The 144,179-nt window shown below is 43.0% G+C and overlaps 7 protein-coding genes across 14 annotated transcripts in view; 5 read left to right on the forward strand and 2 right to left on the reverse strand.

Annotated features, from left to right (window-relative positions):
- Positions 1-748: 748 nt before the first annotated feature.
- LOC139572641 (adhesion G-protein coupled receptor G2-like) lies at positions 749-13,272 on the forward strand. The gene is made up of 13 exons (XM_071395323.1): positions 749-1,356; positions 4,649-4,755; positions 4,946-5,150; positions 5,292-5,457; positions 6,577-6,726; positions 6,876-6,995; positions 7,089-7,241; positions 7,341-7,462; positions 7,682-7,950; positions 11,063-11,168; positions 11,270-11,556; positions 11,716-11,817; positions 11,926-13,272. Exons 1-13 carry the CDS (start codon positions 749-751, stop codon positions 12,084-12,086), a joined length of 2,556 nt encoding a protein of 851 aa, XP_071251424.1. The 3' UTR covers positions 12,087-13,272.
- An 8,403-nt stretch (positions 13,273-21,675) lies between these two features.
- LOC139574210 (transcription cofactor vestigial-like protein 2) lies at positions 21,676-39,222 on the forward strand. Its single transcript, XM_071398568.1, has 4 exons — positions 21,676-22,151; positions 24,805-25,016; positions 37,323-37,718; positions 37,982-39,222. Exons 2-4 carry the CDS (start codon positions 24,824-24,826, stop codon positions 38,011-38,013), a joined length of 621 nt encoding a protein of 206 aa, XP_071254669.1. The 5' UTR covers positions 21,676-22,151; positions 24,805-24,823; the 3' UTR covers positions 38,014-39,222.
- Positions 39,223-57,209: 17,987 nt separating this feature from the next.
- Positions 57,210-78,562, forward strand: tmtops3a (teleost multiple tissue opsin 3a). Its single transcript, XM_071398569.1, has 4 exons — positions 57,210-57,836; positions 59,886-60,214; positions 69,108-69,341; positions 77,231-78,562. Exons 1-4 carry the CDS (start codon positions 57,458-57,460, stop codon positions 77,462-77,464), a joined length of 1,176 nt encoding a protein of 391 aa, XP_071254670.1. The 5' UTR covers positions 57,210-57,457; the 3' UTR covers positions 77,465-78,562.
- Positions 78,563-84,209: 5,647 nt separating this feature from the next.
- Positions 84,210-86,529, forward strand: LOC139574235 (CD40 ligand-like). Its single transcript, XM_071398623.1, has 5 exons — positions 84,210-84,477; positions 85,182-85,316; positions 85,445-85,466; positions 85,604-85,687; positions 85,824-86,529. The coding sequence occupies exons 1-5, from the start codon at positions 84,295-84,297 to the stop codon at positions 86,189-86,191; spliced, it is 792 nt and encodes a 263-aa protein (XP_071254724.1). The 5' UTR covers positions 84,210-84,294; the 3' UTR covers positions 86,192-86,529.
- Positions 86,530-101,168: 14,639 nt separating this feature from the next.
- Positions 101,169-131,588, reverse strand: LOC139574236 (rho guanine nucleotide exchange factor 6-like). 3 transcript variants are annotated; one of them, XM_071398624.1, is made up of 22 exons: positions 131,288-131,588; positions 129,956-130,039; positions 127,626-127,710; positions 121,225-121,337; positions 120,848-121,052; positions 120,681-120,733; positions 120,439-120,533; positions 120,158-120,253; positions 119,740-119,862; positions 118,338-118,476; positions 117,439-117,498; positions 115,752-115,898; positions 114,409-114,495; positions 114,222-114,303; positions 113,157-113,272; positions 112,661-112,849; positions 111,707-111,727; positions 110,745-110,838; positions 109,859-109,945; positions 105,272-105,371; positions 104,802-104,856; positions 101,169-104,585 (listed from the first exon to the last, which is right to left on the reverse strand). In XM_071398624.1, the coding sequence occupies exons 1-22, from the start codon at positions 131,450-131,452 to the stop codon at positions 104,463-104,465; spliced, it is 2,319 nt and encodes a 772-aa protein (XP_071254725.1). In that variant the 5' UTR covers positions 131,453-131,588; the 3' UTR covers positions 101,169-104,462. The 3 variants fall into 3 exon arrangements, with proteins under 3 accessions (XP_071254725.1, XP_071254727.1, XP_071254728.1); XM_071398626.1 differs by lacking the exon at positions 111,707-111,727; XM_071398627.1 differs by lacking the exons at positions 129,956-130,039; positions 131,288-131,588 and adding an exon at positions 128,462-128,636.
- Positions 131,589-135,001: 3,413 nt separating this feature from the next.
- Positions 135,002-140,765, reverse strand: LOC139574239 (RNA-binding motif protein, X chromosome-like). Of its 5 annotated transcripts, XR_011674740.1 has the most exons (10): positions 140,627-140,749; positions 139,863-139,988; positions 139,433-139,539; positions 139,182-139,335; positions 138,884-139,024; positions 138,671-138,785; positions 138,417-138,548; positions 138,247-138,332; positions 136,023-136,114; positions 135,002-135,884 (listed from the first exon to the last, which is right to left on the reverse strand). XR_011674740.1 is itself a non-coding variant. In XM_071398633.1 (9 exons), the coding sequence occupies exons 2-9, from the start codon at positions 139,969-139,971 to the stop codon at positions 137,387-137,389; spliced, it is 1,158 nt and encodes a 385-aa protein (XP_071254734.1). In that variant the 5' UTR covers positions 139,972-139,988; positions 140,627-140,765; the 3' UTR covers positions 137,089-137,386. The 5 variants fall into 5 exon arrangements, 4 of the variants coding, with proteins under 4 accessions (XP_071254734.1, XP_071254736.1, XP_071254735.1 ...); XM_071398633.1 differs by lacking the exons at positions 135,002-135,884; positions 136,023-136,114 and adding an exon at positions 137,089-137,700 and having other exon boundaries at positions 140,627-140,765; XM_071398635.1 differs by lacking the exons at positions 135,002-135,884; positions 136,023-136,114 and adding an exon at positions 137,089-137,700 and having other exon boundaries at positions 138,884-138,997.
- Positions 140,766-142,838: 2,073 nt separating this feature from the next.
- LOC139574237 (transmembrane 9 superfamily member 2-like) overlaps positions 142,839-144,179 on the forward strand; it is an 18,839-nt gene continuing 17,498 nt past the window's right edge. Inside the window, exon 1 of one of the 2 annotated variants that reach the window (XM_071398629.1) lies at positions 142,839-143,142. In XM_071398629.1, the coding sequence (XP_071254730.1) occupies positions 143,008-143,142 (135 nt within the window). In that variant the 5' untranslated portion in view covers positions 142,839-143,007. The remainder of the gene's footprint in view (positions 143,143-144,179) is intronic. The other variant, XM_071398628.1, reaches the window with a different exon arrangement.

Below are 144,179 nucleotides of genomic sequence, written 5' to 3' on the forward strand. Positions count from 1 at the left end.
CGTGCATTGACTCAATCGCCGTGGCGATAAGAGGTAGCGGGTAACTGTACCTCAACGTGATCTGATTTAGGCCTTGGTAGTCGATACACAGGTGCAGACCTCCCTCCTTCACAAAAAAAGAACTCGAGGAGGCGGTTCAGGTGTAGGACCGAATGCACCCCTGACGCAGGGATTTAGAGGCATATGTTTCCATACCTGCCGTCTCCGCCGGTGACAGGGGATACACGTGACTCCTGGGAAGTGCAGCATCTACCAGGAGATTTATCGCACAATCTCCCCGTCGATGGGGTGGTAATTGAGTTGCCTTCTTTTTGGAGAAGGCGAGAGCCAAATCGGCATATTCGGGGGGAATGCGCACGGTGGAGACCTGGTCTGGACTTTCCATCGTAGTAGCACCAACGGAAACCCCTAAACACCTCCCTGAGCACTCTCGCGACCACCCCGTGAGAGCCCTCTGTTGCCATGAAATGGTGGGGTCATGACGAGCTAACCAGGGAAGGCCTAGTACCATGGGAAACGCAGGAGAGTCAATGAGGAAGAGACTGATTCTCTCCTTGTGACCCCCCTGCGTCACCATGCCCAGGGGGATGGTAGCTTCCCTAATTACCCCGGACCCTAATGGTCGACTGTCCAGAGCGTGAACTGGGAAAGGCCTAACCAACAGTAGGGATCCCTAACCTATGGGCGAATGCTCTGTCGATAAAATTCCCAGCCGCGCCTGAATCAAGTGTACAACAGAGGGCTCTGGATGAGAGTGGTGCATGCTCACCTGGGACGACGCCAGAGTGCCCTGCCTGCTGCCTCGACCCCTAGAGGAACCAACCCGGCACCGACCAGCAGTGTGACCTCTGCGGCCACAGATGGTACACGTGAAAGCCCCTCCTCCGGCCTCCCTGAGCGCAGCACCTCCCAGCTCCATAGGCACCGGAGCGGTGGTGCTGGGAGAGGGAATCGACAGAGCCCTCTCTGGACGTCCGCGGGTGACCAGCAGGTTATCCAACCGAATGGACAGGTCCACCAGCTGGTCGAAGGTGAGGGTGGTATCCCTGCAGGCCAACTCCCGACGGACATCCTCGCGCAGGCTGCAACGGTAGTGGTCGATAAGGGCCCTGTCGTTCCATCCCGGTCCTGCGGCCAGGGTCCGAAATTCCAGGGCGAACTCCTGGGTGCTCCTCGTCCCCTGCCTCAGGTGGAAAAGACGTTCACTCGCCGCTCGACCCTCGGGCGGCAGGTGAACTCCGTGAAATCATCCAACGCCGCATCTCCTTCTCCCCACACGGCGTTAGCCCACTCCAAAGATCTCCCTGAGAGGCATGAGACGAGGGCGGACACCCTCTCCCTTCCCGAGGGAGCCGGGTAAACGGTGCCCAGGTATAGGTCCAGCTGTAGCAGTGCGTGCCAATATATCCTCCAAACACCGGCTTTGAGGGCATGATCACTTAACTATGTCCTGCCATGGTATAGGCTCTGAGATTAAATAGGCAGTGATGTTGTGCTCCTATTACACAACAATACTGTAGCCTAACGTTACCCTTACTGTCAAATATTTTACATAAGCTACCAGTCTGTGTACTGTATTGGCAGAATGTTTTAATGGCAAATTGTTCTGGACCTATCAGCAGAACGTTTGAATTCCACCACGTTTTGCATTTCCCCTAGCTGGCTAAACTTAACTCAACGATTGACAACGTTTTTATAAAACAACTACTGATTTCAGCACCCTAAGAATAGTCACCAATTACACCAAACAATGTTGTCGGAGCTCCAGTCCGCCCACACTAGTAGAAGCTCAAGTACATCGGAAATTGTGTTGAGTTGAATTAGTTACTTCCCCCATCCTCATTGATGGCCTGCCTCCAAATTCTGAAACATTGTCTCGGGCAGGCTACTATTTACACTAATAGGCTACTATCACAGTACTTACAGTAGCATAAATAGGCCAGTTCAATGTAAAAGGTAAACTGTTCAGCTGCTAAATTCGACTGTATACCGGTATTATAAACAGTGCTGCCTATTGAAATACATAGCCTATTTATTTATTAGGCTATTGGTCCAATTAAATGAGAGATGCACATGGTAATTTGTCGTATGGCTCATTCGGGAATATAAACCCATCACGGCTAGAAAAGGTAAGGAATTTGTTCTGCATTGGTTATGAAAATAAAATAAAAACGATCAAGTTTTATGTCTAATTATTTTCGATGATAAAGTAATCATATAAAACAGATTTTTTTTCTCAAGGCAAATGGCTACATTCTTGTTAATATGTTTTCCAGTTGTTTTCTTAATAAATATGCCTTTCATCATATCCTCCATTTGCACAAAATACTTAGGCCTACTTGCCAGCTTGCAATACAATATTTCCACCACTAACAGATGTGCATACACATGGTCTAAAGTTTGCCAGGAGGTGAGCATATTGTAAATTTTTTATAAATGCCAACTTTTGCGTGAAAACTGGCGCATTCACATTTCGGGGTATATTTTGTATGCACACACGGTTTATAAATGAGTCCCCTGGAGACTGCGTTCAAAATGTCAGAAACATTGTGTTCAAGGTAATTTACTTATGTTCGCATACACCAATTCATGGCCCATCTCTATCTGGGTTGCATCCGGGTTACATGGACCAACATCACATGTACACTAGCCCCCAGTGCACACAGGAAGCAGTGCATGTTTATTTCGACATTATATATATATATGTTTTATAAAGAGTGACAACACTGCCATGTTGATATGTGCCTTGCTGTTGGAAAACCACATTAGAGTTTGACTTTCACGTGTGGCAGATGCACCACCCTCAACTTCACTCCTGTGAGTGAAGTGGAAAATAAAATCAGCAACAATTATTTGAATAATTCAATGGATGTTTTGTGCACAAAGTTGATGACTAAAGTGTCTTATTAGGAATTTTCTATTCTGACTTTTGTATGTGGCCGTTTTTGGAAATTGTCTTTCTGGGCCAGGTGTCAGTTAAACTGCAATACCCGAAGCAAGACTGTATGACTAGTCGAAACAGCTGTTCTTAGACCTGAACCCTGGCACGTTGGGTGGGGGGTGGGGGTGGCGAACTTGACGACGTCACAACGACCTAAGGGCAATGGGTTCAGAACAACAACGATTTACATTTTTGGGGGTGTCTTGCTAATTGCCTATAATTTCCACCTTTTGTCTATTCCATTTGCACAACAGCATGTGACATTTATTGTCAATCAGTGTTGCTTCCTAATTGGACAGTTTGATTTCACAGAAGTGTGATTGACTTGGAGTTACATTGTGTTGTTTAAGTGTTCCCTTTATTTTTTTGAGCAGTGTATATACCACCACCCAAAAGGGTACTTGGCAAGTGAGAGGCCAAAGGGGCATATGCTGAGCACAGGTTGACTCCTGCTCCAGTACCTGTGCATTAGTACCTGTGCATTAGTACCTGTGCATTAGAGATCTCTCTCTAATTTATGGATGTCCAGAGGGTACATCATTATGAATAAATCAAAAACGCCCTCATTATGTCGAGATCACAACTTATTTATCTCATTATCACGACATAACAAAAGTTGTTTAGTCAAGATCACAATATAATTTCCTCATGATTATGACATAACATAAGTTGTTTTGTTGAGATCACAAGATAAACTCTATAAATAGGAGTGGACGCATAGATTGACAGTATGGCTGGGGCAGCAGAGCCCACGTTGTATCAACGCATATGTTTTTTTTGATTACTACACTAAGGGATGGTACATTTCATGCTAATATCATGCCTTCGTGTGTTTGGAGCTCATTTTCAGTTTATAAGTTCGAATGTTACCAAGCTAAATGTCCTTACCTTCAGCTACGACCTCTTGGGGCATCTCAGCCCTCATGGGGCATTTAAGACCTGAACATGCCTGACAGGCAGCCTGTCTCCCAGGCTGTATGGCACCCCCAAGACCACAGCCAATCGCATGCAACCAACAACGTAGCTCCAGTGCCTTCAGAAAGTATTCATACGCCTTGACAAACTCTACATTTTGTTGTGTTACAGTCTGAATTTTCTCACTAATCTACATACAACACCCCATAATGACAAAGTGAAAACACATCTTTAGAAATGTTTGCAAATGTATTGAAAATTAAATACAGAAATATCTCATTTAAACAAGTATTCACACCCCTGGCAATACTTTGTAGAAGCACCTATGGCAGCGATTACAGCTGCGTGTCTTTCTGGGTAAGTCTCTAAGAGCTTTCCACACCTGGATTGTGCAACATTTTCCCATTATTCTTTTAAAAATTCTTCAAGCTCAGTCAAATTGTTTGTTGATCATTGCTAGACAACAATTTTCAGCTCTTGCCATCGATTTTCAAGTAGATTTAAGTTAAAACTGTAACTCAGCCATTCAGTAACATAACATCAAATCAAATTGTATTTGTCATATTCGCCGAATACAACATTTGTATTTTACTTATGTCCTCCATGATGACTTCTTAGCCCACCATCCTTGAAATAATTTTTTTTTATCATTGTAAAAATAGATGTGCAATTATGCAAAATAGCAACATATTGCTTAATGACTACAGGTCAGAACAAGACAAGACTGGTCCTCTCGTCTTCTGCTCATTTCACCTTAATCTCCTTTCCTCTTGGTTCCCTTCTTCACATTAGTGAGTTGGATGGAGTGACTGAGAAGGCCAAATGGGCTGAGCCAAACCTGAAGGCATGCAAGCCAATGATCACCATCTCTGATCTGGACAATGTCACCGTCACAGCAAGTAAGTCCCTTGTGCAGTCTAAATACCAGGTTCTGGTGAAATAACAGTAATTTGTCATGTATTAGACTGTACCAATGGCGTGCATGTGCTTCCCTAGCCTATCTCTTTCCCTTTGTTTGTCTGTAGTAGTAAATTCAAATATTACAATGATGTATTACATAACATTGGACTTTGTGTCTTTTCCTCCCAGACAACTCAGCTGATGTGGTGGACATGATTGAGGACCTCCTGGGTGTCGAGGGGGACCTGAGTGACTCCCAGCTGGCCACCGTGGTCCAGAAGCTGGATGAGGTTCTGGGGGTCAGCACAGTGACCCCTGCCCTCGGCGAGGAAATTGTCAGCATAATCGCTGACATCCTGGGGTCCAGTTCTAACCTATCAGCGGTCGCCAACGAGTAAGGGAAAGGGACAACGGGGAGAGGGAATATGGTTGCATTACAAGAGTACATTTGACTCTAGCCTTGTCTCATTTTTTTCTTCACTGCTGTTCTTTATGGCAAATCTGTCACGCACATTTCCCATCATGTTCCCAACAGCATACTGGGTATCACAGGCAGCGTTGGGGACCAGATGGATTTCCCTGAGGAGTCACAAAATGTGATCGTCCCCTCCCTGGCTCTCTCCATGATCAACGTAGATCCAGAGCAGTTCCAGGGCCTCACGTTTGGCGTGTCCTCCTTTTCAACTGGCCTTGCTCCAGAGGTAAGACAGTAATAACCCTCTATTTTCTGGTCAGGCACGTACTGGATTTGACAAGCAGTGGCTATCACAGCTGACAGAGATACACTGTCTATGCTCCAGCAGTCAAATACCTGTCCAGTCAATATAAAGTCAATGGCATGAAACACTAGACTGTTTTTACTCCATTCAAATGAGGGCATGCCCTTGAATGAACAGAGAAAATGTAGGACACATGCAGAGGTTATTGTGAAACAGTTAAAGGTTTCTCGGAACTGACTCTAGCCTCTAGCATTCATTTCTAGTTAACCTTCAATGTGGAAAAACAGCACACGATTTAAACTGTGCCGAAACACTGAATGGTAATGAAACTACAACGATTTAAAGGAACAAGAACATTGCTTTACAATAACAGCGTTTATTCCAACACTTGTCCAGTGTTGTCACTGTGGTGTAATGACCTATTACATTTAATTCCATGATGGAATGGAGTTATATATGACGACTTGAATAAAACATATGTTTTGATCACTTCAAATCAAATCAAAGTTGACAGTTTAGCAGGTGTTATAGTGGGTGCAGTGAAATGCTTATGTTACTACCGCTTAACAATGCAGTAGAATGTCAAACAATTCAAATGTAAGGGGGGAAAAAAGACAAGAAATCAAGAACGGTGGGATAAATCTGATTAAAAATCCAAATAACGCTGTAGCAGTAGCCAAATGCAATCTATACATACTGTATATACACCGGGAGAATTTACAGAAGATCAGCTTAGAAAGATATGTACAGAAGTAGATATATTAGAGTAAGTTATTTCAAGAATCCAGTGTATATATAAATATGTGGTGTGGATAAACAGTGTAACTAAAATACAATGTACAGTAGTAGAAATATTACGATGAGCTACGTCGGGGAGACAGTATTTAAGTACACAGTGTGAAACGGGAAGTGACCAGTGGTTCAATGTTTCTGTAGCATGAGACAGCAGCGTTGGCTGTGTGTGTGTGTGAGTCTGTGAGTGCATATGTGAGCGTGTGTTTGTGCATGTGCATGTGTTTGTGAGTATGAGGTGTGTGTGGTAGCTTGTGTGTGTGAGTGTGCATCACCTGGTAAGTATATGTACACCTCTTTCTGTTGTAGATCTTTGTCAACCAGACATTCCTGAGTCAGCCCTGCGACGGCACAGTGGCGTCCATCTCTCTACCCCGTGCCCTTCAGAACTTCTTCCCCGAGGGAAACAAAATAAAGAGAGTTCAGTTCCACTTCTATGGCACACAGGAGCTCTTCAAGGTGATGCCATCAACAACGTCTAATTACTCAGGGTTAATTGTTCATTAATAAGGAAGGATACTCGGGTGTTTCATGGTTTTCTTATTTCAAATGAAAGCTTGCAGCAAATGTACAGTAATTCAGTGTTAAAGTTGTATGATCATTCACAGGATCCAGAGACCAACTGGACGCTGAATAGTTACGTGGTGTCTGCCAGTGTCAACAACAGCAATGTCAGCAACCTCGGGAATCCCGTGGTGGTGACACTTACTCACCTCAAGCCCAAAGAGGTGAGGAATGAAAAAATAGCTTTATCTTACCACTGAGCGTAGCGATGTTTCTGCTTCAGAGCCTGACTAGCTACATCCTTTCTTCCCCAACAGAAAAACGACAAGGTGGAGTGCGTGTATTGGGACTTCCAGAAGAACAATGGGAGTGGTGGGTGGGACAGCAACGGCTGTGAGACGCTACCAACCATCTCCGCTTATCAGACCACCTGCCACTGTTACCACCTGACCCATTTTGGCGTGCTCCTGGTGAGTCACCTTTGTTCAAATCACACAACTGCATTAGTGCAGTGCATCTGGACTGATATATTATGTTCCTATTGACCTTTGACCTCTGGTGTCCTACAGGATGTGTCCAGGGCTCCTATCAGTGAGGCTGACCAGGAGATACTGATGGTCATCTCCTACTTGGGCTGTGGTGTGTCCTCCATCTTCCTGAGCATCAGCCTGATCACCTACATGGTCTTTGAGTAAGTCAGCAACCAGACAGATAGACAGATAGAATATTGTTCTCTATTTTTCTGTGGCATCTCTCCCACTTTTCTCTCTGTATTATCTAATCTCCTCCTGTACTTCATCTGCCACTCTCACTATTCCTCTCCTTCTCAATCTCTTTCCACTCATCTCCCAATGTCTCACCCTGTGCCTCTCTCTCTATCTCTCACACACTCCTTTCCACTCTGTCACAGGAAGCTGCGTCGAGACTATCCGTCTAAGATCCTCATCAACCTCTCTGTGGCTCTGCTGGGCCTCAACCTGGTTTTCCTGATGGACTCTTGGCTGTCCTCCTTCGGCTTCTACAGCCTCTGCATCACCACGGCAGCCACGCTGCACTACTTCCTGTTAGCCTCATTCACCTGGATGGGCCTGGAGGCTGTCCACATGTACTTCGCTCTGGTCAAGGTCTTCAACGTTTACATCCCCTCCTACATCCTCAAGTTCTGCACCCTCGGCTGGGGTAAGCCAAGGCAGTCTGAGGCAAAATAAGGATACTTGTAAAAACATCTTTAAAGTAACTGTCCAATGAAAATATTTTAAAAGCTGTTAACTCATACCAAAAATAATGTCGTTGACTCGTCCTATACTTGTATTTGTGGCCAAGTCATAAATTAGAGAAAAAACTCTTAAAAACCCCAACTCAAACCGTTTAAAAAATGCTTTCTATTTCCTCATAGAGGATGACGTCATGTTTTTGCCTGAGACGTCTCATTGGCTCATTGGCTGAGCTGGCCAATCAGCTGTTTACTTGACATTAATATTTTTATGGTTGAGGCTACGAACACAGAGTTTTCGCCCCCGCCCTCTGGAAATGTCTTTCTCAAAACTAAGGATCCGAATAACGTTCTGCGCATGTATGATTTTACACACACATTCAAGTTTCTCTATTTACACTATGCTTTACTCAGCCTCTTCTGAACCGTCAACCAATTTGAGCGAGATGATAATGAAGCCTCATATTTCTGAGCAGCTGAAATAAAAACTTGGTGATGATTTGAACGAACGTTCCAAAAATATATACATTACCTTCAGAAAGTATTCATACCCCTTGACTTTTTTCACATTCTGTTGTGTTACAGCTTGAATTTAAAATTGATTAAATTTAGATTTTCTTTTGTCACTCAATACCCCATAATGTCAAAGTGGAATTATGTTTTTAGAAATGGTTACAAATGAATAAAAAATGAAAAGCTGAAATGTCTTCAGTCAATAAGTATTCAATCCCTTTGTTATGGCAAGCCAAAATAAGTTTAGGAGGAACAATTTGCTTAACAACTAACATAATAAGTTCATGGACTCTTGTGTGCAATAATAGTGTTTAACAGGATTTTTTATGACTTCCTCATCTCTGTACCCCACACATACAATTATCTATAAGATCCCTCAGTCAAGCAGTGATTTCAAACACAGATTCAACCATAAAGACCAGGGAGGTTTTCCAATACCTTGTAAATAAGGGTATCTATTGGTAGATGGGTAAAAATAAAAAAGCAGACATTGAATATCCCTTTGAGCATGGTGAAGGTATTAATTACACTTTGGATGGTGTATCAATACACCCATTCACTACAAAGATACAAGCGTCATACCTAACTCAGTTGCCGGAGAGGAAGGAAACTGCTCAGGGATTTTACCATGAGGCCAATGGTGACTTTAAAACAATTACAGAGTTTAATGGCTGTGATAGGAGAAAACTGAGGATGGATGAACAACATTGTAGTTACTCCACAATACTAACCTAAATGACAGAGTGAAAAGTAGGAAGCCTTTACAGAATAAAAATATTCCAAAACATGCATCCTGTTTGCAATAAGGCTAAAGTAAAACTGCGAAACATTTGACAAAGAAATTAACTTTATGTCCTGAATACAACGCGTTATGTTTGGGGCCAATCCAACACAACACATCACTGAGTACCACTCTTTATATTTTCAAGCATGGTGGTGGCTTCATCGTGTTAGGGGTATGCTTGTCATCAGCAAGAACAAATGAGTTTTTTGGGATAAAAATAAACGGAATAGAGCTAAGCAAAGGCGAAATCCTAGAGGAAAACCTGGTTCAGTCTGCTTTCCAACAGACACTGGGATACAAATTCACATATCAGAAGGACAATAACCTAAAACACAAATATATTCTGAAGTTGCTTACAAAGACAACATTGAATGTTCCTGAGTGGCCGAGTTACAGTTTTGACATAAATCAGCTTGAAAATCTATGGCAAGACTGGAAAATGGCTATCTAGCAATGATCAACAACCAACTTGACAGAGCTTGAAGAATTAAAAAAAGAATAATGTGCAAATATTGTACAATGCTGGTGTGCAAAGCTCTTAGAGACTTACCCAGAAAGATTTGCAGCTGTAATTGCTGACAAAAGTGATTCTAACATATGTTGACTCAGGGTTGTGAATACTTATGTAAATAAGATATTTCAGTATTTCATTGTCAATAAGTTTGCAAACATTTCTAAAAACAGGTTTTCACTTTGTCATTATGGGGTATTGTGTGTAGATGGGTGAGATTTTTTTGTTTGTTTTGCCATTTTGAATTCAGGCTGTAACAAAAAAAATTGTAATAAGTCAAGGGTTATGAATTACTTCTAAAGGCTATCTGTCTGTTGTTACGGATATTGCCGTAGCACAAGCAAGACGCAATCTACACATTGCATTGGGGCAAAACTATCAGAGTTTTGTGTGATGATGCAATCATTCTAGTTATGCTGCCATATAGCCAGAGTTGCTGAAAAAAGAACTCTGCCTCCCAATAGCAATGTTTGCACATTAAATCGCTACTGACTGCCTCTCTGTGTCTTCATTGTTGATATGCTGTATATGTTCACATATATATATATATTTTTTTTAACACTTTTTTGGTTAAAACATGATTCCACATGGAACAGAAAATAGGTTGGCCAAAGAAAATACCTGATAAAAATGAATTTATATGAATGCTTTAAGTACAGAAATTGTTTGCTCATTGGGAAATGAATAATCAACTTGTCAGTGACAACTGTGTGGAGTTTGGAGTTTGTGACAGCAACTATGTGAGCTTATTGCAGTGTTATAGACACTATGTCCTAAGATTTAGTATGATCTTCTATGTACCTTACCTTCTTACGACTCTTGTGTAGCTTGTGAGCGTCACAGAATTTGGGCATGTTCATGAGAGTCTCAGCTTTTCATAGATATCTTTTAATAGTTTGTATCTCAAATGATTCGGACTCTACAGATGTTTTTGTAAAAAGACCTGGCCCCAGCCCATTTCGGGATCAGCTCTTACAAACACCACTCTAGCTCAGCCCCCGTTAATCACACAGACTAATGGTTGGTATTAATGGATGTAGAAGAACTAGACAAATCGAATGGTGCAACCCATATTGTCAATCATATTGTAATTAATTAATAGAAATCTGCAAAAACTGAACATCAGTCTATCAATCAAATCAAGGTAAATTAAGTTATTTAATTTCCTTTTGAGTGTATTTATATTGTAGTCAGCGATTGAATCCTACACACTGATCCTGTTTGACCAAGGGAAAAGAATGAAGAAGTAAAGTTCTCTGTCTCCACACAGGCATTCCTCTGGTGATTGTCAGCCTGGTCCTGGCCATTGAGAAGGATGCCTATGGCAATGTTCTATCTGAGGACTCCCTTGACTCTCTACAGGGCTATGAGCCATTGTGAGTATGCAGCATGGTCAGTTGACCACTGTTACTGATACATGTGATTAATCACATTTCTTTTTCACTTTCTCTCCCCCTCCTCTTCCTCCTGTTCTCAGCTGTTGGATGCAGAGTAACGTTTTCTTCTACATCACTATCGTGGCATTCGTGCTACTGGTCCTGGTCTTTAACATGGTCGTGTTCATCATGGTTCTGATCCAGATCCGACACACGCAGACCAATAATCCTGCAGCTACAGTAAACAAGCGCAGTGTCATGCATGATCTGAGGGCGGTGGCCTGTCTCACCTTCCTATTAGGTCTCACCTGGCCAATAGCCTTTTTTACCTGGGGACCGGCCAGGGTACCTATGCTCCACCTCTTCTCAGTCCTCAACAGTCTGCAAGGTAAAGGGACCAATATACGTTGTCTACTGTACACAATAGAGAGAGAGAGAGAGAGAGAGAGAGAGAGAGAGAGAGAGAGAGAGAGAGAGAGAGAGAGAGAGAGAGAGAGAGAGAGAGAGAGAGAGAGAACCCATTATCTTCTCTCCGGCTGTGTTTCAGGGTTCTTTATCTTTGTGTTTCACTGCCTGATGAAAGAGAATGTGAGGAAGCAGTGGAGGATCCACCTGTGCTGTGGCCGATTCAGGCGCAATGACTACTCAGGTACAGTCGAGGGACCTCCAAGCAGTCTATCTGATATTGCATAAGCCCCAGGTGGTTCATAGAGAGTGTTCCTGAGGTTGCTTCATTTTTACCTTTGACCCTGTTTAGATTGGAGCCGCTCTGTGATGATGGGCGGCAAGACCAAGCAAAACCATCTGGTGCACCGCTTTCCGTCTGTCAAGTCTGTCAACACGTCCTCTAGGAAGATCTCTGATGACTCCACTACAGCTAGCTGTAGCTCTGCCCCACCCTACCACCAGTGGGCCTAGTCGACTGTAGCTCCACCAGGGGGCATAGTCTACTGTCGCTCCACCAGGGGGCCTAGTCTAGTTCCACAAAGGGTATTAACTTGGCTCCACCAGGGGGCCTAGCCAGGCTCACAACAGTGCCATAATACCCCTCACCTGGAACAATGAGAAACACTTGAGCTCATGACACCATAGCAGACACCTAAGTTCAGTCCATTCTGAATTACACTGTGAAAAGTCCAGATACTCTACTGATTCTATCTAAATGACCAGTATCCTTCCCACGAACTGCCGTATGTCTCTCTGCAGTGCAGTCTCATCATCCTCGGGAGATATACATTCATACTCTATGTGCAAGTGTTAGCCTGTTCTGTGCTTTAAAGGACATAAGCTCTATGAATAATGTGTATTATAGGACAGGGAGGCAAGTAGCCTAGTGGTTAAGTGTGTTGGGCCAGTAACCGAAAGGTCGCTGGTTCCAATCCCCAAAACTAGGTGGAAAATCTGTTTTATGTACCTTTGAGCAAAGCACGTAACCCTAATTGCTACTGTAAGTCGCTCTGGATAAGAGCATCTGCCGAATGACAACAAAAAAAAGTTGACTTCATGTCAGACTATTGTTGTAGAGTATGATCAATATTTTGGTACTTTATGCATTCTCTTTGTTAAATGACATTTCTCTTCCTCAAAATGTGTTTCTGTTCTTCTTTTCACGATGTTAAATAAATAAAACATACACATAGTGAAGTTTAAAGAGTCAAGGACACTTAATGACTTTTCTTGACTTCATAGAAAGAACAGATCTTTTCAAACAAATGTACAAAGCCTCCTTGCTGTTATGCAATGTACTGTAGGCCTACCCTTGATCCGTGGATCTGTCACCATTTTAACTGAGAAAAAAATCCAGGACATTTCATGACACACGTTATGTTCACCGCCATCTCTAAAAGACTTGAAGGTTGATGAATGTGGATTGTTTAGCGTAGGGGATAATGCAGTAGAGATATTTTATGTTCAGTCTTTTCTCCATTTCTCCATCTCAAATACAGCTTACTGTATGAATGGCGCTCTTCCCACGCTCGCCTTTTGACACAAAGATAGGGCTACTAAGTAACAATAACATTCTGTATATACAGTGGGGTCTGAAATTATTGACAGCCTTGATAAAGATGAGCAAAAATGACTGTATCAAATAAATAATAAAAATACTGAGCTATATTGTATGCTCAAACAAATTGGGAAATTATACTATTTTATTCTAATACAATTGCTCAGAGAAAGCCCATGGCAAAAACCGGTGGAGTCAATGCTGTTTCCACGTCATTAAAAAATATATATCTATGTGATGATATTGAATCAACTTGGAAAACTAATTGGATTTGCAAAAAGTCTTATATGTAAGGGAAAGTTTGTATTTTTTTCACCCAACTTTTAACCTAAATCCAATGACAGGGTGACATTGTTGGTTGATTTCACATTGAATTCACGTTAGTTGACAACTCAACCAAATGTAAATCAAAACTAGACATTTAATTGACATCTGTGCCCAGTGGGAGAGATTTTGTTTAACACTATACTTTTGGTTAACACAATACTTATTTTTTTTTAAAGGTATGGTCAAAATGATTGACAACCCTGTTTTCAATACCTTTCAATACTTCACCTTGCAAGGATAACGGCACTGAGCCTTTTTCTAAAATGTTTTATGAGTTGGAGAACAAATTGGGGGGGCGGCGGATCATAGACCATTCCTGCATATAGAATCCGTCCATATCCTTGATATCCTTTGTCTGCGCTTATGGACTGCCCTCTTCAATTCAAACTACAAGATTTCAATGGGTTTCAAGTCCAGAGACTGAGATGGCCTTTGCAAAACGTTGATTTTGTGGCCAATTAACCATTTCCTTGTGGAAGATCTTGCTGGAAGATCCACTTGTGACAAAGTTTCAGCCTCCTGACAAAGGCAACCAGGTTTTTGGCTAAAATGTCCTGGTACTGGGTGAAGTTAATGATGCCGTTGACCTTAACAAGGGCCCCAGGACCAATGGAAGCAAAAGAGTCCGATAATATCAAAGATTCACCAACACATTTTACAGTAGGTATAGGCTTCTTTACTGCTTATGCATTCTCATTTCGACGCCAAATCCACCACTGGTATGTGTGGCCAAATAGCTCTAATTGAAGACAAATGTAAACAACTTCAGTACAGTGCATCATAGATAACGACGATCCAACGACAGTGAGAGTCATCAAACAATATCTACAGCAGCCCCTGCAGCAAAACACATAAAGTATATGTTCTACACTACAGGATAAAAAACTATTAAGTTGGGGTGCTTCCAATATCTTGTCTGTAAGAAGAGCTTCATGTACTGTATGTGACAGACCTCTGGGGTCTAATACATCTCCTGGTTTTGTAGGATTACCGCAGGGTGAGGCCTAGAGCTGAAATGTGGACTAATGCACTTCTTTACAGTTATGGGTCCCATTTCCTAAAGTGTCTCATAGGAGTGCTGTTCTAAGACCAGGTACCCTCTGTCCATGTAACCATATTAATTATTATGAAAAGGCTAAACGGATCCTAGATCAGCACTACTATGTTTCATGAATACAGGCCCTGCCCTGGTATACAGTGTACTCCAATTTTTGGGCCTGTTCTGGTACGTTATCACTTTGCTCACTTTTTTGTTGTATGATGGGAGTATTTATTCTCTTTCAAATGACATTGAATAAACCAAGTCAAAGCTGAGTCTTATTTTGGAAAATACATATCATTTGTTTGGCTCATGTGTCTTCCAGACAGTATACACAGTTTTTGGAGGACACATTGTGAGCATGTTCAACAGTGTAGTCCATTCAAAATGTCCGTTCTCAACACATCTGACAATAAGGCTATTTGTCAAGTACATGATAGCATAACTTCACATTTCTCAATGTGTCCTTATATTGACCAGTGAAAAGACGTCACACCACATCACCATTGGTGGCTGTAACTATCATTGTGGTTCTCTGCATGTGTAACAGGAAAACCTCAGTGGTATCTTTTGTATTGTCAGTGTACTTTCTGAAATCTATCATCATTTGTCATAATATCAATCACGAATACGGCTCTCGTTTTTGTAAGAGAGCTATTTAAAATAAGAATTTCAAATATAATATTAACATTTTATTACACCCTTAAAAAATGAAATAAAAAACATTTTATTACATTATTGTCTGACATTACTGTGTGAAATGCTCAGCTGTCTGCATTCTGCCTATAGGAAAACATCTATACCAAGCATACAAAGCTTGTCTTAGTTTAACATTAGAATTATTACTTGCACAGTGCACAAAAAGTATGATAATGGTGTTATCTCGGCGTAACACCCATTCTATAACGATGATATTCATTTTAATCCTTTCAGTATCACACAGTAGATATTTCCACACTTTATAATTGACCAACTCTTTCCATATAGCATGTGTTCTCAAAAAACATTTTCTAAACGTGAACGTGAGTTTTTGACAGTGTAGTTCACTAAGGAATGTTTTGATAAGGTGCTGCAGGTGTGTGGAGGAAGTTGTTAAGTTACATTCTCTTCATACCGTCATAGCGCGTCACACCCTCCCTCGCGATATCTCCACACAGCAGGCAGCTCGAGCGCAGGATGTGTTGAAAGAAGGCGGGTTTCTGACGAACAAACTCCAATAAACGAAGAGTTCGATGTTTTCTCCATCAATCTGGACATTTGAGAGGACAATAGACTTAACAGGTTGTGTTTTATTTATCAGCATTCGAGGCATGCCAGTGCTGTTGTCAAAATAACGTTATTTTGAGTAATTGTGGGCAATTGAAATAGGCAGCATCAAGGGTTACTTCAATCAATCAAACCTGGGACTTGGTACTTGATCAGAGGAGCTCACCTGCTCAGGTAAGAGAGAGTACATGGCATGCATTTCTTTGTAATATAATCTTACAAGACTGCATACGTAATGTATGGTTTTATCAATATTTGCAGATACATGTCTGATTATTATAATTCCCCACTTTATGGTGTACTTATTTCACTTGGGAACTTTTTTATTCAATATTACATGGTTGTTGACATAATTTAACTGAAAAAAAGGTAGGCCGATTTATATACAGAGATAAAAGTTGTGATGCAAAAGGAAGGTTGACCTTTATTGTTATGAATCTTGCCCTGGAGGCAAAACTGAGCGTTTCCTCTAGATTGGCCAGCTGCAAAGTCAACATTGTCTATATTGTAAAAACATTCACTTTTTGGTCTTAAATTAAGGTTAGGGTTAGGCATTAGGGTTAGTACTGTGGTTAAGTTTAAGGTTAGGTTTAAAATCAGATTTTATGACTTTGTGGCTGCTCCAGCTACACACGAAAATATAATGGTTCTAAATAGACCCAGATAAGGCTTATTTGGCTTGTAACCATAACGGAACCCTTTTTGGTGCTGTAGTTACAACCCTATTTGGACACCTTTTATATAGGACCCCTTTTAATGGTTCTTTATAGAACCTTTATGGAGAATGGTTCTATAAAGAACCGTTAAAAAAGGATCTATATAGCACCGGGAAAAAGGGTTCAGCTGTGGTTACAACCCTAATTGGGGCTATATAGAACCCTTTTTTATGTTTCTTTCTAGATACTTTATGGAGAACGGTTCTATAAAGAACCTTTTTCAATCTGAAAGTTTCTTTGTAGATCCTTTTGAAGAACCATACAGGGTTCTTTATTCTGGTGAGCCATATTATACTGTTAAAATGCTATAGGTGTTATTATTGAGTTAATTGACAAGTTGAATCAAGCGAGCTACCTCTGGAACAGCTGGGGGGTCCCTGAGGAGAGAATTGAGAACCACTGACTGATTTAGTCAACCATTTTTAATTGACACAAGGCCATACATGACTCATTCACAAAACACCATCACTTGCCATAAATAATATGCAATGGCATAACACAACACATTAGATAAACTGGAATGACACTCTCACTCACGGTTGTACAAAAAGAGCTGTGAGCAAACCACGGCCCAAAATATTCTAATGAGCCGGTCCCCAACCTTTTAATTATCACTAAAAGAGCAAAGAACCCTTTTGTGAACTGTAAAGAACCATTGAAGAGTTCAAAGGGTTTTTTGAGCCATTATGGTTCCCCACAGAACCATTACCCTTCCCAAAGAACCCTTGAGGAACCCTCATTTTTAGAGCGTATTGACCACTCTGCAGAGCTGCCTCCAGTACATGAGTCATCTCAATAAATGCCAAACTGCATAAAAAGGATGTAGTGAACAGCCTGTAATGTGCTGACATGAATAAGCATTGATTTACTTTGAACCTTCAATTTGTGTAATGACAAGCAGACATTGTTTGCAAATAACAGATAAAGACCAATAAAAGATGACATTTCAGTCAGGTTTTGAATAGCTTAATCTGCCCATTATTTTATGTTGATACATGCACAGATGAAGGCGATTTCTCAACATGTGTTCGATGAATCAAATAAGATCACCTGGATACCTTTCATTATTGAATTATTATGAGTGGAAAACAGAAGTGGAAAACAAAGTGGAAAACAAAATCACAAATGAATGTTAGGTTATAACCCTTTTACTACTTCATGGTGAGATGATCTGTGAATTACTCTGGATGCTACAATAGCCACCCAGGTCAGTAAATAAAACAAAAATGGAGAGAGTAAGCCCTAGTTCAAAATTTCTCTATCGCCGTACCAAACTAAAGAACACATATCTTTGTCTTTGGAAGAGTGGGGATAGAGTGCCTTCTGAAACCACGCAATACACCTCGTCAAACTTCTGACAATAGTTCGGCAGCCTCTTCCGCTGTTTCGGTGCTATGCAAGTGAAACAGGCCTCTGTTTCAGGCAGCGCGCCAGAGCAGTTCTTCCACTGTCAGGAGAAATGGTAATGTATGTTAAAATATGTTAATTGTATGCAAATAAAGGTTGCTTGGCCACACCCACCGCGGAAGCACAATCATGGTCTCGGATTCTCAGGTGGACTTCTGTGAGAGGTCACTGTTATGCCAGCCGACTAAACTCAACTCCACGATTCATGATGGAGTTGAGAGGTGACAAGTGTGGGCGGACTGGAGTTCCGATGTCACATAAAATAATGTTTTTTTAAAATCAAAAACGATGGATTTCCACACCCAAAGAATTGGCCGCGTTTACAAAGAACAATGTCATGGAGTTGAGTTTAGTCGGCTACTGTTATGCCTGATTTCAACCCAAAACCAACAAGGAAGTCTGCTGCAGTGTTGAGAGCGGTTGAATGAAAACAATTGGTATGCCAAGCAAAGCTCTTAACCGTCCGTGCCAGCCCACTTTTCATTTCTATTCAGTTTGACTCACCATAAGTTCAGCATCTGAACTGTGCATTATAATGTTATATCCATATCCCTTAATTATGGACGTACAAAAGCCAAAACTCAAGTGACTCAGCAAGCACATACTGAATGGGTAGCCTAGCCTACAGATGATGCATGGACTTGTTAGGCAATATATTACGGTTCTCTACCTACCAACCATTGTACTCTACTATGTTCCCCCAGGATCTAAGTTGAGTCAGCGATGGCAGGACGTTCAGGTAGCCCCCAGGTAGTTGTAAAGACAGAGGAGCAGTCCAATAGAGTCATCTTCACCTACTTCCAGGGTGACATCGGTAGCATGGTGGACCAACACTTCAACCGTGCCCTCAGCAAGGCCAGTAAGACCAAGGCCCCCAGCGGGAAGGGCAAAAAGAGCCGAAAGACTGTCAAATCTGGTGAGCAGACTGATACCTAACTATGCAATGAAGGTTGGAATTAAGACTAGAGTGATTGATTGAGTGATTGGCCAATACACTTGGAGTCCAGTGCGATTAGGAAATAAACTTTATATATATATTTTTATAATAATATATATATTATTGTGGCTGAAGGGAAGCAATTCCCCGCAGCAATGTTCCAGCGTCTAGTGGAAAGCCTTCCCAGAAGAGTGGAGGCTGTTAAAGCAGCAAAGGGGGAACCAACTCCATTAATTAATGCCTATCATTTTGGAATGAGAGGTTTGACAAGCAAGTGTCCACATACTTTTGGCCATATAGTGTACATTGATCTAAATCAGGCTTGAATTATGAATGCAATGTGGATTGTTTAGCGTAGGGGATAATGCAGTAGAGATATTTTATGTTCAGTCTTTTCTCCATTTCTCCATCTCAAATACAGCTTACTGTATGAATGGCGCTCTTCCCACGCTCGCCTTTTGACACAAAGATAGGGCTACTAAGTAACAATAACATTCTGTATATACAGTGGGGTCTGAAATTATTGACAGCCTTGATAAAGATGAGCAAAAATGACTGTATCAAATAAATAATAAAAATACTGAGCTATATTGTATGCTCAAACAAATTGGGAAATTATACTATTTTATTCTAATACAATTGCTCAGAGAAAGCCCATGGCAAAAACCGGTGGAGTCAATGCTGTTTCCACGTCATTAAAAAATATATATCTATGTGATGATATTGAATCAACTTGGAAAACTAATTGGATTTGCAAAAAGTCTTATATGTAAGGGAAAGTTTGTATTTTTTTCACCCAACTTTTAACCTAAATCCAATGACAGGGTGACATTGTTGGTTGATTTCACATTGAATTCACGTTAGTTGACAACTCAACCAAATGTAAATCAAAACTAGACATTTAATTGACATCTGTGCCCAGTGGGAGAGATTTTGTTTAACACTATACTTTTGGTTAACACAATACTTATTTTTTTTTAAAGGTATGGTCAAAATGATTGACAACCCTGTTTTCAATACCTTTCAATACTTCACCTTGCAAGGATAACGGCACTGAGCCTTTTTCTAAAATGTTTTATGAGTTGGAGAACAAATTGGGGGGGCGGCGGATCATAGACCATTCCTGCATATAGAATCCGTCCATATCCTTGATATCCTTTGTCTGCGCTTATGGACTGCCCTCTTCAATTCAAACTACAAGATTTCAATGGGTTTCAAGTCCAGAGACTGAGATGGCCTTTGCAAAACGTTGATTTTGTGGCCAATTAACCATTTCCTTGTGGAAGATCTTGCTGGAAGATCCACTTGTGACAAAGTTTCAGCCTCCTGACAAAGGCAACCAGGTTTTTGGCTAAAATGTCCTGGTACTGGGTGAAGTTAATGATGCCGTTGACCTTAACAAGGGCCCCAGGACCAATGGAAGCAAAAGAGTCCGATAATATCAAAGATTCACCAACACATTTTACAGTAGGTATAGGCTTCTTTACTGCTTATGCATTCTCATTTCGACGCCAAATCCACCACTGGTATGTGTGGCCAAATAGCTCTAATTGAAGACAAATGTAAACAACTTCAGTACAGTGCATCATAGATAACGACGATCCAACGACAGTGAGAGTCATCAAACAATATCTACAGCAGCCCCTGCAGCAAAACACATAAAGTATATGTTCTACACTACAGGATAAAAAACTATTAAGTTGGGGTGCTTCCAATATCTTGTCTGTAAGAAGAGCTTCATGTACTGTATGTGACAGACCTCTGGGGTCTAATACATCTCCTGGTTTTGTAGGATTACCGCAGGGTGAGGCCTAGAGCTGAAATGTGGACTAATGCACTTCTTTACAGTTATGGGTCCCATTTCCTAAAGTGTCTCATAGGAGTGCTGTTCTAAGACCAGGTACCCTCTGTCCATGTAACCATATTAATTATTATGAAAAGGCTAAACGGATCCTAGATCAGCACTACTATGTTTCATGAATACAGGCCCTGCCCTGGTATACAGTGTACTCCAATTTTTGGGCCTGTTCTGGTACGTTATCACTTTGCTCACTTTTTTGTTGTATGATGGGAGTATTTATTCTCTTTCAAATGACATTGAATAAACCAAGTCAAAGCTGAGTCTTATTTTGGAAAATACATATCATTTGTTTGGCTCATGTGTCTTCCAGACAGTATACACAGTTTTTGGAGGACACATTGTGAGCATGTTCAACAGTGTAGTCCATTCAAAATGTCCGTTCTCAACACATCTGACAATAAGGCTATTTGTCAAGTACATGATAGCATAACTTCACATTTCTCAATGTGTCCTTATATTGACCAGTGAAAAGACGTCACACCACATCACCATTGGTGGCTGTAACTATCATTGTGGTTCTCTGCATGTGTAACAGGAAAACCTCAGTGGTATCTTTTGTATTGTCAGTGTACTTTCTGAAATCTATCATCATTTGTCATAATATCAATCACGAATACGGCTCTCGTTTTTGTAAGAGAGCTATTTAAAATAAGAATTTCAAATATAATATTAACATTTTATTACACCCTTAAAAAATGAAATAAAAAACATTTTATTACATTATTGTCTGACATTACTGTGTGAAATGCTCAGCTGTCTGCATTCTGCCTATAGGAAAACATCTATACCAAGCATACAAAGCTTGTCTTAGTTTAACATTAGAATTATTACTTGCACAGTGCACAAAAAGTATGATAATGGTGTTATCTCGGCGTAACACCCATTCTATAACGATGATATTCATTTTAATCCTTTCAGTATCACACAGTAGATATTTCCACACTTTATAATTGACCAACTCTTTCCATATAGCATGTGTTCTCAAAAAACATTTTCTAAACGTGAACGTGAGTTTTTGACAGTGTAGTTCACTAAGGAATGTTTTGATAAGGTGCTGCAGGTGTGTGGAGGAAGTTGTTAAGTTACATTCTCTTCATACCGTCATAGCGCGTCACACCCTCCCTCGCGATATCTCCACACAGCAGGCAGCTCGAGCGCAGGATGTGTTGAAAGAAGGCGGGTTTCTGACGAACAAACTCCAATAAACGAAGAGTTCGATGTTTTCTCCATCAATCTGGACATTTGAGAGGACAATAGACTTAACAGGTTGTGTTTTATTTATCAGCATTCGAGGCATGCCAGTGCTGTTGTCAAAATAACGTTATTTTGAGTAATTGTGGGCAATTGAAATAGGCAGCATCAAGGGTTACTTCAATCAATCAAACCTGGGACTTGGTACTTGATCAGAGGAGCTCACCTGCTCAGGTAAGAGAGAGTACATGGCATGCATTTCTTTGTAATATAATCTTACAAGACTGCATACGTAATGTATGGTTTTATCAATATTTGCAGATACATGTCTGATTATTATAATTCCCCACTTTATGGTGTACTTATTTCACTTGGGAACTTTTTTATTCAATATTACATGGTTGTTGACATAATTTAACTGAAAAAAAGGTAGGCCGATTTATATACAGAGATAAAAGTTGTGATGCAAAAGGAAGGTTGACCTTTATTGTTATGAATCTTGCCCTGGAGGCAAAACTGAGCGTTTCCTCTAGATTGGCCAGCTGCAAAGTCAACATTGTCTATATTGTAAAAACATTCACTTTTTGGTCTTAAATTAAGGTTAGGGTTAGGCATTAGGGTTAGTACTGTGGTTAAGTTTAAGGTTAGGTTTAAAATCAGATTTTATGACTTTGTGGCTGCTCCAGCTACACACGAAAATATAATGGTTCTAAATAGACCCAGATAAGGCTTATTTGGCTTGTAACCATAACGGAACCCTTTTTGGTGCTGTAGTTACAACCCTATTTGGACACCTTTTATATAGGACCCCTTTTAATGGTTCTTTATAGAACCTTTATGGAGAATGGTTCTATAAAGAACCGTTAAAAAAGGATCTATATAGCACCGGGAAAAAGGGTTCAGCTGTGGTTACAACCCTAATTGGGGCTATATAGAACCCTTTTTTATGTTTCTTTCTAGATACTTTATGGAGAACGGTTCTATAAAGAACCTTTTTCAATCTGAAAGTTTCTTTGTAGATCCTTTTGAAGAACCATACAGGGTTCTTTATTCTGGTGAGCCATATTATACTGTTAAAATGCTATAGGTGTTATTATTGAGTTAATTGACAAGTTGAATCAAGCGAGCTACCTCTGGAACAGCTGGGGGGTCCCTGAGGAGAGAATTGAGAACCACTGACTGATTTAGTCAACCATTTTTAATTGACACAAGGCCATACATGACTCATTCACAAAACACCATCACTTGCCATAAATAATATGCAATGGCATAACACAACACATTAGATAAACTGGAATGACACTCTCACTCACGGTTGTACAAAAAGAGCTGTGAGCAAACCACGGCCCAAAATATTCTAATGAGCCGGTCCCCAACCTTTTAATTATCACTAAAAGAGCAAAGAACCCTTTTGTGAACTGTAAAGAACCATTGAAGAGTTCAAAGGGTTTTTTGAGCCATTATGGTTCCCCACAGAACCATTACCCTTCCCAAAGAACCCTTGAGGAACCCTCATTTTTAGAGCGTATTGACCACTCTGCAGAGCTGCCTCCAGTACATGAGTCATCTCAATAAATGCCAAACTGCATAAAAAGGATGTAGTGAACAGCCTGTAATGTGCTGACATGAATAAGCATTGATTTACTTTGAACCTTCAATTTGTGTAATGACAAGCAGACATTGTTTGCAAATAACAGATAAAGACCAATAAAAGATGACATTTCAGTCAGGTTTTGAATAGCTTAATCTGCCCATTATTTTATGTTGATACATGCACAGATGAAGGCGATTTCTCAACATGTGTTCGATGAATCAAATAAGATCACCTGGATACCTTTCATTATTGAATTATTATGAGTGGAAAACAGAAGTGGAAAACAAAGTGGAAAACAAAATCACAAATGAATGTTAGGTTATAACCCTTTTACTACTTCATGGTGAGATGATCTGTGAATTACTCTGGATGCTACAATAGCCACCCAGGTCAGTAAATAAAACAAAAATGGAGAGAGTAAGCCCTAGTTCAAAATTTCTCTATCGCCGTACCAAACTAAAGAACACATATCTTTGTCTTTGGAAGAGTGGGGATAGAGTGCCTTCTGAAACCACGCAATACACCTCGTCAAACTTCTGACAATAGTTCGGCAGCCTCTTCCGCTGTTTCGGTGCTATGCAAGTGAAACAGGCCTCTGTTTCAGGCAGCGCGCCAGAGCAGTTCTTCCACTGTCAGGAGAAATGGTAATGTATGTTAAAATATGTTAATTGTATGCAAATAAAGGTTGCTTGGCCACACCCACCGCGGAAGCACAATCATGGTCTCGGATTCTCAGGTGGACTTCTGTGAGAGGTCACTGTTATGCCAGCCGACTAAACTCAACTCCACGATTCATGATGGAGTTGAGAGGTGACAAGTGTGGGCGGACTGGAGTTCCGATGTCACATAAAATAATGTTTTTTTAAAATCAAAAACGATGGATTTCCACACCCAAAGAATTGGCCGCGTTTACAAAGAACAATGTCATGGAGTTGAGTTTAGTCGGCTACTGTTATGCCTGATTTCAACCCAAAACCAACAAGGAAGTCTGCTGCAGTGTTGAGAGCGGTTGAATGAAAACAATTGGTATGCCAAGCAAAGCTCTTAACCGTCCGTGCCAGCCCACTTTTCATTTCTATTCAGTTTGACTCACCATAAGTTCAGCATCTGAACTGTGCATTATAATGTTATATCCATATCCCTTAATTATGGACGTACAAAAGCCAAAACTCAAGTGACTCAGCAAGCACATACTGAATGGGTAGCCTAGCCTACAGATGATGCATGGACTTGTTAGGCAATATATTACGGTTCTCTACCTACCAACCATTGTACTCTACTATGTTCCCCCAGGATCTAAGTTGAGTCAGCGATGGCAGGACGTTCAGGTAGCCCCCAGGTAGTTGTAAAGACAGAGGAGCAGTCCAATAGAGTCATCTTCACCTACTTCCAGGGTGACATCGGTAGCATGGTGGACCAACACTTCAACCGTGCCCTCAGCAAGGCCAGTAAGACCAAGGCCCCCAGCGGGAAGGGCAAAAAGAGCCGAAAGACTGTCAAATCTGGTGAGCAGACTGATACCTAACTATGCAATGAAGGTTGGAATTAAGACTAGAGTGATTGATTGAGTGATTGGCCAATACACTTGGAGTCCAGTGCGATTAGGAAATAAACTTTATATATATATTTTTATAATAATATATATATTATTGTGGCTGAAGGGAAGCAATTCCCCGCAGCAATGTTCCAGCGTCTAGTGGAAAGCCTTCCCAGAAGAGTGGAGGCTGTTAAAGCAGCAAAGGGGGAACCAACTCCATTAATTAATGCCTATCATTTTGGAATGAGAGGTTTGACAAGCAAGTGTCCACATACTTTTGGCCATATAGTGTACATTGATCTAAATCAGGCTTGAATTATGAATGCAGGTACTATCAGTCTGACAATGATTTTGATGTGATATGAATGTCACGAGTCCCGCCGAAGATGGTGCCTCTTCCTGTTCGGGCGGCGCTCGGCGGTCGTCGTCACCGCCCTACTAGCTGCCATCGATTTCTTTTCTTTTTGTTTCTGTTAGTTTGGGCTGATTGGGTGCACCTGTTTTGAGTTTAGTTTTGTGGGTTGGTTATTTAAGGGAAGTAAGCCCGCTGGGTTTTGTGCGGGCTTGTTATTCTGTTGTATGGTGGTGATTTTCCTATGTAGTGGATTCAGTCTTTTTATGTTGGACTGTAATTTTGACGCGCCCTGTGTTGTGTGGCGTAGCCTTCTCATTAGAGTATTTCTGGGTGAAATAAATATTTCCACTTGCAAAGGAACTACCCTGCTCTCTGCACTTGACTCCTTCATTTCACCATTGAAGTTGTAACAGAAGCCCGCACCTAACCATGGAGTCAGCAGAAGCAGCAACCACCCCTCTTCCATCGATGGAGGAGCGTGTCCTCCATCACACCGCCGTTCTCCATAGGATTGGGTCGGCAATGGACATGATGATGGAGAGAATGGAGCGATGGGAGAGGAGTGGTTTCCCGACGTCTACCCCAGCTCTTTCACGGACGTCGCAACCTACTCCTTCCACGTCGGCGTCTGGTTCCGGCGCGTTGCGTTTCGCGCTCCCGAGGGAGTACGACGGAGCGGTGGCTGGGTGCCAGGGGTTTTTGCTCCAGTTGGAGCTTTACTTGGCTACTGTTCATCCGACTCCCTCTGGAGAGGAGAGTGTTAGCCTCCTCATCTCCTGTCTGACGGGTAGAGCCCTGGAATGGGCTAACGCGGTCTGGAACGGTCCAGACTCGGTTCGAGACCACTACCCAGAGTTCACCCGCCGCTTTCGGGCCGTATTTGACCATCCTCAGGAGGGCCGTGCGGTGGGTGAGCGACTGTTCCACCTCAGACAGGAGACGAGGAGTGCGCAAGACTTCGCGTTGGAGTTCCGGACCTTGGCTGCTGGTGCGGGGTGGAATGACAGGGCCCTGATGGACCATTACCGATGTAGCATTCGGGAGGACGTCCGTCGGGAGCTAGCTTGTCGGGACAATACACTCTCCCTTGATGAGCTGATTGACATGTCAATACGACTGGACAACCTGCTAGCTGCCTGCGGGCGTTCAGAGGGGGTCCTGTCAGTTCCACCTCCCAGCCCTCCCGCTCCAACTCCGATGGCGTTGGGAGGAGCTGCATCTAGGGGGACCGGAGGAGGTGGCTTCTCTTGCACCTACTGTGGCCGGAGAGGACACACTTCGGATCGGTGCTGGAGGAGTCCATCTGGGAGTCGGGATGGCAGGCGGAATACTCCTCGGCCACCCCAGGTGAGTAGGCACAAGACTCACCCAGAGCTCCCTGTTGGTCACATGTTTTTGGTTATTTTTTTTCACTGCGTTTTTCCCCTCTCTTCAGCATAAGGCGCTAGTCGACTCAGGCGCAGCTGGGAGTTTTATGGATCGCGGACTCGCCCGTAAGTTGGGTATTCCGCTGGTGCAGATAGGCCCACCTTTTCCCGTGCACTCCCTAGATAGCCGACCGTTAGGGTCAGGGCTGGTCAGGGAGGCTACGATTCCGCTGGACATGGTAACCCAGGGGGATCATAGGGAGCAGATCAGTTTTTACCTTATTGATTCACCTGGGTTTCCAGTGGTGTTGGGGGTTCCCTGGCTAGCCATTCACAATCCCCTCATTTCCTGGAGACAGGGAGCTCTTCAGGGGTGGTCAGATGAGTGTTCAGGTAGGTGTGTGGGAGTTTCCATCGGTGCCACGTCGGTGGAGAGTCCAGATCAGGTTTCCACTGTGCGCATTCCCCCAGAATATGCCGATTTGGCTATCGCTTTTAGTAAGACAAAAGCGACCAAATTACCACCTCATCGACGGTGGGATTGCGTGATAAACCTCCAGGAGAACGCTGCACTTCCCAGGAGTCACGTGTACCCATTGTCACAGGAGGAGACGTTGGCTATGGAGACATATGTCACGGAAGCCCTGGGACAAGGGTTCATTCGGCCCTCCATGTCACCCGCTTCCTCGAGTTTCTTTTTTGTGAGAAAAAAGGAGGGAGGACTGCGTCCGTGCATTGATTATCGAGGTCTAAATTCAATCACAGTGGGATTTAGTTATCCACTACCTCTCATCGCTACGGCGATGGAATCATTCCACGGAGCGCGTTTTTTCACAAAACTGGACCTCAGGAGCGCGTATAATCTGGTGCGTATTCGGGGAGGAGACGAGTGGAAAACAGCGTTTAGTACCACATCAGGCCACTATGAGTACCTCGTCATGCCGTATGGGTTGAAGAATGCTCCAGCCGTCTTCCAATCCTTTGTAGATGAGATTCTCAGGGACCTGCACGGGCAGGGTGTAGTAGTATATATTGATGACATCTTGATCTATTCTGCCACACGCGCCGCGCATGTCTCCCTGGTGCGCAGGGTGCTTGGGCGACTGCTGGAGCATGACCTATACGTCAAGGCTGAGAAATGTGTGTTCTCCAAACCAGCCGTTTCTTTCCTGGGATATCGTATTTCCACCTCGGGGGTGGTGATGGAGTGTGACCGCGTTAACGCCGTGCGTAATTGGCCGACTCCAACCACGGTAAAGGAGGTGCAGCGGTTTTTAGGGTTTGCCAATTACTACCGGAGGTTTATCCGGGGTTTTGGCCAAGTGGCGGCGCCCATTACCTCACTGCTGAAGGGGGGGCCGGTGCGTCTACGGTGGTCGGCCGAGGCAGATGGAGCCTTCAACCAGTTGAAGGTAAGGTTTACTGAGGCTCCCGTATTGGCGCATCCGGACCCTTCGTCAGCGTTCATAGTGGAGGTGGATGCGTCCGAGGCTGGTGTTGGAGCCGTGCTATCACAGCGCTCGGGCACGCCACCGAAGCTCCGTCCCTGTGCTTTCTTTTCTAAGAAGCTGGGTCCGGCGGAGCGGAACTATGATGTGGGGGACCGGGAGTTGCTAGCTATGGTAAAAGCCCTGAAGGTGTGGAGACACTGGCTTGAGTGGGCTAAATACCCTTTTCTCATCTGGACTGACCACCGCAATCTGGAGTATATCCGAGAGGCGAAGAGACTGAATCCGCGTCAGGCTAGGTGGGCCATGTTTTTTACTCGCTTTCGATTTACAATCTCTTACCGACCAGGTTCCCTCAACACTAAGGCCGACGCTCTGTCTCGTCTTTATGACACGGATGACCGGCCCATCGATCCGACTCCCATCCTTCCAGCCTCTTGTGTGGTGGCCCCGGTGGTATGGGAGGTGGACGCGGACATCGAGCGGGCGTTAAGGGTAGAACCTGTGCCGTCCCAGTGTCCGACTGGCCTGAGGTACGTACCGCTTGGTGTTCGTGATCGATTGATTCGGTGGGCTCACACACTACCTTCTTCGGGTCATCCGGGGATTGAGAGGACAGTGCGGGGTCTTAGGGGGAAATACTGGTGGCCCACCTTGGCTAAGGACGTGAGATCCTATGTCTCTTCCTGCTCGGTATGCGCACAGAGTAAGGCTCCTAGGCACCTGCCGAGAGGGAAGTTACAACCCCTCCCGGTTCCACAACGGCCATGGTCTCATCTATCGGTAGATTTTCTGACTGATTTTCCCCCTTCACAGGGGAACACTACCGTTCTGGTCGTTGTGGATCGGTTTTCTAAGTCCTGTCGTCTCCTTCCATTGCCTGGTCTCCCTACGGCCCTACAGACTGCGGAGGCTCTATTTACCCACGTCTTCCGGCACTACGGGGTGCAGGAGGACATCGTATCTGATCGAGGTCCCCAGTTCACGTCCCGGGTGTGGAGGGCGTTTATGGAGCGTCTGGGGGTCTTGGTCAGCCTTACCTCTGGGTATCACCCCGAAAGTAATGGGCAGGTGGAAAGAGTGAACCAAGAGGTGGGTAGGTTTCTGAGGTCGTATTGCCAGGACCGGCCAGGAGAATGGGCGAGGTACGTCCCGTGGGCAGAGTTGGCCCAGAACTCGCTCCGCCACTCCTCTACTGACATGTCGCCATTTGAATGCGTACTGGGGTACCAGCCGGTCCTGGCTCCGTGGCATCAGAGCCAGACCGAAGCTCCTGCGGTGGAGGAGTGGGTACAGCGCTCTAGGGAGACCTGGCGGGCAGTCCAGGACTCTCTCAGGAAGGCCAGTGAACGGCAGAAGAAGAGCGCTGACCGCCACCGCAGTGAGGCCCCTGTGTTCGCACCAGGGGACAGGGTCTGGCTCTCGACCCGAAACCTGCCCCTCCGCCTGCCCTGCCGGAAGCTGGGGCCGCAGTGTGTGGGGCCATTTAAAGTCCTGAGGAGGATAAACGAGGTGTGTTATAGGTTGCAACTCCCTTCTTACTATCGTATTAACCCCTCGTTTCATGTGTCTCTCCTCAGGCCGGTGGTAGCTGGTCCCCTTCAGGAAGGTGAGGTGCCGGAGGTCCCTCCGCCCTCTCTGGATATCGATGGGTCCCCGGCGTACACAGTACGAGCGATTCTGGACTCGAGACGCCGGGTGAGGGGCCTGCAGTACCTCGTTGACTGGGAGGGGTACGGCCCGGAGGAGAGGTGCTGGGTACCGGGGAGAGACATTTTAGATCCTTCCCTCTTGGTTGATTTCCACCGTCGCCACCTGGATTGTCCTGCGCCTCGCCCTCCGGGTCGTCCTCGAGGCCGGGGTCGGCGCGCTGCGGGAGCCGCGCGTCAGAGGGGGGGTACTGTCACGAGTCCCGCCGAAGATGGTGCCTCTTCCTGTTCGGGCGGCGCTCGGCGGTCGTCGTCACCGCCCTACTAGCTGCCATCGATTTCTTTTCTTTTTGTTTCTGTTAGTTTGGGCTGATTGGGTGCACCTGTTTTGAGTTTAGTTTTGTGGGTTGGTTATTTAAGGGAAGTAAGCCCGCCGTGCGGGCTTGTTATTCTGTTGTATGGTGGTGATTTTCCTATGTAGTGGATTCAGTCTTTTTATGTTGGACTGTAATTTTGACGCGCCCTGTGTTGTGTGGCGTAGCCTTCTCATTAGAGTATTTCTGGGTGAAATAAATATTTCCACTTGCAAAGGAACTACCCTGCTCTCTGCACTTGACTCCTTCATTTCACCATTGAAGTTGTAACAATGAAGGAAAAGGGCTTCATGTTTCTAGAACCGTATCGCAATTGAGAATCGATTCACGTTTAGATGGAGTAATTGGCTGTTTTGGCTGCCAGAGCCAGTATACAGTGCATTCGGAAAGTATTGAGACCCCTTGACTTTTTCCACATTTTGTTACATTACGTATTCTTAAATGGATTAAATCGTCCGGGACAGCGCGTCTGCCTTCACGTTCTGGGAACCTGGTCTGTATGATAGGGTGAAAACAAAGCGGGTGAAAAACATTGCCCACCTCGCCTGGCGAGGGTCCAGTCTCCTCGCCACCCGGATGTACTCCAGATTGCGGTGGTCAGTCCAAATGAGGAAAGGGTGTCTAGCCCCCTCAAGCCAATGTCTCCACGCCTTCAGAGCCCTGACAACAGCCAACAGCTCCCGGTCCCCCACATCATAGTTTCGCTCCGCCGGGCTGAGCTTCTTCGAAAAGAAAGCACAGGGGCGGAGTTTTAGTGGCGTAACCGAGCACTGAGACAGCACAGCTCCTATCCCAGCCTCGGATGCGTCCACCTCTACTATGAATGCCAAGGAGGGATCAGGATGAGCCAGCACGGGAGCCGAGGTAAACAGAGCCTTCAGGTGACTAAAAGCCCTGTCCGCCCCAGTTGACCACTGCAGTCGCACCGGTCCCTCCTTCAGCAAGGAGGTAATGTGAGCCACTACCTGACCAAAGCCCCGGATAAATCTCCGGTAGTAGTTGGCAAACCCTAAGAACCGCTGCACCTCCTTTACCGTGGTTGGAGTCGGCCAATTACGCACGGCTGAAATGCGGTCATTCTCCATCTCCACCCCTGACGCAGAAAGGCGGTACCCTAGGAAGGAGACGGACTGTTGGAAGAACAGACATTTCTCCGCCTTGACGTACAGGTCATGCTCCAACAATCGACCAAGCACCCTGCGTACCAGGGACACATGCTCGGCGCGTGTGTCGGAGTATATTAGAATGTCATCTATATACACCACCACACCCTGCCCGTGCAGGTCCCTGAAAATCTCATCTACAAAGGATTGGAAGACTGATGGAGCATTCATCAACCCGTACGGCATGACGAGGTACTCATAGTGCCCAGAAGTGGTACTAAATGCCGTCTTCCACTCATCCCCCGCCCGGATACGTTCCAGGTTGTAAGCGCTCCTGAGATCCAATTTTGTGAAGAAGCGCGCCCCGTGCAATGACTCTGTCAAACTGGCTATGAGAGGTAACGGGTAACTGTACTTTACCGTGATCTGATTAAGACCACGATAGTCAATACACGGGCGTAAACCTCCATCCTTCTTCTTCACAAAAAAGAAACTCGAGGAGGCAGGTGAAATGGAAGGCCGAATGTATCCCTGTCCCAGAGATTCGGTGACATATGTTTCCATAGCCGCCGTCTCCTCCTGTGACAGAGGATACAGGTGACTCCTGGGAGGTGCTGCGTCTACCAAGAGATTTAATTCACAATCCCCCCGTCGATGGGGTGGTAATTGAGTCACCTTCTTTTTACAGAAGGCGAGTGCCAACCTGGTTTGGACTCTCCACCGTAGTTGTACCTAAGGAAACATCTACACACCTCCCTGAGCACTGACGGTACCATCCCTTGAGAGCCCTCTGTTGCCATGAAATAGTGGGGTCATGTGAGGCCAACCAGGGAAGGCCCAACACAACAGGAAACGCAGGAGAGTTGATCAGAAAGGGTCTAATTCTCTCCTCATGACCCTCCTGCGTTATCATACAGAGTGGAGCTGTGACCTCCCTAATTAGCCCCGACCCCAAAGGACGACTATCTAAGGCATGTACAGGGAAGGGAACATCAACGGGAACAATAGGGATCCCTAATCTACGTGCAAAGGAACGGTCAATAAAGTTCCCAGCCGCGCCTGGATCGACTAAGCGCCTTATGCTGGGAATGTGGGGAAAACTCAGGAAATTCTATAAACAACCACATGTGCGCAACAGGGAGCTCTGGGTGAGTCGGGTGCCTACTCACCTGGGATGATCCACAGGCGCTCCGCCTGCTACCTCGACTCCCTGGGGAACCTCCCCAGCACCGACCAGCAGTGTGCCCTCTGCGGCCACAGGTGGTGCAGGGAATGGAACCCCCTCCGGTCCCCCTCATAGCAGCACCTCCCAGCTCCATCGGTGTTGGATCGGAAGTGCTGGGGGATGGAACTGACGGACCCCGATCCGGACGTCCGCGGGAGGCCAACAAGTTATCCAGCCGGATGGATAGGGTCCACCAGCTGGTCAAGTTTAAGGGTGGTGTCCCTGCAGGCTAGCTCCCTGCGAACATCCTCGCGTAAACTACACCTGTAGTGGTCGATCAGGGCTGCTCATTCCATCCCGCGCCGGCGGCCAGAGTGCGAAAGTCCAGCGCTAACTCTTGTGCGCTCCTCATCCCCTGTCTGAGATGATATAGTCTTTCCCCCGCCGCTCTCCCTTCAGGTGGATGATCAAAAACCGCCCAGAAGCGGCGGGTGAAATCTTCGTAATCGTCTAACGCCGGTCCTTCTCTTCCCCAGATGGCGTTGGCCCATTCCAGTGCTTTACCCGTCAGACAGGAGATGATGGCGTTCACACTCTCGCGTCCCGAAGGAGCCGGCCGAACTGTTGCCAGGTAGAGCTGGAGAGCTGGAGAAGAAACCCCTGGCACCCGGCAGCCGTTCCGTCATATACCCCCGGGAGCGATAGCCGAATTCCACTGGGTGCTGGTGAAGAAGGGGTGGAGTCGAGGGAGGTTGTTGTGGGAGCGGGGGTGATGATGATGGGGTTGCCGGAAAACCCCCTCTCTCCCATCTCTCCATAGTTTGCAGCACGCGATCCATGGCAGTACCGAGACTCTGTAACATAGTCACGTGCTGCTGGACGCGCTCCTCCACTGGTAGAGGATGGCTGGGTGCACCTGCTGACTCCATTCTTTAGGTGCGTGATTCTGTCAGTGTTCCAGGTAAATGGAATGAAGCGGAGTCAGGCGCAGAACACAGGTATGAGTAAAGCCACGATCTTTACTCTATATCAACAATAATCCAACAAGGATAAACATAAACAATCCAGAACATGTACACGGAACCACTTGACAAACCACAAGCACGCACAAAACAAAAGGGGAAGCCAGAGGGTTAAATAAGGAACATGATTATGGAATGGAAACCAGGTGTGTACAATGAAGACAAAACAAAACGAAAATGAAACATGGATCGGTGGTGACTAGAAAGCCGGTGACGTCGACCGCCGAACCCCGCCCGAACAAGGAGAGGGACCAACTTCGGCGGAAGTCGGCGGAAGTCGATGCACTGTATACAGTTAAATGTGCACGTTTACATACACTTATGTTGGAGTCATTAAAACGCGTTTTTCAACCACTCCAAAAATGTATTGTTAACAAACTATAGTTTTGGCAAGTCGGTTAGGACATCTACTTTGTGCCTGACACAAGTAATTTTTCAAACAATTGTTTACAGACATATTATTTCACTTATAATTTACTGTATCACAATTCCAGTGGGTCAGAAGTTTACATACACTAAGTTAACTGTGCCTTCAAACTGCTTGGAAAATTCCAGAAAATTATGTCATGCTTAAGAAGCTTCTGATAGGCTAATTGACATAATTCGAGTCAATTGGAGGTGTACATGTGGATGTATTTTAAGGCCTACCTTCAAAATCAGTGCCTCTGCTTGACATCATGGGAAAATCAAAAGAAATCAGTCAAGACCTCAGAAAAAAAATGGTAGACCTCCACAAGTCTGGTTCATCCTTGGGAGCAATTTCCAAATGCCGGAAGGTACCACGTTCATCTGTACAAACAATAGTACGTAAGTATAAACACCATGGGACCACGCAGCCGTCATACCGCTCAGGAAGGAGAGGCGTTCTGTCTCCTAGAGATGAACGTACTTTGGTGCGAAAAGTGCAAATCAATCCCGGAAAAACAGCAAAGGACATTGTGAAGATGCTGGAGGAAACAGGTACAAAAGTATCTATATCCACATTAAAACTAGTCCTATATCGACATAACCTGAAAGGCCGCTCAGCAAGGAAGAAGCCACTGCTCCAAAACCGCTATAAAAAAGCCAGACTACGGTTTGCAACTGCACATGGGGACAAAGATCGTTCTTTTTGGAGAAATGTCCTCTGGTCTGATGAAACAAAAATATAACTGTTTGGCCATAATGACCATCATTATGTCTGGTGGACAAAGGGGGAGACTTGCAAGCCGAAGAACACCATCCCAACCGTGAAGCACGGGGGTGGCAGCATCATGTTGTGGGGGTGCTTTGCTGCAGGAGGGACTGGTACACTTCACAAAATAGATGGCATCATGAGGATGGAAAATTATGTGGATATATTGAAGCAACATCTCAAGACATCAGTCAGGAAGTTAAAGCTTGGTCGCAAATGGGTCTTCCAAATAGACAATGACCCAAAGCATACTTCCAAGTTGTTGCAAAATGGCTAAAGGACAACAAAGTCAAGGTATTGGAGTGGCCATCACAAAGCCCTGACCTCAATCCCATAGAAAATTGGTGGGCAGAACTGAAAAAGCATGTGCGAGCAAGGAGGCCTACTAACCTGACTCAGTTACACCAGCTTTGTTAGGAGGAATGGGCCAAAATTCCTCCCAACTAATTGTGGGAAGCTTGTGGAAGGCTACCCGAAACGTTTGACCCAAGTTAAACAATTTAAAGGAAATGCTACCAAATACTAACTGAGGGTATGGCAACTTCTGACCCATTGGGAATGTGATGAAAGAAATAAAAGCTGAAATAAATCATGCTCTCTACTATTATTCTGACATTTCACATTCTGAAAACAAAGTGGTGATCCTAACTAACCTAAGACAGGGAATTTTTACTAGGATTAAATGTCAGGAATTGTTAAAAACTGCGTTTAAATGTATTTGGCTAGGGTGTATGTAAACTTCCGACTTCAACTGTATGTATGTACATATATATGTATGTACATACACTGCTCAAAAAATAAAGGGAACACTATAATAACACATCCTAGATCTGAATGAATGAAATATTCTTATAAAATACTTTTTTCTTTACATAGTTGAATGTGCTGACAACAAAATCACACAAAAATGATCAATGGAAATCAAATTTATCAACCCATGGAGGTCTGGATTTGGAGTCACACTCAAAATTAAAGTGGAAAACCACACTACAGGCTGATCCAACTTTGATGTAATGTCCTTAAAACAAGTCAAAATGAGGCTCAGTAGTGTGTGTGGCCTCCACGTGCCTGTATGACCTCCCTACAACGCCTGGGCATGCTGAGGTGGCGGATGGTCTCCTGAGGGATCTCCTCCCAGACCTGGACTAAAGCATCCGCCAACTCCTGGACAGTCTGTGGTGCAACGTGGCGTTGGTGGATGGAGCGAGACATGATGTCCCAGATGTGCTCAATTGGATTCAGGTCTGGGGAACGGGCGGGCCAGTCCATAGCATCAATGCCTTGCTCTTGCAGGAACTGCTGACACACTCCAGCCACATGAGGTCTAGCATTGTCTTGCATTAGGAGGAACCCAGGGCCGACCGCACCAGCATATGGTCTCACAAGGGGTCTGAGGATCTCATCTCGGTACCTAATGGCAGTCAGGCTACCTCTGGCGAGCACATGGAGGGCTGTGCGGCCCCCCAAAGAAATGCCACCCCACACCATGACTGACCCACCGCCAAACCGGTCATGCTGGAGGATGTTGCAGGCAGCAGAACGTTCTCCACGGCGTCTCCAGACTCTGTCACATGTGCTCATGTGCTCAGTGTGTACCTGCTTTCATCTGTGAAGAGCACAGGGCGCCAGTGGCGAATTTGCCAATCTTGGTGTTCTCTGGCAAATGCCAAACATCCTGCACGGTGTTGGGCTGTAAGCACAACCCCCACCTGTGGACGTCGGGCCCTCATACCACCCTCATGGAGTCTGTTTCTGACCGTTTGGGGCAGACACATGCACATTTGTGGCCTGCTGGAGGTCATTTTGCAGGGCTCTGGCAGTGCTCCACCTGCTCCTCCTTGCACAAAGGCAGAGGTAGCGGTCCTGCTGCCGGGTTGTTGCCCTCCTACGGCCTCCTACACGTCTCCTGATGTACTGGCCTGTCTCCTGGTAGCGCCTCCATGCTCTGGACACTACGCTGACAGACACAGCAAACCTTCTTGCCACAGCTCGCATTGATGTGCCATCCTGGATGAGCTGCACTACCTGAGCCACTTGTGTGGGTTGTAGACTCCGTCTCATGCTACCACTAGAGTGAAAGCACCGCCAGCATTCAAAAGTGACCAAAACATCAGCCAGGAAGCATAGGAACTGAGAAGTGGAGAACCACTCCTTTATTGTGGGTGTCTTGCTAATTGCCTATAATTTCCACCTTTTGTCTATTCCATTTGCACAACAGCATGTGAAATTTATTGTCAATCAGTGTTGCTTCCTAAGTGGACAGTTTGATTTCACAGAAGTGTGATTGACTTGGAGTTACATTGTGTTATTTAAGTGTTCCCTTAATTTTTTTGAGCAGTGTATATATATGAGATTTTTCTTGTTGAAATGATGCAGGGAATGTTATTTTATGAACTTACATTTTATCTGCTAATTTCATAGCTTGTCTATCCCCTAAAAAATATATATACAAAAAGGCATTACATTCTTTTGCAGTGAACTTTGTATGCTATCATCATGATGCTGTGTGCACCAAACAAGAAAACGTGTGCTCACTGACATGTGAAATGTACAAAATTAACACATTTCGAGACACTTACTTTGTGGATGTATTTTTCTAAATCCACATCTGTTTCAGAGTCTGACTCAACATCTTGCCAGTGGGTTGTTCCAACCCCATCTTGGTCGGAAGACCATTTTCCCCCTGTGTCTGGTCGCCTTCATCTGAGCAGCACCAATGAGTCTCTCTCCAGCCACCGCCAGGCTCTCAGCTCCCCAGATGAGAGCACCAACCCCTTAGCCTTCACTCCTAGGCAACATGGTGGTCTGGGCCTGCCTGCCATGGCCTATCCCCACTCCATGTCCCATGAGGGCCTGGGGGTCACTGGACAGCCTTACACCAACTCCCTGCTCAATCTCCTCCACAGTGACCGGTCAGAGGTGGCTGCAGGCGTGGCCTCGGGCTCCAAACCAGAGCTCCTCCCTAGCTGGACGGGTCAACCTGGCTTCAGAGACCCCATGAACCCTGACTCAGGTATGGCTGCCTCTACCCAGATCCCTTATCACTATGCATGTGTAGGGAGAGGGAGACTTCTTTCTTTCACATAGATTAGATAGTGAACTGACAAATAAATATATAATTCCAAATCCATTGGATTTTGTAAAGATTAGGGAGGTTTTACAGTATCTGTGCCACAGTGTATTTTTTTAAACTTAATTTAATTTGGTGGTTTGCTTGGTTTTCCAAAGGTCTCTTTTGAGTTATTCAACACCTATTCTACCCTCTTTTGGGAATAGGTCTGCAGAAAAAGGAACTCTATTGGTATTAAATGAAGCATGACCGCGCAGGGAAGAGAGGAGTCTGCAACATGTGCATGCTGTGTTCACTCCTCTGGTTATCAGACAGGCCTCCTCCACAGCCACTAGAAGAAGGAAGTGCCGGTAACTCTCCCCTCTGTTCCTCTTCAAAGGATGACTTCAGTTCCTTGCAATGCAACAGCTGGAACTGCCTCTCAGAAACAAATCACTTACTGACTAACCAGTTTGCAAACCGGATCATAATTCACATCAAAGACCAAGGTGACAACCACTGCCAGTATGCTGCCTACAACTCAATAACTTTAAGCATTTATACAGAAGGACAGAGAGAGAGGGAGGGAGAGGGAGAAGGGGGGTGTTTTGCATGTGTAAGAAAAACAGTGTTATGTCAAAAGTAGCCTGTATCGACTGTGGAGAAACTTTACAATGTTTTTTAAGAGTATTTTATTGAAATGTTGGTGTTTAGGAATATCTGTTTCCTCTGATGTGTGGACTTCTAAAGGAGGGGGTTTTGATGTGATTTTCAATTGTGATATGGAAACAGAAACTGTTTTAATTTTTTTGCACATAACAAATTAATGAAATGCAGTTGATATCCTAATAAATGATTGCCAAAGTAACCATGAAAATGAAAGATGTTTATGAAGAGGTCTTTGTTATTCAGAGATTTCTGCTGAGAATACCAAGTAGACAATCTGCATTGCATTGTAGGAATTGACACAAACCTCTTTTACTGTAATAATTGAGTTGTGATTTGTGATTAAACATAAAAAAATTATCTGTTCCATCTTAAAAGTAGACTCAGGGAAATGACATTGCCACGAGCAGCATCACAGATATTGAGATGAGCAAGATGCAAGACTTTGCTCCCACACAGTCACACACAGTATCTGTGCATGGGTTCACTTCACGCTGTTAGAGTGTGGTAGCCACAGGACCAAAACGGGAGAAGTTGAGCCTTGCTGTTTACTTTCTGCATCTACGTCATATCGCTGAGTCTACCTTCAATGAAGTGGAAATACATGATGAACTGGATCAGATGAGATATCTCTCGCCACATAGTGTACATTACTTTCACAGGAACAGACCTCAAGCCATTTAGAATAAGTGTGACAATACTGCCATCCCGTGGCTGAAAATAAGAAGAGGGAAAAGGTGCCAAATGTATTTTATTTTCAAATTGAAAAAGTTAAGAAATAAATACTAGACTACTAAATATGGTCATGTTTTTGCATTCATTTTTTTATGTTCATTATGTGTATTTACATTTAAATTTCAGTAATTTAGCAGACGCTCTTATCCAGAACAACATACAGTTAATGCATTCATCTTAAGATAGCTGGGTGGGACAACCACATATCACAGGCATATTAAGTACACTTTTCCTCAATAAAGTAGCTAACAGCAACAAAGTCAGAGCTAGAAAGGGGGGGGGGGGGTTGAGGTGAGGAGGAGGATTATTTAAGATACTCTTTGAAGAGGTCCCTACCTCTTTCAGGTACTTTTGGAAGATGGGCAGGGACTCTGCTGTCCTAGCTTCAGGGGGAAGCTGGTTCCACCATTGGGGTGCCAGGACAGAGAAGAGCTTGGGTACGTGGTGCAGACACAGATCCTCTCCACGTCACCTGGTAGGAGTGGCTTGCCAGGTATGATGCAATCCAAGAGTGTGCAGAGCCTGAGACACCCAGCCCTGGAGGGTGGAGAGGAGGATCTGATGGTTCACAGTGTCAAAGGCAGCGGATAGATCTAGGAGGATGAGAGAGAGTCAGCTTTGGCAGTGCAGAGAGCCTCCGTGACACAGAGAAGAGAAATCTCGGCTGAGTGATACGTCTTGAAGCCTGACTGGTTGGGGTCAAGAAGTTCATTCTGAGAGAGATAACGAGAGAGTTGATCAGAGACAGCACACTCAAGTGTTTTGGAAAGAAAAGAAAGAAGGGATACAGGTTTATAGTCTTTGATGTCAGATTAGTTGAGTGTTAGTTTCTTGAGAAGGGGAGTGACTCGGGCCATTTTAAAGTCAAGAGGGGACGCAGCCAGTGGTCAGGGATGAGTTGATCGAGGAAATGTGGATTGGGAGAAGATCTCCAGAGATGGTCTGGAGAAGGGAGTAGAGGATGGGGTCGAGCGGGCAGGTTGTCAGGCGACCAGACCTCACTAGTCGCATGATTTCTTCTGGAAAGAGAGGAGAGACAGAGGTCAAGGCGTAGGGTAGTTCTGTGTGAGTGGGACCAGTGGACTTAATAGGCTGAGTGAATGAGGAGCGGATGTCGTCAACCTTCTTTTCAAAGTGGTTGACAAAGTCGCAGGCAGAGAGGGAGGAGTGAGGGGGAGGAGGATTAAGGAGCAGGGAAAAGGTGGGAAATAGTTTCCTAGGGTTAGAGGCAGAAGCTTCAAATGTATAGTGATAGAAGGTGGATTTAGCCGCAGATACTGAGGAAGAGAAGGCAGTGGGGAGCTCGCAATGAGTCACTCAGGCACGGAGCAGGAGGGGAGGGCCAAGCCACCCAGGAGGAAAGGGGACAGTGCGAGTCATAGGATGCAGAAAGGGAGGAGACTAGGGTCGAAGAGGCAAAATCAGGAGACAGGAGGGAGAAGAATTAAGCAGAAGGGAGAGATGATAGGATAGAAGAGGAGAGAGTAGTGGGAGAGAGAGAGCAAAGATTGCAACGGCGCAAGACCATCTGGGTAGGGGCTGAGTGGCTAGGGTTGGAGGAAAGGGAGACAGAAAAGGAAACAAAGTGGTGTATCAGAAACGTGGAGGGGGGTTGCAGTGAAATGAGAAGGCTAACAGCTTCTGGTAAAGTTGATGTACATCGTATTGCCTGTCTTGTTAGTTGGGGATTGGGAAAGGGTGAGGCCAAAAAAGGCAAGGAGGGGAAAGAGAGAGTTGGAAAAAAATAATAGAAGGGAGGTTGAAGTCGCCAAGTATGAAGAGCGGTGAGACGTAGTCAGGAAATGAGCTTATCAAGGTGTCAAGCTCATTGGCCCAAGGGCACCTGGTGGGCGATAGATGACAACAACGCTAAGCTTGAGTGTACAAGTGACAGTGACATAATGGAATTCAAATGAGGAGATGAGAGAGGGAGAAAAGAGAAAATCTCCAGTTAGGAGAAATTAGTAGCCCTGTGCCACCACCGCGATAACCAGATGATCTTGGACTATGAGAGAAAACGTAGTCAGATGAAGAGAGAGCAGCTGGAGTACCAGTGTTCTCTGGGGTGATCCATGTCTCCGTCAGGGCCAAAAAGTAAAGGGACTGAAAGGCAGCATAGGCTGAGATGAACTCTGCGTTCTTGACCACAGATCGACAGTTCCAAATGCTGCCAGTGACCCGGGGAATTCCACATGAGTGTATAGTGGATTATCTTCAATAATAAAAAATTTTGTTTTAGAATTTGGGACTGATGATTTATGTCAAATGTTTGGTTATAAGTGACAATGACCGTCCTGTACATGACAAAATACAATTACAAGCACTCTGCTAAGAGGTCTCAAACCTCACTGCCATATTCCTTATTCAGTGCCACTAAAAAGAGAGCAATGAAAACTTTAAGTTGTTGAGTTTGCATTGTGTTTGCATTGTGTTTCTGCAGTAGCATAGGTAGAGTGCAAACAGATATGGGAGAAGGCTAATAGGGGGTGGCCGTTAAAGCTACTCTAGCTACTCTAGCGTGTCACTTATTCTGTGAGTTGCCCATTTCAGCTTTCCGCTGAGCTCATACGTCCTTTCTCAGAGGTACTATTTGACGGCATACTGTACCATGCCTAATGGCTGTTCCTTTCTTCTCTGCCCCGTCCTACATTATAACACTCCTTTGCAACTTATGTTGAATAACTGGACTGAAAAGAGTCTGAAAATCAGAAGAAAAAGCAAAGAAGAAAAGCAGGAAGCATGAGGTGATTAAAAACTCCCCCTGAGACACTTGCAGGGAGTGGGGTTATGGCTAGGGTCACCATTGTCCAGGACTCTGGAGCAATTGGGGTTAAGTGCCTTGCTCAAGGGCACAGCGACAGATATTTCAGCTGGTTGGCTCTGGGATTTGGCCACTCTAACTTTGAGGATGTTATAAAATGAAGATTAAATGTTGGCTTTGTTCTGTTTTCCAAAAAACTAGACCAAGAAAAAACATCCTCAATCAAATTTGAACTCTGTTTTTTTGATGTAGGCTACTTAAAGCCTTTACTTTTACTTAAACTTTGAGTTTTCTACTTTTTGTAGACTTAAATCCTCTCCCGTCTGAAAATGTCAATGGCCTGGCGAGAGTACTTTCAATTTTGATTTATTTGTCTGAAGGAGAACAATGAGTATGTTTGTTTACCTCATTCAAACGGAAGTAAGTCAGCCTCAATCAATCAAACAACACGTCTGGATGAGCTCTTGTGTGATTCTTTAGCCCTGCTGCATCCTTTCATAAAAAATTAAAATAAATGTATGGCACTATGAACAACAATACACCAAAACTCTCACTTCTACCTTCACCTAGGAACAATTGTCCCGCTGCATTCTTTGCTGCATTCACTAGATATGAGATTGCAGTTATGAGATTGCAGTTACATGGTAATAGTTTGGTGGTATACTGGTGCCCTCTCCTACACCCAGCCCTTTCCTAATCAGATTGCCAAGCATGTTGAGGTCTACCCCTCACTATAGGCACCATTGTATGCTGCAGATAGAGGAACAGCTATTTCCACACATCTGCTTGTTGATTATTGGTGGCTCTGCACTAATTTTAGCACCTTCTCATCTGGTACTGTAACAACCCCGGTCCAAATGAAAAAAGGACAATGCCAGAACCCAGCCAATCCCCCAACCATCCAACACAATGCAGACACAGACAGAGACAATCTCAACTGCACTCCAGACTGCCCTTTCCCACCTGGACAAAAGGAACACCTATGTGAGAATGCTATTCATTGACTACAGCTCAGCGTTCAAAATCATAATGCCCATAAAGCTCATCCCTAAACTAAGGTCCCTGGGAGTAAACACCTCCCTCTGCAACTGGATCCTGAACTTCCTGTTGGGCCGCCCCCAGGTGGTAAGGTCTGGCAACAACACATCTGCCACACTGATCCTCAACATTGGGGCCCCTCAGGGGTGCGTGCTTAGTCCCTTCCTGTACTCTCTGTTCACCCATGAATGCGTGGCCAAACACGACTCCAACACCATCATTAAGTTTGCTGACGACACAACAGTGGTAGGCCTGATCACCGACAACGATGAGACAGCCTATCGGGAGGAGGTCAGAGACCTGGCAGTGTGGTGCCAGGACAACAACCTCTCCCTCAACTAGATCAAGACAAAGGAGGTGATTGTGGACTACAGGAAAAGGAGGGCCGAACAGGCCCCCATTAACATCAACGGGGCTGTAGTGGAGTGGGTCAAGAGTAGCAAGTTCCTTGGTGTCCACATCACCAATGAACTATCATGGTCCAAACACACCAAGACAGTTGTGAAGAGGTTACGGCAATACCTTTTCCCCTCAGGAGACTGAAAAGATTTGGCATGGGTCCCTGGATCCTCAAAAAGTTCAGCTGGACCATCGAGAGCATCCTGACCGGTTGCATCACCACCTGGTATGGCAACTGCTCGGCATCCGACCGTAAGGCGCCACAGAGGGTAGTGCGTACGACCCAGTACATCACCGGGGCCAAGCTTCCTGACATCCAGGACCTATTTACTAGGCGTTGTCAGAGGAAGGTCCAAAAAATTGTCAAAGACTCCAGTCACCCAAGTCACAGACTGTTCTCTCTGCTACCGCACGGCAAGCAGTACCGGAGCGCCAAGTCTAGGTCCAAAAGGCTCCTTAATAGCTTCTACCCCCAAGCCATAATCAAATGGCCACCCAGACTATTTACATTAACACCCCCTCCCCCTTTGTTTTTACACTGTTAATGCTGCTACATGCTGTTTATAATCTATGCATAGTCACTTTACCCCTACCTACATGTACAAATTACCTTGACTAACATGTGCCCCCGCACATTGACTCGGTACCGGTACCCCCTGTATATAGCCTCGTTATTGTTATTTTATTGTTTTCCTTTTAATCTTTTTTTTTACTTCAGTTTATTTGGTAAATATTTTCTGAACTCTATTTCTTGAACTACATTGTTGGTTAAGGGCTTGTAAGTAAGCATTTCACGGTAATATTTGGTGCATGTGACAAATAAAATTTGATTTGATTTGATTTTGACACAGACACATCTCACGTACACGTACACGCGCACACACACGAACACACACGCATACACAAAACTCTTGTGTGGTTCCTTCCTGTGTGTATCGTGTCACCACTGGTGGTAGAGAAGAGCCTTTGTTCCTTGGCTTCAACACCAATAGACATCTGAGGACATCTAAACAAACAGTATTCACCCATATCTCAATACATGGAGAGAAAAAATCGAAAATAAATTATTCATTGGTGGAGATTTGACATTACTAGCTAATTAATCAAGGTTCCAGGCATCATTAGCATTCTATTCACATTTTAGTTTTTTTAGAGTGAGATGAGGGGAGTCCTTTGACGTCCATTTCAGCAGTTTGATTGATTCGCTACCATCTGCCTTTGTCACCATCTGCCTTTGTCTCCGTCCAATCAATTTGTAGGACACGCTCTTCTCCCTTATTCAGAGTTTATCAGTGACTCAGAAGCCAGGTGTGCCACCACAGTAGCAGTGCAGCGCTACACATGACTAATTAGCTAATTAGTTACAGAGAAACAGGGATGTCAATGTGGAACAATAAGAAACTTACAGGTGACATTATAATCTAGATTTTTCCCATGGTAATGTGTTATTTCAGTTTCACAAACACATTTAGAACCTAATAGTTTGTCCAAGTTACAGATTGACCTCGTATTGATACCTTAAAAGTTAATGGACGAGTGTGTTAGTATCCCAAGGGTTTGTTTTATTGGCCAGTTAGCATTGTTGAGTGCGAAACAGTGTGTGGAAGGACCCCCCCCCCCCCCCCACACACACACACACACACTTCCAAAGTCACTTCAAACCATGTTGACGATGCCTTTTTTCCACTCTATCTAAAAACTATAAACTGACCTGTGATTTTTCAGGTGGCATTTGGCCAAAATAATGGATTCCACTGTCTGCTCTTTCTTGTCTCTATCTTCATCTCTATCAGTCTCTAACCTTTAACTCAGTTTCAGCCAGCACCACTATATCCACATTGAATTACCAATCCATTTCCAATCCATTGTCAAAACACGTAATCAGTTGCATTAGTCAGTGCCAATAAAGGGAATAGTTTGGAGGAGCAATATTGGTCATGACGGCCTTAGGAAGCAGCGGCGGTACAAGGGGATGGGGGGGAGCACTAGCCACCACTGATGTATGGTTGGCCACCTTTGGTTCCCCCCATTCTCATTGGGTCAGAGCGCTGTCAATCTGGCTCAGATTGAAGAGGAAAAATTCATTCCGGTTTGCCCGTTGGGTGGAATCATTTTTGTGGCCTCACAATCTAGTTTAATGAGATGAAAACGCTGCAAGCGTTGATCTGGATGAATCAGCCATCTGGATGAATCAGAGTTTTGTGACATCCTTCTCCCCAAAAAATAATGTTAAACTAGCTGCGAGGCCTAATTACACAGGACAAACTATGGTTGAAAATTGTTTCCTTTCAGACGGGAGAAACCCCGGGCCTTGATGGCATTCCAATTTAGGAACTACTGAAAGATCCATTACTACTATGTTTTAATTACTGGTAAATACGCACAAAAAAGACACACAGAAATAGGGACTGATCTCTCTCCTACTGAAGCAGGAGCCAGGGGGCAATACAAAGGAAAAATTGGAGGCCCATAACCCTTACACACAAAAATATTGGCAGAATGTTTTTCTCATAGAATTAAAAAGGCACTACTTTGTTGTTTTTTAGACTATCAAATAACATTACTTGCATAATTTCTCATTTCCAATACCGGACATTCCTCAAAGGAAGATATATTGGAGAAAACATTAGACTACTAGAAATAATTGAAAACTATGAGAAAGCAGGGAAACCAGGTCTAATCTTTATAGCAGATTTTGAGAAAGCCTTCGAACCAGTATGTCTAGAATCAGTTTATCAAGTGCCTGGATTTTTAAAATAACTATTAAATAATGTACAACAATTCTTTATATAAAATAATAAATAACGGTTACTTCTCTGAGAACTTTGAATTGTCAAGAGGCGTAAAAAGGTTTCTCTCTGTCACCATACTTATTTATTATGGCCATTGAACTGTTAGCTCTAAAAATCTAATGATCTAATTAAGGGGCAAAAAATGAAAGGATTAGAGACAAAAGTAATAATGTACGCTGATGATAAAAGGTTTCTCTTGAGTCCTCAATCTTCAAAGGCCTTATTGAGGACTTGGATCATTTCTCTGGAAAGGGGATACCTAGTCAGTTGCACAATTGAATGCATTCAACCCCTCTGAATCAGAGAGGTGCTTTAATCGACATCCACATCATCAGCACCCAGGGAACAGTTGTTATTGGGGGTTAACTGCCTTGTTCAAGGACAGAATAGCAGCTTTTTTTTCAATTTCCAGGCTTGGAGATTCAAACCAACGACCTTTAGGTTATTGGCCCTTAAACCACTAGGCTACCTGCCACCCTTAAAACCCAAGTGTACTATGTTACGGATTGGGTCTCTAAAAGATACAAACTTGAAATTGCCATGTGGTCTCCTGATTAAATGGAAAGTTACACTGATTAATTCTCTAGTGATATCGCAGCTTACATATTTATTCATGGCTCTATCGACCCAAGGAGAATACTTTGTCAAGTCATGTGAGATAAACAAATATGACATTCTATTTGGAATGGCAAACCAGATAAGGTTAAACAGGCATATTTACAGTGCCTTCAGAAAGTATTCACACCCCTTAACTTTTCTATTTAAGTAATTCAGCAGACGCTCTTATTCAGAATGACTTAAAGGAGCGATTAGGGTTTAGTGCCTTGCTGAAGGGTATATCGACAGATTTTTCACCTCGTGGTTACTAGCCCAACGCTCTTAACCGCTAAGCTACCTGCCGCCTCTATTTTGTTTCCACATTTTGTTGTGCTACAAAGTGGGATTCAAATGGATTTAATTGTCATTTTTCTGTCAACGATCTACACAAAATACTCTGTCAAATTCTAAAGTGGAATAAAAATAAAACACTAATATATCTTGATTAGATAAGTATTCAACCCCCTGAGTTAATACATTATAATCACCTTTGGCAGTGATTAGAGCGGTGAGTCTTTCTGGGTATGTTTGTAATAGTTTTCCACACCTGGATTGTGAAACATTTGCTTATTATTATTTTCAAAATTCTTCCAGCTCTGTCAAATTGGTTGTTAATCCTTGCTAGACAATAATTTTCAGGTCTTGCCAAAGATTTTCAAGCAGATTTAAGTCAAAACTGTAACTCGACCACTAAGGAACATTCACTGTCTTCTTGGTAAGCAACTCCAGTGTAGATATGGTCTTGTGTATTGGGTTATTGTCCTGCTGAAAGGTGAATTCTTCTCCCAGTGTCTCGTGGATAGCAGACTGAACCAGGTTTTTCTCTAGGATTTTTCCTGTGCTTAGCTCCATTACGCTTATTTTTATCCTGAAAAACTCCCCAGTCCTTAACTATTGCAAGCATACCTGTAACATGATGCAGCCACCACTATGCTTGAAAATATGGAGCGTGGTACTCAGCAATGTGTTGTATTGGATTTGCCCCCAACATAACACTTTGTATTCAGGACAAAAAGGAAATTGCTTTGCTTAACTTAAGTGCCTTATTGCAAACATGATGCATGTTTTGGAATATGCTTATTCTGTACATGCTTCTTTCTTTTCACTCTGTCAATCAGATTAGTATTGTGGAGTAAATACAATGCTGTCGATCCATCCTCAGTTTTCTGTTATCACAGCCATTAACTCAGTAACTGTTTTAAAGTGACCATTCACCTCATGGTGAAATCCCTGATATATGTTCAAAAATGGAAGAGGCAATTACTCCAAAGAGAAAGGAATTCATTGGTTTGTCTGCCTCCAAATGATAACCTATTTATTTCTTAAAGTGACAATCAGCAGTTGAAACAATAACAAAGCCGAGGGATGGGGCTTGATAAATGTAACCACACTCAAATTCACAGACAGTATGGATGCAAGGACTGACCATCCGTGATATCAACATTATAGGTTTAACCATGTTTTGAGGCTATTTACTTTTACTTTGTTTACAAACATTGGAGCAGTGATTTGGGTTCTGATGGCGTACGACATTTGGAGTCAGCTCATTCGGCATTTCTAAGTAAAATTCTTAAAGAATCAATAGGAACATATTACTTTATGAGTCCGAAAATGGATGAAGCAAATGCTGATTGCCCCTGTAAAATGGCTAGTATAAATCTTAAAGTGCATCAATCCATTCTTTTAATTTAAACTATTATGTAAAATACTCGCCACAAAAAGAATGCTCAATATATGGGGCATTGAACAGTCATCCCTGTGAAGACTGCCACATGGAAACAGAATCAATTACTTCCTTTGGTACTGTCCTTCAGTGGCTTGCTTTTGGAGTCATGTCCAGGAGTGGTTGTTTAAGTGATAAAGCCAGAGAAGCCGGTGTTTGGAGGATATATTGGTACGGGTGTTGTTAGGCCAGAAACAAAGACGAGGGCCGGTAAATCGTGCCAATATATCCTCCAAACCGGCTTCGAGGGCATTATCACGTTTATACAACGGGTTACCAACATATTCAAATAATGATTTACATATTTTCATAAAAAATGTTATTTTGATGAATTTATTCATAATATTTTATCCTTTCACAAGATATAGTCCCGACACAAATCTAGAGTTGCTACCCAAGCCAGCTGGTCATTTGTTCTATCGGTTCGGTTGCCAGAGACGCGACCCAGTCATTCAGTCTTTTGTTCTGTATCTATGGACACGACGCAGTCATTTGTTTTAAATGTTCCATTGCCATACTCGCTGGCAATGTTCTTATCCTTTGCTTGCTAGATAGCCAACTACAGCTAACTTACAGTCATGTGAAAAAGTGTAGCAAGAATAACAGCAAAGTAGGTGCAGTTGCATTTGTTTAAGCTGTTTTCTAGTGACATTTATTTGGATACATCCATAACAATGAGCTAATGAGGCGCGATTTCGCCTGGCATAGAAAATGTGCTCACTCGTCACGACAGTGTTGTTCAGAGGAGCTAGCCAACAACACAGCTAACACAATCACTTCAAACTGAAGCTGGAAAGGCTGCAAACTAGCTTTTTTCAATTTACATTTCTTTATATATATCAAAAAATATGATGCCAGCTGATTCATGACTTCGACTGGCTGAGAAACGCTGCCTGCCTGTCTGTCTCATCCCGACTCCCGACACATTCATTACTACGGGACAACTGGAGATCAAATTTGAATAATGAAACAATGTTGCAAATGTCAGAGAGACAGACAGCAAGGTTTATACAAATCTCTGCTGTTGAAAACTACATTTTAGTCTAAAAGAAATGGTAGATAATGTCTAGATGGTTTTTATAGTGGAGATCAAGTTTATAAATTGCCTGGCTGGGCTGATAAGACAGTGGATTGCGCAGTCAGATGGAACAGAGTAAATAGGCATTTTAACATCATCAATTTAGCTGGTAGTAACTTGTGGAATAGACACTAGCCGGAATACGATTTTAATCTATCGGCATTTAGGATTAGACCCACCCGTTGTACAAAAGGTCACATTTCCGGTGTTCAGATGGGTTCTGAAAAAACATTATCAATCATTGGGAAATAAGATTATACTCTTCGGTAAAGTATTTATTTTTAGGGCAATCTCAGAAGAAATTGTAAAAATAGAGAGGTTCAAAATAGAAGGATGTATTGCAAAAGGAAATAGTAAAACGGTAGTGTACTGGGAAAGATGCGTTAGTCTGTGGACAAAATTTGAGTGTATTGTATATGTGAGCAAAAATAGCTGTAAGTAGCACTAGATGACATATTGTTGTCCATTTCTTTACTCCAATCAGAGGAGTAGTGGTATGATTGAAAAAATATATAACAATATGGGGATTAGAAATTATCGCAATCAATCGCACAGTGACACTATTGACCAGCACGCCTCTGAGATTTACAGGGATCTCCCCTGATGATAACAATGTACCATAGTACCCTCCAAGCTCATCATCAAGCTGGAGGCCCAGGGTCTCAACCCCGCCCTGTGCAACTGGGTCCTGGACTTTCTGACGGGCCGCCCCCAAGTGGTGAAGGTAGGAAACAACATCTCCACTTTGCTGACCCTCAACACTGGGGCCCCACAAGGGTGTGTGCTCAGCCCTCTCCTGTACTCCCTGTTCACCCACGACTGCGTAGCCATGCACGCCTCCAACTCAATCATCAAGTTTGCAGACGACACAGCAGTAGTGGGACTGAGCACCAACAACGACGAGACAGCCTACAGGGAGGAGGTGAGGGCAGTCGGAGTGTAGTGTCAGGAAAACAACCTCTCACTCAACGTCAACAAAACAAAGGAGATGATCGTGGACTTCAGGAAACAGGGGGAGCACCGCCATATCCACATTGAAGGGACAGCAGTGGAGAAGGTGGAAAGTTTTAAGTTCCTGGCCGTACACATCACAGACAAACTGAAATGGTCCCCCCACACAGACAGTGTGGTGAAGAAGGCGCAACAGGAGGCTTGTCACCCAAAACCCTGACAAACTTTTACAGATGCACAATTGAGAGCATCCTGTCGGACTGTATCACAGCCTGGTACGGCAACTGCACCACCCTCAGCCGCAAGGCTCTCCAGAGGGTGGTGCGGTCTGCACAACGCATCACCGGGGGTAAACTACCTGCTCTCCATGACACCTACAGCATACGATGTCACAGGAAGGCCAAAAAGATCATCAAGGACAATAACCACCCGAGCCACTGCCTGTTCACACCGCTATCATCCAGAAGGCGAGGTCAGTACAGTACAAAGCTGGGACCGAAAGATTTAAAAACAGCTTCAATCTCAAGGCCATCAGACTGCTAAATAGCAGTCACTAACTCAGAGAGGCTGCTGCCTACATTGTATATGGGGTGGTCGTTAATAAAACACATTGAGGATGGGTTGCATTGCAGGAGGTAGTGTCTGATGGATGGACTTGGCTGGGAAGAGTGTAACCTTTTCTCTGCTGCTGACACACTTACAGTACCTGCCATTCTCTATAGGAATTTTACAGGGGTGCATTGTTGCCATGTTTCTGCTGCTTAATTAACAGTTGGAATGGCACAGTCATCTATCAAGAATTTAATGAATGAGTGGAATAAAGTTTTCTGAGAACGGAAGTGAAAATAAATGTTTAGGTTGCAGGGAGGTTGTGAGAACGTTTTATTCTAGTTCCTTGAAAGTTTTCCTGGGAGGTTTTAATAATGCTCTGAGAACAGAAATTATAGGTTATTTGGAGGTTTTTGAATAACTTCCTTAAAACTTGAAACATATTCACACACAGAAGCGGATCAATTACACTGCTAGCGTATTTTTGGGTTAACTCCAAGCACAGATGGGACACATGGAAATGAATTTCCTTAGGCGTTAATCATGCAAACACATGTATTTATTTATTGTGACACAGTATAAGTGAGATTCAAACCTATAAACTTCTCTCTATCCATGGAATAAGTCCACTGCACCACCAGGATGGAGCTAGTATGCCCTGTTTTTTTACTCATACAAAGCTGTTCATCTTCGTCTATTTAAATGGACCTCATTTCAAAGGAAACAAGCACTCATTAAGATCAGGTGTGGCCAAGTAGTGGGTGCAGCCAACACACCTGAACACACTTAACAAGATAGAGGATCGAGTTTTGTTGATGTTGAGAACAGATTTTGTACTGTATGTTTTTAAATACGGAGTGGCTGCAGTTCCGGATTTTCTGTAACCCGACTTGCAGTGGCTATTGATACAGAGATTTCTGTGCATCATTTAAAAAATGTTGTAGCTGCTGCCCACTCTGCTGCCTACATAGCTTCACTCAGTGCTCCCATTACTCCGCTGCCCCCTGTTGTGACTTTTTGGCTGTGGTAACTAGTGACGACCCCTTGACATGGAAGGGGAAACTTAATGTTGTACACTAAATATACGGTTGACATGTTCTAAATATTCATTCCATTCCTCAAATGCGATGTCATGTTCTTTTTTCAGGAGGGATGTTAGGGTACATGCAGCTATCATGTTGTATACAAAAGGCCTTGATCGACGTGTTCGTACAAACTTTATTGTGCATAAACATGACACAAAGGCAGTATATTTCATGTTATTAGCTGATGAGTTACATGCAGCTATTTAGGCAAGCATATCAAACACAAGCAAGACACAGACAGGCAGTCAAAATATAGATCATTTTCATTACAAAAATTGGCTAGTTCTTTTTTCAGCATCTCTTGCTACAATATGGCAGCATTATTATGAACACACAAAACAAACTCGCCTATTGTCAGACTCTGGTTACCGGTCAGGATACAGATGGTCGGCTGCCTAGAACATTCGGCTGCCCAGAGGTGGAACTGCTAGCAAGACACAGACATGCAGTGTTATTAGCGATTTACTGTTATTTTTCCATCATAATTCCAAACATTGGCTAAGCAGGAGGCAGACAGGCAGTCAAGGTAGTAGTGTGCTTTTTTTCAGGAGCTCTGGCTAGTGGCTACGACATCTCAGCAACTATAAAGATTAGCCAACCTACATCAACACACAAAACGCTGACCGTTTTTGCTCCAATGCAATGTGCATTGCACCAGAAGAGGAGTGTGAACTACAAGCCAATCATGATGGGGAATCATATTTTCTAAAGTTCCAAGTGGTGAAAACCTTGCAAAAGTCTCTCCTTTCAGCAGAAATGTGCGAAACGCTTAAGTTGCTACAGCTCAACCACCAACATGTCGTTCATCATGTCAGCACTCAAGAAAAACAAAAGGTCCCATCAGACTTGAACACCTCAGAGGAAATACTGAAACAGTTTGATGATGTTTTTGAAGGGATGGGGGCTCTGCCAGGGAGCTCCACCTGGTGGTGGATGAATCTGTTAGACCAGTTCAAAGATTCCCCACCGAATCCCCGTTCCACTGAAGGAAAAGACACTAAAGGCCGTTGATTCAATGGAGGAACAGGGTGTCATTACAAAGGTCACCAAACCTACTAAGTGGATAAGCAACATGGTTGTGGTGGAAAAGCCTGGCAAAATAAGAGTCTGCCTCGATCCAAGTGCCCTGGACAAGGCCTTACGTAGGGCACATTACCAAATACCTACCATTGAAGAAGTACTGCCAAGCCTGGCAAAAGCAAAAATCTTTTTGGTTATGGATGCAAAAAATGGGTATTGGCAGGAAAGGTTGGATGAAGAGAGTAGTTACCTCACCACATTTTGGACCCCCAAAGGTAGATATCGGTGGACAAGGTTACCTTTTGGAGTGAAACCAGCTGCAGAGGAATGACAGCGAAGGCAACATGATGCACTTCAGGGACTGCCAGGAATAAGCGTCATAGCTGATGACATCCTGGTATAAGTCTGTGGTGCTACAATGGAAGAAGCCGTGCAGGGCCATGGCCACAACCTGACTCCGCTCTTACAAAGAGCAAGGGAGATGGATCTAAAGCCGAATAAAGACAAAGTTAAGCTCAGGCTCACAAGTATTCCATACATGGGACATATTTTGACAGCTGAAGGCCTGAAGCCAGACCCCAAGAAGGTGGAGGCAGTACAGCAAATGCCGCCACCTACAGACGCAAAAGCAGTGCAGCGACTGCTTGGTTTTGTAAATGACTTAGCCAAATTCTGACGTATGTGAGCCATTGCGTCGGCTGACCAATAAAAATGTGCTGTGGGCATGGCTTCCTCAACATGATGCTGCATTGGAGCAAATCAAGAAATTGATAAGCAACCAACCAATACTGAGGTACTATGACCTCTCTGGGGAAGTGACCCTACGATGTGATGCAAGTGACAAGGGCCCAGGGGCAGTGCTCCTGCAGAAGGGGCAGCCCATTGCATTTGCTTCAAGGACATTGACACCCACGGAACAAGTGTCCATTTGCCTGTGAACGTTTTGATCAATACCTTGATGGTAGGGACTTTATCACGGTGCTCACTGATCACAAGCCGCTTGAGGTTATCTTCAAAAAACAATTTTGTCTGCCCCGAAGCGACTTCAAAGAATGATGCTAAAGCTTCAGCGTTATCAACTACAGGTAGTATACAAGAAGGAGTAGAGCTTCACATTGCAGATTTATTGTCTAGGGCAGCACTACCAACAACTAGTCACCCGCAATATCGGACAAATGAGACTGGGTTTGCTCTACAGGCTGAGGTTGAAGATGTGAACCATGCTACAGGTCAAAACATCTGCCTGCAGACACGGGATACTATCAAAGCTCATTCAGCAGAGGACAAGACTTCTCGAATGCTTCAGTCTTTTATCCTAAGAGGCTGGCCGGACTCAAAGAGTACGCCCATCCTGTTGAGGGACTACTGGACATACAGAGACAAACTCACAATGCAGGAAGAGGTCATCTACAACGGCGACAGGGTAGTAGTGCCAGAAACTCTACGCCCGATGATTCTCTCTCATATCGATGCAGGGAACTCAGGGGTCAAAGCCAGTCTCAGGAAAGCCAGAGACTCAGTATTCAGTATTCTCAGTATTCTCAGAGACTCAGTATTCTGGCCTAACATGACCGAATAAACTTTGTGGCTGTGTGAAGCATATGTAATGCTAACTACCGAAGCAACAAAAGAAAACGTTGCACCCACATGACGTACCAGCACATCCTTGGTCTAAAGTGGGAATGGATCTGTTCACAGTCAAGAACATTCCTTTTCTGATTATAGAGGACCACTATTCCGATTTTTGGGAAGTGGAGAAAGTGATTGACACAACAGCCGCTTGTATTATCGACTGTTGTAAGCAGCAGTTTACCAGATATGGCATACCTCACAGTGGTGTAGTTACGGATAATGGGTCACAGTTCACGAGCCAAGACTTTGCTTTGTTTGCATTAGCCTGGAAGTTCCATCATGTGACCTCCCCACCCTATCACAGCCAGAGTACTGGTAACGCAGAGTCAGCAGTGAAAATAGCAAACATTCATCACAAAGGCTATACAGAAAGGCACAGATGTGTGGCAAGCCATTTTGGTGTGGAGAAAAACTCCCACAGAGGGCTTCGACTGCAGTTCTGTACAGCGCCTATTGTCTAGACGCACTCGCTCTCTGTTGCCAACAACTCCCAAGCTCCTCGCACTAAAGGTCATTAGGGATGTTCAGGCACACAAACGTGCACGTCAGGATAAGTCAAAACATTACATTGACCAGTATGCAAAAAATCGACCTGTAATAAAACAAGGCCAAGCTGTCAGAGTGCTCCTGTCACCTCACGCCAGGGATGCCACACACATCTTGGCACATACATACGGCACATTAGCACAAGGTCATATGAAGTGGAAGTAAAGGGCCAAAAGTATCGAAGGAACCGGAAGGACATACCCCCAGTTCAGGAGAGCATATGGCACAGGAGGGACACATGGGAAGACTGTGAATATCCTCTGGATGGTGTGGGCAGTACACATAAAGAGGAGACTGGGAAGACCCCACCAGGGCAGTTATCTCTGCCGACCGTACCTCCACAATTTCAGGAGGCTGTGGAAGAGGAAGGAGAGGCCCCGAGGCTCCCAGATGTGCCCAACGTCCCAGAGGTGCTCAATATGCTATCAGTGTGACACACTAGGACAAGGGCTAAAATAAGACCGCCCATGCGGTACGGGAGACTATGTCTCTTAAGAGATGGACAATGAATTGTTTTATATTCAAAAATGTTTTTTAAAGGTGTTGATAATGTAAATAGGTATTTTCACTGTGGTATTGAAATGGTATGAAGTGCTCGAGCTAATTATATATGAAAAGGAAGATGTTAAGATAGTGGGCATAATGCCAACCCAGAGATGGCGCTAGTCGGGCACCTATCTAGGATATATAAACTGGTTCATTATGAATGTCTGAGTGGGATGTCATGACCTGTAACATGTGATACCCGAGTAAAGGATTATGCTTGCATTTTACAAAACTCTCTGACGTGAGTTATTCACATACACATAATACTGTACCTCTTGTGTAACTGCAATATGCGTTACAACAGACAGAGAAGGTTAGCTTTCAATATATATTTTGTTTGTTCAAATCGCTGCAGGGAATATTATTCAGAAATATGAAGCAGACATAGGCTACATCATCATGGTTCAGAAGAGGGTGAGTAAAGAGATAAACATTAAAGGAGGGGGAGCATGAGCAGTAACTAAGTTGTGTGCGTAAATTAACACAGCGCAGAACGTGATCCATATTCTTAGCTTTGAGAAATAGGTTTCCGGAGGGGGCAGGGCAGGGACAAAAACTCTGTATTCGCAACCACAGGCCTTTTAAATAACATTCTTAGAAGGTTAATAAAAAAAAATAAGAAAAATCTGAGAAAGGAATGTGTTTTTAAATAAACATTTTAGAATGTATTCTAAATGTTACTAAACTCTTCATGTGTTTTTTATGGAAAGTCTTAACATTCTCAGAACAATTTGAGAATATTAATTTTAATAGAACCATGCTGAAGTACTGAAATTCCCACAAAATAACGTTGTTTCTTAACGTTCTCTGAACCATTTGAGGACATTCCCAATGTCAAACCAGTTGGAGAACGTTCCTAGAACATTACCAAAATGTAAATTAAATGTAACCATGTTTTAACTTGTAGGAATCGTTCTGTTAAAGTAATGAAATGCCAAGAAATAACGTTTTTTTTTGTTACAAAGTCAAGTAACTATCCTGCACCATTCCCAGGAAGTTGTTGGAAGGTTGTATGCAAAATAATCATAGGACAACCACGCTCTCACCAAACTCTAAGAAACATCTTGTAAAGACCCTGGGTTTATAAGCGCGGTTATCGACTGTACCGCTTGAGCATGCTTTTGGGGCACAGTCGATAGCGCGCTTGACTTTCGGGCTAGAAGGTCGAGGGTTCGAGGCCTGCTCCCTGCCGTTTCATTACATTGGCCGTTGAGCGCGTTCCAATCAGACGATGAGTCTCAAGCTAGCGCGAGGACGCACTCTTTGAAAGGAGGGAGTAGTGTAACGACCCTGTGTTTATAAGGGAGGATATCGACTGCCTGCTTTTGGGGCATAGTCGATAGCGCGCTGGACTTCGGGCTAGAAGGTCGAGGGTTCGAGACCTGGTCCCTGCCTGTTTCATACCAATATGGTTGTCAGAACGTTATGTGCTAGCTGGGTTGTAAGGTGATAGAATAAATGGGGGTTCTGTATGTCTTTCTTTGTCACCGAGACTGTTGTGAGCATGTGTTCTGCGAGTTTGAATGAGTGAGAGAGCGTTCACTCCTCGTGTTGTAAGTCACCCCCGCGTGCGCTGAGGGTGCTGATGGTTGTCCACATACGAGCTCTGAATTTCAGCAGCACCGAAAGCTCTGCTTCCAACCTAAGCACCAATGTCAGTGCTCGGGACACCTTGGTTCCCCAGGACCCCCTCGACCTGAGCAGGCAAGGCCACACGGTGGTGGCAGTATGCCTTGGGCTCATTTTGGTCCTGGGATTCTTCAACAACCTTCTTGTCCTGCTTATCTTCGCAAAGTTTCGGTCGCTTTGGACGCCCATCAACCTCATCCTTCTGAACATCAGCGTGAGCGATATCCTCGTGTGTATTTGTGGAACTCCATTCAGTTTTGCGGCAAGTCTACAGGGGAGATGGCTCATTGGACACCATGGTTGCAAGTGGTACGGCTTCGCCAATTCGCTTTTCGGTGAGTTTTTAAAATATTTCAACAGGCAGCGAAAGCCATATAGCCTACACTTTAGGCTAACCCCCATGTGACAAGTAAAACAAATATTTTGCATATAGTAGTTTCTTAGCCTAAGCAACTTTACTGGCAAAAGGGCATGCAAATCCATCAGATCATTACTGCTCGATCAATTCTTAAATAAGTCCTCCAGGCTCATTATGAAAAGTCTCAGAGCACAATTCATCATCAATTTATGACAGTAACTCCAATCTAATTAATAAATGAATGGTATTTTATTCCTCCCTGTGCTTGTAACATTTTCATTAACCTACATTTGAATATGGAAACAGTGGAACATTAATGAAAAACGGTTGCATAAAGCTTTAGCAAGAGCAAGAGACATTTGCATTCAACCTTTATGCCAAAATTGATTCGTTTCTGTGTGTGAATAAGTTTCAATGTGCACTTGACTGGGAAGCTTGACATAGTAAATTTAGGGACTTTGCATAGGACCTTGAAAATATAAAGCATGTCGACTATTCTAATGTATAACCCCATAATGAGACCGCCCATTCAACACAGAGTAGAACATAGCCTACAGCACCCTTTTAGATCAGCCTCTCATACAAACTGTAGCTGATCTTATACATGTACACTTCTCATCTGTCATCTCTCCTTGCATGTCTCTGGATCCAAAATTGGATAACCAAAATTGATTGAAATATAATCTGTGGGTGTTTGACAAATGCAGTTCATTATGTTAAATAAAGGTTCGATTAAAAAATGTTGGCGTCATTCATGTTTCTGATTAAAGTGTACAAAAATGGCTATCGTTTTTAATGAGCTTGGCAAATAAATACATTGTCAAAGCAGTTTATTGGTCCAATGCTGTGACATTTGGCTGTTGGATATCTTTAAAGCTCAGTAATTATCCCGATGGGAGCGATAGGGCAGACTGGACTCCCCTGTTCCCCTTCCCTTTGAAACCACACAGGAGGGCAGTGACACACACGCATGCATGACTCACAACCACATAAGCGCACACACAATCAAACCCCCACTCCGCAGAAAGCTCAACCAAACCTGTAAACACTCCTGGAGGGGAGGAGTGGGCACATCACGCCGGCCCTGAACAATTTCTCTAATCAATGCCATATTTTACTCTGTCTGCTTCCTGAAGGCTCTATATGCTGTCATTCTTCATAACAGCCAGCAACCACTAATTAAGGATGACATCCATTCACAACTAACAAAGTCTCAAAGTACTCTGAGCACTTAGGTCGACTAAATTAAGTTGGGCAAACTTTTTCTTTCATTGCCTTTCAGTTGTTGCACAGGACGAAAACTTTTAGCAAGTTCTCACCTCCTGAGAGGACACACTGTCAATTCAATAACAAGTCACACTTCCTAGAATGTCAGGCTAGTACTCTGAGACAGACTAGCATAATAAAGACATGAACCTATTTTTCCCTCAGCTATAGACAAACACACACATACACACACACGTCCCAATCACACACTTACAGACAGGCAGAAAGACAGGCAAACATGCACGTGCACACACACAGTATAGATTTGTATAGCACGTCCTTCAAGTGCCTCATGTTTTATCTCACGCCACTTAGTGCTTATCTGATGAAAAGTTCTTATCCTCAACCTCGGCTGAAAATAATAAAAGACAAGCCTCTTAAATCACCCAGTTCTCTTTGGAAACAACAGCACTAAAAGCCAACTTGCAGTGGTCTGACTTCATGTAGGAATATAATACTGCACCATACATTTTCTTACTGTCCTGTGTGGCATGGCATGCCAGCTCTCTCTTGGGTTTACTAAATATTACTTTTAACATTTAGCTAAATGTTACCAAAATAGGGCAAAACAGAGCTAATGATTGTTATCTAACCTTCTACCATTCTCCTCAGCATCTGAATTCTCAAACTGGTGAAAAAAACGGTGATAACTGGCATCTGTTATAACAACACCAGGCGCCCCATGACACCCTGATAACCTCCCCCTCATCTCTCTCTCTCTCTTTTCCTCGCTCTCCCTCTGTCTCTCTGTCCCTCCTAGGGATCGTGTCCCTGGTGTCTCTGTCCATTCTGTCCTATGAGCGCTACGCCACGGTGCAGCGCTCCACCAAGGCTGACGTGTCTGACTTCAGAAAGGCCTGGCTGTGTGTGTGGGGCTCCTGGCTCTATTCCCTGCTATGGACCCTGCCCCCCTTCATGGGCTGGAGCAGCTACGGCCCGGAGGGGGCCGGGACCTCCTGCTCTGTCCAGTGGACCCAGCGCTCTCCGGCCAGTGTCTCCTACGTGGTCTGCCTGTTCATCTTCTGCCTGCTGCTGCCCCTCATGATCATGGTCTACTCCTACGGCGGGATACTGGTTGCCATCAGGGGGGTGAGTGGTAGAGGTCGACCGTTTTAAATCGGCATGGCCGATTTCAAGTTTTCATAAGAATCGGTAATCTGCATTTTTGGACGCCGATTACATTACATCCACGAGGAGACTGCGTGGCAGGTAGCATTAAACTTATCTTATAAAAAACAATCAATCTTAACATAATCACTAGTTAACTACACATGGTTGATGATATTACTAGTTTAACTAGCTTGTCCTGCGTTGCATATAATCGATCCGGTGTCTGTTAATTTATCATCGAATCACAGGCTACTTCAACTTCGCCAAACGGGTGATGATTTAACAAAAGCGCATTCGCGAAAAAAGCACAATCGTTGCACCAATGTACCTAACCATAAACATCAATGCCTTTCTTAAAATCAATACACAAGTATATTTTTTTAAACCTGCATATTTAGTTAAAAGAAATTCATGTTAGCAGGCAATATTAACTAGGGAAATTGTCACTTCTCTTGCGTTCAGTGCAAGCAGAGTTAGGGTATATGCAGCCGTTTGGGCCGCCTGGCTCGTTGCGAAATGTGTGAAGACCATTTTTCCTAACAAAGATCGTAATTAATTTGCCAGATTTTTACATAATTATGACAAAACATTGAAGGTTGTGCAATGTAACATCAATATTTAGACTTAGGGGTGCCACCCGTTCGATAAAATACGGAACGGTTCCATATTTCACTGAAAGAATAAACGTTTTGTTTTCGAAATTATAGTTTCCAGATTTGACCATATTAATGACCTAAGGCTCTTATTTATGTGTGTTTATTATATTATAATTAAGTCTATGATTTGAAATTTGATAGAGCAGTCTGACTGAGCGGTGGTAGGCAGCAGCAGGCTCGTAAGCATTCATTCAAACAGCACTTTCCTGCGTTTGCCAGCAGCTCTTTGCAATGCTTGAAGAACAGCGCTGTTTATGACTTTATGAATCTCAACTCCAGAGATTAGGCTGGCAATACTATAGTGCCTATAAGAACATTCAATAGTCAAAAGGTATATGAAATACAAATGGTATAGAGAGAAATAGTCCTATAATAACTACAACCTAAAACTTATTAACTGGGACTATTGAAGACTCATGTTAAAAGGAACCCCCAGATTTCATTTGTTCTCATGTTCTGAGCAAGGAACTTAAACTTTAGCTTTTTTACATGACACATATTGCACTTTTACTTTCTTCTCCAACACTGTGTTTTTGCATTATTTAAACGAAATTGAACATGTTTCATTATTTATTTGAGACTAAATTGATTTTATTTATGTATTATATTAAGTAAAATAGAAGTGTTTATTCAGTATTGCTGTAATTGTCATTATTACAAATATATAAAAATTGGCCGATTAATCGGTATCGGCTTTTTTGGTCCTCCAATAATCGGTATCGGCTTTGAAAAATCATAATCGGTCGACCTCTAGTGAGTGGGACTCAGGTGGGGGAAGGTACTTTTTGAAAGCAGTCAATACCGGAAGTGAATTGAATTGTATGAATTGAAAATGTTCCCATTTCCATTCATTCATGAACTGAATTTCAAATGCTCTTGTTCTTCTTCCTAAATGGACTCCAACCCTAGAGTGGTGCGGTCTCTCATTGGTGGTTGGCTACATGGTGTCTGGTGCCTTATTGAGACTCGTGATGAAGATCATGAGATCGTGATGAAGTGTGCACTCTGGTGCTAATGAAGTGTGTACTCTGCAGCTGGTTACATAGTAACTCTACCTGTCAGATCTGTGCTTTACATGACATGAAAGATTTTGACATGCCGAGACAGAGAGAGTCTGCATTGAAATATACACTATATATACAAAAGTATGCGGACACCCCTTCAAATGAGTGGATTTGGCTATTTCAACCACATCGGTTGGTGACGGATGTATAAAATTGAGCAGAGAGCCATGCAATTTCTAAAGACTAACATTGGCAATAGAATGGCTTTACTGAAGTGCTTAGTGACCTTCAACGTGGCACCGTCATAGGATGCTACCTTTCCAACAAGTCAGTTCGTCAAATTTCTGCCCTGCTAGAGCTGCCCAGGTCAACTGTAAGTGCTGTTATTGTGAAGTGGAAACGTCTAGGAGCAACAACGGCTCAGCCGCGAAGTGGTAGAACACACAAGCTCACAAAACGGGGCCGCCGAGTGCTGAAGCGTGCGGTGCGGAAAAATTGTCCTCGGTTGCAACACTCACTACCGAGTTCCAAACTGCCTTTGAAAGCAACGTCATGGGTTTCCATGGCCGAGCAGCCGCACACAAGCCTATGATCACCATGCGCAATGCCAAGCGTTGGCTGGAGTGGTGTAAAGCTTGCCGCCATTGGACTATTTTTCATGGATTGGGCTAGGCCCCTTAGCGCCAATGAAGGGAAATCTTAACGCTACAGCATACAATGACATTCTAGACGATTCTGTGCTTCCAACTTTGTGGCAACTGTTTGCCCCCGTGCACAAAGCGAGGTCCATACTAATGGTTTGTCTAGATCTGTGTGGAAGAACTTGACTGGCCTGCACAGAGCCCTGACCTCAACCCCAATGAAAATCCTTGGGATGAATTGGAATGCTGACTGCGAGCCAGGCCTAATCGCCCAACATCATTGCTCAACCTTACTATTGATCTTGTGGCTGAATAGAAGCAAGTCCTCGCAGCAATGTTCCAACATCTATTGGAAAGCCTTCCCAGAAGAGTGGAGGCTGTTATAGTAGCAAATGGTGGACCAACTCCATATTAATGGCCATGATTTTGGATTGATATGTTCGACAAGCAGGTCATGTAGTGTATCCTGGTCAAAATCATCAACAGCACATCGAGCTACTGTTGGGTAACTGCAAAACATTTTATACCAATGATATTGGTAGTTCATATGGGTAATTGTAGAATGCATACCAAAATAGCTTTGTTTTTGATGTTGACAGACATCAAAATGTCTGCAGGCATTATGCCGGCAGGCTCTGTGGCTGCCGGCATAATGGTTCAAGCCAGACCATGATTCACCGCTATACACAATTATGGGCCCTACTCAGCCTTTGTGCTTCTGGACCCATTATCCCTTTGACAAACAGGGCATCTGGGTATATATCTGTCTGGCTGGATGATTGGGAGATATTATTACATTTATACGGAAGTATTTCCTTCATTTAATGACTGGAGGCCAGAACCAGATAGCACTACACAGTACAAACAAGATGTTTCAAAAACACATACGGAGACACAATCTAGATCATTTCCTCAATGTATTTTTTACCACTGCTGTGACCATGCTATAAAGATCTATGGTAACACGTAGCATGGAAGAAAATAGTTCATGTCTATTAGGAGAAGCAGCTAGACATTGGCTCATGGGCAGTGTCCAATTAACATGTAGCCCAGTGTTTTCATGGCTATTTAAGTAATGGAGGCAGGCTCTCTGGGGAGTCATGGAGGCAGGCTCTCTGGGGAGTCATGGAGGCAGGCTCTCTGGGGAGTCATGGAGGCAGGCTCTCTGGGGAGTCATGGAGGCAGGCTCTCTGGGGAGTCATGGAGGCAGGCTCTCTGGGGAGTCATGGAGGCAGGCTCTCTGGGGAGTCATGGAGGCAGGCTCTCTGGGGAGTCATGGAGGCAGGCTCTCTGGGGAGTCATGGAGGCAGGCTCTCTGGGGAGTCATGGAGGCAGGCTCTCTGGGGAGTAATGGACGCAGGCTCTCTGGGGAGTATTGGAAGCAGGCTCTCTGGGGAATCTGGACATGGTTGTGTTCAACCCTCAGGTTTTTGTGAATCATCCTTGCCTTTGAGGGGCTTTTATAAACCCTGGGCATCTGGCTCACACAACCAATTTATAATTAAAGCATTCCAATTGGTGGCTGTGGCTGCCTGCCCTGCTCAGAGTGCCCTCGCCTTATGCTACCCGCCAGCGCTACTCCATGAATGAATCATCTAGGAGCTATTTTTGGGCTGTGGAATCGGCCCGTTACTATTGGTGACAATCCAGTTATGTAAGTTGCTCATTTTCCCTGGGTTTGTTTAACCCTGTTCAGCTGAGGGGACCAGCGCTGCAGGCCTGATTACTTGTGAATTCCCGCTTCGCTGATCCACCAGTCACCTTCCTTCTGAAGCCGTCCCCCCTCAGGCTTTTCTTAGAAACCAAGCGCCAGCTTGTGGAGCAGTACCGTCATCTGAAAGGTGAATTACAATTCACCATGCAGTGACACATCACACAGAGAAATGATATTCATATGAAGAGAATCAGTATGTATCAAGGGTGGGATTTTATGGTTGGGCCTCACTGCACATCTTAATTCCAGGCACACTGTTGGTCGTAAAAGCCTCTCCCATGGTCTCACATCACTGTGAGATTTATCATGCCATAACTGTGCCTCAGCATAAATATCGATTCGACTGCATCCTAATGTGTTACTCCAATGCATGGCCAAATCTCCAGGTGTCACAAATGTACCTTTTTTATCCATTTCCTGAAAAGAACAGCCTGAGCCTCCAAGATAGAAGTGCCTGCTTCCTTTGTGGGTCTGGAATAGAGAAATCCAGGCAATACACCGGAAATACCCTTTGTGATGGCTTGGCAGCAGTAGAATTCCTATGACATGTTTAAGAACATTGCGTATGTAACAGAGGTTATGGCATACTCGGCCGCCAACAAGGCTGTGTCTAATTGAGCATCAGTGGTGGTCGGTGCCTTTTAAGATGAGGGAGGATGATTACTTTTCTTATTTCTATTACAGCATATTAGATGACTGTCATTCATATTCCATTCACCCATGGATGGAAATAGTTCAACTCTGAGACTATCGATCACTACAGAATAAGAGCAAATCCAAGACGTAGAATTACTAGTCTGTAGCTGGAAATTATGTAAGTCTAGTACGAGAATACCGACAACCGCGGAAACATCTATTCTATGCAACGACCATCTGTACACCTGACGTATCCATTACAACAGAAACTATCCAGAGCCGCTGAGAAAGCGACAACTACGAAAGACATTGTGACATCTGGGGAAGTTAACCAGAGACTTTCTGATGAACTGACTCTCCAGCAGATGACGATTCCAAAAGAGAAGACAACAACGACATATGGGCGTAAATATATACATTGCAATTATTTTCGAATGAGCGGCTGTTCATGTGCAAAGGATTAGCATTTCAATTAATATAATTATCAACTGTTTGTAGTGAATCCATTTTGTCTTTCCCGCTTTTTATCTATCCCCACCCCTTTCCATTGTCTACCAAGCCATCATACCGGTTTAGCCCACTAGGGACTTATCAATGCATTGTGTTAGTAACCAATAACTATGTAATAATTACACAGAATTGATTTGATAAAAGTCTTCACATTTAACGACATTCACGTTACGACACAGTCAAAAGTTGACACACCGACTTATTCAAGGGTTGTTCTTTATTTTTACTATTTTCTACATTGTAGAATAATAGTGAAGATGTCAACTATGAAATTACACATACGGAATCATGTAGTAACAAAAAAAGTGTTAAACAAATCAAAATCTATTTTATATATTTGAGATTCTTCAAAGTAGCCACGCCTTGATGACAGCTTTGCACACTCTTGGCATTCTCTCAACCAGCTTCATGGGGTTGTCTCCTGGAATGCATTTCAATTAACAGGTGTGCCTTGTTAAAAGTGAATTTGTGGAATTTCTTTCCTTAATGCATTTGAGCCAATCAGTTGTGCTGTGACAAGGTAGGAGGGGGGGGGGGGTATACAGAAGAAGCCCTATTTGGTAAAAGACCAAGTCCATATTATGGCAAGAACAGCTCAAATAAGCAAAGAGATACGACAGTCCATCATTACTTTAAGACATGACTGTCAGTCAATGTGGAAAATTTCAAGAACTTTGAACGTTTCTTCAAGTGCAGTCACAAAAACCATCAAGCGCTATGATGAAACTGGCTCTCATGAGGACCACCACAGGAAAGGAAGACCCAGAGTTACCTCAGCTGCAGAGTTACCAACCTCAGAAATTGCAGCCAAAAATAAATGGTTCACAGAGTTCAACTAACAGACACATCTCAACATCAACTGTTCAGAGGAGAATGAGTGAATCAGGCATACATGGTCAAATTTCTGCAACAAAAAAAATACTAAAGGACAGCAATAAGAAGAGGAGACTTGCTTGGGCCAAGAAACACGAGCAATGGACACTAGACCGGTGGAAACCTGTCCTTTGGTCTGATGAGTTCAAATTTTATTTTATTTTTTAAATTCCAACCGCCGTGTCTTTGTGAGACGCAGACTAGGTGAACGGATGATCTCCGCGTGTGTGGTTCCCACCGTGAAGCATGGAGGAGGTGTGATGGTTTGGGGGTGCTTTTCTGGTGACACTGTCAGTGATTTATTTAGAATTCAAGGCACACCTTAAAACCAGCATGGCTACCACAGCATTCTGCAGTGATACGCCATCCGATCTGGTTTGCGCTTAGTGGGACTATCATCTGGTTTTCAACAGGACAATGACCCAAAACACACCTCCAGGCTGTGTAAGGGCTATTTGACCAAGGAGAGTGATGGTGCTGCATCAGATGACCTGGCTTCCAATATCACCCGACCTCAACCCAAATGAGATGGTTTGGGATGAGTTGGACCGCAGAGTGAAGGAAAAGCAGCCAACAAGTGATCATCATATGGGAACTCCTTCAAGATTGTTGGAAAAGCATTCCAGGTGAAGCTGGTTGAGAGAATGCCAAGGGTATGCAAAGCTGTCATGAAGGCAAAGGGTGGCTACTTTGAAGAATCTAAAATCTAAAATATATTTTGATTTAACACTTTTTTTTGTTGGTTACTACATGATTCAATATGTGTTATTTCATAGTTTTGATGTAGAAAATAGTCAAATAAAGAAAAACCCTTGAATGAGTATGTGTGTCCAAACTTTTGACTGGTACTGTATATGTATTGGATAACAGCACAGTCATTTGGGAGTTTTTGGGCTCATTAAAGGTATTTAATTTATTTAACTAGGCAAGTCAGTTAAGAACAAATTCTTATTTACAATGACAGCCTACCCCTTTCGGATACTGGCCCAACCCTCTAACAACTAGGCTACCTGCCGCCCCATTAATGTATGACTCATCAGGCTCAGGTAGCATCAGGCGTCAATTTTCGATCAAAGCTCTAATCAAATCCAGACATAGGCCTATTTATATGCTTTATAATGCTTTTAAATGACACTTCCGGTTTTCGTGGTACTCATGATGAGTACCAATTAATAGTTCTTACTATTTGAAGAGCTTCCATCAGAATCTTGTGCAAGTTGTCCTTTTTCCAGAATAATCGTTGCTCGGTTGTAGATTGTCGTCTTCAACTTTGGAATTAGCAGCAAACATTAGCCATGTGGCGAAGACGTGTCCAACTCACCATAACGCAGCACAAATAAAATACCGAAAATCGCAATATACTGATATAAACTGATATAACTCGGTTTAAAATAACTACATTATGATGTTTTTAACACCTATATCGAATAAAATCAGAGCCGGATATATCTAACGCCTATAACGAGAGCTTTTCAGAATGCAATCCTGAGGTCTGTCTTGCGTCATGACGAACGTTGAAAAGACTGCACACCCGGTTCCATGAGCTTTTGTACGGCCTCAGATCTACCTAGACACCCCATTCCAATTCTCACTGCTTACTGACATCTAGGGGAAGGCGTATGCAGTGCATGTCGACCCATAGATTACATGCAAATTAATAAACTGACCCTGGAACAGAGTGCCCGATTTCAGATTTCTCACTTCCTGACAGGAAGTTTGCTGCAAAATGAGTTATGTTTTACTCACAGATATAATTCAAACGGTTTTAGAAACTAGAGAGTGTTTTCTATCCAATAGTAATAATAATATGCATATTGTACGAGCAAGAATTGAGTACGAGGCAGTTTAATTTGGGAACGTTTTTTTACAAAGTCGAAATGGCGCCCCCCTATTGAGAAAAGGTTAACAAATTCTTATTTACAATGACAGCCTACCCCTTTCGGATACTGGCCCAACCCTCTAACAACTAGGCTACCTGCCGCCCCATTAATGTATGACTCATCAGGCTCAGGTAGCATCAGGCGTCAATTTTCGATCAAAGCTCTAATCAAATCCAGACATAGGCCTATTTATATGCTTTATAATGCTTTTGAATGACACTTCCGGTTTTCGTGGAAAATACTGTGTTACCTGGGAGAAAAGTGATTTATTCTTAGGAGGGAACACTTGTAAAATACTGGTAAAATAGTCAACCCTACTGTAGACCTTCATTGCAACACAGTGTGTTTTAATAAATTATTTGGTGACGTGAATATATTTAGTATAGTTTTTTTTAAACTATTTAAATAAAAAAATAAAAAATTTACTGACGGCAATGGTCCTCCCCTTCCTCCTCCGAGGAGCCTCCACTGTTGAGCATGTAAAAGGTTTGTGGCGCTGACAGAGACACAGGAGCTGACATCCTGTTATTCCTCCTGATTGGCTGATATCCACAGTCGGCCATGCTCATTGGTCGGGGTGCTGCGACAGGCGTCAGAGTGGACATTACAGAACGACGCACCTGAGGGAGCATGAAATCAACTCTGGGGAGGTGGAAAACACGCCTCTCTGGCTTACGCAAAGATACTGTTGGTTCTCATGCCAGAACCGAGCTACTTTTGACACAAAGACATGACACAGAAAAACCTTATTTTCAGATAAAGTAAAAAATAGACTGCTACACAGCTGATCATTTGGATCTGTCTTACATGACATAAAAATCCACTGTCTTTAACATACATGACCAGCACTACAGCATTACGAGTGGGGTGCTACACATTGGTAATAGCGAAAAGAATACAACAGTATAATCAACGCAAAGCTTTGCCAGACAATTTTCTTCTCCCCTCCTGTTCCCAGGTGGCTAAAATCAACCTGCAGTTGGCCCAGAGGCGAGAGCAGCACATCCTGCTCATGGTGCTGTCAATGGTGTCCTGCTACCTGCTGTGCTGGATGCCCTACGGCGTCATGGCCCTGGCGGCCACCTTCGGCCGGTCAGGCCTGGTCACCCCCGTGGCCAGCGTGGTGCCCGCCGTCCTGGCCAAGAGCAGCACCGTAATCAACCCTGTCATCTATGTGCTGTTCAACAACCAGGTGAGAGGGGGCGCTAAAGGACGGACCAGAGGGACAATGGTGTTGTTCACCTGTCGTGTAGCCTTTACATCGGTGGGGGGAAACTTATATGCAGCTTAGACAGCCTTATGACAGCCTGGCATGTGAGTAATATAGAGGCGAAAGAAACGCACACCTATTTAGGTGAGGTGCTGGCTAGCGGAGTAGAACACTTGACAAATTAAAGGAGAGCCGCACACTCTCAGATGCAATAATTTAATAACCTAATAACCAACGTTTCGACAGACAGGCTGTCTTCATCAGGGTATAATGACAAACACTGCGGGGTGACTAGTTTATATACTGTCAACGGACACACACAGGTGTCTGTAATCATGGCCGGGTGTGGCCTGATATCATTGGTTAATTGTCAGATATAAAAATAACATACCAAAAACATGAATGGATAGCATACGATCATAGATACAATTTGGCTACATAGGCCTACAAACATTTACAATAGCAAAATCACAATAATCACAAGAATGGCTTCAGATCAAAGTCTACGTTAAGACCGAGGGAGCAAGGGTCTTTAAATTAAAGATCCAGGCAGCCTCTCGTTTAACAATTGTCGAGGTCACCCTCTCTCCTAAGGAGGGTGACATGTTCAATGCCGATATAACGTAGGGACAGAATCGAGTGGTTTGCTTCCAAGAAGTGGGCCGCAACTGGGTAAGTCGAGTTTTTGTACCTAATGGTGCTATCATGTTCTGAGATTCCTACTTTTAATTTGCGCTTTGTTTTACCCACATCATTTTTACCACAAGGACAAGTTATAAGATAAATAACTGCCTTAGTGGAGCACGTGATATCACCTTTGATTGGGATCTGTTTTTACCACAAGGACAAGTTATAAGATAAATAACTGCCTTAGTGGAGCACGTGATATCACCTTTGATTGGGATCTGTTTCCCTGTTTGGGGGTGTTTGAAGGATCTACATTTCTAAGTGCCATTGCATGTAGCACAGCCATTACACTTGTAGTTTCCACCCAGTAGGGGCACAAATAGACGTTGTGCAGGGATATCCTGGGGTGGTAAATCAGAGGTTTGTTTGTTTGTTTTGTTTTGAATTTTCTCAATAGCAATATTAAATCGGACCATTTTTGTACCCCCTCACCTTGCATTTTCTTTGCGTCTCAGCCATATTTCTGTCGAAATCTGATTTTGTTTTTTTGCAAAGTCTTTTGATTCAACTGAATTGGCAAACTATTTTTTCAAGTGATGCGGGTGACAACTTTCAGCCCTCTACAAACTGTTACGATGAGTAGGTTTCCTGTAAAGATCAGTGTATAGAACATTATCCTCACACAAGATCAGAAGATCAAGGAAACTGATTTGACGTGTGTCAGATTGCATAGTAAACCTCAGATGCTCAGAACAAGAGTTAAGAAAAGCATCACCCCTCCATAGAACAAAAATTGTATCAATATACCGTTTCCAAATAATGATGTTAGGCAAGATTTTTTTGTTGAGAGGATTGAAAAAGGACTGTTTCTCCATGTAACCCACATACAAATTAGCATAGTTAGGAGCCATGGGGGATCCCATAGCAGTACCCTTCGTCTGAATAAAGAAATCATTTAGAATCATGAAGTAGTTGTGTGTGAGAGTACTACTTCAGCCAATGTTATAATGCCTGCACTGGAAGATGGTTCATTAGGGTCACGTTGCAGAAGAAAATGTAACATAGCTGCAATACCGCCCTCGTGTGGAATATTCGTGTATAACGACTCGACATCAAAAGTAACTAACAAAGTATTATCAGGGAGAGGATCAAGAGATTCAGTAATAGAGAACACACTGCTGGTGTCCTTTACAAAGGAGGGGAGCTGTTCTGCGAGTGGTCTAGAACAAAAGTCAACAAAAGTCGATAGAGGGGCCGTTACTGCATCAATGGCCGCTACAATAGGGCGCCCAGAAGGTTTTGTAACATTCTTGTGTATTTTCGGCAAAGTATAAAAAGTAGCAATTTTAGGGTGTTGAATCGCCAAAAAGTCGTGTTATTTTTTGGTTATCTGACCAGAACTTAAATACCCATGTAGGACAGTAAAGATATTGTTCTGAAATTGGGCAGTGGGGTCACTTCTGAGTTTGTTGTAAAAGGTGTTGTCAAGCAGTTGTCTATGACACTCATTTACATAAACTGTCCTATCCATGAGTACAACCAACCCACCCTTATCAGCAGGGCGGGTAAGGACTGACGTGTCGAATGGTAAATCAAGCAAAGCTTGTTTTTCATCCTTAGCTAAATTATGGAAAGATATGTACTCCTGTTTTTTCTTAAGGAGACGAACAACATTTTTCAACGAGTCTGCAATACGTCTCAATAGAGTGATTGCGATTGGATGGCGGTACAAAATAACGCTTACTTCTAAAAGGAGTCAGAGTATGTGCAGGTGAGAAACCTACATGTTCAGTAGAAATATCACTATTAGGGGAACAAATGTATTCCCTTAATGTTGCGATCTCGTACTGAAGGTAGTTAAGGAGTCAAGCGCAGGAAAGCAGAGATGTCAATGTAGCGGTTTTAATAGGCAAGTCCCAAAACGGTACAGGTACAATGTCCATAAACGCCCAAAGACAATAGAACACACAGTTACTCACGGAAGGAGAAAAACAACGCTCCTTACTATACTTAACACACGAGAATAAACTGAGGAAACTTTCAACGAGCAACATGAAAATAATCCTGCACAAACCTAAACGGGGAAACGGGTAAATATACATACACAAATTAAAGCCTATGAAAACCAGGTGTGAATGAACCAAAGACAAAACAAACGGAAAAAAGAAAAATGGATCAGGGATGGCTAGTAGGCCGGCGACGCTGACCACCGCCCGAACAAGGAGAGGAACCACCTTCGGTGGAAGTTGTGACACTTAAATGGATGTTATATCGGCATCGAACATGTCACCCTCCCTAGGAGAGGGGATGACCTCGACAATTTATTGTTAAAACGAGAGGCTGCCTGGATATTTATTTTAAAGACCCTTGCTCCCTTCGGTCTTATCGTAGACTTTGATCTGAAGCCATTCTTGTGATTTTGTTATTGTAAATGTTTGTAGGCCTATGTAGCCATATTGTATCTATGATCTTATGCTATCCATTCACGTTTTTGGTATGTTATTTTTATATCTAAGAAGGAACCAATGATATCAGGCCACACCTGGCCATGATTACAGACACCTGTGTGTGTCCTTTGACACTATATAAACTAGTCTGTCAACGTTGGTAATTAGGTTATTAAATTATTGCCTCTGAGCTCCTAGAGTGTGCGGCTCTCCTTTATTTTTTCAAACCTGGCACGTGAGGCCAGAAAGACAAATCACACACAGCCTCCAGAGTCCATACTATGGATATCATTGAGGTATGTCCTAACATGTTGACATTATGTTTTTGCTAAATACTCTATTTCACATTCATGGACATGATTACTTTAGCTTGACAGGCTAATCATGTCTCTTGTTATGAGAGCTCAGTTGATAAAATTAATAAATGGGGGTTCATGTGCTTGTGACAGCCCACCTGTCAGTGAGGAGCAGAGAGGGACTGGATGGAGGGACACTGCTAACATCCCCACAAGGACTACTGACAGTGACACCCTAACTCCTGTCATTGTGGGGACACAGTATTGTGAGGACACAGACTCCCAGTAATTACTTTGTACCTCACATCGCCCTCTGCCTCATAGACACTACCTATGACACTTACAGTAAGAACAGACCGGCTGACATACTTAGTTTGGCAGCTACCTTACATCCCGTCTGTCCTCTCTCGGGGCACTTGAACCAAGAAGAAGTGTCAAGTATCAACACACCACAGGACCTTGGTGGCACCTTAATTGGGGAGGACGAACTTGTGATAGTGGTTGGACCGGAGTTAGTGGAATGGTATCAAATACGATGCCATTCCATTTGCTCCGTTCCAGGCATTATTATGAGCCGTTCTCCCCTCAGCAGCCTCCACTACTACAAAGACTTATTTTGAACATTTTAATAGAGAACACATACTAGCAAACTAGGTCACTCTGTGCTCTCTTTATGCAGCCTGGTCTCATAGACTAGACATAACATGTAAATCTGGAACACTCAAATTAGTATGATGCTATGTTTGGTATGGTGACATAAGACAGAAGGTTACTGTTCGAATCTCATCATGGAAAACTTGATCATTTTAGCTAATTAGCGACTTTTACTACTTACTACGTTTTAGCTCCTTTGCAAGTACTTAGCATGTTAGCTAACCCTAACTCTAACCTTTACCTAACTCCTAACCCAAACCCCTAGTCTAGCTAACATTAGCCACCTAGCTAATGTTATCCACAACAAATTGGAATTCGTCATGTTTTTCAAATTCGTAACATATTGCACATTTAGCAAATTCTTAACATATAATACGAAATGGATGATGGACATCCACAAATGAACACATGAAACCTATCATGCTAAATGGAGTGTCTCTGATTTACGTACAGAATAATATGAAATGCTCTGAGACCAGGTAGCTTTCTTTGGATGAGTTTGATCAAATCAAATTTTATTGGCCAAATACACCTATTTATGTCACGGTCGTCAATGGGAGAGAGAGAGGACCAAGGCGCAGCGTGTGGAAAATACATCTTCTCTTTATTAGAAGAAGGACAACGAAACAAAACAACAAACAGACGAGAAGCTATCAAAGACTAAGTGCAAACATGCAACATAGACACAGACAATTACCCACAAAACCCCAATGCCTATGACTGCCTTAAATATGGCTCTCAATCAGAGACAATGAACCACAGCTGCCTCTAATTGAGAACCAATCTAGGCAGCCATAGACATAACTAGGCAACTACACTAGACACTACAAAAACACATACATTCCCCATGTCACACCCTGACCTAACTAAAAAACATAAAGAAAACAAAGAATACTAAGGCCAGGGCGTGACAATTTAGCAGTTGTTATTGCGGGTGTAGCGAAATGCTTGTGTTTCTAGCTCCAACAGCGCAGTAGTATCTAACAGTGCAGTAGTATCTCAAAATAATTCACAACAATACACACATCTAAAAGTAAAACAATGGAATTAAGAAATGTATAAATACTAGATTGAGCAATGTTGGAGTGGCATTGACTAAAATACAGTAGAATAGAATACAGTATATATACATATGAGATGAGTAAAGCAGTATGTAAATATTATTTAAACATTATTAGTGACTAGTGTTCCATTTTTAAAGTGGCCAGGGATTCCAAGTCTATGTATATAGGGCAGCAGCCTCTAAGGTGCAGGTTTGCGTAACCGGGTGGAAGCTGGCTAGTGATAGCTATTTAATGACCTTAAGATAGAAGCTGTTTTTCAGTCTCTCGGTCCCAGCTTTGATGCAACTGTACTGACCTCACCTTCTGGATGATAGCGGGGTGAACAGGCCATGGCTTGGGTGGTTGATGTCCTTGACGATATTTTTGGCCTTCCTGTGACATCGGGTACTGTAGGTGTCTTGGAGGGCAGGTAGTTTGCCCCCGGGGATGCGTTTGGCAGATTGCACCACCCTGCAGTTGCGAGCGGTGCAGTTGCCCTAACAGGCGGTGATACAGCCCGACAGAATGCTCTCAATTGTACATCTGTAAAAGTTTGAGGGTTTTTGGGGGCCAAGCTGTTGCGCCTTCTTCACCACACTGTCTGTGTGAGTGGACCATTTCAGATGGTCAGTGATCCGTACGCCAAGGAACTTGAAGCTTTCCACCTTCTCCACTGTGGTTCCGTCTATGTGGATAGGGGCGTGCTCCCTCTGCTATTTCCCTGAAGTCCACGATCAGCTCCTTTGTTTTGTTGATGTTGAGTGAGAGATTATTTACCTGGCACCTCTCTCCCAGGGCCCTCACCTCCTCCCTGTAGGCTGTCTCGTCATTGTTGATAATCAGGCCTACTAATGTTGTCATCAGCAAACTTGATGATTGGCCACGCAGTCATGGGAGAACAGGGAGTATAGGAGGGGGCTGAGCACGTACCCTTATGGGGCCCCTGTGTCGAGGATCAGCAAAGTGAAGGTGTTGTTTCCTACCTTCACCACCCAGGGGCGAGGCCCGTCTGGAAGTCCAGGACCCAGTTGCACAGGGCGGGGTTCAGACCCAGGGCTCCGAGCTTAATGATGAACTTGGAGGGCTCTATGGTTTTGAATGCTGAGCTATAGTCAATGAACAGCATTCTTACATAGGTAGTCCTATTGTCCAGATGGGATAGGGCAGTGTGCAGTGCAATGACGATTGCATTGTCTGTGGATCTATTGGGCAATAAGCAAATTGAAGTGGGTCTAGGGTGTCAGGTAAGTTAGAGGTGATATAAACCTTAACTAGCCTCTCAAAGCATTTCATGATGACAGAAGTGAGTGCCTCGGGGCGATAGTCATTTAGTTCAGTTACCTTTGCTTTCTTGGGTACAGGAACAATGGTGGACATCTTGAAGCAAGTGGGGACAGCAGACTGGGATAGGGAGAGATTGAATATGTCCGTAAACACTCCAGCCAGCTGGTCTGCTCATGCTCTGAGGACGCGGCTAGGGATGCCGTATGGGCCGGCAGCCTTCCGAAGGTTAACACGCTTAAATGTCTTACTCACTTGAGCCACGGAGAAGGAGAACCCACAGTCCTTGGGAGCGGGCCACGTCGGTGGCACTGTGTTATCCTCAAAGCGGGCGAAGGTGTTTAGCTTGTCCGGAAGCAAGACGTCGGTGTCGGCAACGTGGCTGGTGTACCCTTTGTAGTCCGTGATTGTCTGTAGACCATGCCACATACGTCTCGTTTCTGAGCCGTTGAATTGCGACTCCACTGTCTCTGTACTGACGTTTTGCCTGTTTGATTGCCTTAGAGGGAATACTTACACTGTTTGTATTCTGCCATATTCCCAGTCACCTTGCCATGGTTAAATACGGTGGGTCGCGCTTTCAGTTTTGCGCGAATGCTGCCATCTATCCACGGTTTCTGGTTTGGGTAGGTTTTAATAGTCACAGTGGGTACAACATCTCCTATGCACTTCCTGATGAACTCAGTCACCGTATCTGTGTATTCGTCAATGTTATTCTCAGTCTACCCGGAACATATCCCAGCCCGTATGATCAAAACAATCTTGAAGCATGGATTGCGATTGGTCGAACCAGCGTTGGATAGACCTTAGCATGGGTACTTCCAGTTTGAGTTTCTGCCTATAGGAAGGGAGGAGCAAAATGGAGTCGTGATCAGATTTGCAGAAGGGAGGGTTAATCATGAAACATACACCCCTGCCTTTCTTCTTCCGGGAGAGTTTTTGTTTTTATTCCTTTCTGCGCGATGTACTAAGAACCCAGATGGCTGAATGGACGGGGACAGTATATCCCGAGAGAGCCATGTTTCTGTGAAGCAGCGTATGTTACAATCCCTGATCTCGCTCTGGAAGGAGATCCTCACCCTGAGCTTGTCTACTTTTATTATTCAGACACTGAATATTAGTAATATACTCTGAAGAGGTGGATGGTGTGCACGCCTCCGGAGTCTGACTAGAAGTCCAATCCGAATACCTCTTCTCCGCTGGCGGTGTTTTGAAGTAGCCTCTGGAATAAGTTCAATTGCCCTGGGGGTACAAAAAAAGGATCCAATTCGGGAAAGTCGTATTCTTGGTCGTAATGCTGAGTTACTGCCGCTCTGATATCCAAAGGTTATTTCCGGATGTATGTAAAAACACCCCAAAAAATTCTGGGATAATAATGTAAGAAATAACACAGTTGCTTAGGAGCTAGAAGCAGAGCTGCCATATCTGTCGGTGCCATCTAACTGTTGATTTGTCAAATGCTATCGCCTCAGTGTGTGTGAGTGAGATTGATACTCAAAGTGACGTGTGTGTGTGTGTGTCAGTTTTACAGATGCTTCGTGGCCTTTGTGAGATGCAGAGGGGAGCCCCAGTCTGTGTACGGCTTTAACACCCAGCAGAGCAGCAGAGAGGAGAACGCTACCCCCGGGAAACAGCTTTCACGCCCCTCCCTGGTCCAAAAACACACCGAGAGCTACAGGAGCCCCAGCAATGCCCCCCTGTGTGGCCTGCGGCGGGAACGGCGCACCATGTCTCTGGTGGTCCACTACACCCCCTGAGAACCTCCTCTACTGGGCTGGGGGAACCACACTCTTGAGGTGGGAGAGGCTCAGAGAAAAGATAGCCACCTGCATTCTCCTGTGGAACCTTCTGAATTTCTTTGTGACCCACTAGATGAGCAAAGTCAACCCAGTCTTAAGCCCTTAACCAAAAGGAACTGGTCGCGACCCATCAGTTGTTCTCCAGCCATCTAGGAAACTCTGCCTTGGATTCTACAAGATGTATACCAACTGGGTCCTCAATCTCCAGCTCCAGCTCCTGCCTTTACCGTTCTCATTGTGCAAAATCCAACAACATTAACACTTTAATGTCAGACTCAGCCCACCCTGACCTGTAGCATTTAGATTATCTCTTAAGGCGTCCACATGCTACCCAGGCGAAATAGTTCGGAAGAGTTTGTACATATATTATGACGACATTTTGTGATGTTTTGGACTGAGTTTTTTCGGCTGTTTGAGCACACATTTCTTTCTAGAGGCAAGCCGAAGTTCGGAGCCGAAGTCTACGCCCCATCGTCGGTGATTGGTCAACAGAAGGAATTCTTCAATAGTCTGTCATTCAACGATAGACGACTCGTTTTCATGCAGATGTTTTCATTGAGAAATACTGCACCAAGCATCTTAGTTAGATGTAAAATTGCGCAACTAAGATCTCCTCGGCAAAAACATAAAAATTTGACAGAGTTATTTTAGATTAATTCAGACTATTTTGAGGAAGCGTATACCATTGCCGCTTTTTTCAATTATTTCAAGCGAAGGTCTTTTAAAGGAGAATACGAGCACACTCGTTCAGCTAGACGCCTTAGGCTACCTGAATGTTCTGTCAGTGCCATGATGTTTCCTCCTCTCTTTTGATATCTCAACACCAGTGCAGTGTCTTACCTATATTCTAATTCAGTCAGATTGATGAGCCTGGTGTTATGTAGCTACAGTACCTTCAGAAAGTATTCACACCTCTTGACTTCATTCACATGTTGTTGTGTTACAGCCTGAATTTAAAATGGATTAAATTGAGAGTTTTTGTCACTGATCTACACACGATACCCCATAATGTAAAAGTGGAATTATGTTTTTCGAAATGTTTACAAATTATTAAAAAAATTAAATGCTGAAATGTCTTGAGTCAACAAGTATTCAACCCCTTTGTTACGGCAAGACTAAATATGTTCAGGACTAAAATGTGCTTAACAAGTCACATAAGTTGCATGGATACACTCTGCAATAAGTGTTCAACATGATTTTTGAATGACTACCTCATCTTTGAGGTAGAAAGGTTGCTGGATCGAATCCCCGAGCTTACAAGGTAAAAATCTTTCGCTCTGCCCCTGAACAAGGCAGTTAGGCCATCATTGTAAGTAAGAATTTGTTCTTAACTGGCTTGCCTAGTTAAATAAAGGTTCAATTTGTACCCCACACATACAGATAATTGTAAGGTCCCACAGTCGAGCAGTGAATTTACATCACAGATTCAACCACAAAGACCCATTTTCCAATGCCTCGCAAAGAAGGGCACATATTGGTAGATTGGTAAAAATACAAAAAAGAAGACATTGAATATCGCTTTGAGAATGGTGAAGTTATTAATGACACTTTGGATGGTGTATCAATACAACCAGTGACTACAAAAACACAGGCGTCCTTCCTAACTTGGTTGCTGGAGAGAAAGGAAACCGCTCAGGGATTTCATCATGAGGCCAATGGTGACTTTAAAACATTTACAGAGTTTAATGGCTGGGATAGGAGAAAACTGAGGCTGGATCAAAACATTGTAGTTACACCACAATACTAACCTAATTGACTGAATGAAAAGAAGGAAGCCTGTACAGAATAAAAATATTCCAAAACATTAGTGCCTTGTTGCAAACAGGATGAAAGTAATACTGCAAAAATGTGGCAAAGCAATTCACTTTTTGTCCTGATCACAAAGTGTTATGTTTGGGTCAAATCCAATATAACACATTACTGAGTACCACTCTCCATATTTTCAAGCATAGTGGTGGCTGCATTGTGTTATGCTTGTAATTGTTAAGGACTGGGGAGTTTTTCAGGATAAAAAATAAACGGAATGAAGCTAAGCACAGGCAATATCATAGAGGAAAACCTGGTTCAGTCTGCTTTCCACCAGACACTGGGAGATTGTCCTGCAGAGATGAGTCTGCAGGACAGTAACCTAAAACACAAGGCCAAATCTACACTGGAGTTGTTACCAAGAAGACAGTGAATGTTCCTGATTGGCCGAGATACAGTTTTGACTTAAATCTGCTTGAAGATCTATGGCAAGACCTGAAAATGGTTGTCTAGCAATGATCAATAACAGATATGACAGAGCTTGAATAATTGTAAAAAGTGTGCATATATTGTAAAATCCAGGTGTGCAAAGCTCTTTGAATTACCCAGAAAGGCTCACAGCCGTAATTGCTACCAAAGGTGATTCAAACATGTATTGACTCAGGGGTTTGAATACTTCTCTAATCAAGATAGTGTTTTTTTGTTCTTTTTTTTTTCAAATGTTGAAGTGTTCTTTCACTTTGACAGAGTATTTTGTGTAGGTGGTTGACAAAAAATGACAAATCCGTTTTAACACAACAAAATGTGGAAAAAGTCAAGGGGTGTGAATACTGTACAGTATACAGGCTCATGTTCACTTGAACTGAAGGCACCACTGGGACTGTTCTACCCAGAATCCCGTTGGAATTACATGACACTCTGGGTTAATTAAACTTTGAGGCTTTGCCAGTAGTGAGGATTTTTCTATTCAAACATTTCCAATCTTACATCCACTGTAGCTCTAGCTCTTACCTTAATTTCAACCTAACTTGAACTTTAACCTTAAATGTAGCTCTAGCCTTGTATCTTCATCCTCAACCTAGCCTTATGTCAGACTCGCATCTTTTGCTTTTAATGCCAGCCTAAGGTAAGCACATGGATTTCAAGTTAGAATGCGGCCCTCACTTAAGAGTGGCATGCCACCAGAGAGATTAATACTTACACCACTAGGGGAAGCCCTACGTCATATTACTGATAGCCACATAACATTTAAGTGTTTAAAAAAAAAAAATTATAACTCTCAAAATCAAATCAAATCCAAATGTATTTGTTACATTCGCCGAATACAACAGGTGTAGACCATACCGTGAAATGCTTACTTACAAGCCCTTAACAACAATGCAGTTCAAGAAATAAAGTTAAGAAAATATTTACTAAATAAAATAAAAAATGTAATAAAAAGTAACACAATAAAATAACAATAATGAGGCTATATAAAGGTGGTACCGAGTCAATGTGTGGGGTTACAGGTTAGTTGACGTAATTTGTACACGTAGGTAGGGGTAAAGTGACTATGCATAGATAATAAACAGCGTGTAGCAGCAGTGTAAAAACAACAGGGGGGGGGGGGTCAATGTAAATAGTCCCGGTGGCCATCTGAAACCGCCTAGTATATAGGTCCTGGATGGCAGGAAGCTTGGCCCCAGTGATGTACTGGACCGTACGCACTACCTTCTGAAGTAACTTACGGTCGGATGCCTATACTGTAGAATGTATTGCTTGGGCAGTTGTGTATTGCAGGACAGCTTGCCAGTCTGCATGTAAATATGCTTCAATATTAGTCTCAGTATTGTTGAAGTACATGACAGTGTTCAGATATTATTTTAATTCAAGTTTTCACATAACCAAGCTGACGCCAAGACAGTGTTTTTTGTAGCCGTTTTAAACCTGTTGCCAATGCTGCATTCAGTAATGGGACACTCCAAATTGTGTGTCATTTCTCTGCTTAGCAATGTGCATTATGAAAATAAAAGTTGAGTTTATTTCTAGTTTGTCTCAAGTCCTCTGTTACTGCTAGTGCAGAGTGAATGTCAACCCAAGACATCCTCTATGTCTGCTTCTCAAATGACACCCTATTCTTTTCATAGTGCTCTACTTTTGACAAAGGCACTAGTCAACATGAGTGCACTATGAAAGGGAATAGGTTGCCATTTAGGATGCAGACTAACACTCCAAATGAGCCGGCAGATGACATGTGTTGACATTCTATGGAAACTGCTTGACTCAATAGAATTAGTAAATGGAAAGATTCTTGTCTGAGAAACTCCCAACTTGACCATAGTCTTCCCCTTCTCGAAGTTCCACATCGTGATTTCTGTACCCTGTAAGAGTGTGTAGGAGTGTGCATGTGTGCACGTGTGTGTATGTACGCTTGCACCTCGTGTGTCTGTAAGTGAGAAAGGGAGTGAGAGAGAAATAGTCATGTATGCCAGCCTGGGGCGGCAGGTAGTCTAGTGGTTAGAGTGTTGGGCCAATAACTGAAAGGTTGCTGGATCGAATCCCCTAGCTGACAAGGTAAAAATCTGTCGTTCTGCCTCTGAACAAGGCAGTTAACCCGGTAGGCCGTCATTGTAAATAAGAATTTGTTCTTAACTGATTTGCCTAGTTAAATAAAGGTTACATTTAAAAAATGTGATGTATGAGTCATGATACCTGCTGATGCACTTCAGAAGTCCTGTCCCTCACGCTGATGGAGAGAAGTGTCATTTGCACCCAGGGGTACAATTTCTGGGAGAACCAAGTAGAAAATGTAAATTATTTCTCTATAACCTTGGTTCTATGGAGGATGTCAGATCCTGATCCAGCTGTTAGCATCCTGCTTGTATTGGCTTTTAGAGAAGGAAATGAAGACTCGAGTGTGTTTCAAGTAGCCTACCTCTCATTAAGGTGCCTGTAATACAAGCACAGTCATTTTCTCTCCTGATTTAACTACTGCAGCTGGGCCAAACAAATGGCTGCTAAATGTTTAGCAAAAGGCAGCTAAATGTTTTCCCCAAATTGAATGACATAATTAAGGTTTGAATTAGCGCAAATGTAAAAAGAAGCTCATTCCAAGCGCTGGTGTAAAAATACATTTTAACAGGTAGATTCATTCAATTAGTCTCTAATTGGCTTATCCTGCCAATGATGACACAGGTGCTGCATAGACATACAGTACAAGATTCATAAAGAAAGAAGATAGAGAGAGAGCGAGAGCGTCTGTGTTTGTGTTTTTGGTTTTACCGTCCTTGTGGGGACCAGAAGTCCTCACAAGAATAGTAAAACAAGGACTATACATTTTGCCTGTCCGCACAAGGAAAACGTTTATTTTCGGTTCAGGGGTTAGGGTTAGAATTAGGGTTAGGGGTTAGGTTTAGGGTCTCTAAGGTTAGGGTGTGTGTGTGTGCACAAGTGTGTGTGTGTGTGTGTGTGTGTGTGTGTGTGCGAATAGAGATATGAGAGAAAGAAAGTGTCTTTGTATTTGCATAATTTAAATATGTTTATTCATATGGGTGAAGAACAAACATCTGTCATGTAAAAAGAAAGCTTCACAACAACTGCAGGCCATCAAGCCATCAGGATCTAAAAGGTTGTCGTCACCTCTTTGAGGTCTGTTTCAAGGCAGGCCACAAGGGATGACTTTGTGCACACAGCCCCTCTTTGAAATCTTGCATGGGAATGCAGACCACTGTTGCATTTTCAGTGACACCCGTAAAACCCTATGTATATTAACACGTTGTCTTCAAGCTAGCAGTCTTTCCATTCTCGCTAGTCCGACGGTCCAAATAAATACTTAACTGTGAAAAGAGAGGCTGGGGGTGGCTCTTAAAGCAACATTCATCATTCTAAAGAAAACCAACCATCCAGCTTTTTTTGGGGTGTGCCAACATTGGCCACACAAGCATTGGTGTGGTTGATACTGACTAATTCTGCAACCTCAGTGGAAATCTCATGGACAGATAGAGCTAAGGTAGGTAGAAAGAAAGCTATGCATCAAATAAGTAGACTATAAAATGAGTGTACGTTGACGTGTCAAATATGAAACCGTTTTCTGTAACCAGGGCAAACAGTGTGGGTTTTGGAGCACCTGAAAGAGGGGCTGATTTCCACTTAACACCAATTTGATGACACAGTTAAAATGCGCATAGACACTGCTTTTGTCTATTATTTTGGATTGCATCCAATCAACTGATTCAGTGGTGTAAAGTTTCATCTTGTTATGTTGTCCACTGGGAATCATGATGGTCGCCTAAAGTCTTCAGGACGTTGTCTCATGGTTCCCTGGAGGTTTTGTCTAGTTCCCAGTTTGTCCCGAGGACGTTTTTAGGACGTCGCCGAATTTCCTCAGGGAAACTTTTCAGGGAAACATCTATTCCTCAGGGAAACATCTACCCTGTTTGCTGGGTAGATCTGTATTTAGGTGCTGTTGCCCTGGTTGCATTTTTCTTCGGTTACATGGACAAATTTCGGCCACAATACTTTGCTCAGCAAATTCATTGATTGCACAACATTCAAACAATTCTTCGGGAGATTTTCATGGGCATTTCTGATATGCTGTTATCATATCACACACCAACTACTTCAAGAAGGGAACTGTTTGGAATTAATCCTTGGGGAAACCTGGACTTGAGAAACCAACAGGTGAAAGGTCAAGGAATGAACACTAAATGTAAAAGGGGGTTGTCTGGGGTTGTTTTTCTCTCTCTCTGCATTGTTGGTAAGTAAGCATTTCACTGTTTGTCTACACCTGTTGTTTACGAAGCATGTGAAGAATAAAAGTAGATTTTGTTGGAGGGGTTGACGCCTTCAAGTCATACACACTGTACAGACACACTGTACAGACACACACATGCATTCAGAGACACACACACACACACACACACACACACACACACATCATAAAGTTGAGAGATTCCAGGAAGTGAACTCAGAGAAATACACTAGCTAGTGACAACTGACAGTAGCTGTTCAGATGTGTATGGTGTGTGAAGGCAGTCAGATCTCTCCTCTCCCTCTGCACCACCATGATCAACACTTACCAGACCAGCATGCCTCCACCACCTATTCCCCCACGGCTAGGCTCTGTCATGTCGGCACCAGGACCAGGCCACAGCAAACCTCTCCTCAGGTTCCTCATTGGCATGATAGTGCTTCAAATGGTTCTGCTACTGGGGGGATTCGCCTACCTGTACCACACGGACAACAAGGTAAGAACTCACCTTTCTGTAAATATATAGACACAGTTATATGTCTACGAGTGGGTCTGACTTTCAGGTTCATTGGTGTTGGGCAAAGTTTCTTAGCGCCAAATTCAGAACTATCATAGATCTTGGATACAAGTCTATTTTTGTTATGCAGCCTATTTGAGAATAACATGTTTCACTGTAGTTACTTAAAAAATAATCAATTATAAATACAGTAGGCCTATTTTCCTAAAGTTTCATTTTAAAAATATTCTCAAGAATGTGTGTGTAAGTGGGAATGATATAAATGTATTAATTTAGTTCTGTATAATAACAGTGTTATAGCGAAAAATCTATCCTGGGGTGTCTTACAGAGTGGGATATTGTTTGACTACACGTGAGAACGACCTCTTGGATCACTCTTCAAAGAGCGATGGGGTTTAATGAAGAGCATCTTTTCAACATAAAAAAAAACGTCAGTGACAACCTAGGCCTATTCTTCAAGCACAGGGGGTCTATCAGGAAACTTCCCAGGATCCCAATAAAACTTCCAACAGATACATTTAGAAACAGCACGTACACAACAACCGCTTAGTCCTAACGTTTCATGAGTTTGTCCTGATGTGAACTTGAAAGACTGAAATATGATCATCCTTAAGCAGTGCTGATATTAAGATGCATTTGGCTAGAATAGAGTTAACGTTTATTCCTGCTTTGTTGGGGCTCAGTATCACGAGGACCTTGAACACAAGTACCTGGATGATATGATCATCCTGAAGAGACTGGAAGAGTGTGAGAAAGACATCCAGTCAGTGTTGGATTGTAAGACGCTTGTGGAGAAATACAAAAGCATCCTGGCAAAGGTAGGCCGAGGTTGCCGAGACTCAAATGAAGATATCTGAGGTTTCGTGAGTACATTTTGTAGAAGAAAAAACATGCAGTATTAACATATGATTAAGCAATGCTGTGCTCTCCTGTCTCTCCTCTCAAGGTCTCACAAAAGGAAGGAAGAGGTATGTTCAAATCTTTTATAGCATCTACGTATGTATATATATTTTTTACTTGCTACTCTACCAAGCTCACCTTCTGTCAGCAGAGAACCTTCTCTTCTGAGAGGGTGAAGACTAACTGTTTGTCTGTTCTGTTTCAGCTGCTAAACTCACTGGGGGTGGGCCCTCGTATGGAGCCATGGCACGCATGATAGTCAAGCAACCTGTTTCTGGTGCGCCTCCAAGTAAGAGATGTTACATACCCCTATAATTCTAGGTTTGTTTTGTAGGAACATAGTGGCCTATGTTCCTACAAGATATAAGAGTTTCAGTATAAGGTTTTAAAATGCACTTAAACATGTAAATTGTCTGCTTGAACAGCAAAGTATCTGGAGTGGAACATAGACCACTCAGTGCGGAGGAACGTCCAGTACTACATGTCCAGCTGGCTGAAGGTGCTGCAGCCTGGAGACTACAACATCTACTCCCAGGTGGCCTTCTCCAAATGGCACCCCAAAACCCCTCTGGCCAGCCGGGTGAAGCTAAGGAAGGGGGAGACGGGAGAGGAGAAAGACCTGATGACAGCCTACTGCAGCCTGGGGGACCAGGATCATACAGACGTGTGTACAGCTTTCCAGGGAGGAGTGTTCAGTCTGGAGCCAGACGATCAGCTTAGTGTGTGGGTGACGGACCCCAGCCTAGTCAACTATGAGGAGGGGACTACCACCTTTGGATTGTATAAGCTGTAGGCTGGTCATCACAATGGACATTGCCTACAGTATGGAGATGATGGACTGCGTTACTTTGGATTATGCCTGTTTTTGGAGCGATGAATGGAATCAAGGCCATGTAAGTGGTTGGAGTGGGACAGAACTGAAAACAAATCTGCTAAATGGATCTAAACATGGACTAGACCAGTGGTTCCCAAACTTTTTATAGTCCCATACCGCTTCAAACATTCAACCTCCAGCTGCGTACCCCCTCTAGCACCAGGGTCAGCGCACTCTCAAATGTTGTTTTTTGCCATAATTGTAAGCCTGCCACACACAGTATACGATACATTTATTAAACATAAGAATGAGTGTGAGTTTGTGTCACAACCCAGATCATAGGACCTAACGAAAAGCTCTGATAGGACCAGAGCATAAATAATAATAATCAATAATTTTGCTCTTTATTTAACCATCTTACATATAAAACTGTATTTGTTAATCGGAAATTGTGAATAACTCACCACAGGTTAATTCTTATGGCTGCAATCCCGTTAACGGGATCGATATGACAACAGCCAGTGAAACTGCAGGGCGCCAAATTCAAACAACAGAAATCTCATAATTAAAATTCCTCAAGCATACATGTATTTTATACCATTTTAAAGGTATTCTTGTTGTTAATCCCACCAAAGTGTCCGATTTCAAATAGGCTTTACACGAAAGCACCACAAACGATTATTATTATATATATATATTTTTTTTAATTTTATCCCATTTTCTCCCCAATTTTCGTGGTATCCAATCGCTAGTAATTACTATCTTGTCTCATCGCTACAACTCCCGTACGGGCTCGGGAGAGACGAAGGTCGAAAGCCACGCGTCCTCCGAAGCACAACCCAACCAAGCCGCACTGCTTCTTAACACAGCGCGCCTCCAACCCGGAAGCCAGCCGCACCAATGTGTCGGAGGAAACACCGTGTACCTGGCCCCCTTGGTTAGCGCGCACTGCGCCCAGCCCGCCACAGGAGTCGCTGGAGCGCGATGAGACAAGGATATCCCTACCGGCCAAACCCTCCCTAACCCGGACGACGCTAGGCCAATTGTGCGTCGCCCCACGGACCTCCCGGTCGCGGCCGGCTGCGACAGAGCCTGGGCGCGAACCCAGAGACTCTGGTGGCGCAGCTAGCACTGCGATGCAGTGCCCTAGACCACTGCGCCACCCGGGAGGCCCCACACAAACGATTATTTTAGGGAAAAAAATCACAGAAAAACACCGCCATTTTTCACAAAAAGCAGAAATAGAGATAAAATGAATCACTAACCTTTGATGATCTTCATCAGATGACACTCATAGGACTTCATGTTACACAATACATATATGTTTTGTTCGATAAAGTTCATATTTATATCCAAAAACCTCAGTTTACATTGGCGCCATGTTCAGAAATGCCTCCAAAATATCCTGAGAAATTGCAGAGCCACGTCAAATAACATAAATACTCATCATAAACTTTGATGAAAGATACATGTTTTAAAGATACACTTGTTCTTAATGCAACCACTGTGTCAGATTTCAAAAAGCTTTACGGCAAAAGCACAATATTCAATAATCTGAGAACAGCGTTCAGCCACAAAAGGAAGCCATACAGTTACCACCCAAATTGTGCGGTCAACAAAACTCATAAACAGCATTATAAATCTTCACTTTCCTTTGCTGATCTTCGTTGGAATGCACTCCCAAAAGAAATGTTTGTTTTGTTCGGTAATGTCCATCATTTATGTCCAAATAGCTATTTTTGTTAGCGTGTTTGGTAAACAAATCCAAAGTCAGGAAGCGCGTTCACTAAAAGCAGACGAAATGTCAAAAAGTTCCGTAACAGTCAGTAGAAACATGTCAAACGATGTATTGAATCAATCTTTAGGATGTTTTTAACATAAATCTTCAATAACGTTCCAACCGGAGAATTCCATTGACTTCAGATGTGCGATGGAACAGGGCTCCCTCATGTGAACGCACATGGTCAGAGCATGGTCAGCTCATGGCAGACCTGACTCATTCCTGTCTCCTTCGGCCCCACTTCACAGTAGAGGCATCAGACAAGGTTCTACAGACTGTTGACATCTAGTAGAAGCCGTAGGAAGTGCAAACTGATCCATATCCCACTGTGTATTCGATAGGCGATGAGTTGAAAATCGACCAACCTCAGATTTCCCACTTCCTATTTCTTCTCAAGTTTTTGCCTGAGTTCTGTTATACTCACAGACATCGTTCAAACCGTTTTAGAAACTTCAGAGTGTTTTCTATCCAATACAAATAATAATATGCATATATTAGCAACTGGGACTGAGTAGCAGGCCGTTTACTCTGGACACCTTTCATCCAAGCTACTCAATACTGCCCCTGCAGCCATAATAAGTTAATGAGAAGGGTGTGCTTGAAAGGATGCACATAACTCTGCAATGTTGGGTTGTATTGGAGAGAGCCTCAGTCTTAAATCATTTTTCACACACAGTATATGCCTGTATTTAGTTTTCATGCTAGTGAGGGCCGAGAATCCACTCTCACATAGGTACGTGGTTGCAAAGGGCGTCAGTGTCTTAACAGCGCGACTTGCCAAGGCAGGATACTCTGAGCGCAGCCCAATCCAGAAATCTGGCAGTGGCTTCTGATTGAATTACATTTTCACAGAACCGCTTGATGCAATTTCGATGAGGCTCTCTTGTTCAGATATCGGTAAGTGGACTGGAGGCAGGGCATGAAAGGAATAACGAATCTAATTGTTTGTGTCATCCGTTTCGGGAAAGTACCTGCGTAATTGCGCACTCACTCAGCTATAATCACATTGTCCATAAGCTTGAGTTTATTTGCACACAAAAAAATCATACAATGATGGAAAGACCTGTGTGTTGTCCTTGTTAATGCAGACCGAGAAGAGCTCCAACTTCTTAATCATAGCCTCAATTTTGTCCCGCACATTGAATATAGTTGCAGAGTCCCTGTAATCCTAGATTCAGATCATTCAGGTGAGGAAAAAACATTACCCAGATAGGCCAGTTGTATGAGAAACTCGTCATCATGCAAGCGGTCAAACAAGTGAAAATTATGGTCAGTAAAGAAAACTTTAAGCTCTTCTCTCAATTCAAGAAAATGCATCAATACTTTACCCCTTGATAACCAGCACACTTATGTATGTTGTAAAAGCGTTACTTGGTCGCTGCCCATATCATTGCATAGTGCAAAAAATACACAAGAGTTCAGGGGCCTTGCTTTAACAAAGTTAACCATTTTCACTGTAGTGTCCAAAACATCTTTCAAGCTGTCAGGCATTCCCTTGGTAGCAAGAGCCTCTCGGTGGATGCTGCAGTGTACCCAAGCGGTGTCGGGGGCAACTGCTTGCATGTGCTTTACCACTCCACTATGTCTCCCTGTCATGGCTTTTGCGCCAACAGTACAGATACCAACATGAACAGCAGCTACGTTTGGCTACATACGGACCGTTAGTGGAATTCCCGTAAGAGAGTAACGGTTAATGCGATTGGATGTAAATTATTTGACTAGGCTACCTTGATTTGACATTGTGTTGTTATTTCACTGAACACTAGATGGTTTAATTTAATTTGGGGCAGTGAAATGAGGCTACTCAGGCGAGAGAAAAATAACTCACCCAAATGTATAGCCCCGTTGGAAAATATAAATGGACTGTTTGAAAATGGGAAGATTTTTTCATATATTTTTAAAAAAGAAAAAAAAGTGAATCACATTTTTATTTGGCATACCCCCCAGTTTGGGAATATCTGGACTAGATCAATTTAAAACTTAGAATCTTTTTACCAAGCCCACGGTGAAACCCACAAATCCCTGGAACTGGAACATATTTCTGTTGATTGGATAACTTACTATCCCAGCCCTACGATGTTAGATATTAATATTAATTACTAGGAATATGGCAATGACTGTGTATTTATTGTGACGTATGGTGTCTGTATAGATAATAAATTATTTTTTATTGAAAACGTTCTTGATTATTTAATGAAATACAGTGGGGAGAACAAGTATTTGATACACTGCCGATTTTGCAGGTTTTCCTACTTACAAAGCATGTAGAGGTCTGTAATTTTTATCATAGGTACACTTCAACTGTGAGAGACGGAATCTAAAACAAAAATCCAGAAAATCACATTGTATGATTTTTAAGTAATTCATTTGCATTTTATTGCATGACATAAGTATTTGATCACCTACCAACCAGTAAGAATTCCAGCTCTCACAGACCTGTTAGTTTTTCTTTAAGAAGCCCTCCTGTTCTCCACTCATTACCTGTATTAACTGCACCTGTTTGAACTCGTTACCTGTATAAAAGACACCTGTCCACACACTCAATCAAACAGACTCCAACCTCTCCACAATGGCCAAGACCAGAGAGCTGTGTAAGGACATCAGGGATAAAATTGTAGACCTGCACAAGGCTGGGATGGGCTACAGGACAATAGGCAAGCAGCTTGGTGAGAAGGCAACAACTGTTGGCGCAATTATTAGAAAATAGAAGAAAATAGAAGAAGTTCAAGATGATGGTCAATCACCCTCGGTCTGGGGCTCCATGCAAGATCTCACCTCGTGGGGCATCAATGATCATGAGGAAGGTGAGGGATCAGCCCAGAACTACACGGCAGGACCTGGTCAATGACCTGAAGAGAGCTGGGACCACAGTCTCAAAGAAAACCATTAGTAACACACTACGCCGTCATGGATTAAAATCCTGCAGCGCACACAAGGTCCCCCTGCTCAAGCAGGCGCATGTCCAGGCCCGTCTGAAGTTTGCCAATGACCATCTGGATGATCCAGAGGAGGAATGGGATAAGGTCATGTGGTCTGATGAATCAAAAATAGAGCTTTTTGGTCTAAACTCCACTCGCCGTGTTTGGAGGAAGAAGAAGGATGAGTACAACCCCAAGAACACCATCCCAACCGTGAAGCATGGAGGTGGAAACATCATTCTTTGGGGATGCTTTTCTGCAAAGGGGACAGGACGACTGCACCGTATTGAGGGGAGGATGGATGGGGCCATGTATTGCGAGATCTTAGCCAACAACCTCCTTCCCTCAGTAAGAGCATTGATGATGGGTCGTGGCTGGGTCTTCCAGCATGACAACGACCCGAAACACACAGCCAGGGCAACTAAGGAGTGGCTCCGTAAGAAGTATCTCAAGGTCCTGGAGTGGCCTAGCCAGTCTCCAGACCTAAACCCAATAGAAAATCTTTGGAGGGAGCTGAAAGTCCGTATTGCCCAGCGACAGCCCCGAAACCTGAAGGATCTGGAGAAGGTCTGTATGGAGGAGTGGGCCAAAATCCCTGCTGCAGTGTGTGCAAACCTGGTCAAGAACTACAGGAAACGTATGATCTCTGTAATTGCAAACAAAGGATTCTGTACCAAATATTAAGTTCTGCTTTTCTGATGTATCAAATACTTATGTCATGCAATAAAATGCTAATTAATTACTTAAAAATCATACAATGTGATTTTCTGGATTTTTGTTTTAGATTCCGTTTCTCACAGTTGAAGTGTACCTATGATAAAAATTACAGACCTCTACATGCTTTTTAAGTAGGAAAATCTGCAAAATCGGCAGTGTATCAAATACTTGTTCTCCCCACTGTATAACCGTATATCTCTGTGCTAAGTTTCCACTTGGTTTATCACATACAGTAAGTATCTCTGTGCTAAGTTTCCACTTGGTTTATCACATACAGTATCGGCTCAGTGCTTGGTGGTTGGAACTGATGCAGCCTGTGAAACCTTTAATTTCACAAGCCCCCTCATCTCCCTGCAGTTTTGTGGGTTGCTGAGTGTAATGATCAAACCAATGGTTGTTTGGCTCAAGAACACCACCAAATAGGCTGATCAAGAGCATGAGACATCATCACAGACATATCAAAGGTCATGCACTTTGTAAGGAGGCATTATGGTGCCCCATAGAGCAACAAAGTTTATGAAACCAAGTTGCAGCCTTGCACTCAAACCTTCTGCATCCCCTCACATCAAATGTAATACAGTGACCTTCCAGACCTATACACCACAGCAAGAAGATCTGTGCAGGAAAACCACAGACTGGAAATAGATCAGTGCAGTGTGTAAGAGGTTCTTCACCAGACCATAACATGATGATGCTTTGACAACAATATGAGATCTTAACACTGACGGTAAGCTACTGTGTAAAGTAACATCTATTCAATGACTATTGTGTGTATAAAAAAAAAGGTAAGTGCAGTACAAAGGTTGAAACTCCACACAGCCCTGCTGTCATATATACCATTCCACTCCAGAGATCGAGTGAGTGAGTTGTTTAACGGCATGGAAAGTGCGAGTCTACAGCACAGAGGTGCAGAACACCCTGCCAGAGGTGTAGAGGGGAGGTGGCATTCACAGGATGTCATCTCTACTCACCCATGTCATGGGTCTCTCAACATAGAATATGCTACAGTGACTAGCCTATGTACCTGTAGTGCAGGGGTCATCAACTAGATTCAGCGTTGGAACACATTTTTTCATAATTATGTTCCGGCCACCTTAACATAATTATAAACAATTTGTACTCTGCAAATTGACAGAAGAAGCCCAAATAGATATTGCATTGGACAAAAACATGATAATTTAAAATATTGATTACATTGGTAAATGATTACATCTCTCTATGAGTGGAAATACTTGAAAAGATTTCCTGAATTAAAATTATTTTGAGGTGAATTCCTGTTGATTTTACAGTATTTATGTCAAAAAATATAAACGCAAAATGCAACAATTTCAATGATTTTACTTGAGGAAATCACTCAATTTAAATAAATTAATTAGGCTCTGATCTATATATTTCACATGACTGGGCAGGGGCACAGCCATGGGTGGCCCTGGGAGGGCATAGGCGTTGAGTTTTTCGCCACAAAACTGATTTATTACCTACAGAAATACTTGTCAGTTTCATCAGCTGTCCGGGTGGCTGATCTCAGACGATTCCGCAGGTGAATTAGCTGGATGTGGAGGTCCTGGGGTGGTGTGGTAACACATGGTCTGCGGTTGTGATGCTGATTGGACATACTGCTAAAATCTCTAAAACGACATTGGATGCAGCTTATGGTAGAGAAATGAACATTACATTCTCTGGCTACAGCTCTGGTGGACATTCCTGCAGTCAGCATGCCAATTGAACACTCCCACAAAACTTGAGACATCTATGGCATTGTGTTGTGTGATAAACCTGCACATTTTAGAGTGGCCTTTTATTGTCCCCAGCACAAGGTCCACCTGCGTAAGGATCATGCTGTTTAATCAGATTCTTGATATGCCACACCTGTCAGGTAGATGGATGTGGACACCCATCCAAATTAGTGGATTAGGCTATTTCAGCCACACCCGTTGTTGACAGATGTATAAAATTGAGCACATAGCCATGCAATCTCCATAGACAAACATTGGCAGTAGAATGGTCTTACTGAAGAACTCAGTGATTGTCAACGTGGCACCGTCATAGGATGCCACATTTCCAACATGTCAGTTTGTAGAATTTCTACCCTGCTAGAGCTGCCCCAGTCAACTATAAGTGCTGTTATTGTGAAGTGGAAACGTCTAGGAGCAACAATGGCTCAGCCGCGAAGTGGTAGGCCACACAAGCTCATAGAATCGGACCGCCGAGTGCTGAAGCCCATATTGTGTACCGAGTTCCAAACTGCCTCTGGAAGCACAATAACTGTTCGTCAGGAGCTTCATGAAATGGGTTTCCATGGCCGAGCAGCCACACACAAGCATAAGATCACCATGCACAATACCAAGCGTCGGCTGGATTGGTGTAAAGCTTGCCTCCATTGGACTCCGGAGCAGTGGAAACACGTTCTCTGGAGTGATGAATCACACTTCACCATCTGGCAGACAAATCTGGGTTTGGCAGATACCAGGGGAACACTACCTGTCCAATGCATAGTGCCAACTGTAAAGTTTGGTGGATGAGGAATAATGGTCTGGGGCTGGTTTTCATGGTTTGGGCTTAGTTCTAGTGAAGCAAAATCTTAACCCTACAGCATACAATGATGATTCCATGCTTCCAAATTTGTGGCAACATTTTGGGGAAGGCCCTTTCCGGTTTCAGCATGACAATGCCCCAATGCACAAAGTGAGGCCCATACAGAAATTGTTTGTCGAGTTCAGTGAGGAAGAACTTGAGTGGCCTGCAGAGAGCCCTGACCTCAACCCCATCAAACACCTTTGGGATGAATTGGAACTCCAACTGCGAGCCAGGCCTAATCGGCCAACATCAGTGGCCGACCTAACTAATGTTCCAGGGGCTGAATGGAAGTGGCTAAATGCAAGTCCCCGCAACAATGTTTCAACATCTAGTCGAAAGCCTTCCTAGAAGAGTGGAGGCTGTTATAGCAGCAAAAGGGGGACCAACTCCATATTAATGCCCACTATTTTGGAATGAGATGTGACGAGCAGGTGTCCACATACCTTTGGTCATGTAGAGATGTGTGTGTGTGTGTGTGTGTATATATACAAACACATACATCATCTCGGGAAAATGTTCCAATTTCTTTTACATTGCAGCCTTATTCTAAAGTGGATTACATTTGTTTTTTCCTAATCAATCTATACACAATACCCCATAATGACAAAGCAAATATTTTTTACCAACGTATTAAAAATAAAAAACTGATCACATTTACAGAACTATTCAGACCCTTTACTCAGTACTTCGTTGAAGCACCTTTGGCAGCGTTTACAGCCTCAAGTCTTCTTGGGTATGATACTACAAGCTTGGCTCACCTGTATTTGGAGAGTTTCTCCCATTCCTCACTGCAGATCCTCTCAAGCTCTGTATGGTTGGATGGGGAGAGTCTCTGCACAGCTATTTTCAGGTCTCTCCAGTGATGTTTGATCGGGGTTCAAGTCCGGGCTCTGGCTGGGCCACCCAAGAACATTCAGAGACTTGTCCCGAAGCCACTCCTGCGTTGTCTTGGCTGTGTGCTTAGGTTTGTTGTCCTGATGGAAGGTGAACCTTCTCCCCAGTCTGAGGTCCTGAGCGCTCTGGAGCAGGTTTTCATCAAGGATCTCTCTGTACTTTGCGCCGTTTATCTTTCCCTTGATCCTGACTAGTCTCCCAGTCCTTCCCGCTGAAAAACATCCACACAGCATGATGCTGCCAACACCATGCTGCACCATAGGGATGGTGCCTGATTTCCTCCAGACATGACACTTGGCAATCAGGCCAAAGAGTAAATCTTGGTTTCATCAGACCAGAAAAACTTGTTTCTCATGGTCTGAGAGTCCTTTAGGTGCCTTTTGACTGAAGAGTGGTCTGGCCACTCCACCATAAAGGCCTGATTGGTGGAGTGCTGCAGAGATGGTTGTCCTTCTGGAAGGTTCTCCCATCTCCCCAGAGGAACTCTAGAGCTCTGTCAGAGTGACCATCGGTCTCTTGTTCAACTCCCTGACCCCTCCCTTCTCCCCCGATTGCTCAGTTTGGCTGGGCAGCCAGCTCTAGGAAGAGTATTGGTGGTGCCAAACTTCTTCCATTTAAGAATGATGGAGGCCACTGTGTTCTTGGGGACCTTCAATGCTTCAGAAATGCTTTGGTACCCTTCCCCAGATCTGTGCCTCGACAATCCTGTCTCGGAGCTCTACGGACTATTCCTTCGACCTCATGGCCTGTTTCTTTCTCTGACATGCACTGTCAACTGTGTGACCTCATGTAGACAGGTGTGTGCCTTTCCAAATCATGTCCAATCAATTGAATTTACCACATGTGGACTCCAGTCAAGTTGTAGAAACATCAAGGATGATCAATGAAAACAGGATGCACCTGAGCCCAATTTCGAGTCTCATAGCAAAGTGTCTGAATACTGAATACTTTCCGAACACACACATAGATATACGTATATATATATATATATATATATATATACACACATATACACACACACATACAGTGGGGAGAACAAGTATTTGATACACTGACGATTTTGCAGGTTTTCCTACTTACAAAGCATGTAGAGGTCTGTAATTTTTATCATAGGTACACTTCAACTATGAGAGACGGAATCTAAAACAAAAATCCAGAAAATCACATTGTATGATTTTTAAGTAATTAATTTGCATTTTATTGCATGACATAAGTATTTGATACATCAGAAAAGCAGAACTTAATATTTGGTACAGAAACCTTTGTTTGCAATTACAGAGATCATACGTTTCCTGTAGTTCTTGACTAGGTTTGCACACACTGCAGCAGGGATTTTGGCCCACTCCTCCCTACAGATCTTCTCCAGATCCTTCAGGTTTCGGGGCTGTCGCTGGGCAATACGGACTTTCAGCTCCCTCCAAAGGTTTTCTATTGGGTTCAGGTCTGGAGACTGGCTAGGCCACTCCAGGACCTTGAGATGCTTCTTACGGAGCCACTCCTTAGTTGCCATGGCTGTGTGCTTCGTGTCGTTGTCATGCTGGAAGACCCAGCCACGACCCATCTTCAATGCTCTTACTGAGGGAAGGAGGTTGTTGGCCAAGATCTCGCGATACATGGCCCCATCCATCCTCCCCTCAATACGGTGCAGTCGTCCTGTCCCCTTTGCAGAAAAGCATCCCCAAAGAATGATGTTTCCACCTCCATGCTTCACGGTTGGGATGGTGTTCTTGGGGTTGTACTCATCCTTCTATTCCTCCAAACACAGCGAGTGGAGTTTAGAGCAAAAAGCTCTATTTTTGTATCATCAGACCACATGACCTTCTCCCATTCCTCCTCTGGATCATCCAGATGGTCATTGGCAAACTTCAGACGGGCCTGGACATGCGCTGGCTTGAGCAGGGGGACCTTGCGTGCGCTGCAGGATTTTAATCCATGACGGCGTAGTGTGTTACTAATGGTTTTCTTTGAGACTGTGGTCCCAGCTCTCTTCAGGTCATTGACCAGGTCCTGCCGTGTAGTTCTGGGCTGATCCCTCACATTCCTCATGATCATTGATGCCCCACGAGGTGAGATCTTGCATGGAGCCCCAGACCGAGGGTGATTGACCGTCATCTTGAACTTCTTCCATTTTCTAATAATTGTGCCAACAGTTGTTGCCTTCTCACCAAGCTGCTTGCCTATTGTCCTGTAGCCCATCCCAGCCTTGTACAGGTCTACAATTTATCCCTGATGTCCTTACACAGCTCTCTGGTCTTGGCCATTGTGGAGAGGTTGGAGTCTGTTTGATTGAGTGTGTGGACAGGTGTCTTTTATACAGGTAACGAGTTCAAACAGGTGCAGTTAATACAGGTAATGAGTGGAGAACAGGAGGGCTTCTTAAAGAAAAACTAACAGGTCTGTGAGAGCCGGAATTCTTACTGGTTGGTAGGTGATCAAATACTTATGTCATGCAATAAAATGCAAATTAATTACTTAAAAATCATACAATGTGATTTTCTGGATTTTTGTTTTAGATTCCGTCTCTCACAGTTGAAGTGTACCTATGATAAAAATGACAGACCTCTACATGCTTTGTAAGTAGGAAAACCTGCAAAATCGGCAGTGTATCAAATACTTGTTCTCCCCACTGTATATATGGTCAGAAACAAATAACTTTCTTCTGAAACTCGCCAGTCTATTCTTGTTTTGAGAAAAGAAGGCTACTCCATGCGAGAAATTGCCAAGAAACTGAAGATCTCATACAACGCTGTGTACTACTCCCTTCACAGAACAGTGCAAACTGGCTCTAACCAGAATAGAAAGAGGAGTGAGAGGTCCCGGTGCACAACTGAGCAAGAGGACAAGTACATTAGCGTCTAGTTTCAGAAACAAATGCCTCACAATTCCTGAACTGGCAGCTTCATTTAATAGTACCCGCAAAACATCAGTTTCAACGTCAACAATGAAGAGGCGACTCCGGGGTGCTGGCATTTTAGGGAGAGTTCCTCTGTCCAGTGTCTGTGTTCTTTAGCCCAACTTAATCTTTTCTTTTTATTGGCCAGTCTGAGATACAGCTTTTTCTTTGCAACTCTTCCTAGGCCAGCATCCTGGAGTTGCTTCTTCCCCATACACACACACACATACATACAGTGGGGAGAACAAGTATTTGATACACTGCCGATTTTGCAGATTTTCCTACTTAAAAAGCATGTAGAGGTCTGTAATTTTTATCATAGGTACACTTCAACTGTGAGAAACGGAATCTAAAACAAAAATCCAGAAAATCACATTGTATGATTTTTAAGTAATTAATTAGCATTTTATTGCATGACATAAGTATTTGATACATCAGAAAAGCAGAACTTAATATTTGGTACAGAATCCTTTGTTTGCAATTACAGAGATCATACGTTTCCTGTAGTTCTTGACCAGGTTTGCACACACTGCAGCAGGGATTTTGGCCCACTCCTCCATACAGACCTTCTCCAGATCCTTCAGGTTTCGGGGCTGTCGCTGGGCAATACGGACTTTCAGCTCCCTCCAAAGATTTTCTATTGGGTTTAGGTCTGGAGACTGGCTAGGCCACTCCAGGACCTTGAGATACTTCTTACGGAGCCACTCCTTAGTTGCCCTGGCTGTGTGTTTCGGGTCGTTGTCATGCTGGAAGACCCAGCCACGACCCATCATCAATGCTCTTACTGAGGGAAGGAGGTTGTTGGCTAAGATCTCGCAATACATGGCCCCATCCATCCTCCCCTCAATACGGTGCAGTCGTCCTGTCCCCTTTGCAGAAAAGCATCCCCAAAGAATGATGTTTCCACCTCCATGCTTCACGGTTGGGATGGTGTTCTTGGGGTTGTACTCATCCTTCTTCTTCCTCCAAACACGGCGAGTGGAGTTTAGACCAAAAAGCTCTATTTTTGAATCATCAGACCACATGACCTTCTCCCATTCCTCCTCTGGATCATCCAGATGGTCATTGGCAAACTTCAGACGGGCCTGGACATGCGCCTGCTTGAGCAGGGGGACCTTGTGTGCGCTGCAGGATTTTAATCCATGACGGCGTAGTGTGTTACTAATGGTTTTCTTTGAGACTGTGGTCCCAGCTCTCTTCAGGTCATTGACCAGGTCCTGCCGTGTAGTTCTGGGCTGATCCCTCACCTTCCTCATGATCATTGATGCCCCACGAGGTGAGATCTTGCATGGAGCCCCAGACCGAGGGTGATTGACCATCATCTTGAACTTCTTCTATTTTCTTCTATTTTCTAATAATTGCGCCAACAGTTGTTGCCTTCTCACCAAGCTGCTTGCCTATTGTCCTGTAGCCCATCCCAGCCTTGTGCAGGTCTACAATTTTATCCCTGATGTCCTTACACAGCTCTCTGGTCTTGGCCATTGTGGAGAGGTTGGAGTCTGTTTGATTGAGTGTGTGGACAGGTGTCTTTTATACAGGTAACGAGTTCAAACAGGTGCAGTTAATACAGGTAATGAGTGGAGAACAGGAGGGCTTCTTAAAGAAAAACTAACAGGTCTGTGAGAGCTGGAATTCTTACTGGTTGGTAGGTGATCAAATACTTATGTCATGCAATAAAATGCAAATGAATTACTTAAAAATCATACAATGTGATTTTCTGGATTTTTGTTTTAGATTCCGTCTCTCACAGTTGAAGTGTACCTATGATAAAAATTACAGACCTCTACATGCTTTGTAAGTAGGAAAACCTGCAAAATCGGCAGTGTATCAAATACTTGTTCTCCCCACTGTACGTATAAATATGGTGAAGAGGCAACTCCGGGATACTGGCCTTCTAGGCAGAGTTGCAAAGAAAAAGCCATGGGACCACGCAGCCGTCATACCACTCAGGAAGGAGACACGTTCTGTCTCCTAGAGATGAACGTTCTTTGGTGCGAAAAGTGCAAATCAATCCCAGAACAGAAAATGACCTTGTGAAGATGCTGGAGGTAACAGGTACAAAAGTATCTATATCCACAGTAAAATGAGTCCAATAAATCGACAAACTGAAAGGCCGCTCAGCAAGGGAGAAGCCACTGCTCCAAACCCACCTTTAAAAAAGCCAGACTATGGTTTGCAACTGCACATGGGGACAAAGATCGTACTTTTTGGAGAAATGTCCTCTGGTCTGATGAAACAAAAATAGAACTCTTTGGCCATAATGACCATCGGTATGTTTGGAGGAAAAAGGGGGATGCTTGCAAGCCGAAGAACACCATCCCAACCGTGAAGCACGGGGGTGGCAGCATCATGTTGTGGGGGTGCTTTGCTGCAGGAGGGACTGGTGCACATCACAAAATAGATGCCATCATGAGGTAGGAAAATGATGTGGATATATTGTAGCAACATCTCAATACATCAGTCAGGAAGTTAAAGCTTGGTCGCAAATGGGTCTTCCAAATGGACAATGACCCCAAGCGTACTTTCAAAGTTGTGGCAAAATGGCTTAAGGACAACAAAGTCAAGGTATTGGAGTGGCCATCAAAGCCCTGACCTCACACCTATAGAAAATTTGTGGGCAGAACTGAAAAAGCGTGTGCGAGCAAGGAGGCCTACAAACCTGACTCAGTTACACCAGCTCTGTCAGGGGGAATGAGCCAAAATTCACCCAACTTAGTGAGAAGCATGTGGAAGGCTATCCGAAACGTTTGACTCAAGTTAAACAATCTAAAGGCAATGCTACCAAATACTAATTGAGTGTATGTAAACTTCTGACCCACTGGGAATGTGAAATAAAATTTTAATAAAAGCTGAAATAAATCATTCTCTCTATTATTATTCTGACATTTCACATTCTTAAAATAAAGTGGTGATCCTAACTGACCTAAGACAGGGAATTTTTACTAGGATTAAATGTCAGAAATAGTGAAAAACGGAGTTAGAAAATATTTGGCTTAGGCGTTTGTAAACTTCAACTGTATGTATGTATGTATGTATGTATATACACTTAAAAAAAAAATATCAGCAAACTTTAGGTGGCCAAATAAAATCAGCCACGGGTCGCTAGTTGATGATCCCTGTAGTGGAATAGGCTTACCAATGGACTTTCACAACATGAATGAATACTGTTAATAAAACTATGGTTTGCGTTACATTTTTATTAAAATAATGAGCATACTGAAAGCATAACATGAAAGTATGCAGCCGCTACAAAAAGAAAAGACTTACAATACTTCTAACAGTCATACTTTTGCATAGAATAACTTTTTTTTAAATGATACACATGGAGCAGTCCGACAAGCCTCGATGAGAAGGATGGGATAGGTTATATCCCTCCAAGTGCTCACTTAGGCTTTCAGGCATGAAACATTATAAGACACTGTATGAAAACTATTCAATACAAATATTGATGTAATAATAATAATAATAATCTTAGCAATAAAAGATGAACAAATGATACTGAAGGACATTTGTACAGGTGACAAAACATGCAGAACTGAGCTGACATTGACACTGGGACCTGAACACAACGGCGTGTTCCAGTATGCTGCTATCCATCATGACTAGAGAGAACACACTGCTGAGACAGACCCATTTTGGTTAAGGGGCAAAGGAGGAGTCACCACTGCACATTATTTCTTTATACATCCTGGTTCTACTTTGCCCAACTGACCGTTTCAGAGTGACACTGTAAAGCAGGGATCACCGATTAGATGATTTAGCCACGGGCTGATTTTTTTTCTTGAGCGGCAGGTTGGGGGGCCTGAACTTACTTACAAATAATGTTTAGACTGCAAATTGACCGCAAGAAGCCCAAACAGATCTAATATTTGATTGCTGATTTCATGCTGTTTTTACAGTCTTATGTCCAACAACAAAAATTCTAATAATAAAAATTAAAAAAATATTTGGGGGGACAAAATAACCGCCAGTTGGGGAACCCTGCTGTAAAGTAAAACAGCCAAACTGAAGGAGTCACTTTGTGCATGTTTTCTACTGTTACTATTGCTCTGCAGCATCAGGTGTTACAGTGTATGCACTACATATAATCCTGGGATGAAGTGCTGTGATTGCAATGAATCATTTCTCACCTAAGGCCTCGACATAAGGCAGGGATTCCCAAACTCGGTCCTGGGGCTCCACCTGGGTGCACCCAGGGGGGGGGCCCTAGGACAGAGTTTGGGAAACCCTGACATAAGGCACCAAAGCCCGAATCCACACGGAATTGTTAGAATACCCTTACCTCGCCCCATGAACATCTAACCAGTGCCATCAGATGCATTGAAATGTGAAAACATGACATAAAAACCAACCTGGGCAATTTGCTAGAAAACCCATTTAATCCCTGTCACTTAATTTATCAGGAGGCACTTGATCACTTCCTCTCCTACATTACTCACACTGACTCACTCTATACGCTCTCCAACAACACAATCAAAGTGGGGACATCTTTCCTTCTGCCTGGATTAGCTCCAACATGGGAAGGAAGCATAATAATGACTATGAGACGAGGGACGGTATTCCTAAAGTGTCTGAGAATAGAAGTGCTGATCTAGGATCATTTATTCCCTTTTAGACCATAATTAAAAGTGATCATATGGACAGGAGGGGCTTGATTTTAGATCAGCACTCCTACTCTATGATGCTTTGTGAATAAGGGCCCAGAACACTGATGTTAAACGTAATGAGACTTTCTTAGAATTTATACCAAACTCAAAATGTGGGACATAGCCTCTACTACATACAAATAAGAATGTTCCTGTTGTACCAAATTCTTAAAAATCAAACTGAGTTGTTTAGTCTTCCCCAATGGACAATGTCCAATAAATAAGATCACTTAAAAACGTTTTCCCCTTAGCATCAGAACAAGGTTAACATTCTGTAGAGGTCGTTTCTGCAGTTCGGGTTGGATTGAATTCCAGCCCATTTAAAAAAAAAGGCAAAAACCCATAACGACCGCCCCAAGTGGGTTCCCAGTACCATATACATACAACATACACTTTTCTACACAATTAAATGTTTTAATGGAAAATAAATAAGCAATATATATTATGTAACCCCCAAATAAAGCAAAGCTATGAATTATTAGTACATGTATTGAATTGTTATTTATATATTGTTATTTGTTGTTTCGGTAAGAAAGTATGTGTCTATTCTATACACAATACACTTTTAAGAAATAAGGCACGAGGGGATGGGGTGTATGGCCAATATACCACGGCTAATGGCTGTTCTTAGCACGACGCAATGCGCCGTGTGCCTGGATACAGCCCTTAGCCGTGGTATATTGACCATATACCACAAACCCCAAATGTGCTTTATTGCTATTATAAACTGGCTACCAATGTAATTAGAGCAGTAAAAATAAATGTTCTCATACCCGTGATATACGGTCTGATATACCACGGCTGTCAGCCAATCAGCACTTCAGGGCTCGGACCACCCAGTTTATAAATATCTATATCCCTGATAGCTTTGGACTATATATTGATTAGCATGTGTAATACTATCTTAGAAACACTGTACATCCATGCAGATTGTAAGGTACACAGTCAAGGACCTTATTCAATAAAATGAATACCAGCTTGGAGCAGTATTGAAATCCACTCTCCATGAGCCGTTTTGATAGTAGACCGTTTTGATAGTCTATGGAAAGGTCTCACCTATCTGAAATGGAAATCTAAAGCCTACAAAATATCTTGGAGATGCAGAGTCTCACGTCTAGAATGTGCAATCGCAAAATGCCAATCGTGTTCACTGAAGCTCGATGCAAGCTTCTCTCTTTCCCGACAAGGCTGCGGGGGTGTCCTTAACATCAAACTAAACAAACAAACGACAAACAATGCTGTAACAGATGTAGAGTGGGACAGATGAGCCCTAGTTATGGTGGAGGGAGTCACTCTCCCGCTGAAACAAGAGCATGCAAGAAAACATTCATTCTACCTAAAGAAGGCTTCTCGCACCCATTAGATTTCCTATTGAAATGTAGACACAGTAGTCCAGAGTGGCGATGCAGCTGGTGATACTGCACGACTAGTTATCTATCCTTTGTCCAAAATGGTTCCATCAGAGTTGACCAATTACAGTGGCAGCAGAAGGGATGCAACCAATCAGAATGTCCGATTCTGGTTATTCCCCCTCCCATTGGTCTCAGTTAGCTTTTCCGGGTGCTTGAGTAAGACCCATGGTCATGACTTAGAAAATCCTCCAACAGGGTTGGATCAGGAAGACAGATAATGAATAGTTCAGCGTGTGAGGCCAAGCATCAGAACAGAGAGTTGTTCCAACCAGAGTCCAGCTAAATGAATCTGTGTTGTAGAGATGGAAGCATGGACACACTGCACACAGTCACACACTGCTCACTTACTCACACACACACACACACACACACATATATGCGGTATAGGTAAATGGATAGGTGTGTGGGGTTGTTCAGTGGTCTCCATCCTCCCAGGCGCAGTCGTTCTTCTGCTTGGCCAGCTTCCTGACCACTCTCTCCAGCTCCTTACGAGACTTCTGCTCATCCTCCAGACATTGCTTGATCCACTTACTCTCCTGGCGAGACACATACACAAATATCCATTGAAACTCAGCAAAGACGTGAGAACACACACATTCCCATACACCTACAAGCAGGAACCCACAATCACAACATGTACCTGCAGATAGACAAGCACGCACCCACAAACCACAACACCGACGCTCCTGAACAAAATGGCTTGTCAGACTTTAAATGTGTCAGAGTGAGTTTTAGATCAACAGTTATTTTACCTTCTTTAATTCATGGACCTCGTCCTTTAAAGCGTACACCGCATCAACCAGACTCCTGCAAGTCAAGAAACAAAAGGTTATCAGAAAGCCGGACAATAGCAAATTATTTTCATGTTACAATATGATAAAAGCTTTGGAATTTGAGTGTTCGCGGTAGTTGAACATTAATATTTGTGAAATTGTTAAGTCCCAATTTCATGCTTTTCAATGTTGACCACAATTTCTTGCTATTCAACATTCAAGACAAAACCCCTGTTTTCCCAACACTTCAAGGGCATCATGTAAAGACATTAATTTCTCAATTTTAACTGACAAATAAAATACTAGTGTCCTACAGTATCCTTGAAAAAGCTTCGGATTTGATGTGTTGAAACGACCGGCTGAACGATAACTAACTGCAGATCCATGTGCATACACAGTAATGTAATGGCCTAATAAGAGTCTATTCTCCTGAGTGATGGCAGTCTTACTTTTCCTCTATGATGGTCTGACCGTTGTTCTTCATCTCTTCCACCATCATCTTCTCTTCCTCCGGCAGCAGGACCTGAGGGACAGAATCTTTCCTCACCGCTGCAGATACACACAATACACACACACACACACACACGCGAGTAAGCCTTTGTCATTGCCATGTCTATCTATGGGCCATTAAAAGGTGCGGTACACACACATCTTGGATGTGTTGAAGAAAACTATTTGTCTGTATAACACACACACACGCGTATATGTATTACGTGAACCTACCAGACTAGCTAAATGCCTTTTATGCTCGCATTGAGGTAAGTTACTGCAACACTGAAGCATGCATGAGTGCACCAGCTGTTCTGGACGACTGTGTGATCATGCTCTACGTAGCCGATGTGAACAAGACCTTTAAACAGGTCAACATTCACAAAGCCGCGGGGCCAGACGGATTACCAGGACGTGTACTCAAAGCATGCGCAGACCAACTGGGAAGTGTCTTCACTGACATTTTCAACCTCTCCCTGACCGAGTCTGTAATACCTACATGTTTCAAGCAGACCACCGTAGTCCATGTGCCCAAGAAAACGAAGGTAACCTGCCTAAATGACTACCGCCACATAGCACTCACGTCGGTAGCCATGAAGTGCTTTGAAAGGCTGGTCATGGCTCACATTAACACCATCATCCCGGAAACCCTAGACCCACTCCAATTCACATACCACCCCAACAGATCCACAGATGAAGCAATCTCAATCACACTCCACACTGCCCTTTCCCACCTGGACAAAAGGAACACCAGGGTTGAGGAGTAACTGATTACACAATCTGTAATCTGTTACATGTAAGGGATTACAAAAAAAACAGTAACCGTTACGTTACCAGCAAAAACGTAATCAGATTAGATACTTTTGAAAAACTAGATTACTTCGAGGATTACTTTTAAATTCAGAAAGGATGTTTGAAAAAAATCTTTGACACTTCTGTTTTCTCAATGACATTCCAATCAACATTGAAAAAAGGCGCAAGTATAAGTTTGTTCCACCTGAGCGTGTCTGACCACAAGTCAGAGACCACTATGATGACACACCAAATGTGTTTGATGGATCGAACTCCTTATTGTTTTACCTCAGCATAAGCCAAAAACTTTGGGTAATCTATACTTCCATATTTCCAAGTCCTATTCTTGAAGATCAAGGGGTATAACATTTATTGGAATGACTGGAATTCTGATAGACTTTGGTTTATAATGTAAAGATCTAATTTAATCGTATTACTATATGTAGTAGAAGGTGATGGGTTAGAAGAAGCCAAATAACCAACCCACAAAGTAAAATTTAACATCCATATATGGCCAGCTATGTAAACTAACATTGTTTTATCCTGCAATAGATGTTGTTCAACTGGTAACATATATTGTCTTCTTCTAATGCCTAAAGGAGAAAGTAAAGTAACTGAACGTAATCAGATTACGTTACTGAGTTTGGGTAATCCAAAAGTTACGTTACTGATTACAATTTGACAGGTAACTAGTAACTAACTGATTACATTTAGAAAGTAACCTACCTAAACCTGAGGAACACCTATGTGAGAATGCTGTTCATTGACTACAGCTCAGTGTCCAACACCATAGTGCCTACAAAGCTCATCACTAAACTAAGGACGCTGGGAGTAAACACCTCCCTCTGCAACTGGATCCTGGACTTCCATGATGGGCCGCCCCCCCCCCCAAGTGGCAAGGGTAGGCAACAACACATCTGCCACGTTGATCTTTAACACGGGGTCCCCTTAGGGGTGCGTGCTTAGTCCCCCCCTGTACTCCCTGTTCATCTACGACTGCGTGGCCAAGCACGACTCCAACACGATCATTAAATTTGCTGACGACAACAGTGGTAGGCCTGATCACCGACAACAATGAGACAGCCTATATGGAGGAAGTTAGAGACCTGGCAGTGTGGTGCCAGGACAACAACCTCTCCCTCAACATGAGCAAGACAAAGGAGCTGATCATGGAACACAGGAAAAGGAGGGCCGAACACGCCCCCATTCACATTGATGGGGCTGTAGTGGAGCAGGTCCTGTAGTGGAGCAGATCCTGTAGTGGAGCAGGTCCTTGGTGTCCATATCACCAACAAACTATCACGGTCCAAACAAATCAAGACTGTCGTGAAGAGGGCACGACAACGCCTTTTCTCCCTCAGGAGAGATTTGGCATGGGTCCCCAGATCCTCAAAAAATTATACAGCTGCACCATCGAGAGCATTCTGACAGGTTGTATCACCGCCTGGTATGGCAACTGCTCGGCATCCAACCGTAAGCTGCTTACAGAGGGTAGTTCGTACGGCCCAATACATCACTGGAGCCAAGCTTCCTGCCATCTAGGACCTATAAACTATTGTCAAAGACTCCAGTCACCCAGGTCATAGACTTATCTCTGCTACTTTACGGCAAGCGGTACCAGAGCACCAAGTCTATGTCCAAAAGGCTTCTTAACAGCTTCTACCCCAAGCCATAATACTGCTGAACAATTAATCAAATGGCCAACCAGACTATTTACATTAACACCCCCTTTGTTTTTACACAGCTGCTGCTCGCTGTTTATTATCTATGCACAGTCACTTTACCCCTACCTACATGTACAAATTACCTTGACCAACCTGTACCCCCGCACATTGACTCGGTACCAGCACCCCCTGTACATAGCTTCGTTATTTTATTGTGTTACTTTTTATTTAAATTTTTACAAAAATGTATTTAGTAAATATTTTCTTAACCAACAATGCAGTTCAATAAATAGAGTTATGGGCCTGTAAGTCAACATTTCACGGTAAGGTCTACACCGGTTGTATTCGGGCGCATGTGACAAATATATATACAGTTGAATTCGGAAGTTTACATACACCTTAGCCAAATACATTTAATCTCAGTTTAACAAATCCTGACATTTAATCGAAGTAAAAATTCCCTGTCTTAGGTCAGTTAGGATCACCACTTTATTTTAAGAATGTGAAATGTCAGAATAATAGTAAAGAGAATAATTTAATTCAGCTTTTATTTCTTTCATCACATTCCCAGTGGATCAAAAGTTTGCATACACTCAATTAGTAATTGGTAGCATTGTCTTAAAATGGTTTAACTTGGGTCAAACGTTTTGGGTAGCCTTCCACAAGCTTCCCACAATTAGTTGGGTGAATTTTCACCCATTCCTCCTGACAGAGCTGGTGTAACTGAGTCAGGTTTGTAGGCCTCCTTGCTCGCACACGCTTTTTCAGTTCTGCCCACAAATTTTCTTTAGGATTGAGGTCAGGGCTTTGTGATGGCCACTCCAATACCTTGACTTTGTTGTCCTTAAGCCATTTTGCCACAACTTTGGAAGTATGCTTGGGGTCATTGTCCATTTGGAAGACCCATTTGCAACCAAGCTTTAACTTCCTGACTGATGTCTAGAGATGTTGCTTCAAAATATCCACATACATTTCCTACCTCATGATGGCATCTATTTTGTGGTGTGCACCAGTCCCTCCTGCAGCAAAGCACCCCCACAACATGATGCTGCCACCCCCGTGCTTCACAGTTGCGATGGTGTTCTTCGGCTTGCAAGGCTCCCCCTTCTTCCTCCAAACATAACGATGGTCATTATGGCCAAAGAGTTCTATTTTTGTTTCATCAGACCAGAGGACATTTCTACAAAAAGTACGATCTTTGTCCCATGTGCAGTTGCAAACCGTAGTCTGGCTTTTTTTTATGGCGGTTTTGGAGCAGTGGCTTCTTCCTTGCTGAGCGGCCTTTCAGGTTATATCGATATAGGACTCGTTTTACTGTGGATATAGATACCTTTGTAACTGTTTCCTCCAGCATCTTCACAAAGTCCTTTGCTGTTGTTCTGGGATTGATTTGCACTTTTCACACCAAAGTACGTTCATCTCTAGGAGACAGAACGCGTCTCCTTCCTGAGCGGTATGACGGCTGCGTGGCCCTATGGTGTTTATACTTGCGTACTATTGTTTGTACAGATGAACGTGGTACCTTCAGGCATTTGGAAATTGCTCCCAAGGATGATCCAGACTTGTGGAGGTCTACAATTTATTTTCTGAGGTCTTGGCTGATTTCTTTTGATTTTCCCATGATGACAAGCAAAAGAGGCACTGAGTTTGAAGGTAGGCCTTGAAATCCATCCACAGGTACACCTCCAATTGACTCAAATGATGTCAATTAGCCTATTAGAAGATTCTAAAGCCATGACATCATTTTCTGGAATTTTCCAAGCTGTTTAAAGGCACAGTCAACTTAGTGTATTTAAACTTCTGACCCACTGGAATTGTGATACAGTGAATTATAAGTGAAATTATCTGTCTGTAAACAAATGTTAGAAAAATTACTTGTGTCATGCACAAAGTAGATGTCCTAACCGACTTGCCAAAACTATAGTTTGTTAACAAGAAATTTGTGGAGTGGTTGAAAAACGAGTTTTAATGACTCCAACCTAAGTGTATGTAAACTTCCGACTTCAACTATATATTTGTTTTGATTGACAGGTTGAAAAAAAAGAGACATCAATCACACACGCACACACACACACACACACTCCGTCTCACCTGTGTTGTTCTGATGCAGGCTGGCCCCTGTGCAGTAGGACTCGATCACCTTCAGAATCTGTGCATCCTCCTCCAGAGCAGCTGTACCTGTCAATCAAAGGCACGCAGGGGGAAATGGGTCAGGTGCCTTCTGAACCACAACAACTGACTTTATATTCAAACCGTCAACATTCCACTGACAGTCAGGTCCAACAGATTTAGCTGCAGCATCTCTATGGGTTTATGCTACCGATGGTCCATTTCCCTCTCATCGTTCCATGCAATTTAAAGTAACAGTCCAGTGTTTCCAGATGTCTATGAAATATGACTTATATTTCATTATAACATGAGCAAAACAGTTTTCCTTCCAAGAAATGGCAATTAAGCATATTATAAAGCAGCTTTTCTGTGTTGGAACGGTGTGGGCGTACCCCAACAACAGAATTGTGTGGGTGTATGCCGGTCATAAAAAATATATTAATGACAACAAGTAAACCAATGTTACGTCATGTTAAACGAGGAAACAGAAAGCATTTTTGAAACAGTCTGTTTGAGATACAAGGTGGTGTCCGTCCCCCCCCCTCTAATTTACATTACAACATTATTTGGGTACGAGTTCAACTTTAAACACTAATAAGAAGAAGTTGGATGTGTTTGATGAGTAACTGACTTTCAATCTCACCTTGAGAAGGCACACCGACTGCGAGTTACCATCAACCACATGAGATACACGTTTGAGCTAATATGCAGAGAATTACATTGTGTTGATTCACAGAGCTAGAAATTGGTCATTGGTTAGGTGGCGGGTGGAATTTGTCACACAGAGTGTGAATCTGTGCTTTCCTTGGTGGCAACACATTTGGACACTAGGAAATTATACATAATAGTGTGTAATGATCAAACCTACTTTTCCGCAGGAGGAACTCATCGTCGGAAGGTTTTCGTTCCGTTTTGCGTTTCGGGAGGAACTTCTTAATGGGCCTCGGACTTTTACCTGAGTCCTGTAGGAGTCGGGGAGAAGTGTTAGCAGGGTAGAGTACACAGTGACAAACGTCGTCAAGCCAGGGGAAAAAGACAACGGTAACTGTAAGCCTACAGTAACACACATTGCCACCATGGACAAAAACAAACAAGGTCGAACAAAGTCTTACATATTGCATAAGCATGGGACGGAAAAAACCAAAGAAACCTGGGTCATGTTCAGTAGAACACACCAATTTTCTTTTCATGTTGCGTTTCTTATTGAACAAGTCTAAGTAGTTACTCCCTCTTTCAGTCAGGTTTCTTCCATTTGGTGGCTAATGAACATGACCCTGGTGTCATTTTAAACAGTTTACTTTTAAAAAACAAAATTGTCCTCTCTGAGTCATTAATTAACATGTGATTTCCAGCACACACGTCACACACTTGGAGCAAACGGTGTGGCCTATGATGTCATGTCAGCTAAAATGGATATCCTTCACCATTAACGAGCCAAAGATGAAGATCCTAATTGAAACAATGAATAATTCAATGTAATCCTTTCATTTGTATTCTATTTGTAAACGATTCTATTTTAAAACCTGGAAAGGGAATGAGTGTTTCTGTGTCAAATTCCACTTGTACGAGTATGGCTTTCTGCTACCTAGAAATCGGGCTTTGTTGTTACCTAGAAAACAGATAGAGATCTCAGGTAGACCGTCTGCCAGAGGTTTAGGGTGACTACGGGGGATAAAAGACAGACAAGGCAGCAGAGAACACAGGAAACCAACAGCTTACAGCAGAGGAAGAGGAAAACAGAGCAATGTGTTGCCACTTCAGCACAAGGGCGCAAACAAGCACACATACATATCCACACAGCAAGAGATAGATAGATAGTTCTAGCCTTACCTTCAATATATAAGACATTCTCTATAGAAGCCAGTTTGGAGAGGGAGAGAGAGAGAGAGAGAGAGAATTTTCTTTGAGAATTTTGATAGAAGTAGATGAACAGTGAACATTTCAGTACCCCCCCCCCCCACCATCCTGTAGTGTGAAGAAAACAGTGATGAAAATATAACAGGTGTAGAGTTAAAGGGGAGATGGATGCATTATATAAAAGGGTAGAGAAGGAGTCCCAGTTATTAGCTGCTTTAACCCTGTGGGCAGAGAGCATGGTGCGTAATTCTCAGTGATGAACTGTCGCACTCAAGCGCACCACACATAACCCATTTTTGGTTATTGCATGCATGTAACGTCTTTTGTCTGCTTTTTTTTAATGGATGTCAGGACTCGCAAAACTATAGCCATTTTTTTAAAAGGACTATTCTGACTAAATAAATGGAAATGGAATGAACTAGAGAGAACTTTAACATCTGATCATACTAGCTCACCCTCATCTCACAATGACCACAGCTGTATCTGTTGCAGCCAACCACCAGGTCAAACACCACTCAAAGACAAGTCTTTACCAGAACTAATGTGGTTACTAAACACGAATACACCCCCCCCCCCCACTACACGGTCATCCTATAGCTTCCGGGAGCACCATTTGCCTACTCATCTACTAAGCACTCTGCCCACACAAACAGAGCTATATCCCAGAGGGTTTTTCCATAGTCCTATTAGATTCAAGTTACTGTGAGACGTAAAGCAGTGTTCTGTACCCCAGCTCCTGAAGAAACTTACTGTATGCAGGCGTTTGTCCACAACATCCTGATTCAAGTAATCAACTATTCTTCCAGACCTCGATAAGAACAATCTGGAGGGTTAGTGCTGGGCTACAGAGCTGCGCACACTGCAGCTCTCCAGAATCAAGAGTGAAGAACTCAGAGATAGATGGACTATAAATCTGGTTTGGCCTACCTCCTTGTAGCCCAGTGCAGCAGAGGGCTTGAGGGGCGGGGCGGGACGCAGGCAGCTCAGGGACCAGGGTTTGGTGGTCTTGGGGGGCTCCAGTGGTCCCCGATTGGCCTGGCTGGGGGTGCTGAAGATGGGCAGGTGGGACTGGTGAGTGGGAGTGCCCACCATACTGACCGGTTTCCCCCCCTCGTTCTATATCATCCATACACAGAGGTAAGCCACAGTCAGAAAGAGGGGATGTGTGAGGTTCAATGGAAGTTTAATGCAAGTGCCAGCCATGTGTGAAGTGCAGTGGCAGTTCATAGTTCAGTGTGAGTTCTAGCTACGTGTGGAGTGGTGTGCACGTTGTGACACCACTGGCCATGTCTAAAGGGAAATACACCATTTTGTTTAGTGCACATTCTCTACACACAACAGCACTTCCTGTATCTTTGAAACAATAAATAATGCAGTGTGCTCTCCTTGCGTGTGTATGAACACGTGTGTGTCATGTCTTTACCCTGATTATGGTGCCCACAGGGCTTCCGCCTTTGGTGTAGGCGTTGAGATGGTCCAGCCAGTCCTGCAGTTCCTGGGGGTTACTGCAGATCACTGTGACACGATCAAACATGCTCCCTGCAACACACACACACACACACACACACACACACACACACACACACACACATACACTTCAGTGGGTTGCACTTTGTGGGGAAGTTCCAGGCTAAGCTACCTAAAGTTAGGTACGGGTAACACTTTGTTAGCGAGATGTTTCGTTAAAGCCCACAAGTCTGACATTAATCATAAACGCCCACCATGGCACAGTGTCGTGACTGGATGACAAACTGGATCATGGTGTCATGGTTACAAAACAAGTAAGCCTCAGTACAAAACCACTGGCAACTCTGAAGAATACGAGGTCAAATCATGGCGTCAGCGATCTTCAGGTCGGAAAGTAGGAGCTCCTAGAAAGAGGCCCGAGTTCCAGAGTTGGAATTCCGAGTTGGATGACCGTTCAAATCCAGTTTTCCCCAGTCTGAGCTCATTTATTTCAGAGTTCCCAGTTGTCTTGAACTCGGCATATATCATAGCATGTGTCAAGTGGCAAGTAAATAAAACAACTCTGATGAGTGGTTCTCCCAGCAGTCTTGTCATGTTAAATGAAAGCATTACATAAACACTATGATTCATAGTTCACATAACTCACTTAGGATCGGAACGTTTTCTTTCCCCCTCAGTGAATGTCATAAGTCTCAAATCGTTTAACCAGACATTAAATCAAGGTTTACACTGCCAGAGTTTGTACTGAAGGGACTGGAATAAGAATGACTGCCAAAGCAGCTTGATATTATTTTATCAAAGGAATGCTATATAAGAAATACTCCATTGGTTCACTTAAATGAGGCGCAAACGGCCATTAATAGCCTACAACCCACTGATGTAATAGGAATGTGATTACAGACCAGTGACCTCCAATCTACTCAACAGGACCTGTGTATGATACGGCCCTTTCAATAATTGTGCCGCACATTATAGAGTATTCCGGTCTTTCTCCATCTCCTCTGAGATTAATTTACTGTACCTGTGATATCAAAGGCATAGTGGCCGTTCTCTGTGTCGTCTGTCTGTCTGGAGACCGTGGAGCCCGTCAGTGGCAGCCTTCCCTGTTGGAAAAGAGAGAGGAGGAGAGGGGGTGACACACTGCCACAGATACTTGGGAAACACCTGGGACACATTTAGAGGGCACACATCTGGTGCTCGTAGGTTACCTGGTATATGAAGCCGCTCATCCGCGGACTAGCAGACAGCATGACCAGCACACTGGGAAACATCATGAGATAGCGCTCCTCTTTCTCCTATGGAGAACACACATTAACACAGATACAGCATGAAAGAATCAGACGTGGCTGTGTGTCAAATACACACATTGACACCCACAGACAGAGATGAGTGTCTGAGAACTCTGGCAAAGGGACGTGAAAATCAGTTGCGTCGATGATATTTGGGGAGAAATATCGTAGTTTATGAATCCACAAATCATAATATTTCAGCCAAGTTAAAAATGCACTATGCAGAAATTGCTCTGCCATTTCCCGTGTTGCTAAAATTCGAAATCATTCGCCAAATTTCAGTTTATGTGACAGAGCAAGCGAATATAGTGTAAAAAAATCATTGTACCATCTAAACCGCTGTGAAATACATAATTTTTTCCCACAATCAAAAATATTGTATTTTCAGCTGTTTGAAGCTAGTTTACAAAACCGAAAGTAAGAAAAAGCTCACATAGAACAGATCTACCACTTCTTAGAATTGCTTTCAATGAGAATGAAAGATTTGTAACTCACATTTATATGTGAATATTGTCAGGTCACCCAAAAAGTTACATATTGCAGCTTTAAAAGGGTAAAGAAAACAGGTTATCTGTTTGAAATATGTTAGATGTTGGTTGGTGCTTCAATAAGACCAAAACAAAGCCAGACATTTGTTCCCCTCAGCCCTCAGATCCTCATATTCGACCCCTACACAGAAACCACACTACAGGGGGATGACTTTTCACTCTACAGTCTGTGGTTTCTGATTCATAATGAATTCAAATATTTGAATAACATTGGCTTAATGTGGGAGAGGCGGTGGCGATAACAATATAGGACTCATCTCCAGAACGTGTTGGACGGAAACAAACTTATCTGCTCCGAATAAAGTCGTCAGGTGCTGAAATATTACAATTCTGAAAGGGGAAATAAGTCCTTGGATCGATTCTAAGCCTGTGAGTAAACAAACAAGCAACAATTTTACTTCCTGTTTGTCAAGCACAAAAAGTAACTGGTCCACCTCACTTTTCCCGTTATTTGCTTTGCCCAAGCACACATTCATGCTGCTCAAAACATTCATATCCATTCAACCACATGGCTGTGAAAGGAGCCATTGGAGTCGTTCATTTGAACTTTGACCTTCTCGGAGGTTGCCTGTAGCGCTCCGTCTGGATAGTTGCCGTTACACACAGATCTATGATTAGCTTACCGCCCCCAATCCTAACATTAACCATTGGGGGGGGGGATGCAAGACTGATCTTAGTTCAGCATATAAGGACACCTGCATCTGTTGCTCTCACCTCATTGGTCCCGTTCTGCATGTGCACCTGGGACATGTAGGCCACGTGACCCAGAGACTTCATTCCGTCTCCCTCCCAGCCTCTCACTGGCTCTGACAGGATCTGTAGTTCCAGGTTCTTACGCTTCCGCAGGTCCTGACACTGGGTCTGAAATGAGAGGGAGAGGTGCCAATTAATGTATAGTGCATATGAGACACTGTTAGTGTGTGATGGAAACAGACACACAATAAAATAGCCATTTGCACTAGTGCAAAGCTAGTAACTCTGTAATATAAAATGTCCATGATACGGCATTACTGCAACAGGTATAACATAACTGTGCCTCACGCAAAGGTGAGTTACAGAGAACAGTTTACAGGACCAGAAGGGGGATTCCCCCTCTCACAAAGACAAAATGACAAAGCAACATCCACCAAGTTCTGACTCAGACATAAAGAGCAGGAGCGTGTGTAAATAGGCCTGGGGGACCCAAAAGAACAAGTTAACCTTTGGGAAGCACAAACACACGCCCCAGCACACATCTCACACACAGACACCTCAAGAGACTACAGTACTCTCAGCCACAGTGGAAACTGCCTCTCAAACTATTTCTCCAACAGACACCTTGTATTGACTCTCATCTAACGCTCGTCTTCAAAATCTGTGCTGCTATTTCAGTAACAACCCACCTTAGGAAAAAGCTTTTCACTGAGGACATATTACACAGGAAGCAATATATTTTCTTCATTAAAACTGCAGAGATGGGCGTATCATTGCCCTTTTACACAGGTTAATATAAGCACCCCCTATTTGACCTTTATTATGCAAGGCTGTCTCGTGTGATGCTCCTCCCCCTCAGTTTGGCAACATAAGAACTAGATACAAAAAACATTGACCCATCTTCAGATAAGCCTTTATTAATTTCATACAATGAAAATGTGCCTTCATGAAGACACTGAGCGCGGTTATATGCACACAATAATGCGATTATTGTGGATAGTAAGGTTAATATAATAGTTTGTTTAAAACGTTTACATGCTTGGCAAGAATAACGATGTCCATAATAATCCTGTTTACATGGACACATCTGAAATCAGGCTACCTGATGGGACTTTTGAGAAATGCAGAAAATTGGCAATCAAAATAAAACCTGCCACATTGACCATGTTTTTTTTGCGAAAGCTTTTTGATTCGGAGTTCAGACATATAACGTGTGTATGCGAAAACTATTTCTAAGATGCGTATTTTCAGTTTTTCTGAACTCACTTCACTCGCGCGTTAGAGGAAGGCTCTGCGCTACTGGTCCTGGCACATGCACAGATCAAATACACCGCTGGAACGCTGATTAAGCTGTTTACATGTCCTAATCATTCAAAAGATTGCTCAGAAACCCAGGTGTTATAAAATCGGCATGTGTTTAATTAGATTTTGACCTTACGCCGATGAGGATAAACACCGTACCCTGTTTACATAAATATTTCATAATTTGCCTACAGCCATAATCCGTTTAATATTCAATTATTATTGTATATGTAAATGTACTCACTGATCATTTTCAGTGACTTGTCTCTCTCTCTGTAGTGTGTTAGTAATATAGAATAGATGATGCTACTATAGACTAGTAAGATTCTACAATGCGCGTGGTTCATCTCTATGGACCATGCCAACATTAACATTGCACGAGGAACCACAGGGGTTCTGTACCTACCACCAAGCTCTTAAAGGCCACCGTTGCCTTCAAGATGTCACTGTAGTCCGGGTGGGCCTCCTGCAAGACAGTCAACAACAACAATTTTTTTTTTAAATAACTTAGATTTTATACACAACACCTTATAAAAAGGCAGGGGTGAAAGTAAGCCGGTACGGAGTCAATGGAAAATAATAAGTGGGTTACATAGTGCTTCGACGAGAACACTTCCATTTTGCCAAGGTGGAGACGAGTGGCCGAGACAGAGACGTGCGCAGACAGCAGGGGACGCATCCATCGTGTAGTCTAATGACCATCGCAGAATGTAATTACAATACACGTTTAGGTGTTTTGTAACAGGAGGCCCTTTCCATTCATCAAATGGTGGGCGCAATGTTCGGATGCTGGAATTATTTTGTGAGTGGACGAATGTGCACAGGTAGCCTACAGGAGAACCTTTTTCATGTGATTGTTCGACAATCAGATGAAGACATCATGACTGGTTGTGTTAATGCCACATTAAAATGTAATATATGCCAAATGTTATGACAATTCATTACTAAGCCTACTAGGCCCACAGAGATCATATGAAATGAATAGGGATTCTATATGTAATTCTATGATTACACCTAGGCTATTACACACACACACGGAGTACCGTACCAGTAAGACATTAAATAACCTTTCACCCCTGAATAAAGGTGGATGTAAAAAATAATAAAAAAATGTATCCAACTACATTAAGACGTTTGGGAGGGATATCAAAACATGATATATCAATGGTATTTGAGGATTGAAGCGGAGTGTCATCTGGGACAGTGGAGGCGAGTTAAATTTCAGTTGCATATGGTTCCATAGATGGGCCTATAGAGAGTTAAGCAACTGTCCTCCATGTTGGCTCTAGATGAGGCCTTCTGTACCTCCACGTGTCTCTCCAGCTCCTGCAGCAGGACGGGGTACTTGTCCAGCCTCATGAAGGGTTTACTCAGGCTGGTGGTCAGGGTCAGGATGCCCGGCGTACTGGCCCCCTGGCTCTCCATAAACGTACCCAGCTCCTCACTACAACACACACACACACACACACACACACACACAGTTATACTGCTGGCTGACGATGTAAAGAGATAAAGGAGAAAGATTCTACCAAGATTCCCAAAAAAGAAGACATTGATTTTGGAGTGAACAATCAATTAAGACAATGTTGAATTTGTTTGATAGTGAAAGGACAAAACTTAAAAAGATCCCACAGTATGAAAGATGCTAATTAGTTTAGTGTGAAATCGAAAGTGCCTCATCTGTCTCGAACAACAACCACAACTATAGATATCCTGTGTGCAGCTTCCTGTACGTGTGTGTTCTTTTCGCTGCAGTGCATCTTTTCACATTAACAACTGTGCAGCAAGAGACGAAGGAAATAAACAATCGTTGCAAAATAGCATACATGATTAATTTGCTAAACTAACATAATAATTACACAACCGCTTGATTCATTTCTTGGTTTTAATTACCACTACCGTGTGTGAAGGACAGCAGACGAACCATTAAGAGGTGCACAGAGGCTCCGGGCTGATTGTAGTGAATGACACAGTGAGGATATGATGAGGGTTGGCTACACACTGAAGGTCACTCACTCACTCATAGTTACAACAACTGATAAGTGAGAAACCCCTCTGTCGCGTCCAATGACGTATATAAACCCTGGATTTGTGACGATCTGCATTGGCCATTGAGAGGCATTGAAGCAACTGGTCAGCCATTTTGGCACTCCCAAGTAGGAGGAGTCCTCCATAGGAATGAATTAAATTTTACAGTATTTCAATTAAAATGTTTCAAGGACAAAATATAAGTATTTTTTGTTGTTGTACTGGGGACAGTAACATTAGCCCGCACAACAACAAAAAATACTTTAAAAGGGAAAATGTTAATATATTTATTTTTTCTTCGTTTTTTTATTTTTATGTTTAGCTCAGATATAATTTTAAAGTATGCATTAAGGAGTCTGTAATAGAAAAACAAATGCAGATATTAATAAATGCATCTCCATAGCTTCCAAAATCTTTTTTACAACGCAGGAGTACCAAGATGGCTGCGAGGTGGCTTCAACACAAGCCCCCTGTCAGTCATCCAGGGTTTATATATACACATCATTGGTTACACCTCTACATTTACAGAGAGAAAGTATGACACCTAGTGGGTGAAAGAGAAACTCCACAAAAAATATGCCATTTTACTTGCATTATTATACTGACTGTTAAATGCAATGAAATGTGAATCAAATTTAGATTAATGTCATGCAGAACTGAGACGCCCATAAGGCCAGACCTGTGGTCAGTGAGTACACAGACAGCCGAGGGGTGACTGGAGCAGTAGGACAGGTACAGCATCCTGATCTGACCAATCAGGTTGAGGTAGCAGGCAGCCACTCGCTGCTGGCTCTCTGGAACCCTGCAACACGCACAGAGAGAAGTGGGCGAGTTAGTTGGTAAGACAACAGTTGGGTTGTTCCTGTATCTTTGGTTTCAGATATCGGTCACTAGGGGGTGCACGTCGTCCGAGGCCATCCAATCTAGATCTACATCGCAACAAATCTATTTCTCTCCAGAATATCTGATAGAAACTGTCCGGCATGTAAAAAGTCTAGTGGCAGATTTGACATGGGGGTTAGGGTAATGTGATTTGATTCAGTTGCCTCAAATTAGCAGTGCCTCCACTACAGCCATTAACACTCTCACACACTTACTTGGTACACTCCTCCAGAGCCAGAACCAGGCCCTGCTGGAAGGTGAGGATCTCCTCCAGGTTAGCGCCCAGAATGCCACTGTCTGTAACGCTCAGTCTGGACACCACACAACAGAGAACATAGAATTAATGAGTTGAATGAATACTAATTAAAAAAAAAATTTTAAACAAGGTACATAGGTCATTCTAAGAGAGATTCATGACAAAGTTCTTTAGCGATTGGTATTTTAAGATGAAAAAAGACATCTGAATGAATCCTCCATCCTTGTTCTTGGAGCTTACTTGTCGCTTGCCAGTAGAGGTCGTAGGTAAGAGCTCAAGACTGTCTGCAGCTCCTTGACAAACTCCCGCTCATGCTCCTGGATGTCTTGCACCACCTGAGAAAGATCATTGAAATAAGCCACATCCTATTGGAAACAGGCATGGTGTTACAGCCTATACAGTTCCCCTAAGCAAAGCCGTCGTGGCCCAGTGCATACGGAGCTGTAGAAAAGGGAGATCCAATGGGAGATGGGCCCACTCACCACACTGTAGTAGTTCTTGGTAAGTTGAGTGGCTTTAGGAGACACAGGCTTATCTGCAGGACATAAAGGAATTAGAATCAGAGTTTTGGAGCAGCAAGTGACATGTAAAATGATCTAGTCTAAATCTATTCCAGGTACTACATAAACTCTTCCCCAACCCAACCCACCGCAGGGCTTGACCTCGCGGACATAGTTGCTGGGGAACCAGCCCGTCTTGCCGTTGAGCGAGCCCTCCCACCAGCCGCCCTCCTCCTGGCGCGACACACCGATCAGGTCTCCCTTGTTGAAGGACAGCTCATCCTCGTTATTCTGCTTGAATTGGAAGCGCGCCTTCACCAGCAGCAGTCCGCCCCCGCCGTTCTCCGACATCTCCTGGTTGGGTAGAATGCTTGTCAGTTTACTGAGCGGTAAACAACCGCACCCGTTAAGACCAGTGTTGGGGTCCATTCCATTTCAATGCAGCCAATTCAGGACATAAACAGACATTCTTGAGATGGAATTGACATGAACTCTGTGTGCTGTGCGTGTGTTTGTGTGACCCTACCACTGGTTTGGATTGTCTGCGCAGGGACTTGGACGAGGATAGTGTGTGGGAAGAGGCGGACTGACTAGGAGCGGATGTGCCGGACTGGGGACATGACCTCTCAGTGCCACAGTCTGGAGCAAAAACACAGACCAAGACTTTTGAATATTTCATTCTGATCCACAAAAAAAAAAAAAACACACATTCTGAGTGCAAGGACTCAAATAACTTAGGAGGTTATATAGATGTTTGTCAGTCAGTCATGAATACAACAACTTACAACATTCTTATAATCAAGTACAAAAATCCCTGTCACATTTATACAATTACACATTACTCATAACAGATGAGATTACAAAAATATCTCGCTCTCTCATACACGTCAGTGTTGCTTCAGTAGTTAGGTCAAACAGCATTGGGCTGTGTACTGCAGAGCAGGCTGTTGGCTCTGCTGCGCTTGACAGAATCACCTCAACTCTGCTAGCTAGCATTGATCCTTGGCCAGCTCAGAGCAGCCATCTAACACAGACAAGCCCAGAGACCTTGTTGTACATTATCAATGACCAACATCAAAGAGGGCAAAGGCCTAATGATTCATACCTCTAATGTGCTTACACACGTATTTATTTGGATGGTGAAGCTAAAACATTTAATTTGGTTCTACAACATTTTGGATTAGTTGTGTTTTATATGAAGCAACAGTACAGAATGTCACATTTTATTTGAGGGTATTTTCATACATACAGTACCAGTCAAAAGTTTGGACACATCTACTCAATCAAGGGTTTTTCTTTATTTTTACATTGTATAATAATAGTGAAGACAACAAAACTATGAAATAACATACGGAATCATGTAGTACCCCAAAAAAGTGTTAAACAAATCAAAACATTTTATATTTGCCACCCTTTGCCTTGATGAGAGCTTTGCACACCCTTGGCATTCTCTCAACCAGCTTGATGAGGTACCTGGAATGCATTTCAATTAACAGATGTGCGTTGTTAAAAGTTCATTTGTGGAAATTCTTTCCTTCTTAGTGTGTTTGTGCCAATCACTTGTGTTGTGACAAGGTAGGGGTGGTATACAGAAGATAGCCCTATTTGGTAAAAGACCAAGTCCATATTACGGCAAGAACAGCTCAAATAAGCAAAGAGAAACGACAGTCCATCATTACTTTAAGACATGAAGGTCAGTCAATCCCAAAAATTTCAAGAACTTTGAAAGTTTCTTCAAGTGCTGTAGCAAAAACCATCAAGCGCTCTGACGAAACTGGCTCTTGTGAGCACTGCCACAGGAAAGGAAGACCCAGAGCTGCAGAGAATAAGTTATTTAGCGTTAACTGCACCTCAGATTGCAGCCCAAATAAATGCTTCACAAAGTTCAAGTAACAAACACATCAACATCAACTGTTCAGAGGAGACTGCATGAATCAGGCCTTCATGGTTAAATTGCTACAAAGAAACCACTACTAAAGGACACAAACAAGAAGAAGAGACTTGCTTGGGCCAAGAAACACGAGCAATGGACATTAGACTGGTAGAAATCTGTCCTTTGATCTGATGAGTCCAAATTAGAAAATTTTGGTTCCAATCGGCATGTCTTTGTGAGACTCAGAGTAGGTGAACGGATTATCTCTGCATGTGTGGTTTCCACCGTGAAGCATGGAGGAGGTGTGATGGTGCTTTGCTGGTGACACGGTCAGTGATATATTTAGAATTCAAAGCACACTTATCCTGCATGGCTACCTCAGCATTCTGCAGCAATACGCCATCCCATCTGGTTTGCGTTTAGTAGGACTATCAGTTGTTTTCTGGCTATCTGACCAAGAAGGTGGCCTCCACAATCACCCGACCTCAACCCAATTGAGATGGTTTGCGATGAGTTGGACCACAGAGTGAAGGAAAAGCAGCCAACAAGTGCTCAGTATTAGAGGTCGACCGATTATGATTTTTCAACACCGATACCGATTATTGGAGGACCAAAAAAGCCGATAGCGATTAAAATCAGCTGATTTTTTAATTTATTTGTAATAATGACAATTACAACAATACTGAATGAACACTTACTTTAACTTAATATAATACATCAATAAAATCAATTTAGTCTCAAATAAATAATGAAACATGTTCAATTTGGTTTAAATAATACAAAAACAAAGTGTTGGAGAAGAAAGTAAAAGTGCAATATTTGCCATGTAAAAAAGCTAATGTTTAAGTTCCTTGCTCAGAACATGAGAACATATGAAAGCTGGTGGTTCCTTTTAACATGAGTCTTCAATATTCCCAGGCAATAAGTTTTAGGTTGTAATTATTATGGGAATTATAGGACTATTTCTCTCTATACATTTGTATTTCATAAACCTTTAACTATTGGATTTTCTTATAAGCACGATAGTATTTCCAGCCTAATCTCAGGAGTTGATAGGCTTGAAGTCATAAACAGCACAACGCTTAAAGCACAGCGAAGAGCTGCTGGCAAATGCACGAAAGTGCTGTTTGAATGAATGCTTACGAGCCTGCTGCTACCTACCACCGCTCAGTCAGACTGCTCTATCAAATATCAAATCATAGACTTAATTATAATATAATAACACACAGAAATACGAGACTTAGGTCATTAATATGGTCAAATCATTTCGAAAACAAAACGTTTATTCTTTCAGTGAAATACAGAATCGTTCCGTATTTTATCGAACGGGTGGCATCCCTAAGTCTAAATATTGCTGTTACATTGCACAACCTTCAATGTTATGTCATAATTATGTACAATTCTGGCAAATTAATTACGGTTTTTGTTAGGAAGAAATGGTCTTCACTCAGTTCGCAACGAGCCAGGCAGCCCAAACTGCTGCATATTTCCTGACTCTGCTTGCACAGAACGCAAGAGAAGTGACACAATTTCCCCAGTTAGCAGGCAATTTTAACTAAATATGCAGGTTTAAAAATATATACTTGTGTATTGATTTTAAGACAGGCATTGATGTTTATGGTTAGGTACACATTGGTCCAACGGCAATGCTTTTTTCACGAATGCGCTTGTTAAATCATCACCCGTTTGGTGAAGTAGGCTGTGATTCGGTGATAAATTGACAGGCAACGCAATGATTATATGCAACGCAGGACAAGGTAGATAAACTAGTAATATCATCAACCATGCGTAGTTAACTAGTGATTATGTTAAGATTGATTGTTTTTCATAAGATAAGTTTAATGCTAGCTAGCAACTTACCTTGGCTCCTTGCTGCACTCACGTAACAGGTAGTCAGCCTGCCACACAGTCTCCTCGTGGAATGCAATGTAATCAGCCATAATCGGTGTCCAAAAATGCAGATTACCGATTGTTATGAAAACTTGAAATCGGCCCTAATTAAATCGGCCATTCCGATTAATCGGTCGACTTCTACTCAATATATGTGGGAACCCCTTCAAGACTGTTGGAAAATCATTCCAGGTGACTACCTCATGAAGTTGGTTGAGAAAATGCAAAGCTGTCATCAAGGCAAAGGGTGGCTACTTTGAAGAATATATTTTGATTTGTTTAGCACTTTTTTGGTTACTAAATGATACCATATGTGTTATTTCATAATTTCGATGTCGTCACTATTATTCTACGATGTAGAAAAATAGTAAAAATAAACTTTTGACTGGTACTGTATCTGTTTTACTGTTTAGAAATGAAAGCACTTTATGCATCTAGTACCTCCATTTGAAGGCATTATAATTATTTGAACAAATTCACTTATAGTATATTAAAGAAGTCAAACGCATCATATTTGGTCCCATTTTCCTAGCACACAATAACTACATCAAGCTTGTGACTCTACAAACTTGTTGGATGCATTTGCAGTTGGTTTTGGTTGCGTTTCAGATTTTGTTGTGCCCAATAGAAATGAATGGTAAATAATGTATTGTAGGTTGATTTGGACAATAACAAAATCGTCTTCAAAGAGCTGACTAACAAACTCTCTTTAGCATTCTCAGACAGGAGGAAAGCCTTGTAGGACTACCAGACTAATACTGGAAAACACCTGGCAACAATCATGTGAGAGGATTCCCTTGAAGGCGCAGTGATGCATCAGCTCCTTATGATTCACACAGAGATAAGACAAACAGCCACCCAGCCACAGCAGTACCAACAGACCTGGGCATGTCTCTGCCACAGCCACACTCTTTCCCAATGCAAGCTACTAAAACTAAGCCAAATATGGACCCATAGCCATCCTTTACGACTGAGCCAACACAGTATTAGATCAATACTTGTATCGGTGTCGGGAAGTGACAGCAAATCCTCTTTTAATGAGCTAACACATGACTTTACATGATACATGTGCATCCTTGTTGGCTGGTACGGAGTCTAAATCCACTTTCCAAGGAGGGACAGTGTCCCGGAGTAACACCTTTGTCTAATCTCCTTTCATTATAGGAGTGGATCATCGCTAAGCTATTTAGACATGTTTTGATAGAGAGCCAACCATCTGGAAGACAGGATTAGCTAGATATCCTCTTAGTTGTACAGACTGAGACCATTGTAATGAGGATTGATAAAGAGAGATTGGCAGAGGCGGTATCTCTGACACTGATCAGTGTGTCATGTTATTTACCATATTGCTACAGTCTGGAAATGACTCTGGAGGAAAAAACACCAGGATTATGTTTTTATTCAACCTTTTAGACCTGAGAAAAACAAATCCATGGGAGACCTGGCCATGGATGCTACAGGAACGACACATCCAGATATCAAATTACAAAAGGTGCCTCCGGGCTTCTGAGTTCCCCTTTAACAATTGAGGGCACTCCCATCAGCATTAGGTCTACGTACTGTATATCCATGTTGGTTCAGCCAACAATTTCTAGGGCACTGCCAAGAGTCAAAGCCAATCTTGACCTCACCCCCATTCCTCATCATTTTGCAGCTGCAGATGGGCCAAAAGAGCAAAAATGACAGGCCAGTATAGTAGAAGTGGTTGTGTTTCTCTTAGTGCTGTGGGGGGGGGGGGGGTTATCACACGGATTCCACATGCCTCTGCACATGCAGTGAGACGCCCAGACATGCCCTGTAGTCAGCAGCTCCCTCCTTGTGGCCTGGCCACCACTGCTTCTTGCAGCTGCACTGTCAGATGGTGCACACAAGCACACAGAGAGACAGCGAGACAGAGAGGACACTCAGTGCTGAGGCCTGCCAGAAAATCACAGGCAGCAGAAACACAGAGAGATGCCTCTTCTTAATCACATTAAAGCGTGTGTGACTAATTCAGGCCAAATCAACAGCACTAGGAAGTTTTGAAGATTGGCAAATAGCTTCTGGCCCTCTCAGACTCCATTAGATGATTTGCATATCAAGCTGATCACATCACTGAGAGGAGAGAGGGCAGAGCGAGAGCTTTTGGTCCAGTTTTCATGCTGTGGCCTGTACTATCCATGCTCTCTGATGAGGACTGGCGCTAAGACAACTTCAAACTGATAACGAGACTGCAACGGACACAGTGAACTGATGGCTTTGAAGACATTGAAAGCTTTTAGACTTAGCAGCAAAAGCTTCGCACCAGCAAAAAGACAAACACTGGTTCGATTGGAGTGACAGTATCGGGTTGTCATTTAGCACGTGCACGTCTTAGAGCCTAGCCGCACCGTTGCTTTGACTTAAAATACAATTTCCTCATATTGACAATGAGACACTGTGTCCGCCAAGTAAATTCCACTCATACCACTGAACTTGCTGCAACAAATAAAGCCTTATTCAAGCTCAGCCAGGTGTCTTTCGAACGCAATGTGACAGAAAAGAGACAGGCGTGTTCAGTAGGACGAGAGCCAAAGACACGGTAGTCATCATCGTAAATATGGTACTCCGCAGGAGGCCCATAGAAACAGCGAGACACAGCCATGCTAGCTGCCTGTGAACAAGACACCTTTCATGATTCACGAGGCCTTCTGGGACCAATCCAGGCAACAAAACAAAACAAAAAAATTACACACAAGCATATTTACACCCTCAGACATGGCAGAGTGCGTTATAAACGACAACGCTACACGTGGTCATTAGGAGTCTCGGCAGTGCAGAGAGCACACGCTAACAAGTAGCTGTAAAATGACTCACTCCACTTGGTTTGTCTTTTAGAGAGGGCAGATTAGTCATGTGGCATACATGTGTATAATCTTTAGTAGCATACACATCAATGATTACAATGTTACATTGCATGATAATGAAGGTGAGTAAATATTATTTCAGTCTCAGCCTTAAAAAAAACCATTATGGTCTTATTCGGTGGGGTGCAACGTTTACAACCCAGGAGATAGCAGTATAAGCTAGTTGTATAGAGTGAGAATCATGTCCGTTTTACACAGTGCATTTCTATCTGAACGTGTTGCAGCTTTGCATCCTCCTGAATGAGGCCCAGAGCAGATCAATACAGTCATCAGACTGACCTTGGGTGGCAAAGTTGACTCCCAGCAGAGTGGTCAGCACTTTGTTAAAGTTCTCCCCAGTGTACAGGCACTCCGGTTCAAATCCCTGGCAGGAGAGGAGAAAAGACACAAAGAAGACACGTTCAATTCAAAAGCAAAATGCCTAGCTGCTCATATGACTGAAAACAGCAGAGGAAGAGAAGTATGTCAAAAATCATTAGCAGCAGAGAGGCTTTTCACTGATAACAAAGAAGTAGGAGATGCTGCCTTGCTAACTATCACACTGAGCAGCCTGACTGCAGCCCAGCAACAACACACAATGGGATACGACTTGCACACAACAAGACAGAGACATGTTGAATGTGAACCATATTTTTCGTGGCATAGCGGTTTTGGTAACGAAAGAGACGGTTCCCTCCTCATTTGCCATTCGATGCACACTGAGCACTCGCTCGCTCTCGGTCTCCCGGCCTCACAGACAGCCAGCTATCCACTTTCCTCTAGCAGCTATAGTTTCACATTTTAAATAAAACATCTTAGATATAGAGTTTGGGTAGCAGGGCATGAGGAATCTGTTGACTATCTAGCTCTTCAGAGCCAAAGCAACTGTGACTCAGGGGTATTGCATAAGCCACGCTTCAGCTTTGGTGAGACTATCACAACACATTTGGCTCTCTGTTAACCATGTCAAGATGACAGACTACTGGGGCAGCTTGTAATATTGACATGTGTCAATCTGTTGCTTGTTCATTTTTGACAACATCCACAGAGAACTGAAGCATCGATCAAAACTACACAGTTACATAAAAGCTGAACAATCTGACATCTGAGGCTAAAATATGACATATGAAACTCACTTGTTCGTCTTTGTCAAAGAGCCTTGAGCAGGGGCTGGGTAGTATGTGACTCACATATGTTATAACTGTATATTACTGTAGGTGTCTATGAAAAAAAAGACTGCAGGCTCAGGCTCTAAAAATTCAACTATACTGTAGTCGACTAGAACTGGTCAAGTTAGCCCTCAATCCACTGCTGCTGCTTCCCCTTTGTGCATCTCTGCGCAGAAGGAAAAGTTGTGAGTGACTGCTCCCTTTCTCTAGTCACATGACAGCCCCACGTGCCTATTTTGTCTGTGGTTAAGAAAAAGAGAGAGGGTTTCAGCATCACATCACTGACCAGAGCATGGGAAGGGCCGAACTGCATTGGTCCGGGAAAAAAAGTCAAGATGCCATTTTACTGGGGCTCTCCAAATCCGTACGGTTGTGAGCTACTGCACTGCCGCAAAGACTCTAATTATGGAGGAGAAGTGGGATCGCTGCATGAAAGCAGAAGGGACCTCCCAAAACAAAAACAGGCCAGCCAGCGTTTCCCTTCCTCAACCACTTGACTTGCAGCAGCGAGCCTGGCTGATTCAATTACTCTTTTTTAACAAACCAACTTATGTGGTTCAAGACCAGAAAGGACTATTTATAAAAGGTTGGGGAGTGAGAGGCACGACTGTCCAACACGGCAGTCACTATACTGCATAGGGAAGGAAAGGACTTCCATCACCCTCGTATTATCTGCATCACCACTCATTGTGCTGGAAATATGTTAGGCCTGAGGGAGAGACTAGTTTAGTGCGGATTCTGCTGAATATGCTACATGCAGACATAAATATCAATGTAACTTCTTATGGTGGCTGAAGGGGGGGATAATTTTCACTTGAAAGGCAGAGAGTACAGCTAGATTTCTAATTTCTGTTTAATTGCATTGCTGCTCAATGCACACTGCTCAAACAGTGGACAGTGGAGCCTTATTCAAGACAGAAGCAGTCTCAGTTGAGACCCATCAACAAGCCGCTGTCTGTCTGTGTGTTCTGTGGGAGTGACTGAAAGCATGCCTACTTAAGAGGGTAGCCCATTCCACAAGGCAATCAAGAGACATGTGACAAAAACATTCTACATGCAGAAGAAAACAACCTGTGCTGAAATAACAGCAAACCAGTTCTAGGCAAGTTAAGACTAACCTGTGTTGAATATATTGCCACAGTCATGCAGTATTATTTTCTAACCATGGCTTCACATTTCTCAGCTATGGCACCAGTCCTCAAATAAGTTTGTTGGTAACTATTTACTGGAGCCTAGAAACAAGAATTCGGCAACCAACTCAAGTCAAAATGTCCAACAACAACAAACACATTATCATATAAGATGTGTTAGAAAAGCATTTCGCTACACCCCCAATAACGTCTGCGAAATATGTGTATGCGACCATTAAAATGTGATGTGATATAAGAAAGCAAAACATTGCAACATAAAATAGATTCATTAAACAGCCACCACAAACAAAAGATCTTTGAAATGACTTGCCTCTACTTTCAAGGATGTACATCCTCTCAAAAACTCCTTGATATTGGCGATGCAGTCGGCTTCGTTTCTCGGATCCTGACAGTACTAAAACCAGACATGAAATAAATATATAAAAACATAGCATACCTTGGAAATAAAGATAACGGGTTAATTTAGTTTAATTATAGGCGTTGACGCAAATGAGAACTTAAGATGGGAAAAGAAACAAAGTAACAATCCACTGTATCCTTTAGAATGTTGGTATATCTTACATTTTACAAAGTAACTGTGGATTCTTCCTACGCCTGTCTCATTCATGTATACATAAACCCACCAGGTCATAAACCCACCTCTCGCTCAAGGGGGCAGTCGCATCAGGAAGCGAGCCTTTGAGAAGGAAGTGACGTGCAGATGACCTCTCGCTTCTCCGCTGCGTTGCGTCTTATTTTTTTGTTTAGTCAGTGACTTTCATCAGTTTTAAATTGGATGGAATTAATTTAGAAGACTGCCTACAGCCGATGTATGCTAAATGAATCATGTATGTTTTCCTTTGTTTTACGGACTGCATTCAGTTGGCATGTACAAAATACATTACAGTGAATGTCTGGTGCCCCAAATAAATCAACCTGCTAAAAGTGCAACGCTGCATATCGATATGCGTGCATGTTGATTGTTATTTATTCTGTCTCGGAGCCTACTTTTTGTATCACAAAATGCACGTGGAACTACTATACATTAATAAAACCACAATTAAGAAAAGTGATATCTTCTAAAAGTTTAACTTGTAACCATCATATCATTCTAAAATTGTACCCTAGATATTCTTTCATGTGATGTGACTTCAACATAAACAATAGATGCAAATGCATCTAGCACAGGTGAGAAAAAGCATTGGATAGCAGAATGTGCATCAGTTTGAATATATAAGGATATTTGGTTACATAATGTGTTTTGGAACGTTATAGTTACTTTTAAGACTAAACCACAGAACAGCAACTAAACTCTTTCCGAGTCGTTAGTGAACTTCAGAATGCGGAACACTTTTCACTTCACAGGAAGTCAGCAAGTTATCCTATACAAATGTAACAATATTTTACATTATTGATAAATGGCTCATCGTAAAGTTGCATGTGGCACATTCATTTATTCCAAATGTTTTAACTAAGACATGTTACATTACATGTCTTAGATGAGCAATTTGATCAAACTACCCCTCCCTTCCTCTCCAGAGGCGCTGCCAGTGTTTTTTCCCCCTCGCAGTTGAAAAGCGTTATGACTTTGTAAATTACTTTTCCCGTTATCACTCACTGTTATATTGCACTTATAACAGTGCAGTCACAATGCTGCGCTTACCTTTGGAACAGAGCCGGACACAAGCCGCTCCATAAGTTTGCACAGGACGACCCCATCTTTCAGAGATGTTTTCAGAAATTCCTCTGGGTCAGCTATGTTCTTCTTGGGTGAATTAAGTACCCCTAATGATATCAGCCACGTAACCGTCTGCTCCTCTGGGTTCATAGCTCCAATTAACCCTCCTTATTATGCATCCCCAACGAAGGCGCAAAGTTAGAACTCTGTATCAAAATGTTGTTACCCACATCCGTATCACACTTCTGCTTGTAAAAACTCCGTTAGCACTAGTATGGGGGTAGCCCTACTGGTTAATAACAAGCACTGTACAAAGACATATAGCCATTAACCCTTGTGTGGCGTTCGGATCTAAGGGACCCATTTTCAATGTTTACTTTTTTTTAAATTATACAATTAATTATTTTTTCAACTTATTGGCCTTGGCTCATTTTCTGTGAAAAACATGTAAAATAACACATTTTCATTTATATTGTACAGTACAAGTCAAAAGTTTGGACACACCTACTCAATCAAGGGGTTATCTTTATTTTTTTAAACTAATTTCTACATTGTAGAATAATAGTGAAGACATCAAAACTATGAAATAACACATGTAGTAACCAAAAAAGTGTTTTCTATTTTCTATTTGAAATTCTTCAAAGTAGCCACCCTTTGCCTTGATGACAGCTTTGCACTCTTGGCATTCTCTCAACCAGCTCCATGAGGTAGTCACTTGTAATGCATTTCAATTAACAGGTGTGCCTTGTTAAAAGTTTATTTTTTGAATTTCTTTCCTTCTTAACACATTTGAGCCAATCAGTTGTGTTGTGACGGGGGGGGGGGGTTAATCTGGAAAATGTCTAGAACTTTGAAAGTTTCTTCATGTTCAGTCGCACAAACCATCAAGCCCTATATCAAAACTAGCTCTCATGAGGACCGCCACAGGAAAGGAAGACCCAGAGTTAACTCTAATGAACTTATCCTCTGCAGCAGAGGTAACTGCACCTCAGATTGCAGCCCAAATACATGCTTCACAGAGTTCAAGTAACAGACACATCTCAACATCAACTGTTCAGAGGATACTAAAGGACACCACCACTAAAGGACACCAACAAGAAGAAGAGACTTGCTTGGTCCAAGAAACACGAGCAATGGACATTAGACCAGTGGAAATCTGTCCTTTGGTTTGATGAGTCCAAATTTCAGATTTTTGGTTCCAACCGCCGTGTCTTTGTGTGACGCAGAGCAGGTCAACGGATGATCTTTGCATGTGTGGTTCCCACCTCGAAGCATGGAGGAGGAGGTGTGATGGTGTTTTGCTCGTGACACTGTATGTGATTTATTTTGAATTCAAGGCACACTTAACCAGCATGGCTACCACACCATTCTGCAGCGATAGACCATCTCATCTGGTTTGCGCTTCGTGAGACTATCACTTGTTTTCAACAGGACAATGACCCAACACACCTCCAGGCTGTGTAAGGGCTATTTGACCAAGAAGGAGAGTGTTGGAGTGTTGCATCAAATTAAATGGCCTCCACAATCACCTGACCTCAACCCAATTGAGATGGTTTGGAATGAGTTGGACCGCAGAGTGAAGGAAAAGCAGCTGACAAGTGCTCAGCAAATGTGGGAACTCCTTCAAGACTGTTGGAAAAGCATTCCAAGTGAAGCTGGTTGAGATAATGCCAAGAGTGTGCAAAGTTGTCAAGGCAACTTTGAAGAATTTTTATCATGACAGACAGTGTCACGATAAAATATATTTTGATTTAACACTTTTTTCGTTACTACATGACTCCATATGTGTTAATTAATAGTTTTGAAGTCTTCACTATTATTCTACAATGTAGAAAATAGTCAAAATTAAGAAATACCCTTGAATGAGTAGGTGTGTCCAAACGTTTGACTGGTACTGTATGTGGTGTTTGGGTCCTGCTGTTTCAACATAGCACCAAGAACCTCCCTGTTTTCTTGCACTCTTTACCCTTTATATTGTGTAAAACTACACAATGTCTTGTGGGAACCTGCACAATGTTATTACAATACATTATTTCGATACATCAGTATTTTCCCACACTCTACCCCAGCCAGGTGCAAATTGGGAGAGGGACACAACAAATAAATAGCTTTGCATGTGTGGCTCCTTACCACAATCAATCAATATGACAAAAATAATCTCTGCTCAGAGGGCCTTAGAAATCATTTTTGGTGAGAGAAGCTAGTGTGTAAGGAGCATCTTCCACTTTGGAAGATGAAGAATTTTCCGAATATGATCATGTCTCTGTCAATTCGGAGTCTGACAGTGAGTTGTAAGAAGAGGATAAGATTGACCCTCAGCCAGCCAGCAACCAGCTCATCAGCAACCTGCAGGAGAAATATGGATGTCAAATTTTTGTTGGGATTGAATGGTTTTCTTGCTCAAGGAATGCTCAAGGAATGAGCCACCTCACTTGACTGCCAATGTGATAAGGATGCAACCAGGGCCGACGTGGATGGCGGTTACTCATGCGCAGGACATAAAGTCTTCTTTTGAACTGTTCATTCCAGACACCAGCAAGGATAAGAACACCAAAGTATGCATGTAAATGAGTTTGGTCCATCTCTCCAAAAATACCCTAGATATTAGTGCAGTCCAGAAATTCATTCTGGACTGCACTAATTTGGAGGTTATTTTTGGAGAGATGGACCAAACTCATTTACATGCATACTTTGGTGTTCTTATCCTTGCTGGTGTTTTCAGATCCAATGGGGAGTCCACAGAATCCCTGTAGGATACAGAAACCGGCAGAGAACTATTCTGTGTAACAATGTCTCTGGAAATCTTCCACATTCCTTCCAGTATTATCCGCTTCGATAACCGAGACACCAGACCAGCTCTGCGGCAGAGACAAGCTAGCTGCAATCAGGTCAGTGTGGGACAAATGGGTGGACCACCTTCCCGTTTCCAACCCTGGGCCCAACGTTACTGTTGACGAGCAGCTTATGGCATTTAGGGGCCGATACCGTCTAAACCCGCAAAATATGAAATCAAGATCTGGGCTACATATGACGCTGCTTCATCATATGCGTGGAACTTACATGTGTATACGGGGAAGCCAGAAGAAGCCCCTGAGAAGAACCAAGTGAGGCGGGTTGTCCTGGACAAGACACAGGGACTCCGTGGCCACATCACATGCAATAACTTTTTTACTTCGGACAAGCTCCTCAAGACAAAGCTGACAATGGTAGGAACAGTACTAAAAAAAGCCAGAGCTCCCACCTCAGCTGATGAATACACAGAACAGACCAATAAATTCTTCTAAGTTTGTGTTCATGGCCAACACATCCCTAGTCTCCTACGTGCCAAAGAAAGGCAAAAATGTGGTACTCATGAGAACACTGCAAAGGGATGGGAGAATCTGTGGCCAGGAACATCAAAAAACAAATCATAATGGATTACAATGCCACAAAAGGAGGGGTGGACCATTTAGACAAGCCGGTGCCTGGCTACAGCTGTAAAACAACCCTACACTGGCCACATGATTTTCTTCAACATTTTGGCGTACAACGCATTTGTCATCTGGATGGCGTAGCACCCAGAATGGAGCAGAGGGAAGCTCCAGAAGAGATGGCTATAACTATAGCACCAAGAAGCGGCGCTGCGATGTGTGTGGACACAAGGACAGGAAGACACAGTACACATGCTCCTAGTGCAAGAAATACATTTCCAACACACAGTAAAATGATCCCTCGGTGTGTAGACCAGCTTTAATTATGTTCAGTGGGGCTCATTTATTGTTTCCATAAAATACAATTTGTCCAGTTCAAAGCAATAAACATCAATAGTGATAAAAACCAATCATTGATATTTGTTCTAGATAAACATGATTTATTCCACCAATGTCTTGATTATAGATTTTTGGTTTGAGAAAAAAAACACATTAGAAAACAAATAGCGGTTATATTGATAAATGTGATCTAGCAGAGGTAAATGTCAATTATTAACCATGTATGCTGTCTATATTGCTTGTAATTGATAAGTCAACATCTAAGTATATTGTTATGGCGGTATTGTTTTAACCCAATAATGTTGTGGGTCCATCAGACATTGGGTGAATAACAAACACACACAGGGGTTAATGGGTCTTTCGATTCTTTGTAATAACTGTTCTCCTGTACACACCTGGGAGACACTGGAGAATTCTGAGCTATGGATGTGTGCGTGTAATTCCAATTCCACTGCAATAACATCAGGAAACAGAAAATCGTTATCTGATGAGCTCTACCATATCCGGCAAAGAAACATTCCATAATCTAGATTTCTGTAAGAGATGCCTATCACAAATGTGGCTCAGCAAACCAAACAGAATCTGAATTCCAATTCTAGTGTACCATCTTAATGAAGTTGCATAACTCCAGCAATGAATGGTTATTGTGCTTTTGGGAACGGTGTAATTCCTAACTTTCGCTGTTCCAAATGTTTTTATTTTTGAAACCAGGCATTGGAATGACCTTCCTTTTGAGTCTCATTTCTCTGCCTGGTTTGTGTTCAATGTTGGATGTTTCCATGCAGGCGCCTGCCACTCTTAGTTGTAATTGGGAGCGGTGCCAGCACAGGTACCTGAAACAGCAAAGAAAAGATGCATAGTCTATCACAAAGTTAACATGGGGCATGTAGCCGTCCACAGGTGTTCTTCAAATGTGTTTAAGAGTTATTAAAACAGTGTTCTTTTGATCACTGAATTGGTGCTGGACATACCTGTTCGGTTCTCTGTGCGATGGTCCAACATCAACCAACAGGAAAGCTTGAATCAGCAATAGTTCCAGAAGACTGCTCTTTTAGAGCTCATCCTGAAACAAGAAAATATAAATTAATGTCCTGCCATTTCTTTGATTTTGTATTACAGAAAGTTGATAACCCAACCCGCCAGTTTCCCTTGAAAATAAGTCAATGGTCCGATTTGATTTTCTCGCTCCCATTCACTTTCCAGTTTTGTTGTTAGGACATGGCTGGTCTTCCGAGTTGTCTCCATTTGTGAGTCGGCATGCTTGTGACAAGATGAGCTTTGACTACACCACTTACTAAAAATAGAAAATTAAATCCATGGTACACAAAAACAAAGATACCTTAGGAATATTGCACCTAGTAAAATAAACTAATTTACCATACTTTTAAGTTGAAGGGAAAAAAAGGTCTCCGGCAAAGGTGATCTCCTCGTGATTCTGCACATTGTTGACAAGTTACCTGTTGACCCTTAACCTAGGTTTAGTGGCAAAGTCATCTTTTATCAAGCGAAATATAACTCCTTAAGTTGCTGATATCAATTTGGTTGACGAAATATGACAATTTAAATTGAACGCCATTGTTTCATTTCACTTCCTGGTGCACCCAGTGGCTCGCACACCAACTATTTGAGAAGACCAATTTACGGGTATGAAATTAATTTCACAGACGAGAAACAAAAAGGTTTGCTTTGCTTACCAGCTGTTGACACTATCAGTCGTGTTGAAAAGACTCTTGCGTTTGGTTGTTGGGGTCTTTCTTTGGTTAGGTCGTTGCAAGCCACCATTGTTTGGCTCTATGGTGAAGGATCCATATCCACAGAGAAAACTACACCGATGAAGAGTTTGGAAAGTGACATTTGCTTTGTTCTCAGACAACCGGTTGGTTGACTAAAAGTACAGGACTGTTAAGTGTTATCTACAAGCTTCACAGTTAACTGCATCTCAACTGATCTCTAGTGGACAGAACTTGTAGATGTGCGCTGAGATATGGGTGTACATTCATGTCAGTTTCTGAACATCCATTAGCGTTGCGAAAGGTCTTTGGTTAAAAACTTTATTAGTGTATGAAAGCCATATCCAAGACTATAGCAGGACATAACAGCACTAAATGTACAAAAACTAAACACTCATCACTTGGCAATGGTATCACATGGGCCGGGGAAATATAAAACAAGTAATTTTAACACTTAAAACAAAAAGAAATTGACAGGCTGAGGATAAACAGCTAAAAACCTAAGCTTGTCCACGGAATTTGACATCCTAGTTTTTTCCCCCCTCACTATACAAGTAGTGAATGAGCAGGCGTTGTGTAACGATCGCTCTGATGTCATATTTATCTCAGTATCTGCTGCGGGCAATTCCTCTATCGACTCTGCTGCCGCCGCGGCCACCACGGGGTGCCCCGCGACTTGAGCCACTGTACGCTTCACGGGGGTAGCCTCTCTCGATTGGAGGTGCTGGCCCCCGCTCCTGCTTGCCCATTCGCTCACCACGGCTAGGAGGGTATGGTTCACTCCGACTGCTGGGGTAACTTTCACGACTGCCATAGCCATCCCGGGAACTGCTTCCATAGTCGTCATAGCGACTGCTTCCGCCACTGCCATTGTAGGATGGTTGGGGGCCCCTTGAGGGTGGGGCGCTGCGTGAGTTACCTGCAGGGTCAATGGGTCAGGTAATTGGCAAGTTGCACTTCACACACTTTGCTGAATTGTTATGAGCCAATCTTTTCCGTGAGTATTTCTTAATGACAATCAATAGCAACTACACGTTTAAATCTCCAATACGCTAGGGATCTGAACAAAAAGGTACACTGAACATTTAGGTGCTTTGGCAGATTATTTATCCAAGCTTGGCAGAACATAAAATACGCAATGAAACCCCTTTCGGCATGCCATGTTTTGTTGAGTAGCTGTTTTTTTTCCTTTTAGAATTCCAGTTGTTCGAGTTGCACATTGGTCACACGTGTTTTTCAGTGAGGTCTTGATGGTTTTGTGAGGGTCGTTTTACCCCCCAAAAACAGACTTATGTGCATGATTCCTTTGTGACACTGTCGAACGAACAACGATTGGTCAAGAAGCTTTGTTGGGCGTTTCCACCGACTCGTGATGCATATACGGTCACCAAATCCCAGGGCCACATTGAGCAGGTTGCGAGACTAGAGCAACTTGATGCCATTACACTTAAGTGGTCAATCTTACCGTAACCATCGTAGGGCTCTCGATAAGAGGCTGCACTAGGGCGCTCCATATAGCTTTTGGGTTCCCGGCCTCCACCATAACCATCACTGGTGAAAGAAATGGTGTAACATTACTTCACATTGATGCCAACGGAAACCTACACAATCTTTAGATTCACAAGTCAACCATACCTGTAGCCCCTTGACATTGACCCATATTCATCGCGGGAACTGGATTGGGGATAATCCCTTGGCGGATAGTCCCGTGGTGTTGGTGCGTAGTCCCTTGTATCCCTGGAACTCACATATTCCCGGCTAGAATAGCTGCCAAATGGGAAAACATGTCACATGTGTAAACAAGCAATGTGACATTTCTAAAGTTTCATTCAGAATGTGTAACCAACCACAAATGGGTAGTGAGAGATTTGTTGCACGGGAACACCCACCTGTCCTTTGTGCTGTAATATTCATCTCTTGGTGATGGGTAATCATCCCTTCTGGACATTGAGTCTCTGCGGGGAGGGGGTGGGCCATAGGGGTCCCTGTCCCTAGACATGGAAGCTAAAGAAAACAAGATCCCATGTAATCATCATAAGTCTTTGTGGCACTACATGCTTAGTCAGTCCTCAGTGATAAAGTCGAGAGGTCCTCACACTTACGTCTGCCCATCGGAGAAGGAGCATGTCTCTTGGGTGGGGGGCCTCCATTACGAATCGGAGGACCCCTTTTCAGTGGTGGGGGGCCTCTGGACGAAATCCCTTTGAAAAAGGGTTCTACAATCCCTACGTTATCATAGTAGTCTTTCGGCAGACAAGAAATGCAAATATTAATGGCAAGCTCAGAACTCACAAAACAAATCCAGTTTCATAGCCTACATACTTATTTAGATGGTTTTACAATAAGACTTTGCATAAATGCCCAACACCACAACCCCTGTGAGTACTTCTGTAAAGGTACCTCTGGATGGTGGACCCCTCATTGGTGCTCCTCTAGATCCTCTAGGACCTCTAGGGGGACCGCGGCCACGCATGGGGGGTGGGCCGCGTCTGCCTGCTGACTCAAACTGAGGTTTTGTTGCTTGTTCAACCTTAATTGGCTTACCATCAAGTGACTGAGGAGTAAATAGATTATAACGTTAATATTACAAATGTATACAATCTACATAAGTTGGGGTCGTTTGAAGAAAAAAACAGTGCACAACCGTTTACCTTCCCATTCATTTCACGCGCAGCATCCTTTGCATCTGCCGGACTCTCAAAGGTCACAAAAGCAAAACCTCTTGATTTGTTCGTTTCACGGTCTTTCATCAACAGAACTGGAAAGGAAAAATATCTACTTAGTGCTCACACAGGAACTGTACTAGGTTACAAAATATTAATCTGAACTGATACTCAGAACTTTTTAGGTATTGTGCGTTTTTTTTATAGGTATTGTGCGTTTTTCCGAACCTATTGTTCATCAAAACCATTTGGTTATTAATTTACTTTTTCACACTTTACTTAATCATAACAGTTTATCCATCAAAGGAATCAAGACATTTCAACTTGGTACTACTGAATCTGTCCTCATACATAAGTATTAGCCATGCTTGGGCAATCCATTTAGAATGATTTAGTTATCCAATGCATTTATTTTTACCTTCTACTATTCTGCCATATTTGCTGAAATACTTCTCAAGGGCCTTCTCGTTGGTTTCAGTGTCCAGGCCACCGATGAAGAGCTTCCCTGGTCGGTCAGCCTCTGCCATATTTGGGTCGGTTTAAGCTATTAATAAGAGAATAGTCATTATTCCATGGAGACACCAGATCAACGTTTGTGAAACAAATTAGCATGTTTGGACTAGGGCATATTTGAGAAAACAACTTGTCCTGACCTCGGTTTCGAAACATGCAGGTAGCCATCTTGGCTAACATTATATTAAATTCAAATATACGCGGTGGCTAACTGTTGGAAGTAAGCCACGTTTACCAACAACGGCATTGTACACTAGAATGGTGCGTTTTAACAGCACAAAATGGCGTCAAAGGGGGAATGAATGACAAGCTAACTAGCATTTCCAAACATTTGTGGCTACTCCTTCCAGTTAAGATGGCTTACTTGTTTGGAAGCTACGTTACAAACTAGCTAGTTAGTTTACAATAAAATAACCAAGTGGGGGCATTGTCAGTTCAAGTGCATTATTAGTAAATTAACAATAAAATAAAAAAAGACGAAACTGTGGATTCATTCAACAAAGCTCAAAATGGCGACTGGTTGGCTAGCTGTTGGTCGATAAAACAAACGTGCGTGCATAAATGTATCGTTGAACGGATTTTTATAAAACATTAAAGTGCGTTGGCTCTTTAATATCTGCAAAACAGACAAGCCATTGTGCACAAATGTGAGCAGTGTCTAACACCTACCTTTTAAAATTTCACGACACGCTCGAAGCCTCCTCCAGGAAAATACGAAACGACGAAGGTAAACGTATACCGATCACGTGGTATCACGCATCCGGAAGTAGTTGCCAACCTTTTTATTTATTTATTAAATTTATTCAAACATTTTCACAATCAAATTGCCACCTTTTATATACAAAAAAACACTTGCTCTAATTAACAGACCGAGCAACTAGAAAAATCACGAATAAATAATATAACATAAAATTAAACAAAGAAGTAAACAAAACAAAGACAACGTTTTCTAACCAGGGATCAAATTAATTTGTATTTGTCACATGCGCCGAATAGAACAGATGGCCTTACAGACCTTACAGTGAAATGTTTACTTAAGCCCTTACCAACAATGCTTTAATACGTTTAAGAAAAACCGCTATAGAGTCAATGTGCGGGGGCACCGGTTAGTTGAGGTAAGTGAGGTAATTATGTACATGTAGGTAGAGTTAAAGTGACTATGCGTAGATTATAAACAGAGAGTAGCAGCAGCGTAAAAGAGGGGTCTGGGTAGCCCTTTGATTAGCTGCTCAGGAGTCTTATGGCTTGGGGTTAGAGCTGTTAAGAAGTCTTTTGGTCCTCGACTTGGCACTCTGGTACCGCTTGCCGTGGAGTAGCATCGGAGTACAAAAGTTATTATAAAAACATAGGGCTTGTTTAGAATTAACTAAATTCAAAGACTTCATGTACAATGTAACCTCATTCAAAAATACTACAAAATGAGGGGTAGATTTTAAGAAACAACATTTGTGTTTGAAATATGTTTCCATAATAATACAATTATTGTAAATAAATGCAACATTTCTATCCTACATTAGGAAACCAAATCTGGCATTGTTATAAATTAAAGTGGGTTTAATAAGATTATTATATGTAAACCATATTGAAATGCATCCCAACAGGTTTTAGTGAGTTGACATGTGAAGAAAACATGTTCTGATGTTTTTCGTGTGGCTCAGTTGGTGCATGCATGTCGCTTGCAATGCCAGAATTGTGGGTTTAAGTCCCAAGGGGGTCTACTACAGAGAAGAAGAAATAAGTATGACATGTATGCGCTCACTACTGCAAGTCACTCTGGATAAGAGTGTCTGCTAAATGACGACAATGTAGAATAGCAGAGTTACAAAAAAGACAGTGGTCAAGGTTAAATATGTGTCTTAAGAAATCATTACATGGGTAAATGTCATTCAATGTTTTGAGATGAACAGAATTGATTTAGCTTTAGGTGATACACGAAAAGAAAGGTATCTGGTTGTTATTATGACTATATAAATCCTAGTGAAATCTTGTCATATATATTTCCGTTTCAAAGTTGAAGAGAAACACTCAGAAGTAAGAGTAGTTCTTAAGAAATTGCTATTGCATTTTATCTGAGAATTGACATCCATCTATAATTTGTGGAATTGCCTTAACTTCACGCCACTTCGATACAGTTCAGACCAGAAGTGATTTTCGTAGCAGGTTAGGATAGCATTTTCGATAACCTCCTAGCCCTTTTCCTAACGATAACAATTTTAAATGTCAACTTCAATGTGGTAGTGCCGTCCCAAGGACCCCAGATAGTAAGGATCCAGAAACAACCACGGCCTGCTGTTTTTTTATGTGCATGTCATGTTTTCCCAATCTAATGGGATATTCAGCATACTTTCTAAATAAGACATACAAATATAGAACATTGAAAGCATGGAAGAAGAAGAATTTAGGTAGTTTGCTAAATTTCAAATTACATGATGTTACCGAGAAGACCAATGATGTATAAAATAACAGAGAAGACAAGAGTCTGGAAGAACATGCACTGAGGCCTGAGTGTCATCAGCAGGATCCAGGCATGTTACATGTGAAGAAAGTGGACTGTGTTGCTTTTACAGCAATGATGGTAAACAGCACAGCGCAAAATGTAAAATATGTCAAGAAAGATTGACATCATTGTTTCTGCAGCTGAGGTATTTCTATGATTAGAAGATGTAACATCTGAGGCGCTACATGGATTAATGAATAGTGCGGTCCCACCCTCTCAGGTCCCACCCACCCTGTAGTGGAATTAACTTTTCTAGTGATTTCTTTCTTCACCGCCGTCCAGTTGGAGACGATAATACACGTTTTGCGTGTAGTTCGCCAATAAAACCAAAGAAGAAGAGTCTGAAAAACGACCAATCAAACGTATCGCCCCTCCCTCTTCCTCACGACAATCACACAAACGACGTGTTGGACGCTAACTAGCTAGCTATCTAAACTCAACTGGCCGTCTTCGTAGTGGCTGACAAGTTGGCTAGCTAACGTCACTTCTCCTTGCAGAATTAAAAACGAAACTACACATCAGGTGAATTTAAGTTTGCAACAAAACCGGGACAATGAAGACGCGGATAGACATGGATTTTGTACTTGTGTTCACGTTAGTTGCCTTCAGTACTTGTTCAGGATTCTACCTTCCGGGTTTAGCCCCAGTGAGCTTTTGTGAAGACGATAAAGGAGGTGATGATTGTCAGGTAAATTAACACGGATGGTGGTTTTCTTTGAAATATTAATGTTTTCAGATTGAAGTTTATAAATGTTCCATTTGTACTTTATCTCCTTCCTACTGGGCTAGCTAGCTAGGTGGTTAGTTAGTTGCTAACGTTAGCTACATGCTAACTAGTCAAGTGACACCAGGAGTAAGTTATTATTGTAACTAACGTTAGCTGAGAATTCAACTCCACGATACAATGGAGTTAAGTGGTGATGAGTTGGAAATACTACGGATTGCAGCAGCCCAAAAAATAACGCATTTGCACAGGACAAACATAGTTAGGTACAACAAGGTATGCATTAAATAATTGACATGTTTACCGTCTCGATGTAAGTTAGTCGGAGGTACACTCGGCCAAAACGCATCGCCACACAGATGTGGCGTTCTCAGCTATTATTATTACCGGTCATAAGCTAAACTATCAAAACGTTAACGTAACAAGGGGGGGTACGTGCTCACCCCCCTTCCGTACTCCCTGTGCACCCATGACTGCGTGGCCACGCAAGTCGCCAACTCGATCATCAAGTTTGCTTATGACACAGTGCTAGGCCTGATTGCCAACACTGGAGTGGTGCCAGGAAAATAACCTCTCCCTAAACATCAACCAAATGAAGGTGCTGATAGTGGACTACAGTAGACAGCAAAGAGAGCACGCCCCCATCCACAAAGAGAGCACGCCCCCATGGAGAGGGTCAAACGCCTCAAGTTCCTCAGCGTGCACATCACTTACAACCTGAAATGTTCCCTTCACACAGACAGCGTGGTGAAGGTGCAACAGCTCCTCTTCAACCTCAGAAGGCTGAAGAAATATGGCTTGGCCCTTAAGACCCTCATGAACTTCTACAGATGCACCATTGAGGGCATCCTGTTGGACTGTATCACCGCCTGGCATGGCAATTGCACCGCCCACAACTACAGGGCTCTCCAGAGGGTGGTGCGGTCACACATCACCGGGGGCACACTGCCTGCCCTTTAGGACATCTACAGCACCCAGTGTCACAGGAAGGTCAAGAAGAT

Source organism: Salvelinus alpinus, chromosome 4, assembly GCF_045679555.1.
Source record: "Salvelinus alpinus chromosome 4, SLU_Salpinus.1, whole genome shotgun sequence".
NCBI lineage: Eukaryota > Metazoa > Chordata > Actinopteri > Salmoniformes > Salmonidae > Salvelinus > Salvelinus alpinus.

Coding starts and splice junctions, on each gene's coding strand:
- LOC139574236 (XM_071398624.1), bottom strand. CDS start 131,452: ATGAACCCAGAGGAGCAGACGGTTACGTGGCTGATATCATTAGGGGTA. Junction 121,053..121,224: donor GCAGACAATCCAAACCAGTG/GTAGGGTCACAC, acceptor CTACCCAACCAG/GAGATGTCGGAGAACGGCGG. Junction 111,728..112,660: donor CTGCACTGGGCTACAAGGAG/GTAGGCCAAACC, acceptor TGGCTTCTATAG/AGAATGTCTTATATATTGAA.
- tmtops3a (XM_071398569.1), top strand. CDS start 57,458: ATGGTTGTCCACATACGAGCTCTGAATTTCAGCAGCACCGAAAGCTCT. Junction 57,837..59,885: donor CTTCGCCAATTCGCTTTTCG/GTGAGTTTTTAA, acceptor TGTCCCTCCTAG/GGATCGTGTCCCTGGTGTCT. Junction 60,215..69,107: donor TACTGGTTGCCATCAGGGGG/GTGAGTGGTAGA, acceptor TCCTGTTCCCAG/GTGGCTAAAATCAACCTGCA.
- LOC139572641 (XM_071395323.1), top strand. CDS start 749: ATGAGAGTGGTGCATGCTCACCTGGGACGACGCCAGAGTGCCCTGCCT. Junction 4,756..4,945: donor CAATGTCACCGTCACAGCAA/GTAAGTCCCTTG, acceptor TTTTCCTCCCAG/ACAACTCAGCTGATGTGGTG. Junction 6,727..6,875: donor GCACACAGGAGCTCTTCAAG/GTGATGCCATCA, acceptor GATCATTCACAG/GATCCAGAGACCAACTGGAC.
- LOC139574239 (XM_071398632.1), bottom strand. CDS start 139,971: ATGGCAGAGGCTGACCGACCAGGGAAGCTCTTCATCGGTGGCCTGGAC. Junction 139,540..139,862: donor ATATGGCAGAATAGTAGAAG/GTAAAAATAAAT, acceptor TTTCCTTTCCAG/TTCTGTTGATGAAAGACCGT. Junction 137,701..138,246: donor AGAGCCCTACGATGGTTACG/GTAAGATTGACC, acceptor TTGACCCTGCAG/GTAACTCACGCAGCGCCCCA.
- LOC139574235 (XM_071398623.1), top strand. CDS start 84,295: ATGATCAACACTTACCAGACCAGCATGCCTCCACCACCTATTCCCCCA. Junction 85,467..85,603: donor CTCACAAAAGGAAGGAAGAG/GTATGTTCAAAT, acceptor GTTCTGTTTCAG/CTGCTAAACTCACTGGGGGT. Junction 85,688..85,823: donor TGTTTCTGGTGCGCCTCCAA/GTAAGAGATGTT, acceptor CTGCTTGAACAG/CAAAGTATCTGGAGTGGAAC.
- LOC139574210 (XM_071398568.1), top strand. CDS start 24,824: ATGGCAGGACGTTCAGGTAGCCCCCAGGTAGTTGTAAAGACAGAGGAG. Junction 25,017..37,322: donor CCGAAAGACTGTCAAATCTG/GTGAGCAGACTG, acceptor CATCTGTTTCAG/AGTCTGACTCAACATCTTGC. Junction 37,719..37,981: donor CCCCATGAACCCTGACTCAG/GTATGGCTGCCT, acceptor TTTTGGGAATAG/GTCTGCAGAAAAAGGAACTC.